The 144,179-nt window shown below is 34.8% G+C and overlaps 2 protein-coding genes across 2 annotated transcripts; both read left to right on the forward strand.

The window, feature by feature from the left end:
* The first annotated feature begins 32,720 nt into the window (after positions 1 to 32,720).
* tfpia (tissue factor pathway inhibitor a) lies at positions 32,721 to 65,709 on the forward strand. The gene is made up of 7 exons (XM_073845375.1): positions 32,721 to 32,887; positions 50,104 to 50,307; positions 59,434 to 59,604; positions 61,590 to 61,667; positions 61,889 to 61,957; positions 64,500 to 64,679; positions 64,880 to 65,709. Exons 1-7 carry the CDS (start codon positions 32,806 to 32,808, stop codon positions 64,945 to 64,947), a joined length of 852 nt encoding a protein of 283 aa, XP_073701476.1. The 5' UTR covers positions 32,721 to 32,805; the 3' UTR covers positions 64,948 to 65,709.
* A 473-nt stretch (positions 65,710 to 66,182) lies between these two features.
* Positions 66,183 to 106,835, forward strand: calcrla (calcitonin receptor-like a). The gene is made up of 13 exons (XM_073845367.1): positions 66,183 to 66,325; positions 84,140 to 84,226; positions 88,330 to 88,483; positions 89,139 to 89,252; positions 94,267 to 94,379; positions 94,483 to 94,574; positions 94,669 to 94,795; positions 96,430 to 96,583; positions 96,665 to 96,725; positions 96,967 to 97,033; positions 97,322 to 97,540; positions 101,327 to 101,368; positions 103,813 to 106,835. Exons 2-13 carry the CDS (start codon positions 84,161 to 84,163, stop codon positions 104,029 to 104,031), a joined length of 1,428 nt encoding a protein of 475 aa, XP_073701468.1. The 5' UTR covers positions 66,183 to 66,325; positions 84,140 to 84,160; the 3' UTR covers positions 104,032 to 106,835.
* The last annotated feature ends 37,344 nt before the right edge of the window (positions 106,836 to 144,179 follow it).

Raw genomic sequence — 144,179 nt, forward strand, 5'->3', positions numbered from 1 at the left:
TTTTGTACCCTCTTCATGGAGGGCATAGAGCATAAACCTACTGTCTGCCAAAGAAAAAAAATCATTTTAATCAAAATTCCTAATAGTAGGATTAATTATTTTTTGGCTTCTTAAGTGTCAAAAGATAGAGAGATATGACTGTACCTGACTCAATAGTTTCAATTTTGAGAAATTGCATACATTTAATTCCATATGAATTAACTAATTTCTAAGAACAAAATAGCTGCCACTTCTTCATATGACTTGCATAACTTTATTTAGAAATCATCTCAAATTAATTTAGAAAAAATATTGATTAAAAGAACAAGAAAAAATATTTTTAGTTTGACCTTCTGAGGATAATGAGCTACATGTTATCAAGATAAAGCACTTCCTTTCTTTAACCATTTTTTTTTTTTTGGTTTAAGATTTTTTAGAAGAGTTTCAGGCCATATTTGTACCCTATAAGAGCATAGAGCATAAACCTACTATCTGTCAAAGAAAAATTATCATTTTAATCAAAATTCCTAATAAGATTGATGATTGGCTTCTAAAGTGTCAAAAGATAGAGAGATATGACAGTCCCTGACTCAAGAGATTCAATTTTGAGAATTTATGTTTGAGCAAGCTCAATATCATATCGCACATAATGCTGAAAGTAAATTATCTTGTGCAAACTGCCGTGATGATATTAGGCGGCGTTCAAAGAGCAGAAAAATATGTCCCTACCCTCATTTAAGTAGATTAGCCATATGTACATGCTTGTGCACACATTTCCCAGCTTCTGTGAGTGTGTTCATCCAACATCCACCTTCGAAATGACTGCTACGGTGTCACCCTCCTAAGAGGCATGAATTTGAACTCTCCAGAGACATTTATTAAAATAGAACCTGTCCTTGACTTCACTATAAAGATGAAATCTGTGTCATACCCCTCAGAGATATGGATGTTGTAAAGACGGTATGAAATAAATAAATAAGAAAGTCCCACACAGAGAGTGTCTGATGCCTGTGCAGTGAAATTGCCCACAATCGCTAACATCTACTTCTAACAATGTTCATCTCTGCCATATTTCTCTACAAGGCTGTCGTACATTTAAAATGACATAAATTGTACTACTTATTCTGTAATATGATGTCAACTGACCTATCACCTGCCAAATACCAATTTGTTCAATGACAATCATTTAAAGAAGAATCAAATGCACTATGGGAAACAAAACTGTAAGTAAGCTAGCTATACACTGCAAACTGTTAACCAAGGCCGACATATGTATACTAAAATGCCTATGCTACTTATGAGTAGCATATATGGCTACCTTATGTTAACCTGCTTTAAATTACTTTTTTTCCACATCAATCTACACTCAATACACCATAATGGCAAAGCTAAAAACAGGGTTTTAACTTCTTTGCCAGTTTATTACAAATAAAAACTTAAATGATTCTATTGCATAAGTATTCATACCCTTATCTGGAACAGTTGACATTTAGCTAAGAAGCATTCATATTGCTTGTAGATATTACTACACTACAAATGAAGTTAACCTGTGGCAAATTAAATTGAATGGTTATGATTTGGAAAGGCATGCATGTCTTAATAAAATGTCTAACAGCTGAAAATGCAAATAAGAGCAACAACCAAGCCCTGAGGTAAAGAAGTGCCTGTGCTCAGAAACAGGATTGCATCAAATCACACATCTGAGGAAGAGTTCAGAAAAAATTAGCTACATTGTAGGTTCACTGAAGTATGTCTCCGTTACCCTCCGGAAGAAGTTTGAAACGACCACAACTCTTCCTAGAGCTGGCCTCCTAGCCAAACTGAGCAGTTGGTGGAGAACCTTGGTTAGAGTGGTGACCAAGAACCTGATGGTCACTCTTGTTGAGCTCCATGATCATATATGCAGATAGGAGAAATTTACAGAAAGACAAACATCACTGCAACACTCCACCGATCTAGCTTTATGATGGTGTGGCAAGACTTAATCCTCTCCTCAGTGAAGATACATGAAAACACCTAAAGGACACTCAGACTGTGAGAAACAAGATTCTGTGGTCTGATGAACCTAAATTCCAGGCATCATGTTTGAAGAAAACCAGACACTGCTCATCGCCTGCAGCGTACCATCCCAAAAGTAAAGTGTGCTGGTAGCAGCCTCATGCTGTGGGGTTGTTTTTCAGCAGCAGGAACTGAGGGACTCATCAAAGTAGAAGAAAAGCTCAATGCACCAAAATATTAAGATAGCCTTAATAAAAACCCATTCCAGAGCATTCAGAATCTTGACAGAAGGTTCATGACTGGTCTTGAATCCAATCAAACATTTCTAGAAAAAACTGAAAATATCTGCCAGACCCCATCTAAGCTGACAGAGCTTGAGAGGTGAAAAGGTGACGCAAAGAATGGAAGATAACTGCCAAATGTTGATGTGCAAATCTTGTTGCATCATACCCAAAAAGACTTGAGGCTGTAAAGGTGCTTCAACTAAGTACTGAGTTAAGGGTATGAATACTTATGCAATGTGCTTATTTCAGTTTTTTTATTGTGACAATTCAGTTTTTGCTTTGTCGTTATGGTGAATAGAGTGTAGACTGATGTGGAAAAAAGTAATTTAAAACAGTTTAACATTAAGCAGCAACACAAAACGTAAAAAAATGAAGGGGTATGAATACTTTCGCAAGTCACTGTATATACAGTGCTGATTGGAAGTTTGTGAACCCTTTAGAATTTTATATTTTGTGCATACATATAAAAAACATCATCGGATCTTCACATAAGTCCTTAGAGTAGACAAAGATAACCCAATCAAAAAAGGAGACAAATTTATACTTATATGATCCAGTGTTACATTTCTGTTAGTGGCAAAAATACGTACATTTTTGCTTTCAGTATCTGTTGTGACCCCCGTTTTGCAGAAATAACCGCAGGTAAACATTTCTTGTAACTGCTAATCAGTCCACAACAGCTTGTAGGAATTTTAGCCCATGCCTCAGTACAGAACCAGCTTTGTGAAGTTGGTGGGTTTCCTCCTATGAACTGCTTGCTTCAGGTCCTTCCACAACATTTCAATTGGATTAAGGTCTAGACTTTGACTCACCCATTCCAAAACATTAACTTTGCTCTTCTTTAACAATTCTTTGGCAGAACGACATGTATGCTTCGGGTCATTGTCTTGCTGCATGACCCACATTCTCTTGAGATTCAGTTCTCGGACTGATGTCCTGACATTTTCCTTTAGAATTTGCTGGTATAGTTCAGAATTCATAGTTTCATTACTGATGGCAAGTCATCCTGGCCCAGATGCAGCAAAACAGGCCCAAATCATGATACTATCACCATCATGTTTCACAGATATGATAAGATTTTTATGCTGCAATGCGGTGTTTTCCTTTCTCCAGGCATAAAACTTCTGATGATTTTGGTCTCATCTGTCCATCAAACATTTCTGCTATAGTCCTCTGGCTTGTTCACATGATCTTTATCAAACTGCAGACGGGCAGCAATGTTCTTTTAGGAGAGCAGTGGCTTTCTTCTTGCAACTCTGCCATGCACACCCTAGTTGTTCAGTGTTCTCAAATGGTGGACGCATGAACATTAACATGACAATCAATGTGAGGAAGGCCTTTAGTGGCTTAGAAGTTACTCTGGGTTCGTTTGCAACCTCTTGAACTATTACACGTCTTGCTTTTGGAGTGATCTTTGTTGATTGACCACTCCTGGGGAGGGTAACAATAGTCTTGAAATTACTCCATCTGACTTTTGTGGAGTCCAAACCTTTTAGAGATGGCTTTGTAACCTTTTCCAGCCTGATGAACCACTGCAACTCTTTTTCCGAGGTCCTCAGAGATTTGTTTGTGCCATGATTCACTTCTGCAAACATGATCAGACTTTGATAGATCCCTGTAATCTAAATAAAACAGGGCAGGCAATGACACCTGATTGAAAACACCTCTGAACAAAGGGACTCTAATTTCACCTTCAAATTAACAGATAATCCTAGAGGTTTACATACTTTTGCCACTCACAAATGTGCAATATTCTCATTTGTTTGACTGGGTTCTCTTTGTCAAATTGTAGGACTTATGTGAAAATCTGATGATCTTTTGGGTCATATTTATGCAGAAATATAGAAGATTTTAAAGGGGTTCACAAACTTTCAAGAAGCTCTGTATACTGCATTAAGTCAGCAGTGTTCTGCATTTTATTTATTTTTGCATTTTCAGAGATGAAATTGTAATAAACTGCAAACAGACAGCCACCATGCTTTGATGAATATCCAGCAAAGCAAAACTTGTTTCAACATGTTCCTGAAAAAGTCATCAGATAATTTCATTAGACTAAAGGCTATGACAAATTCTGAGATATTCTGTTGAATGAAAACAATCGAAGAAAACCTTAACTTGTTGGTCAGTGATTCTCAAGTGTTTTTTCTTCAGAACCCAGATTTGAAATTAGAGGTCACAGTTTATCATATAAAAGTCAACAAAAATCCTAATTAAAAAAGGTCCCAAAATAAGCAAATATATTAGCATTAAACAGACAACTTGACAAGCCTTTGCTGTCCTAACTGTCTGATATTTGGTTGCATTTATTTTTTTGGTGTCTGAAAGAACAGGATGACCTACAACTCCTGGACTTTTAGTTATAAAATAAATGATTGCTGAATCTGACAGAATACCTTTCCTGTGTATCCCCTCCAGCCCAACTGTCCATTTTGTCTAATTTTGCTACAGGTCAATGCAGACATCCTGCAGAGTGAAAAGTGAAAGTCTGTCCTCAGAGGTAGAACCACAGCTTCAACGGCTTTTAAAAAAGAAAACTTTTTTTTTCCATTCTAAGTGACTTGTATCTAACTTAAACATAATGACAATGAGTCTTTGTTCCAAATTGCAAAACAATGAAAGAACATGTTGCAGTGGGATTTGTATCGACAGAAGATGATATATATCCATCAGGTCTTGGCTCTCTCAAGAGGGCAATTCAAAGGCAATTTGTCCAAATGGGTATTGCTGAAAACATTAAGAGTATTTTCACATCAGCACTTAGATAGACTAAACAATCCGGTGTCTTTAAATAACGTTCTGACAATTTTTAATTGCTTAATGGTGCAGTAACTGATACTGGCCATTTTACACAAACTCTCTGCTAACAGCTTTCTCCAGGTATATTAAAACTCTTTGGTTTACAGAGTCTGTAGATGAGTGTAATATCTCAGAGCATTAATTTTAATGATATCCTTAAGGTAGTAGGATTACAGCACTTTCAATTCCTATAAATTGCTTAGTAGATCCTCTGTTGTGTTTTGCCTTTTACAGTCTTTTTATCAAGGTCGTGTGTACTGTTTACCTGCCATGCTTGGACCCTGCAAAAGATTTAAGACTTCCATTTAACATGTCAAATGAGCCTCTTTGCAATCAATTATGAATTTGGCACAGAAAGTTCTTACCCCTGCAAAACCCATTGACCAAAACGTCTTGCCCAGCTTCAAACTGCCAGCAAGCTGTGGAGTCTGCCAGGTCTCATAATGGCTCCTTTCAGTCACTGAAACACAGATGAGAGCAGAGGATCGTTTTATTTGTTTTTCTAAAATATATTTAGGATGTTGTGGATTCTTTGATTTCAGGGAGGGTACAGCGAATTGCCTGTACTTTCCTGGACTGAGTTTTCATTGGCGCACAGGCCTAATACATTATACTTACACTAGGTTCTATCTCACTAGATAAATTAATTTATCATGCAGCGAGTATAAGGTGTTCATTTGATTTAAAGATCTTCAGTGATTAATGACTGTATGCTGTTGAAATAATAGTTGTTACTTAAAATGACACATGCCAGGAAGAAGAATAACCCTGCAATCATAACTCTAATAATCTGCAATGTAATCAGAGCCTCTGTAGACAGACAATGGTTACCAAGCCTAAGCACACACAGGGTCAACAGAAACATGGCATGGACAATAAAATTAAATGTGCACTCAGTAGTTATTTTCTCATTAAACAAGTTGTACACAAAAAACTTTTTACTTTTTAAATTATGTTTAAAACAAAGTAGACATTCATACCAGTAGCCAAATACAAGTGGATTTATTTTAAATGATTGGAGTCACCTCAAAGGGGCAGAAATGTTGAGATCCCATGACCAGAATCACGGTTTCTTTCGTTACTTTCGTTTTTAAAAGGAAAGCGCCGATCCCGATCTGCATATGTGTCTATGTTCGTGCGAATCTTTCCTGATGCAGCTTCACCTACACCAGAAGTGAGTAAAAGGGTTTTTTATGCATCTTTGCAAACAGACTTTCTTAATAATGTGCTTGCGGCTAAATATTTCCACAGCAGAGAGGGGCAGGGAGAGCTCATTTGCATTTAAAGGAACATGCAAAAAAATGAGTTGATTTTTGGCAGAGCTGATTTTGACAAGGTAAATAGGTGTTTTTTACACTACTATTGAGAATTTTTAACCAAAGTATATTATAGACGTTTCATTAAGACCCTAAATAATCATATGAACTTGTGGAAAATGAGCATCCAATGACCCCTTTAAATCAGAGCAGAAATAATGTCAAGGCATTAAATGTTGCATGCATCACAATCAACCAATCAATCAAATTTCCTCTGTATTTTTCCTCTAAACATCCGTAAATCAAGATACACTAACTTGAGATGCAAATTGAAGATAAGTCTTATTTTCTTATTATTCTTTTTTACTTTTTGAATTTTAGTCAGTGTGTGGTGCGCATGTTTGGACATATTCATTCAACATCTACAAAGTTACAAATCTCAAAGTCCACTCCAAAGGGACATGTTTAGTTTTTAAAAACTGCCTTTTCAAGAACTACACCGAATGGCTCCTTTGAACTACACAGCATTGTTTTCCGGATGTTGTGATACCATAAATTCATTAAAAAATCATTCAAATATATCCCGCCCGGATTAGCCTAACTTTAGCAATGTAGCATGGACAGCCGCTTCTGGAATGCTTCAGCGAGCCGCAGGGCGGCTAGTATAAACCCAAGCGTTGACTTAAGTGTCCATGAACTGCTACGGTCACCGTGTCAGAGCCGTGCCGTTGACAGAGTGTATAAGCACATGCGGAGCCGCGGCTGATGTAAACACAAGCACTGACTAGAGTGATGATCATCAGAGCCGCGCTGTAGATGAGTGAAGTGTGTGTTAAGAGATTTAATCATCATACAGTGCAGATAGCTTCACTAGCCTTACACTGGAGCTGGTTTCAGGCAAGTAAATAATTAAATACATTAGCACAATAATGATAATATCATATATCAGCGATCTCGGAGGCTGATGATAGGACCAACACTACTGTAGCATATTATTTACTCACCATCCATGCATCTGTAACTGGTCCTAGGTGTATACGACTTCCTTCTTTTAGACGAATGCAATCGGAGTTATATAAAAAAATTATCCTGGCACTTCAAAGCTTTACAACAGGATAAACTGGTGTTTCTCTCCATTAGTTCAAAACAAGTTCAATAAAGTGCATCGATCTATAATAAAAAGTGCCTCACATGGCTCCGGGGGGGGTGGGGGGTCAATAAAAGCCTACTGTAGTGAACCGATGTGTTTTGTAAGAAAAATATCCATACTTAAAACTTAAAAATCACTTTAATCTAGCTTGCACTAACAGTTGTACAATGAATTTACTGCTTTGGAAAGGGGTGTGGCAGGATTGAAACGCCTTCTAAGCTGTTCGCCAATCGCAACGCAGTGGGACTGCTAACCAATCACAACACATTTAGTTTTTTCAAAAGGCAGGCCTTCATCAAACTAACAATCAAACTAATTGAGCCATTTGCGCCAGACTGGGGGAAAAACTATTGTTATAATGTAAATTATGTGAAAAATAATTCGTTTTTCAAACCACCAAGCATTAGAGCATGTTCTTATGCACCCCTAAAACAAAATAAAGACTTTGTAAAAAAAAAAAAAATATTACCAATAATAAACATCTGTCAATGAAGTATGAAAACAAACTCTCAAACTCAATTAATTTTGTCTTATTGTCATTTATCTACTCAAGTAAATGTGTCTTGATTTAAGAATCTTTAGACATTTGTACTGGAAGACAAGACAAAACTACTAAGGAAGAACATTACTTTTTGCAGCGTGATCAAAAGGTACAGTAAAAGTTATTTCCATTGGTTGGAAGCAAAGCCATGCTGTTGTAAAACAAATTAAAAAGTAAACGTTGATATGTTGCTTATATACGACAGTTACATTTAGAAACCATATAAATTTATAGAGTTTCATTCAGTTTGTTACTTAAATTGTCTTTGCTTGGTATTTAAAAATACTCCATTGATGCAATGCGGGGAATAGATTATTAGAAACGTTTAATAAACAATGTCTTAACGTAAATCTAAAAATCTAAAAAAGTAAAATGATTGAAAATGTGAAGATTTTAGATTTGATGGCTAGAACATATCATAAGCTTCGTATACAAAACAACAGAAAGCAATGCAAAAAAAGGTCCACCATAACTAAAAATATTGGACTCTGATAGCATAGCACAGTCTGTATTTCATGCATCTCACTGAGAACAAGTTCATATATATTCTAAGTAGTTCACGTTCAACATATTGTCATGCATTAATCACGCACTTAACTGTGAGTGCTTCTGCTCCCACGCGGTGGGTCATATTTTTTTAATACTGTGGTACACCAATGAAAGGAGGAAATCTATAAGCAGTAAAATGTTACAGCAACAAAACTGTTGGACTGGCTATCAGATGTGTATAATAGGTCCATATGGCCATGAGGCAGAGTCTGGAGCATTATATTATATGCTGCATCAGCTGGGAAACATCCAAACGTTAATGAGCATTTAATCAATAACCTGTTTGAGAAAGTCATTGTATTGCCATTAACCTTTTGCTGTTTAAATGCTATGCTACCCTTGAGAGAATATGCCAATAGGTCATCTTGATGCATACACATACTTTTAGATAAAAGCACAAAATATTAGTATTTTATACAACTTTACAAGTGTACAGAAATATCAAGGGTTGTACATAAAACTCTGACAAGAAAATATTACGTCAAATGGGAATTAAAAATGCAGTTCACTTAAGACATCAAAATATGTTATATCTAGCATAACTGTCCAACTAAACAAGATATTGTAAGTATGAAAGCAGACTGAAGAACACAAATGTAAAATGAATGTGACCAGCTTATCTGGGGCCTCTGATATAGAGTCTGCAAAGACAGAGAGGTCTGTCTGATTCTTGTCGAATTACTAACTTTATCTCCAGTTTTATAAATTGGGTGACTGTCAACAAAATGATAGAAAAGATGAGAACAGTGACATTAATAAGTTGACTGGTAAACAAAATTCTTAACCTTGACAGAATGTCACGGATGATGGAGAGATTCAGCCACAATGCATCAGGTCCAAGTTAAAAATGCCATTTTTCAACCAAAATTGAATTCAGTCTTCATTTATTATCTAGATCCAACTCTCCACATTTTGTAGTTTGATGCAGCAGCAGTATCATTAGCTGTGCTAATAACTCATTGCCTTCAATGCAGTTCCCCAAAGCTCACAATCATTTTTTTTTTATAGGCATCACTGTTATAGCCAGAGCTTTTGACAAACTTCATCTCAGAAATGACATTTGTCTACGTGTTTGATGGGAGTGATATTCTCATAAAGGTGAACCTGGTACGTGTTGAGACTAAAAATGAGAAAAAGGCCAAGGACGGATTCTGATAAGAAGCCCCTTAAAAAGAAAGAGCACATATCAACACCTTAAAGCCTAAAGGAAGATCTTAATACCTCAAGACCAACTTCAAATAAATAGATAGATCTAGCACAAAGACTAGGATTAATCCGCCTTCTGGATTTATATAAAAGACCTTTTGGGGTTTCAGTTGAATAGTTTGCCGGAAATGGGTCAACTGGTAAAAAAAAAAAAAAAGAAATATATATATATATATATATATTAGGGCCGGGACTTTAACGCGTTAATTTAGATTAATTAATTACACAAAAATAACGCGTTAAAATTTTTTAACGCATTTTAATCGCACTTAATTTTGCACCGCGGAACGTTTCTCACTGGATGAGTTTCAGCGGACCGATTATACTGGAGCACCAACTAGCGTTCAGACCACTGATCTATAATAGAGAACTGGATTGCTCATGACGTCATAAAAGTGAAGCCACCGCGCCGCCATATTAGTATTCCCTACTATTCGCATACATTCCATTGAATGAATAGGAGATCATACGATTTCATTGAGAAAACATCACATAACAAGTCAGCGTTTTTATATCTGAAGTCTCACTGTGCATTTTTACAACGCAAACGTCCTAAGCATGTAAACGGTTATTTGTTTATTGTCGGGAATTCCCTCTGCTTATTAAAAATGTACGTTCATAAAGCCTACATTACAGTCATGTACATCAGATAAGCATAAACATCGGGCGTTCAACATATGTTTACAAAAGAAAATGTGCTCATAAATCTGAATAATCACTGTTTATGTCATTTTGTTGTATTTATTCGTACAGTAGGCTAACTGCATGTTTCAACAATACTTTTGTTATTAATTCGTTTATTGTATGTTATATTATTATATATTCATTAATAACATTATTAATTTTGAAGCAGGTAATGATTTGTTCGTTAAATTAATAATTAATTCAACATATATACGCAGCATTTTACTCACATGGAAACAGTAATGTTAGTAAATCATTACAGAATTTGGTGATTTGAAGAGACTGAAATAGATGCTGCTCATTAAAAAAAAACGCACCATACCGCGCTGACTACTTAAAGACATTAAGCTTTATTTCAAAGATTTTAATTTATAGTACAAGAGCAATATTGTACAATCGAAACAATTTCAGGTAGGCTACTAATACCATATACACGGTTTTGTTTATAATTTCCTGCATAATTGGGTACATAAATATATTTTCGTTTTGGTTCAGTTAACTCACCTGTGTCTGCAAGTGCGCGGCTGACACACCCACCTAAACGATTTCAATATATATCGCTTATCCAGCCCGAAAAGACCATAAACATTCCAGATAACATCTTAAGTATAATTTATTTACATACACATATCCTCAAAACTAATGATGTGTGAATGAAACGCTTCAAATCGGGTGATTTTAGGTCAGTGGTTTACATGCGAATTCAATGGCGCACTCTGCCGGTAGGGAATAGTAAGATGGCGGATCGAACACTTCCGGTGGCTTCACTGCCTAACGGCATTTTAGAACGCAATGAGCAATCCAGTCATTATATAGATCAGTGGTTCAGACAAAGGAATGCGCATATCACCGCAGCACATCGAGCCTCAAGTATCACCTCAATGCTTTTACAGAAGGTCTACCTAACTATAGGGTACCTGAATTTCTGAAGTCTAGGCTAGTATATTTCTAAATATCCCAGTGTTTCCCCTACCATTATCTTAGGGGGGCGCGTTTACAATGTCTCCTCCAAGAAAACACGGACTGGATCGCGGACTCCATTCATAAAAACCGAATTTACTACAGCGCGGAATGCCACGTAAATTCGTCGATTTTTGGATTGATAAATCAAAAGTTGGTCTGTCACTTAATTCAAATCGCGATATGGACTAGTATCTGTGAAAACTGAAATGCAAAAAGACCGTTTTAATATGAATCCTGCATGTAAAGTTTTCCTCTTTATGTTAGAATGGCAGAGGCGCTTTTTTTTTTACTGCACGCGTGATGCTCCCGTTAATTTTTGGCATTTGCATCTCACATGAACAGATAGACTCTATCTCCAACGCTACTGTCAGTGTCACTTTTACCGTTTCATTTGAGAAAACTAGCATCATATCATACTTTACACACAGAAACTTCACGGCAACCTGTCAAAATAAAAGTACGATTTAACATGAAACAGAACAATATTCCTATTTAAACAATTGACAAAAAACAATATATATGATACAAAATAAATATAACAGCAAGATTAACCACTTAATTGTAGAAAAAAATACTACGATTTTTATTTAAATATTAAATTATTATTATTTATTGTTTTTAACAGCAAACCTCTGTTTGTTTGCCAAAAATTAAAAAGTTTTATTTTCATTTGATTAAAAATAAATAAATGTTTATGCTTTCAGTTGATTATAGGAAAAATTAAAACACAAGAATTTCTTTAGAAAAAAAAAAATAGCAAAAGATTGTAAAGCCCTATTGTTCAAAATGTTAAAATAGAGAGTTTTAGATTTATTTTTTCACTGAGATAAATGTTTTCGTTATTACACAAAGTAGGGTAAAGTACCGAGAAAAAAAGTATGGAAACCTAGGGGAAACACTGTATCCTATTGCTACAGTTAATGGAAATATTCAGGGGTGATAGCGTTCCGGCACCACGCCGGATTTCCGGCGTACTGTGGCTGCGGGGAAAAAAAAAAAATCAGGTTCGCGGATATTGATCTGTCATTTCTCTGAGATGTGCAGGTCAGAGAGCAGCTTGACGCTCAACGACTCAAACAAGTCACATTCTAGCCGATGAGCCAATCAGAAGTAGGGAAGGGGCGGGCCTTGTGTCTTTGTCAAATAGATTGATACAGGTTAAGGCAATGCTCCATGCGCGAAGGTGTTTTTAGCTCCCATACTGTACAATTGTCTCCTACTGGCAACTCAAACCGTAAGTCATGGCTATGTTTATGAAGCCAGGGGAAGACATTAAGGATTTCGATAAAGGCATATTTACAGGGCTCGCAAAATCGCTAGCCCGACGTCCCGGAGCTATTGGGTTTTCCAGTGGGGCTTACCAACATTATTTGACCGGCTGCCCGACGGGCTATCCTGAAGTAGAGTGCTCATGGGGTCCTTAAAACTCCTCAATTTAGTTGTATCAAATTTAAGGCCATAAAAAGTGGTAAATATTTTAAATAGTAAAAGAAGAGGATTAATTATTTTAAGAGGTCTTACAGTTGGGGACGGAAAGACGAGAATCGCGATAGAGCTGGATTAAACTTTAAGAGGCAATGATTTCATTGAATAAATATGCTCACTGCACTTTCAAAGTCAAAACGCGGCACTGTTGTCTTTATATGAATGTATCTGAAGTAGGGCTGTGCAATTAATCGCAATCGCAAAAAAATCGCGATTTAAGCACATGCGATTTCTAAACCGCACAAGGCTGCGATTTTATCTATCCCCCCAACGGCACCCCCGCCCCCCTTGAACGTCAAGTTCATTTTATTTTCGATATAGCGCCAGATCACAATAGAAGTCATTTAAGGTAATCTTTCCTATAGAACAGGTCTATACATAGTTCTTTTATTAAACACTAAGGCATGGCATTTCTGTCTCTTCATGGTCGCGTGATTACAATGTCTCCTCCAAGAAAACACGGACTGGATCGCGGACTCCATTCATAAAAACCTAATCTACTATAGCGCGGAATGCCACGTAATTCGTCGATTTCTGGATTAATAAATCAAAAGTTGGTCTGTCACTTAATTCAAATCGCGATATGGACTAGTGTCTGTGAAAACTGAAATGCAGAAAGACCGTTTTAATATGAATCCTGCATGTTTCGTTTGCTTCTGTATGTATGAATGGTGGGGAGCGTTTTATTTCTTTACTACATGCAGACTGAAGCACACGTGACGCTCCCGCTAACTTGTGGCCTTTGCATCTCACATGAACAGATAAACTCAATCGCCAAATCGCTGCTGTGAGTTTCACTTTTACCGTTTCATTTGAGAAAACTAGCATCATATCATACTACGGTATACACACAGAAACTTCACTGCAACCTGTCAAAATAAAAGTACGGTTTAACATGTAACAGATCAATATTAGTCCTGTATTACTATTGTACAGTATAATGTAGGTGTTTATATATTCCTATTTAAATAATTTACATAAAACAATATATATGATAAAAAATATTACAACAAGATTAACCACTTAATTATTATTTAAACGTTTTAAACTGAATATAATTTTTGTTCCACGCATTGATTTTAACAGTAAATTTCTGTTTGTTTGACAAAAATGAAAAGGGTTTATTTTTCATTTGATTAAAAATAAATGTTTATGCTTTTTAATTATCAGAAAAATTAAAACACATAAGAATTTCAAAAAAAAAAAAAAAGCAAAAGATTTTAGAACCCTCAAAATGTTAAAATAGAGAGTTTTGGACTTATTTTTCCACTGAAATGAATGTATTCGTTATTGCACAAAGTAGGCTAAAGTACCGGGGGAAAAAAAGTAAAATGGCTTATTTATTTTGTTCTCTGTCTTAAAGACAATTTTACTACAGTTTTTTTTTTTATTAAACTTAATACTGTTATTTCATGGTGAAATGTTTTGTTATGCACTTCTTGTGCACTGAATACATTTAGAATGTATGTATGTAGCTTGTTTGAAAAAGCAAAAAAAAAAAAAAAATCGCAAATAAAATCGCAATCGCAATATTTGTTCAAAAAAATCGCAATATGATTATTTTGTCCATATTGCACAGCCCTAATCTGAAGGGAAGCGACTGTCCTCAGAAACGTGTCGTTGGCATTTTCATTTCATGACTGATAAAACAGCGTTAATGCTGCTTTGCTTTCAGCCATTCTTAGGGAAACCGTAATATTTCAGCGCTCCTAAAGCGCCCCCTCGTGACATAGAATTAATTTGCACGTCCAAATTTTTAGCTGTTTTTGGTCAGATTATTGCAAATCTCGACCAATGTTTTTTATGCAAACACAGAGTTGTAAATGTGAAAGAAGTTAATGTGCTTTCTAAAAATCTAAACAATTAGGACATTGTTTTAAATAAATGTTATGCATTATATACTTGATTTATTCATTTTAATGGGATAAAGGCTGAAATGCCAATCTATAAGCTTTTTTTGTAAAAAACCTTTATCTGACTGAACTGAACCAACAAGTTATGTGTTAAAAGTGCGTCGCATACATAGTACCTCCACCCCACTCACCTCGGGGGCAAGGGAAAAAAAAGTTCAGGCTCAGGAATTTTTTCCACTATCAGGCCTGAATATTGCACTGGTCTGTTGGACTTGGTTGAACAAAAATAAACAGTATTTTGTTGCTTAAGTTTATGTGTTCAGTCATTATTCAATGGTATTCTAAAAATCCATATGAAAAAACTTACTTCTCACTGTTCTCAGGTCAAATATTTATATGCGATTAAAATGCGATTAATTTCGATTAATTCATTACAAAGTCTCTAATTAATTAGATTAATTTTTTTAATCGAGTCCCGGCCCTAATATATATATAAAATGTTAGATGTTTTGATTTTAGTACAGCATTCTTCTAAAAAGCTGGGGGTTAAACATTTATTAACATATTGGCATTGTTACTAATCATAAAAGACAACTTCTTAAGCAACGTAAGCAAGGGTGACGAATTCGCCAAAAAGATTTATATTTTTAAGATGGCAACAGCAACAGTAGCATATAAAAACACACTATTAAGCAGACTAAAATATATCATACCTCTTTTATAACAAATGTACCACCATGCAAATTAGAGAAAAAAGCCACTTGATATATTCAAATAATTAAAATGTGCAAAACAAGTATAGAGTCAAAGCATTTCATTATGGATGTGGCTAATGCTTAATAGCCTACCTCATTTGAAAAGGCAGGAATAATGACTTTGACAAATTCAAGCGAATAACAACATTTGTTAGATTGATTTGTTAGGCTGCCAGACAAGCACATAATAATCAACATACCTAAAATTACTGCACAATGTTGTCTATGTAGCCAATATGAATAAATGAAACTATGCATGGTGTAATCTGAAGCTAAAATCCAACAACAACATTGCAGATTTTCTCCTTTTATTGCGTAGAATATGTGCATCTCAAAAAAACTAAGATACTCTATCATTTGTTTTTGACACTTTTTGAAATTGTTTGTGGTCATTTTTCTCTGTCTCTGCCAGTAGTGATTTTATTGTATTTTATTTTTGCTTGTGAACGGACAGAGGGTTTGCACTTACATCATGATTTAGTGAGTTACACGGATGCGCGGCTATATTGGCGATACTCGGATGTAAACCACAGCATGGATTGCACAGTTAACGTACTACTGAATACGCTCTGCTAATTTATGCTGTCTAAACCATGGAAAAAATGTGTGGAAGCTGCCAAATCATAAAGAGAAGGACTTAGTAAGCAGGAAAGGGTAAAATATTTTGACAAACTAAAGTTAATAGGTGTTATACTACAGGGCCGTTGAATGCTTGAATCTGATTGGCTGATGAGCGTTCTAATGGTGTGCATTATTTTCAGGGAAATGCACGGCGAACGTTGTTCCAGTCAGCACTTGACCACATTACATGTTTAGATCACTTCGCAACACGATTTCAGTTATTTCAAAGGTCCTTATAGCCTAAAACATCAAAATAACCAAAACTCACTATGACACTGGACAAACTAATAAATACAGTAAACAATAGGATAAAAAGGACAGATTATTTCCATGTTTTTGCCACAATATTAAATTTTATTATGTACGGAAAGCACATACTCTATTTCTCCCACTCTCTCTCCCTCACAGACGCACACACATACAGTTAGCACACACATTAGCATACGCGCTAATGTTGTTAGCGGTGCTCTGACCATTAACAACTTAACCCTTGTGCGACCTTATGGACATTTTTGTCCATTTCAGTTTTGTTTTTTGTTATAAGTGTGCCTGTGTTAATGCAAACTGCATACATTTTGGTTAAAATAAAAATCATTTCACCATCATTTCCTTCAAAAAATCAATTTTACCCTCCGTACAAAAAATTCAATCTGGACAAAAATGTCCACAATGAAACCCATTAAAACTGCAATTTTTAACCCAGGGTCATTTGACTATAAAATGATGCAATATTTGCTAATAGGCATTCATTCTATCGTCAAGGCTTCAAATTTGACATTTTTACCATTTTTTACTAGATTGTGCCATTTTTTCAAATTTGGCATATACATTAAAAAAGCAAAAATCTAACACTACATAAACATATAAATGCCTCAAAATTAATGTTGTTGTTCTTCACTGACACGCCCAAGAATCTAATAAGCAAAGAAAAAAAATTCTGCTCAGCATTTAGTGTATGGAAATTACTACTATTTTTCATTTTTTCATAAAAAAAACACCTGTGGCAAACCAGCATTTAAAGGGTTAAAATTCTTAAAATTAATGAATGTTTGGTATCTACGGATAGAACAGATGCTGGTTAAAAAATCGACATCAGCGAAAGTGGAAAAAAATATTAATAAATCATATTTTTATGACCGGAAATGATAAGAACAAACACGAATGTTGTCAAGATTCTTGCCCTGGAAATCCTGGTTCACTTTGGCCAACCACAAACACCTTTTGTTCCTCAAACATTTTTTGCACTCTTCTCCTTAATTTGTTATAACTTTTGGCAGTCTATAGTACTCCAAATGCTTTTCCCGTTCCGACCGACAGCCTAAAACATGACAATAATACCATTTTCAGCAGCAATAATCAGCAAAATACGCGAGTTTCGTTCGGTTCAGTGACATTATTTACTTTCAGTGCCAATATGTCCAATTGATGACGTGTCGTGAAAACACTAAGTTACTAAGTAAACGAATTATGAACAAAAAACTAATTAAATGTTAAATGTTAGATCTGCTTTGTTGTCATTTGTAGGTTTTGTTTTGGTCATGAATGGCTGTTATTGAGTCAGGTTATGTCCTGTACACATTCACTATACAGTATACTTGACTATTTTAGGTAACGTGGTTTGCACATTCAATGCATCAGGGACTGCAGTTACACATTAGGATTACACAGTGTTTCACTAGGAAACCTGACAACTCTATTTAGTTTACAAAACATAGCCTAAGTGATACAGGAAATTAGGGGTGTGCGATATGACGATTTTTGATCGTGGACGATTAAAATGTCTCCACGATCTGCTTTTGAATAAATATCGTAGTATCGTGCTACAGTGTGCCTCCGTCTTAATATACTGTACATTCACTCACGGGACACTGCACTTATTCATATTCGCGATCACAAAAGTACATTATTTGAATGTGCTTCAAAGTCTTGCCCGGTAAAATTACGCCATTTGGTCCGCGCGCTGTTCTGGCATGCGCTTCATGAGCGCGTAAACCTGAAGCACGTGCGTTAAAAGCCTGTCAAACAGCACCTGATTACTAAACTGAGCTATCTTTGGCGTTTAACATATAAACACAGTCGGTGGTCTAAAGTGAAAGTAAACAGTTAAGAGAAAAACGGATGCGCGCCTGTATAGATGCGTGCAGCTCTGCGACAGAGCTAAACATGCTGTCGATTGTCATTAAAGGGACAGTATACCCAAAAATGTTGTCACTCACATGTCCTAAATCTCTATTAATTTTTTTCTTGTGCTTAACACAAAAGAAGATATTTTGAAGAATGTGGGTAACAGTAGCTGGTCCCCACTGACTTAAAATAAATAAATAAAATATATGGAAGTAACTGGGGACCCAGCAACTGTTTGGTTACCCACATTATTCAAAATAAGTTTTATGTTCAGCATGTTTTATGCTTAAAAAAATGTGAGTGAGTAAATGATGACAGAATTGTCATTTTTGGGTGATGATACACTAATAAAACAAAACAAAACAAAATCACTCACTGCTCTTGACTGAAGAACTTCAATACAGTTGCTTTAAATGATGCTTCTATGTATAATTTATGTATATAATGTATATAGTGTTTTATTTTTATATTTGTTAATTAAATTTCTTGAATGCTACTGATAAATACATGGACTGTACCTGAAAATTAAAGCACTGTTTGTTTTATTTGTATAGTATATCTTTGTTCTTATTTTTTAAAAACAAAGAAAATAATGACAAAGATTTTTTGTCTTCGCCCAGTTTGGCTTAAATATCTGCCATTCTTTTTATTTTGTATTTTGTTACCTTGTAAGGTTTTGGTTTTAAAATAGAAAAATTTATTTGGCTGTAGGCTACTACTCAGACAACTTGTAAAAAAGTAAAACCAACATGACAAAGAATCGTGATAAAATCGTGAATCGTGATATTTCTTGAAAAAATCGTGATATGATATTTTTACCATATCGCCCACCCCTACAGGAAATCACAAAAGACTACTCACCCTAAAATTTTCATTGCCCTGTATCTAGCTCTCTCATTGGCTGTAGGTTGTTGCCAATGTCTTTTCCAGTCAAAACACATTTCACACTGCAAGAGCAAGAGTCAAAAACACGTCCAGATATTTAGCCCTCAAAACATTTCTTAGGCGTCAGTGCTTCTTTGAGATCCAATAATTTAGATTATGCGATCGTCACCCATGACCAGGCATAAAAATCAGGCATAAAGTCATGAATCAAATGACTCATAAATCTTATGAGTTTCTAGCGCCACCTCTTGGTGTAAAATGTAAACCCGCAGAAAAGGTCAGTGAATGAATCTGAATAAATTATTTTGGTAAATGGATTAAAATAGAATTAAAGAATTATATACGGTATATATATGTATATACATACATACATAATGTAAATACATATATTTTTAAGACATTTATTTTACATAACAATTGTTTAAAAATTCTATATATCTTATATATAGTGCAAATTTTCACTAATAGAAAGTTCTTACATCTACATCAGAGTTACATCTGTTGTAACACATGGTTTAATAAATATTCAATCTAGTTTCTCATGCTTTTCATAACTGAGAAGTCAATGGATATTTTTGTCCCTATAATTTGAAAGTGACCCAATTTTAATAAAACAAAGGAGCACTGGGTGGTTATCCAATTAAAACAAATTGTTAATTCAGGTCTATAACATTAGTGAGAGTGAAACTGTTTCAACGAGCCAACTGCGAAACAGTCATGCGGCACCTAGGGCATATTGAACCAACTTAATCACATTTCTCTTGATCCTTTTACATGCTTTTATTCTAGAGAGTTACTCAGCGGCACCCTGTGCTGTTTGGTATGAAACTGCAAAAGCACAGAGTGCGAATCTCATTACAGGGCCTGTCAGTTTCCTCAGGTGTATTGAATAATGAGGATTCTCTAGTCTGACAGCTCACGATGTCTTTGCGCAGATTAATAAACTGAATTAGAAAATGATTCTTGAAGAAAAAAAATCTTTAGACTGTGTCTCCTCTAATTGAGTTATAGGACACCGCATCACTCATAGAAGTCCACAACCCAGAAGCAGCTAAGTAATAAGATACTGAAGTTGCTCTCGGGTGATTATGGCTGTGGCTGAGCACTACCTAAAGCCTTCAGAGCCAAATATTAGAACTGTTCTCAGTGCAGTTTCAACAGACAAAGAAAGCAAAAACAGTTATTGAATGTTCCAAAGGGATTGATAGAATCTGTTTTGCATGTCCCACCAAAATTAATATTAACATTAATGAATATATAATCTTTAAAATACGTAAGCTAACACCAATTCACAGTTGAGGTCAAAAGTTTACATACACCTTGCAGAATCTGCTAAATGTTAATTATTTTACCGAAATAAGAGGAATCATACAAAATGTTATTTTTTATTTAGTACTGACCTGAATAAGATATTTCACATTAAAAATGTGCTTACATTTAGTTCACAAGAGAAAATAATAGGTGAATTTATAAGAAAAAAAAACTCCTTTCAGAAGTTTACATACACTTGATTCTTAATACTATGTTGTTCCCTGAATGATCCACAGCTGTTTGTTTAGTGATAGTTGTTAATGAGTCTCTTGTTTGTCCTGAACAGTTAAACTGCCTGCTGTTCTTCAGAAAAATCCTTCAGGTCGTCCAATTTCTTTGGTTTTTCAGCATTTTTGTGTATTTTAACCCTTTCCAACAATGTATGATTTTGAGATCCATCTTTTCACACTGAGGACAACTCACTGATGCTTCAGAAGGAAATTGATGCATTAAGAGCCAGGGGTGTAAACTTTTGAACAGAATGAATGTACATTTTTCCTACTTGTTCAATTTTGCCTAAATATCAGGTGTATGTAAACTTTTGAACAGGGTGATTTTTATTATTATTTTCTCTTGTGGACTATATGTAAACATCTTTTATGTGAAATATCTTATTCAAGCCAGTACTAAACAAAAAACAACATGCATTTTGTATGATCCCTCTTATTTTGGTTAAACAATTTACGTTTTGCAGATTCTGCAAGGTGTATGTAAACTTTTGACTTCAACTGTAAGTGCATATTTAATATTTAGCTTATTTGCTTGTTTTAAATTGTTATATATAAAGGCATTTCACTCTCAAACAGTGCCTTTTTAGTAATATTTATTGTAGCTTTTGTTAATATTTCAATTAATTATTTTAATATTTTCTGCTTTTACTTTAATATTAGTTAAACTAGCAGTAATTTAATTGTTTTTGTTAGTTTTTATTTTTAATTTCTGGAAATTATTTCTAAAACGATTAGCCTATATTTATTAGTTATTTTAGTACTTTAAGATAAACTAAACAAAAAAACAAGAAATGTTGTCTTGGCAACTTAAGGACAAAACAAGTATTTTATTTATTTATTTTTTATTTCATCGTCATAACAGTTTACCAGTAGTTTCCCAATTACATAAATGTTGTGTATTCAATCAAATCTGCTGTCTGCAGGCTGACTCACCTCTCTCCTTACAACTGGTCAGAGTTTGACAGTTGTATTTCTTTTTTCAGATAATAAAGGTTTGAACTGAATGTTCCAGAACACTGGATTGCTTAACCTACGGAGTCTTGGGCTTTTCTCCAACAACTGAAATAAGAGATAGCAGTGTCATAGAAACGGTAAATTTGTCCAGGGGAAATCTTCTTAGTAATACTTTTTTTCTTTCCCACAAGATTGATTTTGTTCTGGCCTGCTGGAACTGTTCCCCAGCACTGACTTTTCAGCCAGAAGTTTGTGAACTTCCTGGACTTTCCCTTAAAATCCCAGCACATATACTAACTAGCCAAACGAGTCTAGTTTATGGGAAAATTGCTCATTCGTAAGATAAAGAGTTCCAGCTAAAATGTATTAATGGGCTTTTTGTTTTCTGTATCATGTCAGTGAGCTCTCTCTAAAATAACATGTAAACATACTTGAACTTGAGCTTGATGAATGCTAAAATATGAAGTTACAGAATGGATCATAGCCTAAATGGACTAATTCAAAACAATAAACTGCTCTACAATTATGGAAAATAACACTGAAAAGCAAATTATAGTAAATTATATTATTTAAAAAATCCACAGAAAAACAGATCATGTCCTGGCAGAAAATTACCTGTTAAGTATTCGGCCACTTCAACCCTAAAACAGTGTACAATGCAATGCATAGTAAATAAATAAATAAAATAATAATAATAATAATGATAAAAACAACAACAGAAAATTACTTAAAATTAAAACTGTATTGTAATTATACTGTATTTCACTGATTCTAAAATTATTCTAAAAAACATGTTTTTAAAGGAATAGTTAATTCCAAAAATCTATTCACTGAAAGAGACCATGATAGTTTATAAGAAAAGCAGTGATATCTGAAAAGTTTTAGCTTTATTATCATTTGATTTAGTTCACAACGGTGGACAAAGCTGGTCTGGATGATCGATTTGTGAATCAATAACCTAATCTGGCTCTTGAGTTTAACTCATTGACTCTGAACCCAGCAGCTAACAGCCCTCTAGTGGTGAACATAATGAGTGAATAACAATTTAGATTTCACACAAAGCTATTCTATGACTAGTTTTAGAATTCACAAGAGTGCTTTCATTCCATGGAGAAGAAAAAAAATGACACAACGGTCATTTTTGGATGATCTAATCTGTTAAATTTAATTACAGTACCACTACTCTGAACTTCATTAGACTTGCTAAACTAGTATTCCAGATCTGTGTTGGGCCTGGCAGGCATGCCTTTGTCTTTGCTTCCTCTTCCTCAAAGCAAAAGTTGAGCTCAGAGAGTTTTCCGTGATTATTCCAAGCAAATGTAGAAAAACACTTTTGGCACTGTCTCCAGTAAGACATCTAAATAAGAGTCGACAGCACTGTCTTGTGGGTTCCAGCCTTAGCATCGCTATGTTTTTCTCTCTCCTGCCTCTTCTAAACCAACCCTGAATCAGTTATCTGCTTCATTAGACATCTTATGGGAGTCTCACTTCAATGGGTATCTGAATTTAAGGAGGGAAATTGCGAGATCATCCAGTTCTCTGTGGAATGCAGTTTTTGAGCTGTGCTCATCTGGGTGGGCACTGTGAGATGGCAGCCTGCTTAAGAGTGGGAATTTAATGAAAAGAAAAAAAAACATTACCCAGACATATTTGAGGCAGAACCGTTTAGATATTAACATACTCTGATATTGTGATGAGCACAATGAGGTGTAGGGACGGATCGGCCTTAGAGTAATAAAACATTCAGTGCATCGCTGCCATACGGCCACAGTGAGACACTTACTCATGAAAAGGGGATTAACAAAGGAAAAGTGCTGAGAAATAAGCATTGGAATACTTACTAAAGATGAATCAGAGAGCCTGCTTTTCTGGGATAAAGTGATAGCATTATTTTATAATTTTGGCTCGGGTGTTCTCAAACTAGGACATCCTGTGAGATTTTAAGCACTGTAAACCTGTCAGTAAATAAAATGCTTCCTTATGGATGATTTTGCCACATTTAAGCACTTATAATTACTTCATATTTAAACAAGTTCTGAAAGATTTTACGTTTAATGCTGTCTTGAATCTAAACAATATAGTCAATGTACACTATTCAATAAAATAAATCTGATAAATCTATTTGTCTAAAAAGATCATGTTCAAATGCCACAGCTAGAGTCAATATTTTTGTTGAAGTTAGAAGAAACTAGATATAAACGTGCCATTTATTAGATTTGGCCTGAGTTAGTGTTTATTTGCTCTTATCCCCCATGAGGTCCAAACTCCAGCTGCTCTTTGCGAACATATGCTGGAATTGTTGTTTGTTTTCCACTATGATAAATTTGCTTTCTTAAATCTTAATCCGGTAATTATAATTATAGTGCTTAATGTTCATCTATGCACCACAATAAGAGCATTATGCATAATAAAGTTAAAACTGCATCATTATTAGCCTGATGCATCACCTTCCAGTTAAAACATTCCAAAAAGACAAAACATAACCCAAGTTGTTTTTTCAAAGGAGAATTAGAAATTGAGAATTAGTGGTGATTTCGAAGACTAGCTTTAATATTAATTTTGAAGAAAGAAGATTGAACCAGCCTCCAAATCAAAATATTAAATATGCTTTGTTTAATTTGTGCTACCTCAATTTGTATCATTGTTTAGGAAAGGTGAGCCTTGGGATGGACCTTTTTATTTGGGCATTAGGTAACCACCTAGAAACACAGCAATTAGTAATGTTTGAAAAGCACTATGGGCAGATATTCTGCATATACTTTTCTAATTTTTATATTTAATAGGGCCTTTTACCAATTAAACAAATCTATTTTAATGATGTCAGGTCATGTTAAACGTGAAGGTGTTAAAGAAAAATATGCACTTACATAAATCACATTAGTATGCCAAAATAACGAGTAACTGTTTACCACATATGTGTCAGAATTACAAAAATTCTCTAGGGTATCCATACTTTTTGCCAAACACCCAGAGACTAATGTGATTGTTAGGTCCTACTATTAAAAAAGTGGCAACCTGCTGTTAGTCACCACTCTCATTACAAACATTCCTGCTAAAAAACAGAAATTCGAATGATTTACAAATACCATTACAAACCATCAACTTTTAACCATTAAAACCATTAGAAATTGTTTTCTGTTGTGTGTTTTTGGGACAATATTCAGGATTTAGTGAGTTTAACAAGCCACCTATGGAAGGTGACAATTATCATTAGAAACTCACAGGGTTCAATACAGTTTCCATAAAAACCAATACAAGTTCAATTACAAATTCTGTGATGGCGTCTATTGTTTTTTTCAGCAGGGATGTTCATATAGCCTAACATGAAAAATAGGACAGGAAAAGTAGGTAATGAATAATGTATTCATACGTACATGAATTAGCTCACTACAATGGCTAATTACCAAATAAATAAAAACATGGAAACTATTATATAGTTATAGCCTATACCTGTTTGTCTTCCACCAAGAGGAAGAAGAGAAACAACTCCATTGCAATGTAGTCCATGTTGTGATAGAAAATAGCACAAGTTTTAGTTCCCGAGAAGACCAGTCCAGCAATCCCTGCTGGAAAAAACAGCTAAAACCAGCCTAGGTTGGTTGGCTGGTTTTAGCTGGTCAACCAGCCTGATTTTAGCTGGTCATAGCTGTTCAGCAGGCTGGTTTTAGAGGGGTTTTGGCCACTTTCCCAACCTTAGCTGGTCAGGCTGGGAGACCACCAGCTAAAACCAGCCTGGCCAGGTTGGGAGACCAGCTTAAACCAGCTACTCGCATCTTAAACCAGCTAAGACCAGCCAACCAGCTAAGGCTGGTTTTAGCTGTTTTTTTTTTCAGCAGGGACGCTGCCATGGACAATCATAGATTTGTATGCATATAGGCAATATATTTAGCTAACGCTCGATTTAGTAAAATACAGTACAGTACTTATGAGTTTGGTCTGTTAAATTAACTACATGGTTTAACTACAAAAAAAACCAAAACATGTTTACTATAGTTAAACCATGGTAATTAAAAAATAGCCATGGTTTTGTTATACTAACCATAGTTTAATCATGGAATCTGTACTGTGGTTGTACAAATGGTATTCAATACACCAAAAAAACCATGGTTACTACAATTTTACTATAATAAAACAATGGTTAATTTTCGAAAGTGTGGCGGTAACCATCCAGTACTCAGGGGGGCGATATAGTTACATTTAGATGTCAGTACTGTCATTATTCGGGTAAATCGCTTTAAACATTAGCCTACTTTAACTAACTTGCTTAGTAGGCCTATATTCTCTTAAAACGTTTGCTCTACTATAACACAAAACTTGCTTGTTACTAGTTCACAAGGCAAAAATGTGTGGAATCGCAATTTTAAAACTGTTTTCGAGTATAGCTTGGGATGTGGGCGTGGGTAGAATTGAAATCGCGCTTTTACCATTAATCGACATCTCTGCTGTTTTATCAAAACATACTCCCCAGTGTGTCATTGCTTATATTTGATCTGTTCTGCAACCCCTCTGAAATGACTTTACATAAAAAATATGCCTGCCTTTTTATGTACAAAACAATTCCACATGTTATGAGTGATTTAACTGCTGATTACATCCTCAAATGATGCTGTTGAAAATAGAATAGCCCTGTAAAATGCAGTGATACGGCTTTTGTGTTCAATGCAGCACCAGAGAGGAGGAGATGCCTCAATCAGGTTCATCTGAGTACAAAAAATATTTTCAATTTCAACTGAATATCTTACCTGAAAACAATCCGAATGAAAGAATTAGGGTTAAAGTTACAGGCTAAAGGTTTCTGGCAACTTTCCATTTTATTAAAAAAAGATGTGAGAAGAAAAAGACTTCTGTCTAAATTTGCTTAAAGATAAAATATAATATAGCAATGAAGATGGGGCTAAATAATGGATTACAAGCAAATATGAATACATAAAATCAGCCATATAAACAGCAAGTGCGAGCACCAAAATTGCCTGTGTACACATCAGCAAAACGCATGTGAAAACAGAGCTGTATAACAAACACAATTTCTACACTGAAAAAAAAAAGGTTTACTCACTAATTTCAAAATGTCAAAAAAAAAAAAAAAAAAAAACATTCAAAACATTCAATTATACATAAAACTTTGAAGGAGAAAAACTGTAAGTACATAAAATTGTATTTTCTCGTAAAACATAATCTGTGTTCATCATATAAATATTTACATTAAAAATTACAGAAAAAAAGTTTGTTTTAAACTCTAAAATATAATTATGTTTCTTTATAAATGGCAAAAAACTAATTTAAAGACTTTAACAGGTCGACTAGTGCTGGTTAAATTCTGCCCATGATAAGTGTCTTCGAGCAATAATCTCAGATTCATCAGATTATGAATTTTTATGCTAGAATCACTCTTACAGCAGCAAGCCTTTGTTCTCAACTTCCTGTATAGGATAATTGGCAATGAATTAAACCCTACAGGCATTTTACATAACATGAACACGAGACCTAAATACATATTAATCAGTTAACTCTCTCTTTCAAAATTTGCTTAAAGGAAATCGCAGAACAGTGGTTCCGAGGGCCAAATGGAAAAGCGATCATCTGCTTTGGGCAAACCATTGCTCAAGGTGACCTGAAGCAGTTTGTTTTCCATAAGATGGATAAGTGGGTAACCTGATCTGACACTCTATCCTCTATCTATCTCAGTGTACCGAGCTGTTGTTGAGTCTGATTGCATGGCATTCTGAAACTGTTAGCTGCACTATTTTGCATTAAGAGAGACAACACTTCAGAGATAGTAAGTTCTCATGCTATTTTCACTCGCTCTCTTTTGTCAGTGGATTTAAGGGATAGTTCAGCAAAACAAAATTCTGACATTGTGTCTCTTTCTTCTGTTGAGCACAAGGGCCAGAAAATAAGTTTTCCATTAATTGGTAATATTTGCCCCCTGGAATTGATTTCCAGGGGTGTTTTGTTTACATTTGTGAGGGTAATTTTTATAATCACCTTTTTATTATAATTACCATACTATGAAAGCCCATTTTCACCACTGAATAAACAATAAAAAAGGTATTTGCGACTTTTTATCAAACTATCCCATTATAAACCACTGAAGCTATGAAATTTATCTTTTAGTTACATTCTATCTGCAATGTGTTTATGATGAGGGAAATTATAAGCGCCTCTGATTGGCCAATGCATTCCTAAATTCAACAGAAACATGTTGATTGGTTATAAGGCTCAACGCTGCACAAAACAGAATAAAAGCAACCTGATGCAGTGTGAGTCAATCAATGCAATTTTTGTCCCTTTGTGTTGAATTTGTGGGGCATTTTAGTAAATTTTCGTGGCATTTTTGCAAACAAGCCCTCATTAATTTCCTACCCTGTTGAACTTCCAATGGAAGTCAATGGCTACCATCAACTGTTTGGTTACCAACATTCTTCAAAATATCTTCTCTTTTGCCCATCAGACGAAAGAAACTCTGACAAAATTTTTAATTTTGGGGGGGAACTATCCCTCTAAAGTTCTGTAAGAACGTGTTTAATATTCACTATAAGACAAAACCAAGAAGGTTTATCATATGTAACATTCACTCGGAAGATCGTAAATGAATAGATTAACCAGAAATCAAAATTCTTAAAGGGGTCATCAGATGCCCATTTTCCACAAGTTCATATGATTCTTTAGGGTATTAATGAAAAGGTTAAAAAGTTTTGGTTAAAAATTCTCAAAAGTAGTGTAAAAAAACACCCTTTTACCTTGTCAAAATCAGCTCTGCAAAATATCTTTTCATTTTATTGCATGGTCCTTTAAATGCAAATGAGCTCTGCTCAACCCGCCCCTCTCTGCCTGGGATGATGAGCTGTAATGTTTACTTTAGCTGCATTTAGTGGTGAAACTTGCCAACAAGCACATTAAGAAAGGGCATTTGCAAAGATGCATAAAAACTCACTTCTGCTGAGGGTGAAGCTGCATCAGGAACGATTCACACGAACATGGACACATATGTAGACCTGAATCTGCGCCTTCCTTTCAAAAACGAAAGTAACATTATTCTCTGCGTCCGACAAGAAGCTGAGAATGACCTGATTTTAAAAAGAGGATACTTTTAAAGATTAAAAAAATACCACTGGGTGGATTTTTATCATTGTAGGGTGGTTGTGTACACAAACTGCCAACACACATTAATGTTCAAACAACATGTAAAAGTTAGTTTTGAATGAGATCTAGCTACATGAGATCTGGTTTAATTTTTTGGAAATAGGCTGCTTTTATGAGTATGACATCATCTGGTCCTCACTGACATTTTTATTCTTTAGAAAAGAGCAATGTCAACATTTTACTATATATATATATATATATATATATATATATATATATATATATATATATATATATATATATATATATACACACACATACATATACATATATATATACATATATACATATATACATATATATATATTTTTTTTTTTATTATTATTTATTTATTTATTTATTTTTGTTCCATGATGAACAAATGATGACATTTTTATTTTTGGGTGCACTATATTCCTTTATATTTAAGCATGAAAGGTCAAACACAAGTTGTGATATTTTCTAAGATTAACCTGGGAAATAAATTATCATACAAATGTTTGCTCAAAATAATGTTCAACGACAGTGAGTCAGCAATCTTCCAGTCACTTTACAGTTTTCACCAACTAAAAACATTCCAGTCTCAGTGTTCTGGCTTTTTTTTCTGTAAATGTCAATGCATTGCATAATGAGATGCAACCCGAGTTGCCCACAGGTATACTGTGGCATTAAATGACTGCAGAGGAAGCTTATTATAACCAGCACAAATAATATAATGACCTTCAGACACTGAGAGGTGATTCTCTCATTCAGTATCAAATAGCAACACTGTTATATACATATAGAATAACAAATAAGATTAATGAATATTAGCATTTACTTGTGTGCTAAATTAGCAACTTTTCTATATCTTGACATAGGTGATGTAATTGCTACCAGGGAATTTCAGTGTGTTTTGCATGTTGGGAAAAAATGGAAATTCTCTGTCTCCCAAGTGTATAATTTCTTCTTCTGGTTGGAAATTTCATAACCGCTTAAATGTTAAAGAATGGAAAGTATGTTGTAACATTGAACGACTTTTACAGATTTAGACTGAGAGGTTGTCCTAGCTTTTATATGAAGCTTATGATGTAAAAGGAAATAGTGGATGTACAGGTGGAAAATTAAATGTGAGTCATTTGAAGACTCGTTTTAATAGGGCAGTTTCAGACTGTTAGCTAAAAAAGGCTAGTTATTCTAACTGGCTGACTCAGAGAAAACAATTTTAAACAGGATGTCTACAAATTTCTCTTGATTTTGTACATTCCTTGGAGTAAACTGCTCAAGTTATTGTGGTTGCAGACTAATTGTATGTGGCCTTGCAGGCTGATATTCAAGGTAATCACCACCATAAATGCATGATGGACTGTGATTCTCCATCTGTTTCCAGGCAACATCAGCCAACACACAGCACAGGGGACTGAGAGCACGTCTGCCCCAATCATATTTTCTACCCTGTCTTCCTGGTAAACACCAATCTGTGGGACCCATCTGAGATGAACGAGGACGCATTCACAAAGACATTATCCAGACTATGCACCGTCCAGAATGTTTCAAGCCTCTCAGAAGAATAACCGTATCTCAATAACAGACATTGAGGTCACTTCCACTAAAAAAAAACATAATGCATTTTTATCTATCTACCTATGAATATGTTAAGTTGTATTGTTCTATAATATCCTGAGTGATGTTGGTGGTACATTTAATACTTTCTTGCTGATGTAATTAGAGCTTCCTGAGAACATAAAGCATAAATCAAGCTCACTTCTTTAAATTTTTCATCTTTGCATAGAAATGTTACGAGAGCAGTATACAATTTCATGAGGGATAGGTGTCTGAACTGAGATTGCACATTATGCTCTGGTGCATGGAATATTTTGATACGCATTTTTCAAGGGTGATGAAAAAAATGCAAGATTTGCTGTATTCTGGGAAACAAGGCCAAAGAAAATTTTCCACTTCTCCAGTTTGGAATACACTGTAAAAAATGGATAAGTGCAAGATAACATTCACAATAATCACAATAAAATCATACTGATCCCAAACTTATATATTTATATATATTTAAAAGATTAAAAACTTTTTATTTCAGTAGTTGCCAAAGCTACATTTCTCATTTTTGTTGAAAGTTTAAGCTCTAAAATTACATCTGAGAATAAAATAAAACTGAACAATCGATCATATTAACATATGTATTATATATAAACACACACATACACACGTATAGACATACATCTTACAGCGTTTACAGTTGAGAAAGAAGTAGTGAAATAAAAAAATAGAGAAATAGGTTGGTATTAAATACACAAATCCAAACACGCCCAGATTCAACAGTATAAAACTTCTAGTTAACTAAAATAAACACAAAATTAAAATACTCAGGGCAGAAGCAACAAATGAACAGGCTGATTTGAAGAACTCTGTTTACTGTCCGTTTATTTATGTGACCTGACCACTGTGTCCAACCCCTGACTAAAAAAAGTTTAGACCACATGTCTAGACTTAGTGAGCACCGACTTGCTGAGACAGGCAGACAAAAGAAAACTGACTCCTTACTACACAAATAATTAAACTTTTAACCCTGTGCCCTAAATATGCACAAATCACATTCTTTTCCCATTTTACAAACAACCACACAGAGCTTGTGGAAATGTAATACCTTCAAACTCCTATAAGTGTGTGTTTGTGTGTCTGATACAGTTTGTGTTTTATAGGAGTGTGCATGTACAGTATGTGAATTTTACACATTTGATCTTTACACATTATATTCCCCCACTGCATAAAAGATTCTGTCCCTGCCCAAATAAATCCATTTAGAGAGCTCTAGGAGATTGCCTTTGGACATCACTGCAACATTTGCACCTACTTTTTTAGTTGTGCCCCTGTGGATTTAAGTGTTTAAGTCTCATTAATACTTCCTCTAAAGGTGAATCATCATTCCTCTAAAGATAGATACAGACCATCTATTCCAAAGGGCAAGCAAAAGCAGTGAGTCACTAAAGAATACAAATCCAGTTCCAGTAAACTGAACGTCATGGCCGCAAGCAGGATTTTACATGAAAAATCAGGAACAATCAGAAAATTGATATAAAAATGAATAGAAATGTGATTTCCAGGCCTGGAAAAGTTGTTGGGATTAGTGATTTGTGAACCAGTTCTCATTTTTTGAGTCAGTCCTTTTCAAATAATCGATTTTACAATATTAGTCTGAATTTGAATTCAGATCGATTTTGCTATTAAAGACTGACTTGCTAAAAACCTTGAATGATTCTATGAGCCGGTTCATTTTAGTGAATCAATACTAACAGCGCAAAACAGGGTAGTTCGATTCCCAAATAAATGATTCTTCTGAGTCGGTTCTTTTTTAAATGAATCGAAACATACACCGCGACCAGATTATCTTAGTTCTCAAACCAATGATTCTTATGAGCCGTATCAGAATGGAAGAAATTATTACTTTTTATTATTACTATCATGTCTGTCTCGAAACAAATAAAGAATTAACCGTGATACTTCAATAAATGAAGTTACTGACTGTATATAAGAACTTTGGAGATACACGTTTTTTTTTAAAGTGTACTCTGTACTGTTTATATTTATATATTATTTATAGCTATATATATCGTATTTAGGAACAACGTGATTGCATTATGCTGCCTCTGTAAATAGTCATTAAAAAGTAAAGTTTATCTAAAATAAACTTTTGAATGAATTGTATTCCTAGTATGATTTGTTATACATTCTTGACTCTGTGAATTTGATCATAATTTATCAGCAGGCAGGCAGACAATATAATAGGAAATTACAATTCTCTCTTTCAAACATTTTTCCCTTTAAACGTACTGAAAGAGTAATAAAAGGAACTGGAATCTTCAAAGGAAATTCGAACAAGAATCACGAAATTCTTTAGAACACTTTTACCAGAACTAACGTTCACCCGGAAGTGCGTGACATTGGCTACCGCGCAGTCAATGAATACTTGGAGTAGTTGACTATTTGCAGCCACAAACTAAACTACAGCGTACTGTACTTACTACTCCACATAACTTCTGGAAGCGTGTGATTGCCTCGCCTGCTGGAATGGCTCCATTACTGAACTGGTCCAGTAGAGCGCTGCTTATACTGCCTCTGATTGGAATATGTTTCACAAAATTAGCAAGAGGTAAGTTACTATTCTTTTTTCTAATGATAGTTGTTTTAAAGTTCATTTCCCCAAAGGAGAAGGGAATATGTGCACTTTTGAAGCAGTTCTAGAAGTCCTCATACGGTTTATGAACAAAAGACTTAGCTTGGGTAGTTATTCGTTGATTCAAATACAGTAATGAAAGTATGTTTATGTAATAAAATGTATTTGCGGTCAGAACTTCAAGCTTGTCCTAACACGACCACTGAAAGAAAATGAAAGTCAAACCAGGCTATACTGACCTGTTATAACTGTTTAGCAGAGCTAAAGCTACTTTGAAGGTAACATGTGATAGACTAAGTTATATTTTAGATTATAGATTACGGGTTATTTGTAAAGATTGTAGAATTGCATACTAAACACTAGGTTGCATACTGTGTCCCACCGCTGAGAGATCAAGCGCTCTTTTGGCTCAAAACTTTCAGCTCAACTTTGATGTTTAAATCCAAAACAAACTTCAGATTGTTGTCAACAAGGGCTGTGTGCTTTACAACCACAATTTCTAAGCGAGATTAAACTAGGGAGTGAAAGGATTTAGGGGCATTAAAATTAGCATTCTATAGTTTTGCTGTCATAAATATGGGAAGATGACATTTTAACTTTCGGGAACTGGAATTTAATATTTACCTTGATGAAGGTTTATTTAATCCCTGCAATGCAAACAAACGTGTCAGTAGATTGTTTGGCTAGAGTTTGTGCCTCAATTATGTAATGTATTTCCTATGACTTCATATGTTTCAAAGACGAAAATGAGCCTAGATGTAATTTTACGTAGTTTATTTTTTAGTGGAGGAAATCTGATTAAATTAGAAGAACAAAATCAGTTATTTAGATATAAAAGTGGTATTTTTTGACTTGACTGATGCAATAATTTCACCAATTAGTTAATTTTCATGTCATTCATTTAAACCACTACCTGTGTCAGAGCTTTTATTATTATTAATGCTACTTATTTATATACAATATTTCATTTAAACCAGTTAATTAGTTCTCAGTCATGAAATAGATAATATCATAATTCATTACAGGGATTTTTTCTTTCCACTTCCGGTAGCATTTTTGCCCCAACCCCTTGTTAATTCTCGACCCTGACTCAAATAAATTGAATTCCAGCATATACAAATTTAATATTTTAGGTACAGAGATCATTATAGATCTCATTATGGTTTAGATATAACATCAGTAAGATGTGACTGCCTGGTTATTAATGTGATATGTTCTCAGTACCGACCCATTAATAAGTTACACATGGAATCCGCTTACAATGAAGAAATGTTTTTGTTCTTTTTGGCTGCGGTCCAAGCATTGTGAACTTTTAGACCTGCTTAACTGCACCAATCAATACGCTGGCTCTCTATCCTCCATAAATCTCTTTAGCGTCTCTGAATGCGTGGAGGTCACAATCTCGACTCAACACTGTTCCTGTTATGATGAAAGGATTTGTTTTAATTAAATGATCTTTAAAAATAGATTGTTGTACGTATGGATGCGATGAAATATTAATACTGCAGAACTCTGGCTTGTGCATATGGTAATGTTATAAAATCTGCCAGTTTGACACTTACTTGCTTGATATTTGAGGAGATTTTACTTTGACTTTTTATTTGAAAGAAGATGCTTTTTTTTCTTCTGAAGACTACAGTGTGATTAAATATGATTTGTAAAGCTCTACTTGATAAACTTGATTAAGCAGCATATCTTTGGACAAAATGAAATCAAATGTAAGTTCACTCACAATGTCATTGACATTGTTATTGTGGTTAATCCAAAACATGATGACTAATATTTTGGGATTATTGTTAATTGAATTTAATTGTGCATATACTACATATGCACATAAAAGTGACACATCATTTTTGGTCATTTACTTTGCTGTTGTCACCTGGCACAGTGCATAGAAATAGTAGTTAGATTCAGTCATATATTCATTTTAGGGAAAATTGTAGAAGGAAGAGTAAGAAATATTTCTTTCTGTGAATAATAGGTCTGTGCTCTAGTATCATCTTTGAATCTCACATAAAGAGACATGCACTCTCGCCAGATGTGACTCCCATTCTCAAGATGGTGCAATGCAGAGATCAGGCTTCTGATATGGCGTGACAGTTTGTGTACGTGTGATTTATTAGTAACCTTTTCGATGAACAAACGTGTAATGAATTCTCGTTATGTTAATGACATAACTGACAGTATTATGAATATTATATGGCAAAGGTTACGTAAATTAACACATTCTGCAGGATTTTATATTTGTTTATATTTAAAAAGCACTCTCAGCCTCAAAGTATGTTGTTGTTGTTCTGTATATTACGTGTGGACATTAAGCTACTTCTCATTAATTTTCATCAAGAAATTTGACTGAACCCTGCAAAGCCATCATAAGCCACAAGACACATAATCCGCACTAATTTTTTCTTTCTGGGTTAAATATACCACTATTAGTCATGCCTCATTGAATGAGTCATTAGAGGAAGGCTTGTCTGAGCTGATAGCTTTATCATTTTCCTGAGGTCTGACCCTTTTTCAAGACGAATGGCTTATTTCAGTGTTTGTTGAGACACTTAGAAGAATTGCACAAAGCTCCTCCCTTAAGGGACTTTTGAATGGTCTGTAAAAAGTCGAAGTGCCATATCTAAAGTTCCAGTGAAACATCGGAAGAGGTCAAGAGAAATGTGCTCTCTTGATTAAACTAAGACAGAGACTGTAATTGCATCTGTCATTCCTTACACATTTACTTTGAAGAGGAATCCAAGCAAGACTGATGCCGTTAAATATAGACTTACATCGTTAAAATTCTCAAATGTGTTCATATGGCAGCTGTACTGCTCAAATACAGTCTAAAAGGGCAAAGACATATAGAGTAAGTACCCAGGGCCCTTGTGTGGGTTGTAAAAAGCTGGGTGAGATTAAGGGCGCCTACACACTTTTATATCGCATCAGTGATGTGAATACATTGATTTCAGTAGTGTGTCACAAAAGCATATAGACAGAAACCACAAGGGTTTTTACGAAAGTGACAAACCAATTAGCCAACGACAATGTCAAGGAGGAGGGTACAGTACAGTTGTATATTGCCATTTGATTTTAACCTGACAGCTTTTCCATGCCCTTTAACAGAATTGTAAAAGTACTGCCATTAAATAGTACTTGAAGGAATAGTTCACCCAAAAATGAAAATTACCCAATTACATACTCACCCTCAAGCCATCCTAGGTGTATACGACTTTTTTTTCTTTCAGACGAATACAGTTGGAGTTATATTAAAAAATGTCCTGGCTGTTCCAAGCTTTATAATGGCAGCAAATAGTGGTCAAGATTTTCAAGCAAAATAAAGTGCATCCATCATAAAAAGTTCTCCACACCGGCTTCGAATTAGAAGTAGAAAATGAGGATTTGTAAAGAAAAAAGTTTGAGGATTTCCTCAAACGCATCGCTTCGCCTCAGAAGGCAATTATTAACCCCCAGGTGCCAAGTGGAACACTTTTTATGATAAATGGATGCTCTTTATTGGACTTCAAAATCTTAACAGCTATTTACTACCATTATAAAGCTTAGAAGAGCCAGGACATTTTTAATATAACTCTGATTGTATTCGTCAGAAAGAAGAAAGTCATATACACCTAGGCTGGCTTGAGGGTCTTAAAAGTACCTAAAAGGAGTAGTTCACTTCAGGCGGCCATACACAGTGTGAATTCGGATGGTCGGAAGACCGTATGGCCACACACACGTCACGAGTGACTTTTTTTTTGTGTATAATATACTGTGTATGTACTGTTAAATACAACTGCTCTCTGTCTATCTCATAACTGCATATAAAAAATATGAGCCGTGACACTTTGCTACACTTGCAGGAACCGTCTGATCTCCCTTGCGTGTGTACACTGGTTGAAAACTTCACCTCTACAGCAGTGCTAAGAAGCATATGCATTAAAGACATTGGAACTGCAATGCTACAGCACTGTACAGCATTGTAATGTATGTTTTAGCTTAGTATTATGCACGTCGAGGGGGCTAGTTGGCCACCAGTATAGCTAGCAATAGCTGTAGCAAACAATAAGTGATCAATCACCGATCGATACATCATATAGCGCTCGCTGTTCTCGCCAAAGTTCAGCGAGTTTATCCTCTTTCTCGATAGTCCAAGTCGCCGTGGCGCTGTCATGTTCATCTTCTTCTGTGGTTTTCTTTTCTTTAGCTTCTGATTGGTCATTTCCAGTTTGATCAACAAATCGGCTCGTTCAACAGCACGCACGTCACGCCTTCAATCCGACAGCTCCCAAAGTTTTTTGACATGTTTAAAAATGATCGTGAGGTCGGGAAGTGCTCGTAAGGCACTCTGCTCATCTCGTAATTTCTCACACACCATACGAGAAGAGACGATTTCCTCCGATAACCAAAAAAATCGAATGCGAGCTTGTACGACCTCAAAAATCGCACCGTGTACGCCCGCCTTTCCAGAACAAAAATTTACATATAAATACTTACCCCCTTGTCATCCAAGATGTTCATGTCTTTCTTTCTTCAGTCGTAAAACAGTTTTTTGATTTCAGGATTTCTCTAATGGGCTTATATGGTGCCCCCGAGTTTAAACTTCCAAAATGCAGTTTAAATGCAGCTTCAAAGGGCTTTAAACGATCCCAGCCACAGAAGAAGGGTCTTATCTAGCGAAACGACTGGTTATTTAAAAAAAAAAAATTATGTACTTTTTAACCTCAAATGCTTGTTTTGTCTAGCTCTGCTTGAACTCCATGTATTCCAGTTCATGACAGTTAGGGAATGTCAAAAAACTCCCAACTTCAAAAACGCCCGACATCACTGTATTACCTTTTTTTTGTAAAGGGCGTTTGACCTTCTTTGCATGTTCACTTTGTAAACACTGGATCGGTACTTCTGTAGCAATGTAGGATGATTTTGAAGTTAGTGGAGAAAATGAAATGGGAGTTTTTCGACGTACCCTAACTGTCATGAACTGGAATACATGGAGTTCAAGCAGAGCTAGACAAGACTAGCGTTTGAGGTTAAAAAGTATAGAAATTGTACATTGGTTCACTAGATAAGACCCTTCTTCCTTAAATGGGATCATTTAGAGCCCTTTAAAGCTACATCTAAACTGCATTTTGGAAATTCAAACTCGGAGGCACGAATGAATACAGTGATTCTTAGACTAATAATTAGGGATGCACGATATTTATCGGACAGATAAATTATCGACCGATTTGGGTAAAAATGACGTCATTTTTATTGCTCCGATAAATAAATGAAACCCGATCCGATAAAGTACTCTTGCTGGTAAATCAATCAATCAGTCTGGTTTATCAGAGATTCATCTGCTTTCCGAGTGCAAGTGACTGCAGCTGTAAACTGCAGTGACTCTCGGCCTTTGTCGCGTTATCATCTGTGTCGACATCTTCGCCTTCGCAGGTCTGGAAGTTTTTCCACGGTGACAGAGGAGGACGATGATGCTACTGCTATTTGCAACACATGTTTAGCAAGGATTCCGAGAGGAGGTAAAAAGCCGTTAAGTTTTAACAATCTTATATCTCACTTCAGCGGTCGGCATCGCGGTGAATCTGTTTTAGGGGCCGTTCACATGTCGCGCCTAAAACACGTGGAAAACGCTGAAGCGCCGCTTTCTCTTTCTTTCCAAACCCAAAGTCTTTGCCAAACCGCTCTGTAGTTTGAGCTCCAGTGGCGGCTGCCGTTGCTAAGCAGCCAGGACATGCGCTCTCCATAAAGACGCGGTAACTTCAGCAAAGAATAAATAGATTTTCAGCATTAAAAATCACTTGCAGTAGCTCTGTTATCAAATTTATTTAAAAATGTTTATTCCTGTACAGCTTTGATAAGCTGTTTCGCCACCTTGACAGTGCTTTCAGTGTTATTAAGGGAAAGGATAAAGCTGAATGGTTGGTTCATGTCACATGACCTGCGTTGCGCTTGCAGATTTCTGAAGAGTTGAGATGTTTTTATCTCGATTCTGATGTTTTATTCCCCGCCTTGTACGATTTGGCTGCTGCACACATTCATAATATTATCAATAAGAATGGACTACATGTAAGCTTTACCACAGACATTTGGACATCTGACTTTACTCCATGATGCACTTTTCATTTTTTCCAGGTTGACAAAATGTCAAAGCATTTTATTTTATTTAGAATTGTGGTGCCTTACACAAAAAAAATAAAAACATTTTTGAAGAGTCAGGACTGTTTGCTATGATTGTTAGACCCAGATATATAATATAAATTTCATTAGTTTATCTTAGATTTTGTATTCTCCTGTGTGCACAAAATTATCATATAAAAATATGAATGTATTGGTTATCGATATCGGTATCGGCATCGGCATCGGCCAAAAGAAGGACTTAATTATCGGTTATCGGTATCGGTTAGAATTTTTCATATCGTGCATCCCTACTAATAATCAAGACACTTGTTCACACTTGATTCAAGTTTATCTATCAACAGCGATGGTTAGTATAAAAACACATTACTTACAGTTCAAAGTCTGTGTCTGAAAAGGATAGTTCATTGTTCATTTACTCACCCTTGTCTTTTAAAGCCTGAATGTCTTTCTTCCCTACAAGACCAAATGAGATATTTATAGCAGAATGTCCAAACTGATCCTGTGTGTACAATGAAAGAGAATCAGTACCATAGCTGTCAAGACGGATTTTAAGTGAATAACAGTATAAACTTCACTCATGATGCTTTCATGCTTATATGAAATGTGTCATGCTCTTTTTTGAAACATTTGGAATTTTTAGAAACTTGACCTGGTCTGCATTGACTTTAATGATGGTCAGAAAAGCATGAACATTCAAACTTTTGAGAGTCATGAAAGTTCAGAATGACAATAATGGTGGGACAATTGTGACATTTATTTTGTGGTGAACTTATACAGGCAGTTAGTCACATTAGTATAAACAAAAACTGTTTTGATTATCAAATCATTCTTGTAAGTTATAATGATGTATGACATAATGTGGTTTGTTCTTGTAAGACTAAATGAAAGAGTAAAAAGTAAAAAGGATTTTTTCTTGTAAATGTTATTGAGTAAAAGTACAAGTATTCAGCTTTAACAGAACTCATGTAAAGTACAGAATCAGATTCCCCAAAATAATACTTAAGTATAGTAGTGAAGTGCTATTTCTCAAATATACCTCAGCCTTATAACATATTTTATCGATCCTGCTCATCAAATGCTTCCCTCGTGTGTGGGCAGGCACCAAAGACTCAGAGAGAATTATCATCAGGCCCACATGGAATTTATGCCCACAGAAAGCTTAGCAGATTTCAACAGAACTGGAACATACGTAACAAGCCCACACTTTCCATAATGGGCTAATTTGATAACGAATTTTCTATTTTCCCATTTTCCTTTCAAATCAGCGCATAAAATGAACAAAAAAGGTCTGCTGATTCTGTCTGGGCCTGCTGGGCTATATACTGTATCAAATGTTCCACAATGACTCCTCGTTGAGATGACATCATTGGTTTGCTTTCATTACAAACAAGCTGAGCAGTACTTTAGGGTTGAGTCAAGGCACGTTCTGACATTGTTCTTTGTCTCCTTTATAAAGGGATCATAAAGGAACTGTATTAAGATCACATACTGTATCAACACTAAGGTATTGCAAATAACCCTCCGGGCTGTTTGTTACTCATTGCAATATAGCACAGTTGAGTAGTTTTAATACAGGATAAGTTTTGCATGCAAAACACACTGGATTATCATCAAAACAACTCATGTTGATTATATTATTAATATTATTAACAAACTGTCATATTTTCCCCTGTGTTTTAAAATGAAGGCTGGGGCTTTTTATTTTCTTAAATCCCAAAGTCAGCTAATCACTTCTGCAAGGATCTGTGTTTTAGCACTAGAAGTATTCTCATTCACAAGCCTTTGAATGCATGTATGCTAGTATTTGTGTTTATGTGTACCTTCAGCCACCTGTATCAAATGTCAAAGTATATAAAAAATAACCAAAGTTCCTTTAAGGCAAGTTAGTGTACTCGCAACCATGTTTGCAACACCCCCAGCAGCTATTTTCTATCGCAACAGGCATGCAAGTGCAGGTCCTATCTACTTGAATGTGCGAACTGTCATATTATGATTTCTTCCATTAAAGGAATAGTACATCCAAAAGTTTACTCACCCTAAGGCCATCCAAGAAGTAAATAAGTTTGTTTCTGGAGAAATACGCATTACATCACTTGCTCACCAATGGATCCTCTGTGGTGAGTGGGTGTCATAAGAATAAGAGTCCAAACAAGCTGATAAAATCATAACTCCAGTCCAGTCAATTCACATCTTGTGAAGTAAAACCTGCATGTTTGTAATAAAGAAATCCATCATTAAGACATTTTTAACTTCAAACTACTGTTTCCACCTAAAATCAAGTCCTCTATCCATAATATTTCTTTCTCTAGTTAAAAAGTGTTTTGGTTTAATTGTTGTGGATTATTGTGATGTTTTATCAGCTGTTTGGACTTGCATTCTGACGGCACCCATTCACTGCAGAGGATCCATTGGTGAACAAGTGATGCAATGCAAATTTCTTCAGAAACAAACTTATTTGCAGCTAACTTGTTTTTATATTTTTCCTCAAGATTTTCAAATGCCTTGGTTTGATGAGTTTTTTGAGGACATAAAAGAATCCTGTAACCAAAGACCAATTTATAGATTTCTCAACCCAGCAGCAAATTTTGCATATTTGGATTTATAAATGTATTTACTTCTTGGATGACCTAAGGGTGAGTAAATATTTGAATAACTATTCCCTTAGTGGAAGAAATCATATTATGAAGGTACATTTATTCAACTGTCATTCTGACGGCACCCATTCACTGCAGAGAATCCATTAGTGAGCAAGTGATGTAATGCGAGTTTCTTCAGAAGCAAACTTATTTACTTTTTGGATGGCCTGAGGGTGAGAAAATCTTTGGATCAACTATTTCTTAAATGGAAGAAATCACAATATGATGTTTCTCCAAATTTCTCCAAAACAGTTCCAAAAAAGAAACAAACTCATCTATATCTTGGATGGCCTAAATGTGAGCAAATTTTCCATTTTGGGTCAACTATTTCTTTAATTTATCTGTCTCTTTATAATATCTCTGATATCAATTATGAAACATATGCTACTGCCATGCAACATCGTACCCTTGCACTTAAGCGCCAAAGGCATGTCTCAAATTTTTTTCTTTGACTTAGTCAAACAGTGTTGCCAAGAGTATCAACTTGTTTCACGACACTGTTCCCATGGTAAGAATTATTGTGAACAAAACAGTCAAAAGGTCTCCCAGTTTGTCGAGACCTTGTTTGATCTGCATTCATTTATGAGATCATGACACCAAACTTATAACTGCACTGAGGTTTCTTCAAATTCTACTGCACTGACATTTCAAACACTGGAATGGTATTCGTGCATGCATAGACAAATAATGGCTCTCATCTTCTCTCTGACCTTGGAAGGTTTTTGTACCATGATTGATGACATTTCACAACTACATTGTGTTTCTCAAGGATAATCAGTGTCATTCAGGGAATAGTTTTCACTCCCCAATAGTGTGCGGTGGGAAATATTTTTATTACCATAGGGTTTTTGGACCGTTTGTAATCTGGATAAGGTTATCATCAGATCATTTTTCATAGATTATGTGGAGATACGATTACTTACATAATGTAATAGCAGATCAGTTTTCTACCACCTGCACTTGTTTTATGTATAGCAAAGCCTGTTGTAAAGAAAAATTATTTTATCTCAGCTTCTTAGAACTTTCTCTTGAGAAAATTATTTCCCAAACATCATTTCAAAGAGTTGAGTTAGAGTAAAAAATAAATTGTATGACTACCCTATTGCCATTTACAAAATGATTGTATATAACACATATTGTAATTATCCATACTATTATTTGAAACACACACATAAAAGTTACATAATATTATTTTTAGTCTTGCAGTATGTGATGGTGATTGGAAATTCAATACTCCAATGCTTGTTACAATTGAAAACCTGTTTATAGAAGTAAACAAATACAACAAAGAACCTGAATTATTTTTTCTTTTAAATCACATTCTATAATATATTTTATACCAGTCTAGGTATCCTTGAAAAGGTAGAGGTAGATATTCCAGAGGTCCTTGGTGCTTGGTTTTGTCAGCCAAGTTGAATTTATGTAGTTATAAATAAAAAACACTCTATTACAAGGACAGAAATATGAGAAAGGGTCAAAGGTAAATACCCATAGTGGTTTGAATGTACAGTAACATCACACTATGAATGGTTAAAAATGGCTTTTAAAGATCTTTCCACTATAGACACCATATATCAGAAGACTGCACAAGCAATTGACTGAAAGTGTGTGTAAATATCCTTGTACAATACAAATCTGTATTCAATACGAGGCCTTTAAACCATGCTGATTTATGTGCGCTATATGTATTCCTGCCTGCACACGTTTACGTCAACTGCCTCGTGGTGGTTAATGGGAGAACAGTGCTCTCAATTTCCCATTTTCTCTGTTGTGTACAGACTTATTGCAAGGAGAAAATAGAGAGCAACCAGTTAAGCTTTTCACCTTATGCGGTTAACTTGCTATACAGCATACCATGCAATGCTGTGGGATATTTTTCCCCTCTAAGCCTTATGTTTAACGTATGTCCACATCAGGTGTACCATATGGTTGAACAGACCGGTGGCCACACAGTCATTTAAAGAGCCTGAATCCTCTCATGCAGTCAGTTGCAGACCTGACAATGATTAATTGGGGTGTATAGGATTATTTGCTTCAGCGAGCCCTGCACTGCAGACCTCAGATAATTGCACCAGGTGACAGCGAGAAGGATTTTCTGTCCCGCAAGAGTTTCATGGGATTCGACACGTAAAGGTTTACTAGGTCACCCATTGTTGTTATCTGTGAACGGTGGTAGAATAAACAAGTTCTGACCTATCTGGGATTTTAAGGTGTTGCAGCCAATGCAGGAGTGGAGGATTTTGTAGACAAAGACGATCTGCAGTGCTACTGGCAAACAGGGCTAGACGCGGATCAAGCCTGGGTGCTTGACAATAGTAAACTAAATCAAAACTTTGCTCCAAGTCAATGGATCAGATAAACAAAACAAAACACCTGTAAGGTGTTCTCTGTTTTTTTCTATGCTAAAATACTTATTCAGTCTCAGTTCAATATGCAGAGACAAGTAAATAAAAGTTATTCTTAAAGGAGTAGTTCACTTTCAGAACAAAAATTTACCGATAATGTCTTTCTTTCTTCCTTTCGTAAGGAATTTATGTTTTTTGAGTAAAACATTTTAGGATTTCTCTCCATATAATGGACTTCTATGGTGCCCCCTAGTTTGAACTTCCAAAATGCAGCTTCAAAGGGTTCTAAACGATCACAGCAGAGGAAGAAGGGTCTTATTTAGCAAAACAATGGGTTATTTTCTAAAAAAAAAAAAAAATTACAATTTATATACTTTCTAACCTCAAATGCTCGTCTTGTCTAGCTCGGCAAGACAAGCGTTTGAGATTGAAAAGTATATAAGTTGTAAATGTTTTTAGAAAATAACTGATCATTTCGCTTGATAAGACCCTTCTTCCTCTGCTGTGATCGTTTAGAGCCCTTTGAAGCTGCATTTAAACTTCATTTTGGAAGTTCAAACTCGGGGGCACCATAGAAGTTTATTATATGGAGAGAAATCCTGAAATGTTTTCCTCAGAAAACACCATTTCTTTACGACTGAAGAAAGAAAGACATGAACGTCTCGGATGACAAAGGGGTGAGTACATTATCTGTACATTTTTGTTCTGAAATTGAACTACTCCTTTAAACAATTAAAAAAAGGATAAACATTGTGGCAGTTTTCCCTACTAGCCCAGCCCAGCTCAACACTATCATTTTTGCAGTTTGGTGACAGATATTACACATCTGACCTTTCAGGAGCAACAGTTTGATTGTTGTGTAAGGCCGTGTTATAAAATTTTTCAAGATAACCAGACAACACCCTTGCCTTACAAGTCATCAAACACATGATTCAGCTAGTTCAGTTGATGACAAAGTAAGTGATTAAAATTGTAATCATTAAAATTAAAAAATTAAAATAATTAAAAAATTAAAAATGAAAAAAAAAAAGGAAATGATTTGTTCAACCGTGTATGCGTAGTGATAAGATTAGGATTAAATTCTCTAAATGTTATATAAACATTTTTTAATCACTTTATTAGTTTACTCAAGCATGTTGCAGGATGGCAAATGACCTGAAAAGTCATTGTCTATTCCAAAAGTGTAAGAAGATATGCTTTAGTGGACTAAATTTTGCTTTGCTTGAGCAAGCATGAAATTATATCACTACAACATTATTTTATTTGATTTAGTCAAGTTATTTTTGCATCAAACACCGTGTGATTCGACAATCGAGATCTTGCAGCAACAGTGCATACAAGTTTGGCTCACTACAACTGGATTTATCTGATCTAAAATACAGTATAAATAGGAATGTTGTCAAATTTTATTACAATTCAAAATTACTCTTTACTGTTTTATATAGTCTTCAGTGTTACATGATCATCAAGTTAGTGTTTTAAGCATTTTACATTTATTCCAAAAATATAATAACTCCAGGCAGTAACAATTTATGAAATCTATTTTATTTGTGAACTTACGTTCAGCTGTTCTTTTGAATTACTTATTCAGCTTTTAACTTTTAACTATTTTTATTTTTTTTTAGATCATCAGTCATCAAAGCTCAGTAAATACTGGTCACGGACACAGAGATTTACTTTAAATTTCACCAAGCTTCACTAAAATCTCTCGCATATCATGTTTTCATGCTATTGTAAGTCTTTTACGTAACAAAGTGTGTTATATCTGTATAAGTATTTTACCTACTTTTTAAAATTAGTCTTCTTATTAACGGCATTAAAGTTCACTTCCAGAACAAAACTTTACAGATGTTGTACTTACCCCCTTGTCATCCAAGATGTTCATGTCTCTCTTTCTACAGTCATAAATAATTTTAGTTTTTTGAGGAAAACATGTCATGATTTTTCTCCATATAGTGGACTTCTATGGCGCTTCGAGATTGAACTTCCAAAACGCAGTTTAAATGCAACTTTAAACGATCCCAAATGCGGTTGTAAATGATCCCAGCTGAGCAAGAAGGGTCTTACCTAGCAAAACAATGGGTTATTTATTTTTTTAAAGTTACAATTTATTTTTTTTTTAACCTCAAATGGTCGTCTTATCTTGCTCTGTCTGAACTCTTTGGTTCAAGACAGTTAGGGTATGTCGAATAAAAACCTCCCAAATTTTCAGAAGAACTGACCCAGTGTTGGCAAAGTGAACATGCAAAAAAGATCAAATACCCTTAACAAAAAAGGTAAAACAGCGATGTAGGACGATTTTGAAGTTAAGGGAGAGAATGAGATGGGAGTTTTTCGACATACCCTAACTGCCCTAACCTGGAAAAAACAGAGTTCAGGCAGAGCAAGACAAGAAGAGTGTCTGAGGTTAAAAAAGTATGTAAATTGTAACTTCAAAAAATAATTTCGCTAGATAAGATCCTTCTTCCTCAGCTGGGATTGTTTACAACCACATTTGGGATTGTTTGAAACTGCATTTAAACTGCATTTTGGAAGAAACTCGGGGCACCATAGAAGTCCACTATTTGGAGAAAATTCCTAAAATGTTTTTCTCAAAAAACTATTTCTTTACGACTGAAGAAAGAAAGACATGAACATCTTGGATGACAAAGGGTGAGTGCATTATCTGTAACTTTTTGTTCTGGAAGTGAACGCCTCCTTTAAATTGTTCATTCAAACTGATTCACGAAAGCGGAACGTGCACAAATACAAGAGGCAGAATTTATCACTTTAACCAATCACAGAAGAACATAACCAGTCGTATCCAATCATATCACATTGGAGACATTGCTTCCTCATACGTGACTTTCCTTTTAATTCATTCTCAATTACCCCCCACTAAACTCATGGCACGTTTTAGGGGGTCTGTTAAAACTTAATTCACTCAGGGGAGGTGAGAGAGATGCAGATTCCCACTGTAACTTTACCTGCTGGTATCGCTATTGGACAATGTTTCTTTAGAAAAAGAGTGATGTGTACACATTTTGATATTTTAATACGTTGTTTTATTGTGTACTACGAATGTTAATCCATTATGACTGTGCCCATGGACTTTGCACTGTATCTGGTGACTAAATCAGAAATCAGATAATCTGAAGTATGACTCAGACTATTAGAATCATAGCCTCTGACTATAAAACCTCTTTTTTGTTACTACTCTCTAACACACACATCTGTATGAGTGATATTACTTCTGACAAATGAACAGTTGTTCATATCCTACATACTGAAAAAGGGCTGATTTTAACTGACTCACTGGTTACTAATTTACAAATGACAAGTACTTTGCCACTCATCTTTATAGTGTCATTGTGTTACGGTCAGATCCGCTGCTGACGCTGTTATTAATCATTGCGTTGTTGCTCAGGTAACCAACAGCAAACCTTGAGCAAACATGACATGTTGACACTTGTAAACAGATATTTACATGCATTTTGCTTTCTGTCAGACTGAGAGTTCCTGAATGTTTTACTCTTTTCAGATACTGACCGATGTGCTAAATTCCACCTTGTGATAAAATCAACACTTTGCTTTCATGACGGGTATAAAAACAAGCAAGGGCTGAGTCTCAACATGGGGCAACCTGCCCGAGCTCAGCATTGGCAATGAGTTTGGCAAAGCCCCAGTTTTGTGTTGTTCTGACCACTATCCAAATTGAGGTGAATCCAAGCAGAACAGAAAATTCATGCTGGGCTAAAAAAGCATCTGGCAGCTGAAATTTTAACAGCCAGGTCTGTTTTTTCCATTACAGACATACGTTTTGGGAGGGAAATCTCCAGGTATTGTCTGTGTTGTGATAGACTGAAATTGCATTTTTAAATGGTAAGTTTAAAAACAGTTAAATTGTAAAGGACCTTCACAATCTCATTGTCTTTAAAAGAGCTGCTGTGTCCATGGAAATGGAGAAGAAAACAAGTCCTCTGCAATTTTAGCTCACATAATTAATATAATTATCTTTGCTCAGATTTTTTTTTATCTTCATGTGATTAGATAGAAAATATATGAATAGTTAGAAAAATATCCTGATTAAAGCTCTAGTTTCTTAAGCTATATATGACAATGTGCATATATATATATATATATATATATATATATATATATATATATATATATATATACATACATATACATACATACATATACATATACATACACATACACACACACACACACAATGCCACTCAAAATTTGAGATCAGTAAGACTTGAAAGTTTTTTTTTTTTTTTTTAAGTCTCTTACTCTCATCAGGACTGCATTTAATTTACAATTATACTGCATTTAATTAACAATTATACTGCAAATGCTATTACAATATAAAATAATGGTTGCTATTTTAATATACATTAAAAAGAATTTTTTTTTTCCTGTGATGCAAAGCTGACTTTTCATCAGCCATTACTCTAGTTTTCAGTGTCACATGATCAATCAGATATCATTCTAATATGCTGATTTATTATTAGAATTATTTATGTTGGAAACAGTTGTGCTGCCAAATATTTTTTTGGAACCTGTGATACTTTTTTTTCAGGATTCTTTGATGAATAAAAAGTTTAAAAGAACAGCATTTATTCAAAATATAAATCTTTTCTAACAATATAAGCCTTTGCTATCACTTTTTATCGATTTAACACATCCTTGCTGAATAAAAGTAAAAATTTCTTTCACAAAAAGAAAGAATAAATATTTACTGACCCCAAACTTGATGCTGAAAAATTCATCTTTGATCACAAAAATAAATGAGATTTTTACTGGTCCTAAACTTTTGACCGGCAGTATATATAACGATACATAATAGAGAAAATCTTGCATATAAGAGTTATAAGAGATATCAACGGTGTCAAGTGTTCTCAGATTCTGCAAAACCTTCTTCAATTTTTTTGAAGCATTATTGATTTATTTCCATTAATACTTTTATTCAGCAATGCCACATCTAGTGTTACAAAAGATTTCAAATAAATGCTGTTCCTTTAAACTTTTCTCAAAAAATCCTGTCAAAATGTATCAAGGTTTTCACAAAAAGTAAGCAGCACAACTGTTTTCACCATAATTATACAAAATGTTTTTTGAGCACCGAATCAGTATATTAGAATGGTATTTGAAGAGTCATGTGACAATGAAGACTGCTTTGCATTACTGGAATAAATTATTTTATAAAATAAATAATAGGAAGAAGAACTGCATGGATTAATACATTTTATAATGTAATCTATTTTAAAAAAATAGAACAGTTTTTTATCAAATAAATGTGGCCTCTCTGAGCATTCTTCTTTGTCTGCATTGAATAATGATGCAAATAAGAATATTGACGCTTTTTTATTTTTCTAAATCATTAAGACATATGCTATGGGGTGTGTGTTTCCTGCTTTTGTGCAGGCAAGAATTTTATCCAAAGCATGTGGAATACCTCAGCAGAACTCTCTCCAACCCGAGGGCAGCATTGAGAGAGTATTTTAGAGTGGAGAGCAGTGGGGAGATGAACATCAGGATGTGACAGGATAAGTGATCCAACCGCCCGCAGGATGTTGTCACTCCAGTCCAAGACCATCTGTTACTTTAGTTTGTGGCACTTTGGATTCAGTCCTTGTTGCGTGAACAGGAAAGACCATTGAGTTCACTTTACCCAGCATGCTCTTAGAACAAACTAATACGGCTGGTTCTCGGTAGGGATTAAGAGCCTATTCCTGGGGAAACGAAAAAAGTATTTGATTTAAACCATCCAAATTTATATTCAAGAAAGAGGGCTTTATCTTCCTTGTTGGCTTGAGAGTGGAAAAGTGTAGGAGGTTCATCCTGATTTAACCAAGCGTTAAACACCAAGGGCAAAGCTGTCAGATCCCTAAAATCTGCAGACTGTCACATCAATGAGATCTCTTTGAGCAAATGCTCTAGCTCTATTAAAAGTAGGTGCGTAGTTACTTTCCAATGCCAGAAAGCTCTTTCACCCCCTACAAAGCCTTAGGTGAGAGCTTATAGTTGGCTTAAATTCACCACGCAGAGTTTTGTGAATTATGTCCGGAGCAAATTATAACTTCTGGCTTCCTTCCACTTTCAGCAGATGGAGTGAGGTCTGAACTCCACATATTCCATCACTCATGCGCCCTGAAGAAAGACGAAGGGCCGTGCAAGGCAATAAAGGACAGGTTCTACTTTGACATTGACACAGGTCGCTGTGAGCCCTTTGAATATGGAGGCTGCCAAGGCAATGCAAACAATTTCGAGACCCTGCAGGACTGTGAGGAAATGTGTCTTGTGAAAGGTAAGGCCATCTTTACCTGACTTCTGCTCTTCAGTGACAAACACAAATGAATACAAACATCACTGTTTTTTCCAGAAAATGTCTGAACTTGTGTAAAATAACCTTCAGATTCAATGCATCTTTCGGAATGAGGATGTGTCCTTTGTGTTAGTCAATTCCATTTTCGCTCAGTATATTGGATGGCCTGACCCAGACTCATGTGTCATGACAGTATTCCACACACCCATGCTGTAAAAAGCAATCTAGATAAGCGTATCTTGGGGAAAAGTAAAAGCAAAGATTACTAATATAGTATTAAGCAATAAGTTTTGAAAGACCGTGCTATATTGTGAAAGAGTCAAGGAGCGTATTTAGGCTCAATGCACAGCAGTGTATTTACACACAATATTGCACGGTCTTGGGGGCTTTATTGCTTTTATGAAACGCCCACTACATAAAAATATAAGGGAAGTTGATTATTTTAATAAGCAAATTCAGTATGTACAATTGTTTCCAAAAGTCTAAAAGTGCAAATGAAAGTACTTTTGTTCTGCAGTTTTCTAAAACTGAAACTTTGAGAAAAAAACCCCAACAGCAATCAAAATAGAACTGACATAAAACAAAATATTAATATTAAATGAAGAACTAAAAGTAAAATTAATAAAAAGGTACAGTTCAAGTCAAAAGTTTACATACAGTACACCTTGCAGAATCTGCAAAATGTTAATTATTTTACCAAAATAAAAGGCATGATACAAAATGCATGTTTCACATAAAAGACATTTGCATATAGTCCACAAAAAAATAATAATAGTTGAACTTGAACAAAAATGACCCTGTTTAAAAGTTAACATACGCTTGATTCTTAATACTGTGTTATTAGAACAGAATAATCTTTCAGGTCCCACAAATTCTTGGGTTTTTCAGCATTTTTGTGTGTTTGAAACCTTTTGAGATCCATCTTTTCACACCGGGGACAAATGAGGGACTAGGTTCAATCTCTGATGCTCCAGAAGGAAAAACTATGCATTAAGAGCCGGGGGTGTAAACTTTTGAACAGAATGAAGATGTGCACATTTTTCTTATTTTGCCTAAATATCATTTTTTTTTTTTTTTCATTTAGTACTGCCCTTCGGAAGTTACAAAAAATATTTACATGTTTCACTGAGAAGACAAAATAAGTAAAATTTATCTTTCTTCAATTTCAAAAAGGTTACACCCCCGGCTCTTAATGCATCTTGTTTCCTTCTGAAGCATCAGTGAGCGTTTGAACCTTCTGTAATAGTTGCATATGAGTTTGTCAGTTGTCCTCAGTGTGAAAAGATGCATCTCAAAATCATACAGTCATTGTTGGAAAGGGTTCAAATACACAATTTTTTTTAAAAACCAAAGAACTTGTGGGACCTAAAGGATTTTTCTGAAGAACAACCGGCAGTTTAACTGTTCAAGGCAAAAAAAACAAAAAAAAAAACAGCTGTGGATCATTCAGGTAACAACACTGTATTAAGAATCACGTGTATGTTAACTTTTGAACTGGGTCATTTTTATAAATTCAACTATTATTTTCTATTGTGGACTATATGTAAAGGCCTTTTATGTGAGATATCTTATTCAGGTCAGTACTAAATAAAAAATAACATGCATTTTGTATACTGTAATCCCTCCTGTTTTGGTAAAATAATAAACATTTTTCAGATTCTTCCAGGTGTATGTAAACTAAAAAAGTATAAAAGCAATTGCCAACTCAAAATATGTACTGTTATTGCACATAAACAGTAATACTAATAACATTAAAAAGTTTTTTTTTTTTTTTATGTTTCATGTGAGTTTTGTACCTCAGTGAAGTCATTGATATGTAAACAATAACAGCACATGAGTCTATGGGTGCAGCTCAGTGATGTGGGTGTTGTATGTCATATCTGTACTTTACAATGGCTGGAATGCTGTGTTGACCAATCGGCTTTTTAAAACTACTCTTTGTTTTATAACCATAGAAATAACACACATTCCACCATATACTTTAATGGAAAGAGTGAAGAGTTCACCATGAGGGAGTCGTTCCCAACGACTCATTAACAGCCCATAAAAAACAATAATGTAATGCATTGGTGTGGTACTGCAATTATGGATCAGTTTAGACCCAGCAAGTGTGATAATTATAACCTACGCTATATTACTTTTTGAGGGCATGACAGATTTTAAAAAGCACGCGGCCAAGATCAGAAGAGGAGTTGTTTTGTTCAGAAAACTTTCATGCTTTTAAACAAAGACAATAACTATATAAGAAGCCATACATAGAATAATGCATTCTTTGTAGGCCTTCAAAGCAAAGCTTTGATGAATACAAAGAATTCAATCAAACCAAATATTAAAAGGTTTCATCTTCAATATTGGCATTAAATTAGTATGTAAAGGCAGAAATGAAAATTACTGGAGGACGGCAACAAGCCAAGGCTGAGATTAGAGACATGAAAGATACTATTTAGGCAATCTGATTATTTCCACAAGAATAATAAGGAACTCTTGGTATTAAAACGAGGACAAATGTGCAGTTCACAGTAAAGTCAGGCCACATTGGATTATTTACAGCACTTTGGTTGGTTGGGTGAGTCATATCTCATTACGCTTTCCAGTGGGGGTCACTGTGAATTGGACGGGCCCCTGCAACGTCGCCTCCTGTGAGAGGTCATCATAATAATCAGCACAAAACAGACTGTGTCATGTGACTGTTAAACAAGCCTCAGTCCCATCACAGCCACAGAGTGGGGAAAACAGAAACTTTGCAGCTTATTTGGACAAACACCTCCAAGGACATGAGCTCTCGTAAATGCCTGCGAAGTATTGCCAAAGATCCCCCATGGAGGCAGAAGAGGAAATTGACTGCTGTGTTTGGATTCATTTCTTCTGCACTCTTCACCACATGCCCCTGATTATTTTCAGCTCTGCCAAGTCAGTTTCTAATTTCTGCAGCCACCAAACTTGCTTTTTCTAGTAATATAGAAGGAAATTTAACCCTTTAAACATTACAACCCTTCTAGCATCTGGTCCAAAATGAACCAAAGAAGGTATATGTCACACTCCTCTCAGTCAGTGCTCTGAAGTTACTGCCTCCTACATTCTTTAAAAACAAAGTTCCAAAACAGATGTCTTTAAATTAAAGGTTCCAAAAGGGTGTTTCCTTTGGTTCCTCAAAGAACCTTTTTGTGATCAGTTCTTAAAAGAACCAATGAATATTGTAATAATCTAAAGAACCTTTTTCCACTGTTTAGAACCTTTTATGCAATGGAAAGGTTCTGTGGATGTTAAAGGTTCTTCATAGACCCATCAATGCCAATGCCACTCTTTATTTTTAGGAGTGCATGGTTTAAAGTTCTTCATCACCCATAGATGCCAATAACAACCTTCATGATTTGTGACGCTGGACCACAAAATCAGTCATAAGGGTCAATTTTTGGAAATTGAGATTTATACATCATCTGAAAGTTGAATAAATAAGCTTTCCATTCATGTATGGTCCTATGTTAGAATAGGACACTATTTGGCCGAGATACATTTGAAAATCTGGAATCTGAGGGTGCAAGAAAATCAAAACATTGAGAAAAAGGACTTAGATGTAGTTCAGAGTTCTTAGAAATGCATATTACTTATCAAAAATTAAGTTTTGATATATTTACGGTACAAAATTTACTAAATATCTTCATGGATCATGATCTTTACTTAATATCCTGATTTTTGGCATAAAAGAAAAATCGATAATTTCGACCCACACAATAAAATGTTGGCTATTGCTACAAATATTCCCGTGCTACCTACGGTTTTGTGGTCCAGGGTCACGTATGGCTCATCACAAACATCTTTATGTAAGTATCTCAAGCATAACCCTAAGCAAATGCAAATGCTGTTTTCTCTGCACTGTAACTCTGCATTGCAGTACTGAGGAGTATTTTTGGCTCTTGCTTGTGATGTTCCTAATTTATAAGTCACTTTGGATAAAAGCATCTTGTAAATGAAAAGGCAACAATTAAACAAGCTCTCACTGTTTGCATTTAAGCACTTAAAATTCAGATTCAAAGGGAATCACTGAGTGTATGGAGTAAACATCAAATAATAAACCACTGTGAGAAATGAATGATAAATGTCTCCATCTAGTGAATCAGATCATCAGTGCACTTTAGAGAGTGGTTTGTTTTTGGACAGAGACAGAGAAACTGATTGTTTTCTAAATCTTTTTACTTCCTAGTAAAACTGATTCAGTTTTTTTTTTTTTTTTTTTTTGCAAATTTCGTTTTAAGTTTTAAAGGTGATATGTGTATTTTTGAGCCTCTGGTGGCAATTGATGGAATTGCAATTTGTTTCTCTGAGCCAAGGAGGGCTGTTATGTTGAGAGAGCTATTCATAGCATTTACATTCATCTCAATGGGAGTTGCTCAGCTGGCGCAGAACCTGCTTGAAAGTACCCATCTTGCTGCCATCTTTTTTAATAAGCACTCAGTTAAACATATTACGCATAAGTCCTGTCCTTGTGACTAAATGATACATGGAATGAGCGACACTAGCCTGGCATCAAGACAATCTCCCTTCCTAAAAAGCACCCAAGAGTTTTGAATTATTCATTTTGGTAAGTGTTTCAGATGCATCCCATCCACACGTCTGCTAGAAGTAGAAGTGTATTGACTGTGCCCATTTAAAACTGCATAATTCATTTGTAGTATTTCAATTTAGTTAATTTAATTCCGTATATTAAGTGTCCTTGTGAATGTGAACTTTGGATCAATGCTACATGCGAGTGGTCATTTGCTTAGCTTAATTAGCATTCGTCCACCGCTCTCGGTCTGGACAACTGTCTGGGACAGAGTGTCAAAACACTAGTTTAGTTGCTCCCTGATGAATTCTTCAACTTTATTATGTACAACAAAGTGTGGCAATTGCACAAGGGCACAAGTTTTATTGGTTTTTAAAATGACTGGGATAAACCACCTTTTAGCAACAAAGTAAAGCAAAAAAAAAAATCTGATGACAGTGTTATCTTAAATTTCATTTTAGGGTAAGGTTTTGAACGGGGCAAAAAAGCATATGTTGTTTAGACTGCCACTAACAACTATTTTTATATTGATTAATCTAAACGACTAATTTCCCACAAAAAAATGACAATTTTACTAAAAAACATTTTTTTTTCAATAAAAAAAAATTATAATTTAATGTTTTTGATTATTAATGGAACCATTAAAATGGAATTCAGAAAAGTAATGGAAAAGAGTTTGGTAAATAATTTAACCATTAAAACATGGAAAAAAAAATTAAACAGAAAAAAATGAATTTGGAAATTTGGGGCTTATAATTATAAAAATTCGGTTACTTTTATTCAACCAGCAAGTTTTTTTTTTTTTGACTGGAAATGACGCAGGCTTCTCCCAAAAGATAATAAGACGATGTACAAGAGGCATCATTGTGGAAAAAATATTTCTCAGCTTTTATTTACATTTGAACAAAAAGTGGCATGTCCAAAATTATTCATACCCGTTGCAAACTGTCACAGTCTATGGGAAAATCCAAAGTTCTGTACCATTCCAAATAGTCCAAGCTGTTCTAACGCATCCTAAATTACCCTGATTCATTGGGAACAGCTGTTTTAATCAACTCAACAAGTGAAAAACAAAAGCTCTCTGCTGTTGGTTTGTGAGGCAATAATAATTAGTTCAAATAAAGTATCAAAAGCAAGAAATCATATGGTTTTATTGCACAATACTGTTGAAATACATAATGTATTATAAACAATAGAGCTAATGTACATTACGCAGTACTACCTTAGGCCTGACGATTGTTTTTACTGCGTGATCAAATACTTACTTTAATATTTACTAAACAACATTTAAGTCAAATGTCCACTTAATCTTTAATATTTGGCCATATCTTTACAACAGAAATGCTATAGCCACAGTAATTTAATGAAAATGTGACGCACATGTTATAAAACTGCATTGCAGAATGCAGATATTTATTTAACTAAATCGTAGCATTTGTGAATTCACAGTTATGCTTAATTTAATTATGCTTTTTAATCGGGTTTAATATATAATGCAGCCTATCTAACAATGCATTTCATGGATTCTCGTCTGTGAAATGCGTCACTTCCGGTGTTTGACGGTTAGTCGATGACTCACCATAACCCTAATGCTGTTATGTAACTGAACAATGAAAGTTGGTAAGCTTCAATGTTGTTTTTGACCCTGTTGACTTTCGTTTCATGGACCAACAGTGGTTTTATTTTCTGCTTACTCAAGAGTTTTTTCCCTGACCATAATTGCATTTTAATCACATTCAAGCTGTAAGTAAGACTGCAATTAACATTGAATTGTGTCCAAAACCGGTTTTAATCTATATGGTCACTATGTGACATTTATGATCAGGTTAGTGCGACTCATTGTTCCTTCTAAATCCGATTTATCTGAAAGAAGGGGGAAAAACAAAATACCCTGATGATTTCTCCCAGCTGATTGGATTAAAGCTGCCTTTCTCCATGATGAATGACCACTTAAGTGAAATATTTTAATTAGCAAAGGCCATAAATAAATTCTGCATTACAGGGCAAAAACGTGGCTGGAAATTAAGTGATTTTTTTAATCTGTGGAACTTTGGAATCCAGCCATTAATTTATCAACCAACTGGGTATGTGCTATAGATGGAGCTGGAATATATCAATCACTCCAGCCTGTCTGTGGCTTATGGCCAGGCTGTTTGTTAAGGGGACGGTAGAGCTTGTTCTGCTGAAAGTCGCTGCTTTAGAATTTAAGTCTAAAATTTGTTTAGTTCAATCATAAAAAAACATTCAATATCTAGATGTATATGTGCAGATGTTACCTGTATTCTCATTATGCAATTCTTGCATGAAATGGTGTACAAAAATTGCTGTAAAGCAATAGTACATTTGCCGAAAATGTATTCACTCACCCACAGGCCATCCAAGATGTAGAGTTTGTTTCTTTATATGAACATACACTACCAGTCAAAAGTTTTTGAACAGTAAGATTTTTAAAGAAGTCTTTTCTGCTCACTAAGCCTGCTTTTTTTTTTTTAATCTAAAGTACAGCAAAATTTTGAAATATTTTTACTATTCAAAATAACTGTTTTCTATTTGATGAATATATTCAAAATAGATTTATAGAAAAAAAGTTAGGGTAGGTACATTTTCAGCATAATTTTCAGCATCATTACTTCAGTGTCTTCAGTATCACATATTATTATTATTATTATTATTATTATTATTATTATTATTATTATTATTATTATTATTATCATAAAAATCATTAATAATTTTTTTGAATAGAAAGATCCAAAGATCAGCAATTATCTGAAATAAAAACTTTTGTAACATTATACACTATACCATTCAAAAGCTTGGAGTCAGTATAATAATAATTATTATTAATATTATTTTATTTATTTATACATTCATTTTTGGGAACGAAATTTTTTGGGATGCTTTAAATTGATCAAAAGTGATGATAATAACATTTATATTGTATTGTTCTATACAAAGAAACCTAAAAAAAATTATACTCGGCTGTTTTCAACAATAAATAAATAAATGTTAACAATAAATGTTTTTTGAGCAGCAAATCAGAATATTAGAATAATTTCTGAAGGATCATGTGACTGGAGTAATGATGCTAAAAAAAATCACCTTTGAAGTCACAGGAATAAATTACATATAAATATATTCAAATAGAAAACAGTTATTTTAAATAAAATATTTCAAAATTATACAGTTTTTGCAGGATCAAACAAATGCAGGCTTGGTAAACAGAAGAGACTTCTTTAAAAAACATTAAAAATCTTACTGTTCAAAAACTTTTGACTGGTAGTGTATTTAGAGAAATCATTGCATCACTTGCATCACCAATGGGTCCATTACAGTGAATGGGTGCCGTCAGAATGTAACAAATTATTAATTTAGTAATTTTGGCTTCTGGCCAAATTACGAATCTGTGATGCATAATAATGCTTCCTACAGTGAAAACGTAAATTCCCTGTTGTCCTTTCACATTAAAACACACCAAATCAGTTGTTTAGAACTTTGCATATTTCTCTCCTGATTCAGACTTTTTCACTAAAGAAAGCAATAATATAAATAAAGTACTTGTATTTTAGCCAGAACCAAATATTTAAGTTAAAAATGTCTTAATTATGGATTTGTTCAGTACAAGCATTCAGCTTTTTGTTTTACAAGACATTAATTGATGATCTGGAGAGTGGATTATTGTGATGTTTTTTTTTTTTATCAGCTGTTTGCACTCTCATTCTGATGGCACCCATTCACTGCAGAGGATCTGAAGCACTAAAGCTGCATTTGATTTAATTTTTTTACTTCTAGTTGCCACAAAACTACAGTACTAAATGTGCATGTTCTGATCTAATATTAAATGTATATTTTTTATGTTTTTATGTAGCGAATAAGAATCTATAGAATAGGCCAATATTTTGAGACAAAGGTCTTTTGATTTTCAGTTTAGTTCAAGGTAATTAAAGCAACATGTGTAATATGTAAAAGTAAGTAATGTACTTCTGTTTTGAGGGGAAAGGCACAATAACTGACACTATAATAAATAGCTGGCTCACTTTTTCATGTTGACATAAAATGATTTGATTCAGATGGTTAAAATGTATTAGGTTGGGTGTCCAGCACAAAGATATTAACCATCATATTTAAAATCACATTGTTAATTACATCATATTGTATTTATTGTACTATAAAGCCATTTTAAATTATATGGGATTATAAAGTATATGGGATCTAAAAGTATAAGCTTTAAGAATATTTAAATAAACTGAAAATATTTAAATAAGTTGAAGTGATTGTTTTGAACAAGTATTCATTTATTAACATATTTTGTTTGAGACTTGATATTAATTTCAAACCTAACATCAAAGTTTAATAAAACATTTACTGCAATCATAAGTACACAGTGGGAATAGTGAAAAGCACATTTTCCTTAAAATGTGCATTTAGCTCTGTTGTATCCTATATAAGAAAAAAAAGAAAAAAATCATTTTATGTTTATGTTTAATTTATGTTCATGTCTAAAGTTGATGAAAAAGAAGCCTATGATTTATGGTCTCTTCCATTTTTTCTTTTTCTTTTTTTTATAGAGGATAAGAGTCCATGCCATCTGGAGGATGAGCCGGGGCCGTGTCGAGGACTGGTGCCTCGTTATTTTTTTGATTACAAGAGCCAGGAATGCAAGCGCTTCTTTTATGGCGGTTGCTTGGGGAATGCCAACAACTTCAAGACCATAAAAGAATGCCATGAGAGATGTCCACGTATGTACCAGCAACAAAACATTTCTCTTCTCTGCAATTTTCAATAATGACATATTGTTTTTGTACAAGCCCCTGTGATTAAAGTCATCTGCATGACAAAAGTTACAGCCCTTTTGTATTCTGATCTCAACAACCTTCATTCCATAATGTAATTAGCAGCATGTTGTAATTCAGTCCACATTCTATTTTCTTAGCCCTAATTTGAAAAGCCACAATGTAGAAAATTTCTCAGCACATTTAGTGCTAAAGGGGTCATATAATTAGGAATCAAATTATGCTTGAAGGATAAGACAGTTAAAAACTACACTGGACCCAACAGCAAACAGACGCTTGTGTGTTAGAGCAACACCGCACTGTATCAAATTTCACATTTACACAGAGGTCTTAAAGGGACAGCCGCCTGTTAAAGGTCAGAGAGAAGGTGAAAACAGCAAAAAACAAAATTAGGTTTTTGGCAAACGAATAACCTTTACTAAAACTATGCAATAAATCTTGTTTTGTTTGCCACAATTGTTATTTCTAGATGACTATTTCACATACCACAGATGCTACATAGATATATATTAGAAATTAGATCTAAAATTACATACAAATTATTCTAAAAGTTTTTTCTATTTTTTTTTTAAGATAAGTAAATTAAGTAAATGAAAATTAATGGAGTATGTATATTATATAATGAATATTATTTCAGTTTTTCTGTAAAAAATCACATTTAATTAAATGTTACTTGCCATTTTTTTGTAATTGAATTGTTTGTGAAATTTACTAGCAATTTCAACAAATTTGAAAGTTAAAAGTCCTTTAAAGAGCAACTAAAATGAAACACAAAAACTACTTCACTGCTTTCCAAAAGTTCCAAAAGTCATATGAAATGTAACCTACATAGAAATTAAAGGAGTAGTTCACTTTAAAAACAAAAAATTACAGATAATGTACTCACCCCCTTGTCATCCAAGATGTTCATGTCTTTCTTTCTTCAGTCGTAAGGAAATTATGTTTTTTGAGGAAAACATTTCAGGATTTCTCTCCATATAATGGACTTCTATGGTGCCCCCGAGTTTGAACTTCCAAAATGCAGCTTCAAATGGCTCTAAACGATCACAGCCGAGAAAAGAAGGGTGTTATCTAGCAAAACGATCAGTTATATCAGTTATCTTCTTATAAACAAATTACAATTTATATACTTTTTAACCTCAAACGCTCATCTTGTCTAGCTCTGTGTGTACTCTGTGTAGAGGTTAAAAAGTATATGAATTGTAAATGTTTTTAGAAAATAACAGATCGTTTCGCTAGATAAGACCCTTCTTCCTCGGCTGGGATCGTTTAGAAGCTGCATTTAAACTGCATTTTGGAAGTTCAAACTCGGGGGCACCATAGAAGTCCATTATATGGAGAAAAATCCTGAAATGTTTTCCTCAGAAAACATAATTTCTTTACGACTGAAGTAAGAAAGACATGAACATCTTGGATGACAAGGGGGTGAGTACATTATCTGTAAATTTTTGTTCTGAAAGTGAACTACTCCTTTAAATTCAAAAAAAAAAAAAAAAAGGTGTCAAGTGCTAAATAGTTATTTATAAGCATATTTTTGAATACAGAAGTACTTAGGGTGACTATATGTCCCTTTTTCACAGTCATGCATTGACTGTTCCCTGCAGATCCCAGCTTCTTGCATGCCACGATTGGTCCATTATCTACAATGCCTACATTCTATTAGTCAAACTACTTTTCAGTTATTGCCCTCAGCAAGTATGAAAACAGTAGGAAAACGGAGCCAAAACCCAGACATTTTAGGCAAGTTAGAAATCCTGGCCAGGACATGAGTGGGACAAATTTTGTATGGTCACCCTAGAAGTACTAAACCTGGAAAAACAGACAGAAAATGTGTTAATAGTGCAAATAGTGCTGCCTGAGAGAGAAAGACTTCTCTATAACAAGAGGACAACAAATGTGATCATGTTTTTCATTTTCTTTCTTCTTTTTAGGTGCCTCAAACCACATGGAAAAGGCTGCTCCAGAGGAAGTAGTAGTCAAACCCAAGACAGAACCTCTCGTTAAACATGGTGAGATGAGTCACACATCTTGCTTGTTGATAATATCAGAAAACTTTGTATATTTTTGCGGCGATCTATAATTAATGGTGCACTAAGCCATTTTTTGTTTGTTTTGAATTTTTGTTGGACCTTTTAGCACATACTCAGCATCACACAAAAGCAAATGTTTCGTAGAAATACCACTAATACCTTTTATATAAATCATATTTATGGTTTTTGGTTATTCTTAGTTGAAACTCCATTGAATGCATCGCATTTGCCACTGCAGAGAATGTCCCAACCATCTGCACAGGAAGCAGGTGAGAGTCACACATCTCACACACGTGTACAAATACACACACACACACACACTCAGGCAGAGGGTTCTAGACAGCTGTGCCTTCGTGTCAGGCAGTCTGTTTGTCTGAGTCTACAGGGCAACGTAGCAGCCATTTTTTCTGCCTCCTCCTGCTTATTTTGACAGTTAAGAGCAGCTCTCTGCTCCGCAGCCCCAGGGCACATGACATCCTTGTCTGGTGCACAGATTGCTCAGAAATCCGAGATTAATACTCTGTTTTGAAATGTAAAAGTTGTAACTGCAAGTATATTCTGTTGTGTTAAACTACATTCTTAAAAATAAAGGTTCTTTATTGGCATCAATGGTTCTGTGAAGAACCTTGAACATCCATGGAACCTTTCAAATGCAGAAAGGGTTCTTTATAGTAGAAAAAGGTCCTTCAGATTTTAAAATGTTTTTCAAAATGATTTACTAAAAGGTTGTTTAGGGAACCAGAAATGGTTCTTCTATGGCATCACTGTAAAAACACCCTTTTGGAACCTTTTGTTTTTAAGAGTGTACCTGTTCTTGGGATAAGGACTCTTGACGGACTCTTGCAAACTAACTGTTAAACACTTGCAATTTTTTTGTATTAACATGGTGACCATGTGTTAATAGGGGCTATACAGCACATATTTCTCCATATTTGCCTCTTGTTGCCTTAATCACGGTGGTTAATGAAGTATAGTAAGCGAATTACCAGATGTTCACCATCCTGTCACCGACCTGTTTTACTCATTTATTATTGGCAATTTACTTTCTGGGCTAAAAGTAACTGCTAAATAATTACAATAATTGATTTTGGGTTAAATGGGTGACTTGGATGCTTAAACTCTCTGTGGCTCCACTAGACTAGAGGGCAATGCCTAGATTTTACTGCCATCTAGTGGATGATGCATGTAAAGTCAAGTTAAATTTAATGCAATTCCAATTGGAATGAATAGATTGCTGCAGTGATGATGTCTTTTCATAGGCCAAACCAGAAGTTAGCATTACCCTGGTTACTAAACTTAGGCTATTAATAAACCAGTTACATGACATAGATGTCAGCACCGTTAATCTTCTGACAACTGTTTTGGTCTTTCTTTATATATACAGTGCTTTGCAAAAGTATTTATACCCCTTTATTTTTTTCACAATTTGTTGCAGCCTTATGTTAAAATGTTTTAAATTACTTTTTTACTTTTTATTACATGTTATAACAGGTTTGTAACAACTTTGCAAATTTATTAGAAATAAAAACTTAAATAATTCCATTGCATAAGTATTTATTAGCTCAAGAGCATTCATATCACTTTGTGTAAAGTTAACCTGTGGCAAATTCATTTGAATGAGTATGATTTGGAGAGCACGCACATCTCTCAATAAAAGGTCTAACAGCTGAAAGTGTATATCAGAGCAAAAACCAAGCCCTGGGGTCAAAAGAACTAACTGTAGAGTTCAGACACAGGATTGCATCAAGACACAGATCTGGGGAAGAGTTCAGAAATCAATTCTGCTTCATTGAAGGTTCACAAAAGCATGTAGTCTCTGTTACCGTTAATGGAAGAAGTTTGGAACAACTAGGACTCCTTATTTGATGGAGAAGGGCCTTGGTTAGACTGGTGATCAAGAAGCTGATGGTCATTCAAGTTGAGCTCCATGATTATTTGTGCAGATGGGAGAAACTTACAGAAGGACAAACATCATGGCAAACTCAATCCTCTCTTCAGTGAAGACATTAAAAGCCACTTGGAATTTGCAACAAAGCACCTAAAGAACTCTCAGAACCTCAATTCCAAGCATCATGTATGGAGGAAAGCAGGCACTGCTCATCACCTCCAAAATAGCATTTCAACAGTAAAGTGTGCTGGTAGCAGACTCGTGCTGTGGGGTTGTTTTTCAGCAGCAGAGACTGAAGGACTCATCAGAATAGAAGGAAAGCTCAACATAGCAAGATATAGAGATAACCTTAATGAAAACTCAGTCCAGAGCATTCAGAACCTCAGACTGGGCAGAAGGTTCACCTTTCAACTGGACAATAACCCTAAGCACACCACAGGAGTGGCTTATAGACAATTCTGTGAATATCTTTGAGTAGCCCAGCCAGTGGCTAAGCTTGAACCCAAACTAACATTTCTGGAGAAACCTGAAAAGGTCTGCCAGCCCACATTCAAGCTGACAGAGGAGAAGAATTGCAGATAATTGCTGATATGCAAAACTTGTCACATCGTACCTAAAAAGACTTGAGGCTGTATGGTGGTTCAACTAAGTACTGAGTTTAGGGTATGAATACTTATGCAATGCATATATTTCAGCATTTTATTTTTTAATAAATTTGCAGAGTTGTCACAAATCTGTTTTGTGCTTTGGCAATATAGTGTATGTAGTGTAGACTGATGTCAGGGAAAAATGAATTTAAAGCAGATTAACATGAGGCTGCAACGGAAAACCGTGGGGAAAATGAAGGGGTATGAATACTTTTGCAACACACTTTGTATATCACCATATATTGATATTGCCAACATATTTTTATTGCATTTCAGGTTTCAGTCCACCAGAATTTTGCTTGAGTCCAGTTGATAGGGGCGATTGTGAAGGCTCTGAGAGAAGATACGTGTTCAACCCAAGGACTAGGAGATGCCAGATGTTTCGCTACACTGGCTGTGGAGGCAACAAAAACAACTTTGTCCACAAGAGACACTGCATGAAAATGTGCATGAAAGGTGCGTTTACCACAGCCCATGCTTAATCCAGAGGTTTTAAAATTATAATTGGAAAGAACTGTGCAGTTTAGTGTCACTAACGATACCGCATACATGTTTAAACATACAATCTGGGTTCCATTAGGCTGGACCACAAGAAAAGTGAGGCATGAAAATGTGTCTATTGTTGATTCTGTTTGTTCAATTTTTTTCTCTTTCAGATCACAGCCGGAGAAAGCAAATACGGATAAAGACAAGGAACTCAAACATCTTATTCCGATCTGTCTAGGACATATATTTCTCATGATACCAAATCTTAAACCACTCTTCAGAGAGAAAATAAGAACGCATGTGCTAGTACCTCGCTGACTGTCGTCACTCTTCATGTATATAATTAACACAGTTAATGGATTTTAATCTGGGCTTCATATATAAAGACATTCAATGTATTTTAAGTGTAAAACATAATCTCTATAGGGAAGAAAGGATTTACATACTAAATTACTCATGCCATTTTTTTTTTCATTTTTCTCAGTGCCACTTATGGATCTATTTAACACTATTTATGTCTATTAACATTTGCTGATGACTTTAAAACTTTCTTTTCCTTCTTTTTTTGTAAAAAATGTTCAAACATACTAATTCTTAGTCTTTTTATTACGTTTATACAGTACACTCCAAAATGTTATTTTTACACTGTGACCTTTGACTCTTGCCACTGTTTGTACACAATGACCAGAGGCAAATAACTTTTTTTTTTAACCAAGACACAGTGATTAAAAGTTGAGTCTAGCATTTAAAAAAAGTGTATATAAAATGTGACCAACAAATCGTCACTAAGAGTACCACTTATGCCTATGACTGCATAATTTACTAACATCATAAAATACAAATGATTCCACTGTGAAAGGTATTGTAGAGCTTCTTGATGTTTTCAAAAAAGCACATAAAACTGCTTAATACTGTTTTCTACACAAGATGGAGCTGTTACTCTTAAGAAGACATTTTGAAATGCCTTTACATGCATTCTTATTAAACAATTATATTTGAATGATGTTTCAGTTGCTTCATTACAGTTGTAATTCATTATGTTTCTTAAAATGTAATATCTATGTTCTAAATTTTATGTACTTAAATTGAAAGCATTATGATGGCGGGTCATCTTACCCAGAGGGTCTAATTTTGACTTTAGAATAAGCATGTTGTTTACCTTACAAATCTAAATTATGTTAGATAGATAGATAGATAGATAGATAGATAGATAGATAGATAGATAGATAGATAGATAGATAGATAGATAGATAGATAGATATGCAAATAATCATTCACCACGTTAATTAATATTAATCAGTACTAATAACAAGGACAACCCTTACCGTTTTAAATAACAAAGCAAACGGTGTAAGGAAACCTCCTGTGTGCTATTGAGGCGGGGATAAGCAGTGATGATGTAACAGGAAGCTACTACACTGAATATCTTGCAGCCTGACAGCCGTCGTTATTCACACGCTGCGCGTCTCAGGCGCTCTTTCATCTCTGATATTGTTACTTTGTTTCATGCCATCGTGACGTCGCGAAGGAAAGTAATGACTGTTTGTGGTCTGAAATAAGAAGACGCGTTCGTTTTTATCTGAACATCTGCAGAACACCTTGGATTTAATCTACAGGTAAGGATATGCTTGATACAGATGAACGACTGGTGAATTATAGATATGGACAGACAGGGAATTAATTTACCAAGTGCAGCTGGAGCCTCTCCAGTCAAACGGGCTTTATGTCATGTTATAATAACAGCTGAACGGACTCCAAGACTTCTTATGAATTAATAAGGACTGAGAAATACCGGCGGTTTTGTCTGTTAGACTGTTGAAGGTGTAAAAAAAGAGAAATTTTATGAAATGTCATAATGGGCAGTTTGGATCTTGTGTTCATAATTTCATAACTCCGCTGACATGCGATGTGTGAGTGAGACCACACTTACAAATTGATCATAATTTTGTTTGTGGGTTATTTATATGTACAAACTGCAATATTATAGCCTAACAAAGAATGACTGTACTCGGTACTATTGGTATTACCATGATGTCAAGCATTATAGTAAATCGTTCTTCCAATAAATAAATGATAGATAGATAGATAGATAGATAGATAGATAGATAGATAGATAGATAGATAGATAGAGGATCAGTTTTGCATTTGAAGTGTTAATGAGAATCAATCATTTTCTTTATATTAAGGTTAATTATTTTCCAGATTGCTTAGGAAATCAATACTTTTTCAACGTTTTCGACAAAAACTGATAAATGGCGTTACCATCACACATCTAAAAACTAAATCTCACATATTATGTCGAAATCCACTTAATGGTTGGATTTAGGTTGTCAAAAATGCCCCCAAATTTTTTATTTTCTGTAAAGAAAGTGTCTGTGTTGATATAAAATTAGTCTAAACTAAACTAAATTTTTTAATCATTATTTTGGAGACCTCTACTGTAAATGGGACCCAGGACCACAAAACCATGAGGGTCATGAGGGTTATTTTTTAATTGAGATTTATGCATCATCTGAAAAAAGCTGAATAAATAAGCTTTTCATCGATGTGTGGTTTGTTAGGATAGGACACATTGCATAAAATGCTTTTCTAAGTTAGATTTTTTTTGTCTTGTTTCCAACCAAAATATCTAAAAATTCATAAATCAAGAAGGATTTTCTAGACAAGTAAAAATTATTGTCCTGTTTTCAGAAAAAATAAGTCAAAATTAAGTGAGTTTTTCTTAACCCATTGGCAGATTTCAAGCAAAAACTCAATTTTAACTTCTTTTTTTTCCTGCCAACTAGACAACCATTTTTACTTGTCTAGAAAATCCTTCTTGATTTATGAATTTTTAAATATTTTGGTTGAAAACAAGACAAAAAATCTAAGTAAGAAAAGCTAATTTGCAGTCCAATATTTGGTCGATATACAATCTGGAACCTAAGAGTGCAAAAAAAAAATTGAGAAAATTTAAGTTCTATCTTAACTTCTAAGCAATGCATATTACTTATCAAAGATTACGTTTTGATATACTCACGGTAGCAAATGTACAAAATATCTTCATTGAACATGATCTTTACTTAATATCCTAATGATTTTTGGCACAAAAAGATCATTTTGACCAATACAATGTACTTTTGGCAATTGCTACAAGTATACCGGTGCTACTTAAGACTGGTTATATGTTCCAGGGTCACAAATATATATTTTTTCCATTCAGTCTTCGATCTATAGCTCTTATTGTTATACTTCATTATTCCAAAGCTGAAGAGCCTACATCAGTGCCAGGAACTGAGAAGATAAAATACCAATATCATGAAGTAACTAGAAATACCAAGTTCTGTTGACACCTAACCTGACAGAAGGGGTCTGACAATCTCTCCAAGGAGGAGAAATTGTGATAATTAGCCAACAGATAGTCTTGGTATTTGTGTTTTTTGGCCACATGGTTACATAAGCAGCTGCATGTACATGATGAAACACAGTGAAGCTGATGAAGGAAAGATTGCTAAAATGATCTTTACAGATTTCGCTCATCTGATGCAATGACACCGTCTCGGTTTGATGTGCAACATCTTCCGAAGATCTTTCATGTGAAATCTTATCCCTGTTGCTTGGCTCTCTAATCTTAAATAATTGCAAATGCAAGCAGCAATTATTATTGCTCATACTTACGATTACAGATCTTAAACTTCGGAACTTTAAAATTCAACTATGGTGTATAATTCACATGCAATTTGTGCTACTGGCAATGTAACCACCTGGAATACGGTACTCCCCTTAAAAATCAAAGTGCTTCGCTATGCCATGGAAGAACCTTTCTTGTCTAAATGGTTCCAAAAAGAACCTTAAACATCTAAATAACCTTTCTGTTTCACAAAAGGTTCTTTGTGGTGAAAGAAGGTTCTTCAGATATTAAAAAGGTAAGAAAGAGATGGTTCTTTAAAGAACCTTTGACTGAATAGTTCTTTGTGGAACCAAAAATGGTTCTTCTATTGCATCGCTTGAAGAAGCACCTTTATTTTTAAAATAGTAAAACCACTCAGAACACTTTAACAAAGGCATAGCAAAGCGCTTTCAACCAACCATAACATCCTAGAATCATGCCGGTGAGTTTTGCATAGTCAAGCACTCTCTAATATCGCTTATTTCATAAGAAGACCTTAAAGTGCTGAGGTATGAACAATTAGTGCTATGGATTCAGCTGCATCAGTTGCAAAATGAAAAGGTTAGTGACCGTTCGTCTCTAGGGATTGCTAGCTGGCGAAGAGACCTAATGAAAGAGGATTTGTTACTTAGATCACGGAAAGCCAATTAATCCTCATACAGAATATGTTAAAGAGCACAGATTATGTTTTAAAAAGGGAATCAATTATTTAGCCTGGCCGTTTGAGAGCCTTTTATGTGGATCTCAATGCAGAGCCCCAAAGCATGCGTGTGTTTGTCAGGGTTGAGTGCTGCTTTCAAGGAGGATTTAATGTCAGTGGAACAAAGCTGTGTTCCTGGCCTGGCGACATTGCATTCAGTTACTGTGCCATTACCATGGTTCACCCCTTAACTCCGTCACGGAAACGTGGAGAGCAGACAGTAAACCATGCCAGAATGTTTTACTGCAAATATAGCTATCGCAATCCTGCCCTCAGTGTAAAAGCCTACTCTAGAGCAATATACTTTACAGTCCCACTGGTTGGTTTAATAGAGTTTGTGCACACTGGTCATAATTAGATGCATGTGAGCTCAAAACCCCTCTGAGCTTTTGCAAAGTAAATGTTTTCTTTATCTCCACCGCAAGACAGGCCATGATATGCCTTGCATTTTTTATAAACAGCAGTGTGATGATTAGATGCTTTGAATTAATGCAGAAAAAAGAAACTGATTTATAACAGTCAGCTATTAAACTGGAGTCAGGCTAATAGGACCATTTCGTTTCCTCCCTCCAGATTCATTAGGTTTTATGTGCGCTGAAGTGCGGCAAGCCTTTTATTGCAACATGCTATCTAGCTGTTATTTCCATCATATCTATTTCATTCATCAGTGAAAATCACTGATGTTTTATTTCTAACGGTTATCGAGATACTTAGTAGAAAATTGCTCTAGGTATAACTATTTTTGATCGAATAAATGAAACCTTGGTAAGCAGACTTTAAAAGTTAATTATTCCTAACTTTTGATCAGTTGTATGTCTACCTACTGCCATATTAAGAATTTTCCCAAGTATTTTCAGCTATTCTGAGTCAGTATCGTGTAAAATAAATGTTTATTTACATTTAGCCAATTTGTGAACATTTTACTTGGTATCATAAACATTTACAGTGAGGTAAATGTGGGAAACCACATTGAAAATAATCACCTAATTATTTAATTAGGAGATGGATATAAAGTTTTAGGTTTTTGGAAAAAAAAATTACATTTTTTTTAATTAATCTATTTTGCATTATAATTAGCATTTAAATTATTAATATAAATAATCGTAAAAAAAGAAAAAGAAAAAAAAACATAATACACTACCAGTCAAAAGTTTTTGAACAGTACAATTGTTCTTTTAAAGAAGTTTGCTTTTTATTTGATCCAAAGTACAGCAAAAACAGTAACATTTTAAAAATACTAAAAATACTTTTACTATTTAAAATAACTGTTTTCTATTCAAATGTATTTTAAAATGTAATATATTCCTGTGATTTCAAGCTAAATATTGCCATGGATACTGGCAGCCAGTTTTGTCCTGGAGTATGATTAATCAAAGCAAAACATGTCTCTGATGACACAGAATGAATGGGACTGTAGTATTTTTAAAAATGGACCCTAGAGATGAAGGGCTTGTGTGGGTTGCTGGACAGTGAATATATAAACAGAGCTTCAGAATGAATGTTTAAAGCTGATATATACTAAACAAACTGCCATTGGTGGACAGCAGCTTTAAGATTTACTGGCCTCTGCTACCACTCAGAGTGCGGGGGATCCTGGGAACATGTGTGGATGAATCAGAGCACACCCACTTCCAAGTGGGTCAGTCTTAGGTTATCATGTGTCTGCCAAACACTTCCTCTAAAGCGGGATTTAATTTTTCACGGAATGATTTAGGAGCACCAAGTGGAACAGGATCTTCCTCTTCTAATTTTAACACTCTCCTCTTTCCCTTTTTAACTCCTTAGACCGCAAAACTTCTGGTCCCATTCTCTCCTGTAAGCAGCAAAGTCGACCGCAGTTCAAGTTCAGGACCTTTCACAAGCCTTCTCTAGTCCTGGAGGGAACAGGCTGAAGGTCTGCGGGTTTAAAAATAGGAGTGAATGTGATCAGGTTCCGAGTTTTATTTTCATAGCTCAAAGGAATCCTGGGAGCGCAGACTGATGGCCTGCAAAGCAGAACTCTTCTGATCCTGGGTTATGGTCTGCAGAGGAAGTGGTTTTATATGCTAGACACAGAACTAGCTGTCTATACACAGCAGGATGTTTTTGGGGATCTTCTGTGAACACAATAGTCCCCCCTGAGCTTTTTCAGCTGTCTAGTTCAAATATTTCGGGAATATATTTGCATGTGTTTGACCAGATTTCCAAGCAGCGAAGCAGTTCATTTTGGTTGTTGAACTCAGAATCACAAGAGGGTCGAGGTTCTGTGTCTGTGGTTTGAGAAAGTCCTAATTGCCTCCTCATTTTTATGCATTCTAAGCCATGTGAAATAAAAGGAGACTTGGTCCTTCTTTTGATTTATTGGAACAAGCCTGTTCATGCTGAATATGCTATATCATAGTCGTTTTAGCCCTGGATGCTTCATTAAACATCAACAACAAAAAACTTTCTTCACTGCAAGAGCTTCTATGCGATTATCTTGCATATCTGTGCTTTGAATAATTCATTTACTGTAAGCTACAACGCTACAAGTTACAATATGCTTTCTGAATCACACCAGCTGATACCACGCATTTTGTTAAGTTGTCTAGCATCCAATTTAAAGAATATCTGCAAATCAAGTAACACAAATTAAATAGAACATTTTACTTTTATAGTTTTGTAAATGCAGGGACAAGTTTCCTAAACAGCTAAGATACACTAGGGGTATTTAAATATTTGTACGAATTTCAATTCTTAATTTTTTCTGATATGAAGATTTTCTTTGGTGAATGCTTCATTAAAAGGAATATTTCACCCAAAAATGATTATCTGTTGAAAGTGTATTCTCCCTCATGCCTTCGAAGATGTGGATGAGTTTGTTTGTTCATTAGGACAGTTTTGGAGAAACTTAGCATTACATCATTTGCTCACCAATGGATCCTCTGCAGTGAATGGGTGCCACCAGAATGAGAGTCCAAACAGCTGATAAAACCATCACAATAATCCACAAGTAATTCACATGACTCCATAAGTTATTGAATTGTGAAGCAAAAAGCATGATTGTTTGAAACTTAAATTCATCATCAAGACGTTTTTAACTTCAAATTATTATGGTCTGGCTAAAATATGAGCCCTCTATCCTTAACATCTTGTATGAATCAGGAGAGAAATATGCACAAATCAAACACTGTTTACAAGCAAATACAGTCCAAACAGTTCTAAACAAATATGTTGGTGGATTTTGATGTGCAAAACAACAAAGCATGTACGTTTTCCACTGGATGAAGCATTATTATGGATTATGGGTTTGTATTTTGGCCATAAGCAAAAAAGAAACAAATAGGTAAAAAAAAAAAAAAGGTAAAAAGCCTTAATGATGGATTTGTTTCTTGAAACACACAGCTTTTCATATCAATTGATGGACTGGGGTTGTGTGCATTACGTCGCTACTTGATCTCATTTGAAAAATGTACCTGTGGGAACTTTTTCGCAAGACGTGAAATACGTACCAAAAAGTACATATCACTGCAGTTTCCAACAGAAATTATCACTAGAGGCTGTACAAAAGTGAGCACTTGTAATCGTTTTCATACACAGTTACGATTACAGCTGCATATGTTTCGCTTTCCAAACGTAACAAGCTTGCTCTGTAGCTCAGCCGGCACAGAATTGGATTTAGGATGCGTAATCCTTGGGTACAAATCCAGTGAAAAACGTAACTCATGATGAAAGAGCTGAAAAGAGGTCGAAAACGGCATGCTTGCGATTTCGTTTTTACGTCACTTGTTTTATTATCGGGTAGGTTTAGGTGTAATGCATATGGTACATTATTTTAAAATGTCACGAAGCATTAAAATTATAATGCCACTCAATGGACATTTAAAGTGAGAACTGTGGTAACACGTCCAAAACCAGTGTCACGTAAAACGCACCATATGTATGTTCATCAGCTCCCATAGGTACGTTTTCGTCATGAGTAAGCTTGTAATTACTTGTGGATTATTGTAGTGTTTTTATCAGCTGTTTGGACTCAACTGGGAAAGTGATTTAATGCTAAATTTCTCCAAATCAGTTCTAATGAAGAAACAAACTCATCTACATCTAGGCCTGTGCAATTAATCGAAATTCGGTTTAGATTTTGATTTCTGCTTCAAACGTTCATGAAAAGGCAGTAATCGAGATGAAACGATTAGTGCGCCCCATTCTGCCCCCTTTCCAGTGGTGCGCTTTCGCTCCTTCATAAAAGCTTAATTTCACATGCAAATCAGCTAAATCATGTAACGTGACTTTCAGAAAACGGGATGTGCTTGATTTATTAATGTTTCTTTGATCTTGTGTTTTTAATAGCGCATAAGAAAACTTGCACTGTTCTGTGTATGTGCTCATAGACGGAGCAGAACACGGACATGTAAAGATATCTTTTAGCTCAAGGTGTGCACCTAAACGGTCAAATTCACGCAAAAATATTTCAAAATGAGGCGCTTGGTGATTATTCATGAAAACGCCTGTCAGTCATGTCTTAAATGATCATAAACAGTTGAGAATGAAATACGTGTGCAGCAGTATATTGGATCTGTGTGGTTAAAGCGACAACACATAATATTCCTTCTGCCCTCTCTGTGCCTAATATGAATAAAATGTAAAAATACAAAGAGGAAAATCACTCACTGCTCTTGAATTAAGGACGTGTTTAGTTTTAATAAGAAACAAAGCATGTTTAACCATTACAGAGAAGACGCCATTTTATTTTACATTCAAATAATTACATTCAATTTCTGTAGTATTGTTAGACTACTTTAGACTTGCATAAAAGTATTCAGTATTTTTAAAGCATTTTAAAGCTTTTTTTTTATTTGTAGCTTTTTTCTCACTGTATTGCTGTCTTTAAATTAATCACTATATAAAGTTGTGTAGCCTGTCATAATCATTTAAATAATCCTGATTACAATATTGACCAAAATAATCATGATTATGATTTTTGCCAAAATCGAGCAGCCCTATCTACAACTTGGATGGCCTCAGCAATTTTAGATTTTGGGGTAAACTATTGCTTCAAACAGAAAGAGCAGCTGCATGATAACCTTGCTTATGCGCATCTGTGTTACATGCTTTGTTTATTTTTCAAATGTCATTCATGCCAGCAGATACCAGCATCCAATTCACCAAAGAAATTCTGTAAATAAAGTTACAGCACAAATTAAAAAATCCAAAACAAGACTATAAATCGGCCATGTGCATTAAGCATCTGGTTGCGCTGTTTAGTAAATTCCCCTGTGCATGAAGATAATTATCAAATTTTCCATCATGACATGCATCTGAATCCAGTTATGACAAACAGTGGAAACACTTTGGGAATGAATTATGGTCTGAGCCCTGAAATAGCTTTAAATATGTATTTACTCTGCAGGTGTTATTCTGGAGCAGCTTGTGATGGCTTTATTTTTAAATGTGTATTTTTGTAACTGTATATGACCGGCTTTGCCACCCTGTTTTATTTCTGTTCTCCTTGGGCTGTTTGTATCAGTAGCCACACTGGAGGATAATGGTCGCCCCTGGGGTTCTGCATATTCAGCTGTACTAGGCAGGAAAGGGTGGGTCACATTACCAAGCATCAACATTAGCAGATTTGTCCAGGTAGTTATCTGCTGGGTTTCATAACAGCAATTTGCTGACCTGATTTGGCAGATGCTGGTGCAGCTTTCAGTCTGAATTAAACATTCATACTTTTTTTTCCCTTAATCCTCTACTACTTTTTCATACTCTCTGGCTCTATTTTAAGCACCAGTAATGGTATATACATCAGATTGTGTTACAGTATATGTTTTCACACCCTCTTTTGTAATATCCTGCAGCTATCTAGACGAACCTGATGCTCAGGTTTACATAATCCCTCAAATTGTTGCTGCATTAGCTGCTTTTGTTGAAACCATAACTTGACATTGAAATAACCTTGTTTCATATAAAACAAATATGACAAGCTTATGTCTCCAGTGGTTCTCAGTTGGGATCTCAGGTCTGCTAAATGCAAATAATAAAATGCAATTAACTATACAGTACTGTTCAAAACTTTGGGGTCAGTAATATATAATTATTATATTAGCGTGTTAATGCAGGCAATTAATTTGTCCAGTTTAGCGCTGTTAATACAGTTAATGCAGGGGTGGGCTATAGGGTTATCCACCCCACTCACAACTGCTGCTTCTGTTTTTTTCTTAACAAAAAGTGCATTTATCTAGTCACAGTACGTCTATTCAACCACATCAAAAAGGAGACTTTTCAAACACATACACCAACTTCATTTCAGCGCCAGGCGCTAGTCAAACGAGTGCAGAAAAGGTACAATGAGGAAGCTTCAGTGGAACAACAGTGAACTGTGGACAGATGAGATGTTGTCAGGCCATTTGTCAGTAAAAACTAATTTACCTGACTTGTCGGTCATTATACTGTGCTTGTAGGACATGCGCTTCAACTGCACACACACATCTGTGGTGCACGCTGAAGCCTGTATCATTTTATATTAAATCATGAATTAAACTACAAGTATGCTTGTCACGTTCAGCTGAGGCAGCTTTTAAAGTAACAGCAGCCAAATAACCTAATAACACAGCTGCTGTGATGTCTATTAATCCAAAACAAAAGAAAAAAGAGAAAATCAATAACTTTTATAGCTTTAAGGATTCCTCTGTATTTAATTTAGCATTTAGTGTTTGATAACTTTATTTAATTTCTGTATATTTCCTAAAATAAAGTCTATATCATGTTCAAATTTATAGCTCCCAATTATACTCTAATGTTGAATGGCTATAGTCAAAGAATTTGCTAGAGACATCAGTAATATTTGTATCAGTGATACGCACCTTCAGTCATTTTTTTAAGAAATATTAAAAATGTACTGTCTTTCTGTTGTTTCTAAATTAATTTAAAGATTGAATGTAAAATGATTGCAATATAAGTATTTAGAACTTTAATGTTAGGTGGGATTAATCATTTCAGGAAAAAAATGTGTGATAATATAATATAATATAATATAATATAATATGGTCTCCACAACAATCTTAAGCAGCATGACTGTTTTTAACATATGTATATGTATAATCATAGAAATGTTTGCTAAAAAATAACTGCTGAAAATTCAGCTTTGCCATCACAGGAATAAATTACAAAATATATTAAAACGGGTAATAGTTATTTTAAACTGGAATAATATTTTTACGATATTACTGTTTTTACTGTATTATAAATAAAACAAATGCAACTTTCATAAGAATAAGAATCATTTTTCAAATACATTTAAAAAAGTCTTAATGAAAATATTATGAAAAAAAATAATTTCTTAGAGACATCAGTCTCTGTTGTTTCTACACTAATTTTAAAACATATTTTTTTGCATGACCATTTTCAACAGAGATATGTATAATCATAGAAATGTTGTTTAGTAAAAAATAACTGCTAAAAATTAAGCTTTGCCATCACAGGAATAAATTTTTATATATTTTATATCAATATTTTATATATTGAATGTACAATTATTGCAATATTAAAAAAATGTGTGATTAATTAGTTAATTTCTCTAATAAATGGTTCATTTCTAATTAAAAAATTACATTATAAAATATATTAAAACCAGTAACAGTTATTTTAAATTGGAATATTATTTCACAATATTACTGTTTTTACTGTGTTTTTGATCAAATAAATGCAGCTTTCATAAGAATAAGAATATTTCAAAAACTTAAAAAAAAAATCTTAACGAAAACAAACTTAAAAAAGATAGTGTATAATTATGAATAGTTCGAATAGCAACATAACAATAGGCTTCCTGTTTTCAATAACAAACAAATGACCAAGATTAGACTAAATAATTTACTTGCAACACGAATAAAATGGTATCTGGTATGCGTTTTATTTCTGCACACTGTACATTTTGAAGATGCATTATATATTTTTTTTAAATAATAAAAGCGTAAAGAAAAAAACAGCTATGAACCACTGCATTACAGTACTGTTAGAAACAAGGATGTTAATGCACATATATGTGAATCAAAATTGCTAATTGCACGTACTAATGCTAATAACAAAGGCATACTATAGATTTCATGAAAAAACTCAGCTATTTACTTGCATCACAGCCATTACTGCCTATAAAGCAAAACTAAAACCATGTGACTGATAGTTGTGTAGGGGTGTGGAAGGGCACACGGATCAGAGAAAGTAAAAGCTTGGCCTTTTCTAATGCTCTGTTCTACAACCCACCCACCTACTTAGGCCAATAGGCCTTCTAAGACAATTCAGAGCAGCTTTCTCTCTGACAGCATCGCCTGTTGTGTTCTCCAGCATCTGCATGACTTCATTATGATTGGCTTTGTAAAGCTCAACATCTGGTTGTGCCCAAGGCAAGCTGTGAGCCAATGTTGGCTTCATTTTCATGTTCAGCTAATACACATCAGCTGCAACCAACAAAAAAACCCACAAGAGTGGCATCACATCAAAAGGATCGTTTGAGGGTTTGAGGTGCCCTGACAAAACAAAGGGGTGGAGTGAGTGTGTAAAGGAGTGAACTGCACCTGAGGGCTTTAGGCTGTTATGTGCAAATCAGGTGGCAGCTGGGAATGACTGGTGCTAAGACAGCTGTTTCCCTTTTCCTTTTTTTCTAGAACATGCATTAGAACAGGCACTTGTTCCAGATCTTTTTTTTTTTTTTGCAAAATTATATACAGTGCCTCACAAAAGTATTCATACCCCTTAATTTTTTTTCACATTTTTTTTTTGTTGCAGCATTATGTTAAACTGCTTTAAATTACTTTTTTTCCACATCAATCTACATCTCATACACCATAATGACAAAGCACAAAACAGGTTTGTAACAACTTTGCAAATTTATTAGAAATAAAAAACTGAAAAGATCCCGTTGCATAAGTATTCATACCCTTTTCTGGGACACTCGAAATTTAGCTCAGGAGCATTCATATTGCTTCTAGATTCTCCACACTTCGAGTGGAGTTAAACTGTGGCAAATTAATTTAATTGAGTATGATTTAGAAAGGCACAAACCTCTCAGAAAAGGTCTAACAGCTGAAAATGCATATCAGAGCAAAAACCAAGTCCTGAGGTCAAGATAACTGCCTGTAGAGCTCAGTGACAGACTTGCGTTAAGGCAATGATCTAGGGAAGAGTTCAGAAAAAATCTGCTGCATTGAAGGTTCACAGAAGCATGTAGCCTCCATTATCCATAATGGAAGACGATTGGAACAACTAGGACTCTAGAAAATGTCTGCCAGCCCCCATCCAAGCTGACAGAGCTTGAGAGGTGAAAAGGCGAGGCAAACAATGGCAGATTATTGCCAAATGCAGAAGTGCAAAGCTTGTCACATCATACCCAAAAAGACTTGAGGCTGTAAAGGTGCTTCAACTATGTGCTGATATACTTATTTCAGCGTTTTATTTTTAATTGCATTTAAAAGTTCACCAAATATAAATGTATAAATAAAAAAATGGAGCTTTACAGCCAGTGCATGGAGCCATGACAACTTCTTCAAAAACAGCAGCAAATGAGATTGGAATAACAGAATTTTCTTGGATTTCAATTCGATATATTTTAAGGAGTGTTTATCTTGAGTGCACAGTTGCAGTGTTTACATTTGCATCTCTAATGGAAGTAAGATTAATACTAATTGTATGCAGGGCATATTTACATCCACTGATGTGTTGAGCATGTGGCGGAGCGATAAGTCTAATCGCTACAGATCACATGGTGGGAGTTCTGAGTTATTCTGAAAATAGGAAAAGGTAATTGTGAGTGCTAAGGAGGAACTTGAACAACAAGCAAACATCCTTTGGCCACTGTAGGAAGTTTACAAGCTTTAACTGCATTCAAAACAACAGCGCTGATAAGCAGAAAGACAGATTCCTTACAAATCTACACACAAGTATACAATCCTGTGCCATTTTTTCCTATAAATGTAAGACTTCACACGTGATCAAAACTGAAAACATGATCTGCTGCATTAAGTAGGCTACCACACGTGTCAAAGTCTTATATATTACCCAATGAGATATAAAGGGAGATTGCCTGACCCACAAAGTGACCTTTTTGTCTATCGATTGTGACTGTAATAAGGTAACACACAAGAATGGAAAGCTCAGCCATTTATCAGATTGCATGTTTGCAGGAAAGTGTCATTTTCGCCTATGAATAATGGCCCCAGCAGGTGTTATTAAAGGAAGCGTTATTGGATTTCCGTTTGTTGGATAAGTAAGGATGGAGACGAATGGGTCATTGCTCAGAGGAGTGAGCGTTCACTTAGCCTCAATTATTTCCTGCTCATTTTGAATTGTTCTCCACATTTATGATTAACTTCTGCAGTGACCACTATACACATGTATTTAGATTAGAGCAAAAGTTAAAGAATTTCAGTTACATTTATAATCACAGTACTAGTATGTACTGAGCCTCTCATGACATACATGGAAAATATTGTGAATACAAATTTTAGTTCAATTGTGGCTAGGTTTAATTCCTTTGTTCCCACATTTGAGGCAAAATGTGTACTACAAAAAGGTGTTTCTTAATAAATGTATAGTTTCTAATAGGAATAAAACAAGGGCATGTGGACTTTCAAGACAGGAGCAAGTATGATTATTATAACCGTAAAGTTTTTAAAGGGATAGTTCACCCAAAAATGAAAATTTGATGTTTATCTGCTTACCCCCGGGAATCCAAGATGTAGGTGACTTTGTTTCTTCAGTAGAACACAAACAAAGATTTTTAACTCAAACTGTTGCAGTCTGTCAGTCATATAATGGCAGTCAATGGACACCAAATCTTTGACAGTAAAAAAAAATATACATGGACAAAACCAAATTAAACCCTGTGGCTCGTGACGATACATTGAGGTCTTAAGACACAAAACAATTGGCCTGTGCAAGAAACTGAATAGTGTTTATATCAATATTTACCTCTGATCCACCACATAGTTCAACTGTCCTGAGCCTGTTCACAACAACTGGTGCGCGACACGTCAACTTGATCTGCCATAGTAGATGCACGTGCGTTTTGTGTCTTAACGCCTCAACATATTGTCAACGGCCGCAGGGTTTAATTTGGTTTTGTCTGTGTATGTTTTTTTTTTTACTCTCAAAGGTTTGGTGTCCATTCACTGCCATTATATGACTAACAGACTGCAATGGTTTGGGTTAAAAATCTTAGTTTGTGTTCTACTTAAAAAACAGTCACCTACATCTTGGATGCCCTGGGGGTAAGCAGATCAACATACCATTTTTAATTTTTGGGTGAACTATCCCTTTAAAATTAAATTTACTCTAATATTAAAACCAAAAAAAGTTTAAAAGCATGCAACTTAAACAGAACATTATCTGCCACTGTTGTGGACACTAATAGAGTTTTCAATGTAGTTGATCTAAAACCGAGTGAACAAATTGGTAAAATGTGGCCAGGATTACCCTAAAATGAGGAAACAAACTGACAAAACAGGCTCATGTGTGAAGGTGTGGGAAAGAATTCTTTAAATTCTCTCAAATGCAAATCAGTTTGCAGGCATATTTCATTATTCATATGTATAACAATCAGAAGACTATAAAGCTACATAATGGTAATACAAGCACGTTTAAATAAGGCAAATTCTGATTATTCTGGCTATATACTCTCCCAAAACAAGTTTTGCACTCTTTTATTAATGGAAAAAATTAAAATTAGAAATAGATAAATAATAGTATATGCAAATATATCAGTCATTTAGTAGCACTGAAATACTTGACTCAGATATGTGATAGGAAGATACAGATCTAATGATCTGTAAAGTATTTAAGTACATTTTTGGAACTGCTTATTAATCATTGCTTATTACATTTTCTGTAGGGATCTGCACGATTAACGGTTATTCAAAAAGCAGCGACTGATCATTAAAATACACTGATTGCATTAAAGTTGGCGTCAAATGCAAAAATGGGGTGCTTTTAATTACATGGTTTGTTTATGGTGGTATTTTTGAGGTAGCTTTTGATCTCATAAGTGAAAGGAAAATGGCAACTTGTGTACCCTACATGGAGACTACACTACCAGTCAAACATTTTTGAACAGTAATATTTTTATGTTTAAGAATTTCAAATAAATGTGGTCTTACCTATTTAATCTGTTTTATGTGAAGTGGACAAAATGCTAGAGCTAATGAGCCATAACTGACATCTTTTTTACCCTTCCGGACAAATATTAGTTTTTTTTCCAAAGACTATCCACTACATTTTTCAACGTGGAAGTAAGCGGTTTTCTGTGAATGTGTGAGTTCACAGAAATGGTTCATTACCTGCTGTAGGCAAATAACAAGAACAACAACAAAGTGCAGTAAACAGTTAAACTGTTTGCACTACAAATCAGTTTGCTCGTAATTAAGATAATATGTTAAAAGAATATGTAAGATACACCAGTTTGCAATATCAAGCAGCAAACAAACTGTTTTGTACAGCTAAAAATAGCTGGAAGCGGATGACACCGGAAGCCAGATACATTACATTCACAAATGGCCCTGCCTGTTTTCTTAGGAAAAATAGGGTGGATAGATAATGGACTTTGCTTTGGATATTACTTCAGCGCAGAGTAAAGTTAGTTCCATTACAGGTCTGCGCCTATTATATTATTATGCCCTTTTCTCACTTTTCTCTTCTTACCTTTTCTGTTTTGTCTGTTATCCAAGTAGTTGTTGTATAATCTACAAAGAAATAACATTTTACTTGTTTGTAACTTATATGGCCACTCAGACCATTGACTCATCGAGATAAGGTGCTCTCTGGTACATTTGAGCGTATTATCTCAGTTTACTTAGCCATTTCCTTCGAATCACCACATCATGATGAAATACTTAAAAACGACAACATTTATATACAGATGCACATGATACAATGATAAAAATCCACCAAGTTTTTTTTTTTAATCTTTAAAAGTAATATCTCCTTTTTAAAATCAGGTCATTCTCAGCTTCTTGTTGGTGTGATGACAAAGACAAAGGCCGCTTCCACAATAGTTGATTGACATGAGTGCCTTACCTTAAACCCGCCCTCACCGAGCTAAAACAGTCCAACTCCGATCGCCATTGTGTGGTCTCAGGTGCAGGGGAAGACAAGAATGTCTCTGATTGAGCGATTGAGGTGTTCTATTGTTGGATGTAATAATGAACATAGCAGTCGTCATTTACTCCTGACATCTGAGCTGCTGAAGATGCAGAGGATTAACATTACTTTCGTTTTTGAAAGGGAAAGAGCCAATCCCGACCTTTTTATGCAACTTTGCAAATGGCCTTTCTTAATAACGTGCTAGTTAGCAAGTTTCACAGCTAAACGTGGCTAAATTTAGCTAAAGTAAACATTACGGCTCGTCATCCCACTGCAGAGAGGGTCGGAGCCAGCAGAGCTCATTAGCATTTAAAGGAACATGCAGCAGAATAGCTCGCTCTAAAAAGGGCTGATTTTGACACGGTAAAAAGATGTTTTTTACACTGCCATTGAGAAATTTTAACCACAGTATGTTATAGACTTCTCGTTAAGACCCTAAAGAAAAATGGGCATCTGTTGACCCCTTTAAGAACTTTTCAAATAGTTGTATCTCTCAGTCAGATATTGTCCTATCCTAACAAACATACATCAATGGAAAGCTTATTTACTCAGCTTTCAGATCATGTATACATCTCAATTTAAAAAAAATAAATAAATAACTCTTATGACTGGTTTTGTGGTCCAGGGTCACATATTACTTTAATAATAATCGCAAAAAAAAATTACGTTGAGAGTCATAATGCACAGCCAGCACCAAACGGACAGAATGGCAAAACTCAAAACCAACTGAGCTGAAATATCAGTTGACCCCTGGATTGTACAGTATGTACAGTATATGCAATTACATTCAAAGTTCAACAATTGTAATGTTGGCACAACATCTTAAAAACGGCTATGGTTTGAAAAAGAGACTATTTTAAAAAGCACAAACTGAACTTGCTAAACATCCCCCGAGTACTACTGATTTATCTGTGTCGCATTCAAGCAGTTAAAATGACCATAACACGCATCCAGTTTCCTCCCATGTGCTTGTACTCAGAGGTTTCATCGGCAAGGGAAAATACCGCTGTTTGTTCAAGTAGTGCGATCAACGAAAGATAACAGAGGACAGATATCAGCACGACCAGCCTGCAGAATGGCTCACAATAGCTCTGACCTGCATGTTTATTCCCTCGAATGGAAAAGTAAACAGCATTTTATCAGCTGCAGCCAATGACGCAGCTACAAGCAGTGGTCCTTGGGATCTGCTAGTGCTGTTTCATGATACGCTGAATTAAGGGTAACATTACGACTGGCCTTCACAGTCTGTTTCTAATTTGCAATACCCCCCTTTGCTTTCCCCCCCACACACTTCTGCAAGAGTGTGACCCAATGTGAGTATTGTAAGTCCAAACAGACCTGAAGACATGCCATAACTTCCATGTGAGCAGTCAAGGGACATTATTTGGTAATATCAGGGAATGTTTCTCCACATCGGCTACTCTTTTTACACAATATTTTCTATTGCGTATGAGGGTCCCTTACTGACTTAACCTTTCTTCACCACTGGGATTTAAAGAAACTTCTCAATCGAGGTTAAAGTGTGTGCTTGATCTGGCTAGAATCACAAATTGTGAACATTTTTGCATTTAAGCAAAATTGTGAATATTGGAATGGTTTTATTTGTCCATTAAGTTAAAGATAGGGCGTATGATGTGAATGAGTTCAAACTGTCTATTTTAGTCAAGTGATTCAAAACTCATGTTTTAATGATTGATTTGCATCAACACACACAAGTGTTTAAAAATGTTTATGCTGTGTAAACATATAATTGTTTTAGTTATATTGTTCCAGCTTGTCTTGATAAATATCATAACAACTGAAGTAACCATTAGAGACAATAGAGTTTAAATATTATACATTTGTATTCTGTGCACGTGTGTCTGTATGTTTATCTGTGGTGGGTGTGGGTGTATGTTTGCAGTAAGCTAGAAAAGAAGTACTTCTGTTTGTGTCAATAACAGCATAAGAGCCCTTAGAACTGTGCGCAGTGTTTTATTGACATTACCTTCCTTGCAGATCGATAGTGGGTCATTGCAAATGCCAAAGAAGATGACAGCTAGTGGCTGGACGATCTGTCTGTTTCTGCTGGGATCTGTCACTAAGGTGAATGATTATTTGCCACATTATTTTTTTAAACATGTATGAGATTTCTGTTGTTTGAAAATATAGAGTGCTGCAGTAAGGACATATTTTTGTAGCTCACCCTCGAAATTAGCATCACCCTGGTTCCCTTGACAAAACCTAACAGAATCATTTCATTGGCTTTCAGATTATTGTCTGTGACCAATAAAAGTTTATGATTCTTACACGTTTTATTCATCATGATAATCACAACTTACAATCTTAAAAAAAAAAAAAAAACATTTTCCTGAAGGTTTGAGTTGCACAATGACACCATAAAAGTGAACTAGTTTGCCTGTTCGGAGCAGGGTTATTTACGGAAGCCCATTTTCATAACTGATAAAAAAAAAATAAAGTTTATTATGAATCTCACAATTCTGACTTTTCTCAGAATTGTGAGATATAAGCTTAAAATTGCAAGTTATAAAGTCAGAATTGCAATATATAAACTCACAATTCTGACTTTATTCTCAGAATTGCAAGATAAAACTCACAATTGGGAGTTGCAAGATAAAAACTTGGAATCGCGAGCTATAAAGTCAGAATTGCGAGATATTAACTCACAATTGTGAGAAATAAGGTCAGAATTGCGAGATGTAAACTCAGTTGAGAGAAATAAAGGCAGAATAGCGAGATGTAAACTCACAATTCTGACTTTTTTCTCGCAATTCTGCCTTTTTTCTCAGAATTGTAAGAAATAAACTTACAATTGCGAGTTAAAAAAGTCAGAATTGCGACATAACTCACAATTCTGACTTTTTCTCAAAATTGCAAGATATAAACACAATTCTGACTTTTCTCAGAATTGTGAGATATAAGCTTGCAATTGCAAGTTATAAAGTCAGAATTGCAAAATATAAATTCACAATTCTGATTTTATTCTCAGAATTGCAAGATAAAAACTTTGAATCGTGAGTTATGAAGTCAGAATTGCGAGATATAAACTCAGTTGCGAGAAATAAAGCCAGAATTGTGAGATGTAAACTCACAATTCAGATTTTTTTCTTGCAATTCTGACTTTTTTTTCAGAATTTTAAGAAATAAACTAAATTCTGACTATTTTCTCAGAATTGTATGATAAAACTCACAATTGTGAGTTATAAAGTCACAAATGACTTTTCCCTGCAATTCTCACTTTTTTCTCAGAATTGTGATATAAACTCGCAATTGTGAATTATAAAGTCAGAATTGCGAGATATAAAGTCAGAATAGGGAGATTTATTAAAATCTAAACTATATTATTTTTAAAGTCCAATTCTGGGGTGGGGGGGGGACTACCAGTATATATCCCCCGAACTACCAGTATATATCTCACTGACTTAACTCGCAATTGTGTGTTATGAAGTCAAATTTTTGAGTTTGTATCACACAGTTCTGAGAAAGAGTCAAAATTGTGAGACAAGTTGCAATTACCTTTTTTATTTTCTATTAAGTGGTGGAAACTGGCTTCCATAGTTAGTTAACTAAAATTTAAAGTGAAACTAAAATTAAAACCATAATAAAATTTTTTGTTACTTTTCAGTTATTACCTGCAATAAAATAGCATAAAATATAACTTTTTTCAGCTAGGCAACACATTTTTAACTAAATATATCCTACTAAAATAACTAAAACTGAAAAAAGAGTAAAAACTACACAGATATATATAAAAACAAAAAATTCTAAAAATGACAAAAAAATGACTAAAACTTTAACAAATATTGAAATGAAAACAGATTAAAAAATGATTTAAAATATTAACGGTTTAGCATGATTTTTCATGTATCTGACAACTTTTATATAACCATTTAGCCACTTGTTAACAAAATCTTTTTTAACATTAGTAAAAGCTTTAAAGAAAGAAAGGAGTATTACTGATGTAGTTTTTGAATAAACGATAACATAAATGTGTGCTAACTGCAGATCTTATATCAGGCTTTTAACCAATAACCCATTCAAAAATCTTTGACTTTAGGATGATGGAACCAGATGTGCTATAAAGCTAACTAATTTCCGAGTTTTGGGCTACAAAAAAAAAAAAAGATCCCCGAATTACAATATAGAGTAATGTCTTTGATGGGTACTTGTGTCATTAATGGTACATTATGTGAAACTGAAGCTGCTTAAGTACAGTCGTGGCCAAAAGTTTTGAGAATTACATAAATATTGGAAATTGGAAAAGTTGCTGCTTAAGTTTTTATAATAGCAATGTGCATATACTCCAAAATGTTATGAAGAGTAATCAGATGAATTGCATAGTCCTTCTTTGCCATGAAAGTTTAACTTAATCCCGAAAAAAACTTTCCACTGCATTTCATTGCTGTCATTAAAGGACCTGCTGAGATCATTTCAGTAATCGTCTTGTTAACTCAGGTGAGAATGTTGACCAGCACAAGGCTGGAGATCATTATGTATGAGGGTGATGCTTGAAATCATTGTTCTTCCATTGTTAACCATGGTGACCTGCAAAGAAACGCGTGCAGCCATCATTGCGTTGCATAAAAATGGCTTCACAGGCAAGGATACTGTGGCTACTAAGATTGCACCTAAATCAACAATTTATAGGATCATCAAGAACTTCAAGGAAAGAGGTTCAATTCTTGTTAAGAAGGCTTCAGGGCATCCAAGAAAGTCCAGTAAGCGCCAGGATCGTCTCCTAAAGAGGATTCAGCTGCGGGATCGGAGTGCCACCAGTGCAGAGCTTGCTCAGGAATGGCAGCAGGCAGGTGTGAGCGCATCTGCACGCACAGTGAGGAGAAGACTTTTGGAAGATGGCCTGGTGTCAAGAAGGGCAGCAAAGAAGCCACTTCTCTCCAAAAAAAAACCCCATCAGGGACAGATTGATCTTCTGCAAAAAGTATGGCGAATGGACTGCTGAGGACTGGGGCAAAGTCATATTCTCCGATGAAGCCTCTTTCCGATTGTTTGGGGCATCTGGAAAAAGGCTTGTCCGGAGAAGAAAAGGTGAGCGCTACCATCAGTCCTGTGTCATGCCAACAGTAAAGCATCCTGAGACCATTCATGTGTGGGGTTGCTTCTCATCCAAGGGAGTGGGCTCACTCACAATTTTGCCCAAAAACACAGCCATGAATAAAGAATGGTACCAAAACACCCTCCAACAGCAACTTCTTCCAACAATCCAACAACAGTTTGGTGAAGAACAATGCATTTTCCAGCACGATGGAGCACCGTGCCATAAGGCAAAAGTGATAACTAAGTGGCTCGGGGACCAAAACATTGAAATTTTGGGTCCATGGCCTGGAAACTCCCCAGATCTTAATTCCATTGAGAACTTGTGGTCAATCCTCAAGAGGCGGGTGGACAAACAAAAACCCACTAATTCTGACAAACTCCAAGAAGTGATTATGAAAGAATGGGTTGCTATCAGTCAGGGTTTGGCCCAGAAGTTGATTGAGAGCATGCCCAGTCGAATTGCAGAGGTCCTGAAAAAGAAGGGCCAACACTGCAAATAATGACTCTTTGCATAAATGTCATGTAATTGTCAATAAAAGCCTTTGAAACGTATGAAGTGCTTGTAATTATATTTCAGTACATCACAGAAACAACTGAAACAAAGATCTAAAAGCAGTTTAGCAGCAAACTTTGTGAAAACTAATATTTGTGTCATTGTCAAAACTTTTGGCCACGACTGTATTTGAATGAGAGAAGTACAGAATATAGCAGGTAGCAAATTTAAAAAGTGATATACTGCTGGAGTTTCTGCAACTACATGTTTTATTTACATTTACTTATCTCATACATTTAATGAAAAATAAAATGAAAGCTTAAAGGGATAGATCATCCAAAAATGAAAATTCTGTCATTAATTATTGACCCTCAAGTCGTTCCAAACCCATGAGTCCATGTATTAGTGGATCAACCATAATTTTATGATCTACCATAATACTTCTTGTGCACAAAGAAAACAAAGAGGGTCAGAGAGCTCTCAGACTTCATTAAAAATATTTTAATTTGTGTTCCAAAGATGAACAAAGGTCTTACGGGTTTGGAACGACATGAGGGTGAGTAATTAATGACAGAATTTGACAGAAGATGATTACGTGTGAAATCAGACATTTTTATCCTAATGTGTCTGTTGTTTGTAGTTCATTGTTCTAGCCAGTCCTGAGGTAAACGAAAGCCAGCAACAACATCCTCAAAATGTGTACCATGACATCGGACTTACCAGAAACAAGATTGTGACGGCACAGTTCGAGTGCTACCAGAAGATCATGAAGGACAACAGTCAAGACAGAAGAGGTAGACACTTTACATATTACGTTTTTTTACAAGACAGAGATCAAGCTGTATTATTTTGTATCCTGACAATATGTAATTATCAATGGTAAAACATGTTACTTTACAGAAATTAATTCTGCAAATATAGGTTTGATGCTACTGTAGACACAGATATAACACAAAGCAGCTTCAAGCCAGTTCAAACTAGCCATATAACTCTTTTGTGTCATGCTAAATTTATTATATGCAATGATAATAATTCAACACAATTTTCAATAAACCTCTCATAGAGTATTTTTTGCAAACGGTGATAGTAGTTTTTGTCATCCTGTCTAATTAGTACAGCAAGAACACACAAAGCCTCAGGTGGCTCATATTCATTCTGTTAGGAAGAGTGCATTTGGCTCCATTGGGTGGCAGGACAGCTGTGAAATATTAGCTTCGTTCCAAAACCTAGTAGACTTCCTACTTAGCATCCTAAACAAGACACAACAATGGCTGATTTGGAGTGCTTTCCTATAGAAATGTACCTATAGCTCACAGGGGACTAGGTTTTGGAACAGGCTCATAAAACTAAGAATAGCGATAATGAAAATAACAGGAAGTTAGTTTCCCAATCTCCATAGAAACCAATAAATGTTTTTTTTTTTTTTTTTTTTTTTTTCTTTATATCTAGTTGGTCCAGTGTGCAACAGGACCTGGGATGGATGGTTGTGTTGGGACGACACAGAGGCTGGTATCACTTCTGAGCAACACTGCCCTGACTATTTCCAGGACTTTGACCCTACAGGTGAATATTTGAGCTCAGTATAAGGTTCCTTTCACCTATATAGGGTTTAGTCTAAGTGCTTTCTACTCAACTACCTAACACGCCATTGTCAGTTTTTTCGCTCTATTACCCCTCACTGTCAAATCATGCTAAATTCATAAGCTAAAAGGCTATTAAAACTTTTATAAGACTTATTTTCTGCCCTGAAGTAAGATAAGGTGAATGGATGAGCATGCTTTCAATATTCAAGACATTTTATTAAATTACAAGTTATTAATTACTGTAATTTGTTATTTCAGTCTTCAGGGCTTTGAAAAATTGCAATAAAATATTACTTTAGCCATTATTATGGTGTAATTTTTATAACAATAAAACAATAGAAAAAAATACATGAAGAGAGGAGCAAATAAATAAATACAAATTAAGTTATTTTTCAGGTTTATTTAATTTTGCATTAAAATTATTTACTTTCTAACATTAATCTTAAAAATTGCTTAAAGTAGCTATAATGTATTACTTTAGCTATTATTTCGCTAAAAAAAACACAAACAAACAGCAAAAACATTTTTTTTTACAATTTAACCACAAAAATACACGGAGAACAAAGCCAGAGGAGGAAAAACAGTAAGATTTTTAATGTTTTTAAAGAAGTCTCTTCTGCTCACCAAGCCTGCATTTATTTGATTCAAAGTACAGCAAAAACGGTAAAAATGTGAAATATTTTTACTATTTAAAATAACTGTAATTTACTGTGATTTCAAAGCTACATTTTTGGGCATCATTGCTCCAGTCACATGATCCTAAAGAAATCATTCTAATATTCTGATTTGCTGCTCAAAAAAAACATGTATTATTATGTTGAAAACAGCCGAGTAGATTTTTTCAGGTTTCTTTAATTAATAGAAATGTCAGAAGAACAGCATTTATCTGAAATAGAAATCTTTTGTAACATTATAAATGCAGTGAAATTTGCTTTCACCAACCTAAGGAGTGTAGTGTAGTGATGGGTACTCGTGTCACCGGTGACAAAAGATAGACAAGAGTAATCAAGAACTACTAAATGAATACCTTAATGAAAAAGGAATAAAGTGCATAAGATGCATAAAAAGCAAGTTATTCAGATAGCTATTGCCATGTCAGAGCTATGTTCTCTTATGGAAAGATAAACTGTTGCTGATCTGAAACAAATAAGGTGAAGAACCTTATTATGCATCAAATAAATAAATTAGCTATTATTTGTTATCAACTGAAATCAGCTATATGATATCTAATGTAAATTAGAAAAATCGTATTCTGATAATATACAACAATTCCAAGGTCTCTGGAAGAGGTTTGGAAGTGATATTTCAGTTCTCTGTGGTTGAGTGAGCAGTCCGGTGGTGGCGAATTCTTCCACTGGTTGTGCTGGTAGCAGTCAGTGGGAAATGGAGCAGGAATCGGTTTCGACAGCTTTGAACATGAAGCGCTGTAGGATGCTGATCTCTTGGAGCACCAAAGGGTCCTAAGATCTGGAACACGCAGATGTGGCCCTGGTGTAGGTGCTGAAGGCCCTTAGCTTGGAACATGCAAGCAAAAGTACTTGAAGTGAAAGTATGGAGATATGGAGTCTCGGATGGAGACTTAGGACATGCTGCATCTGTTGTTGTCTCGCTAGACGGAGACTGAACATTGAATATCTCTTTCCTCACAGGCTGGAGGCTCAGAACGTGGTCGTATTTGCTGCTGCCTCAAAGCTGGAGACTCAAAGCATCTAAGTAGACAAAGTATTCTAAGTAGACTTAAGGTGCGTTCACACCGGACGCGAATGAAGCGGCAAGCGCGAGTGATTTACATGTTAAGTCAATGCAAAGATGCGAATAGCCATCCGGCGGCGCGAAACGCGCGAATAGCGTGAATGGCCATTCGCGCGAGTTCAAAAATCTGAACTTTGGCGAAAATCCACGCCGCGTTAACCAATCAGGAGCTTGCTCTAGTAGTGACGGAGGCAGAAATCCGAAACAACAATGGCAAACAAAATCACCGTTGCTGTCTGTGGTTCCTCGGAGCTGTACGATACATCTTTGGACTTTTGTAGAAACAGGAATAATAGGGATCTTGCTAGGAATAATGTGAGTGAAGAGGTCGGACAATCTGGTTAGTTTTAAAAAACGCTCTTTACTCAATTTGACCTACATACATATTGAGACTACAAGCAAGCTAAAGCTGTCAAATTGAGCTCATTCACCTATTTTACAACTACTTTCCCGCTGACGAGTGGCAGAATCCCCTCCCTTGACGCGAATTCGCGTCTGTTGTGAAGAAAATGTCACGCGCGAATGACGCGAATTTTACCGCGCGAATGGCGCGAGTAAACTCAAATGTTCAAGCGTTCAACTACGCGCGAATAGCGCGTTTTTTCCGCGCAAGCCGCGTCCGGTGTGAACGCACCATTAGAATGGTTGTGTCTGTTAGTGTCTCACCCTTGTGTTTCTATTAGTGTCTCTCAGGACATGCCGGGGACTCAGAACGGTTTTGTTTCTGCTGCTGCCTTCCCAGTAACAGGCCGCAGACTCAGAACAAGATCAACCTGAGTTGGTGTCTTTCCCCTACGGGACTCTTTCTGGAGGGGAGACTCAGACATGTCTGTTGCTGCCTTTCCAGTAACAGGTCGCAAACTCAGAACAGAGGTTGATCAGTTACAGTGTCTCTTTGGACATGCCGGAGACTCAGAACGAATGTATCTGTTATTGCCTCACTGGATGGGAGACTCAGAACGGTATCGTTTCTGTTGCTGCCTTCCCTGTAACAGGCCGCAGACTCAGAACGGGTTGTTTCTTTAGGAAGGGTACTTTTATGTCTTTCCGATGAGGAGGAGATTGCAATTTGGCGCTTCCCCATTTTCGTGCTTTGATTGGCTGGTTCCATCAGAGCGGAGGGACATGGGGTAGCCCAACCTTCTTTCCTCTTGTGGAATTGATTTGCATAGTCCAAACACAAAGTCAGAAAAGTGTCATTAAAGTTTTACTGGTGCATTTCTCACTTTCCAAAACACAATCAGAAAACATTTGGCAATGTTATGAACACATTAAGTCCAAACTTGATGGGAAAAGATTGAACTGTCATGCATTTGTCCATTAATAGCTGAGTATGTGTAAGAGGTTGCACTACACATCGCTGTCAGTGAGAATACTTATTACTCTGAATAAGTATAAGACCTGTGTTGTGGTTTGCATCAGCTCAATGTTTGAAAACATAGTTATGAATGGATTTGGATGGATCTCCATGATCTCTATTTGTTTCACTTACTGCTGCTGCTCTAAAGAGAGCATCAAGGTAAGAGTAAACATCAAAACTGTTTGAGCAGATATAGCAGGAAACCAATTCCTTAACTGTCTGGACTGACATAATTTGGTATGGCACTCTTCAAGCTGTAAGCTATGTGCACCTGTAAGCTACGTGCCTGCATAGATATATAGTTCCTTGCAATGCCTGATTACAGAATCCTGTATTGGTACCACATATGACAAGATTGTTTCTATTATCTAATTATCAGGAGCAAAGCTCACTTAAATCACCAAGTAAATATTGCATTAATACACAGACTAATTAAAGAGAGTGGTCATGTTGTATGACATTCATTATCCTAGCTACACAGTGAATAGTGCAGCTCGAGGGGCCGTAAATTGACCAGCAGTCGAGTTTGTAAATTTGAGTGTTCTGTCTAAAATCTGCAGCTGCTTCTAGAGTGCTTCCTCACAGGTACAGTCAAACTATACCTCTCTTTGGAATGATCTCTTGTAAGGGATATTGGGAGAACAACACTGACTGTGATCTGCAATGTTTTACTTTACATATGGCAAGTAAACTAGTTGATCAGTAGTCATATAGGGGCTTGACCCCCCTCTACCGGACATCCGAAGGGATTGTCATGGGCATACAAAATGCTAACATTGTAGGTTATAGACACTGACTGAAAAGTGAACTGGAAACAAACTGGAGTGGAAAGTAAAGAACCCTTCTTGGGTTAAAGGCGATGTTTGATGTGATACAAGAAGTGGGTGTCTGCTGAGACTGATGAACCTTGTATAGTTATGGGGTACCCTTTCTTTTTCCCATGTCTCTTTTCCACACTCTGGCCCAACCTGGTTATGCTGAGAAGACCAGGTCTCTGTCATAGGAGGAGTTCTTCTCTGACTTGGTCTTTTTTGGGCTTTACGAAGTAGGTGCTGGATCTCAGCATCTTTACTCTCAGTCCCTCTAGATTTCCTACTTCTGTAATTACTACGATGTTTGTGGCCATTCTCATAGCCTTGTTTCCTTGTTTCTTTCTCAGAAGAAAATCCTCCTTCAAATACAACTCTATGTTGTTATCCAAAGTCTACATAAATGTCTTTATCATCACCTTTGATCAATTTAAAGCATCCTTGCTAAAAAAAATATTAATTTCTATAATCCCCTATAATGTCTATAATTCTATAATGAATGGTATAGTGTATAATGTTACAAAAGCTTTTTATTTCAGATAAATGCTGACCGTTCTATTCACCAAATAATCCAGAAAAAAATATACTCAACTGTTTTCAATATTGATAATAATAATAAATGCTTCTTGAACAGCAAATGAGCATATTAGAATGATTTCTGAAGGATCATGTGACACTGAAGACTGGAGTAATGATGCTGAAAATTTTGCTTTGATCACAGGAATAAATTACCTTTTAAAATATATTCAGATAGAAAGCCATTATTTCAAACAGTAAAAATATTTCCCAATAATCCTGCTTTGCTGTATTTTGGTTCAAATAAATGCAGGCTTGGTGATCAGAAGGGAATTCTTAAAAAAACATTACAAATCTTACTGTTCAAAAACTTTTGACAGGTAGTGTACATATGAAATTAATGTATAAGATACGAAAAAATCGTACCTAAATAAAAAAAAATATATATTAATTAAAAAATAAATATGCTTAGAGAAGCAAGTATTATAAACGTGTCTGAACTCCATATTGATGCTTTCCTTAGTAACACATTTTGATTCACGTCTGTTTCTTTGCAGAAATGGTCACCAAAATATGTACAGAAAGTGGCCAGTGGTTCTTGCACCCTGAGAGTAATCGCACATGGACAAATTTCACCAGATGTAATTTGCACACTACTGAAGGACGCAGGGTATGAGCATGAACACTGTAAACACTTGAGATGAATATAAACACCCATTTGAATAGGCTTGCAGAATAAACACTTCATGACTCTATTGTTTGTGTGATTGCAGACCGCAATGAATTTGTTCTACTTGGCGCTAATAGGTCACGGGCTCTCTTTAACATCTTTGTTCATCTCGCTAGGCATATTCTTTCACTTCAAGTAAGTGCAATTGTCTCTTTCAATACTGTATTCATGTTTTAATGCTTTATCACAATTATCTCTTGTCATTTTGCTGTCTTTTTTGTGTCTGTAGGAGTTTAAGCTGCCAGAGAATTACCCTGCACAAAAACCTCTTCTTTTCCTTTGTATTAAACTCTATCATCACTATCATCTGGTTAACAGCGGTGGCAAACAACCAAGAGCTGGTTCAGGAAAACCCAGTAAGTAGTGTGTATTGACAGAAACTGTAACTTAGTCCACCAAAAAGAATATATTTTTTCTTTACTCACACATTTTTTTATTTTACAATTCTGGCTTTTTTCTTTGCAAATGCTACTTCACATCTCAGAATTCAGACATTTTTCCCAGAATTGCAAGTTTATATCTTATAAACTTGTAATTACAAATTTACATCTGCCAATTTTGACTGGAAATGTTTACTTTTAGCTCAGAATTCAGAGTTTACATCTTGCAATTCTAACTTTTTTTTCTGAATTTAGAGTTTACATTTTGCAATTCTAATTTTTTTTTCAGACTTCTGATTTCACATCCTGCAATTGTAACTTTATTTATTATTCTTTTTTTATTATTTAAGTTTCATTTTTTTGGAATTCAAAGTTTACATCTTGCAATTAAAACTTTTTTTCAGAATTCTGAGTTTATATCTTTCAATTGTAACTTTATTTTTTTTTTTTTTTTCGGAATTTAGGAAACAATTAAAATTTTAGAGCAATTTAAAAAAAAATTCTTTACATCTTGCAATTCTAACTTTATGTATTTATTTATTTTGAATTTAGAGTTTACATCTTGCAATTCTAACTTCTTGTTTTCAGACTTCTATATTTTCCTGCAATTCTGCGTTTATATCATGCAATTCTAACTTTTTATTTTATTTATTTATTTTTTCGGAATTTAGAGTTTACATATTGCAATTCTAACATTATTTTTAGTTTTATTTATTTTTTTCGGAATTCAGAGTTTACATCTTGCAATTTTTACCTTTTTTTGGGATTCAGAGAGTTTACAACTTTTTTGGACTTCTGAGTTTGCATCTTGCAAATTTATTTTTAGTTTAGACTTCTTCCAGTTCTAACTTTATTTATTTATTTTGGGGAATTCAGAGTTTGCATCTTGCAATTCTAACTTTTTCTCTTTTTTGTCAACTTCTGAGTTGAAATTTTTCAATTCTATTTTTATTTATTTATTTGAGATTCAGAGTTTACATCTTGCAATTCATTTCTTTTTTCTCAGTCTTTTAAATGTAAATCTTGCAATTCTAAATTTATTATTAATTTTTCCCTGGAATTCAGAGTTTACATCTTGCAATTCTATCTTTATTTATTTATTTGGACTTTCAGAGTTTACATCTTGCAATTCTATCTTTATTTATTTATTTGGACTTTCAGAGTTTACATCTTGTATTTCTAACTATTTTTTTCAGACTTCTGAGTTTAAATCTTGAAATTTCGTTGTTTTGTTTCCACCACAGAATAAGGAATAATAATTGTTTAATAATCTCAATTTTTCTCACAATTGTGAGTTTGTGAATTAGGAATCTCTCACAATTCAGATATTTTAATTGTGATTCTAATTCTGATTGTGGAGGGAAAAAGTCACATTTGTGAGAAAAAGTAAAAAAAATTTAATACTGTGCTGTAAATACGTTTCCATACAAACCTGTATGGTTCTTTGTCCTGCGGAATTTAAAAGCAGGATTTTTGGAATAATAATTAATATTTAGGTTATGGTACAAAAGGGTGCATAATTAGGACAAGTATTTTAATTTTTCTTTGATAATTGAAAGGCATTGCAGCATGTCACTAATCTGCTTCTGTTCTTTGTTGCTTCTGTTCAGATCAGCTGCAAAGTATCACAGTTTATCCATCTGTACATCTTTGGATGCAACTACTTCTGGATGCTTTGTGAAGGGATTTACTTGCACACACTCATTGTTGTGGCAGTTTTTGCTGAAAAACAGCATTTAATGTGGTACTACCTTCTTGGATGGGGTGAGTTTTCAAGTAAATCAAAGCAAATTATTTACAGAACTAATTGCATAAACTCAATCTGGCCTTTTTTCAATTGCACAGGTTTCCCACTTATACCCGCTACAATACATGCCGTAGCCAGAAGTTATTACTACAACGATAAGTGAGTATACTTGTTCTGTAGCTGTAAGTTAAATTTATATTATTACTGCTAATATAGGATATCATAATGAGATTAGCTTTTGTGATTTGTACTCATAAGCTACACTCAAAAAAATGCAAATCCTTTTTCTTAGCTTTCTTACCAATCCATGTGAAATAAAGCAGCTATTGTACAAAACAATACCCCTGTTTAAGGATCCATATCAAACATTTGGCTAATCCTTTTCTGTTCAAATCTGCAGTTGTTGGATCAGCTCAAGTACTTCTCTGCTGTACATTATTCATGGCCCTATCTGTGCAGCACTGCTGGTAAGACATCTGGATGTTTTTGTCCTCTTTGTTTCCAAACACATCTTTTTGTGCAACATTAATTATAATCTTTCTGTATTTTTTGTGCAAATTACATCCAGAAGTTTATATTCGCCAGCCTGAATTTATTTTCGAGTAGCCGAGCACAATGTTTATATGTATCAGTACATCAAAAAGAACACTAGGATCCTGAAGCGTTACCTATATTTCAGAGAAACTCTTTTCTGACATCTGCCATCCAGATGGGATTTGTTTTGCCTTTGCTATTCATCTTGCCTGTCCTTCCAGGTGAACTTGTTCTTTCTGCTGAACATCGTACGAGTTCTCATCACCAAACTGAAAGTGACGCACCAGGCTGAGTCTAGTCTGTATATGAAAGCTGTCCGCGCCACTCTCATTCTGGTTCCACTGCTAGGCATCCAGTATGTTCTCCTCCCATACAAACCTGCGGGGCGCGTTTCCTCCGAAATCTATGACTACATCATGCATATCCTAATGCATTATCAGGTAAGCAGTCAAATCAGTATACAGTCACTTGTTTAAAGTAGAGTCTTACAGATATATTCAGGGCCCAAAATGAACATTTAAATATACATTTTGCATGATTATTTTTGTATTAAAATTATATTGCAATTTGAAATATACAATACATGCATACAATTGGGGGCAGTAAATGTTTTTGAAAAGGGTCTCTTACACTCATAAAGGCTGCATTTATTTCAACAAAACAAAGTAAACATATACAGTCAAGCTGAAATTATTCATACCCCTGGCAAATTCTGACTTAAAGTTACTTTTATTTAAGTTTTTTTTTTTTTTTGATCGGAAATGATGCAGGCTTCTCCCAAAAGATAATAAGACGATGTACAAGAGGCATCATTGTGGAAAAAAATATTTCTCAGCTTTTATTTACATTTGAACAAAAAGTGGCATGTCCAAAATTATTCATACCTTTTGCAAACTGTCACAGTGTATGGGAAAATCCAAAGTCCTATACCATTCCAAATAGTCCAAGCTGTTCTAAAGCATCCTAATTACCCTGATTCATTGGGAACAGCTGTTTTAATCAATTCAACAGGTGAAAAACAGAAGCTCTCTGCTGCTGGTTTGTGGACAGTCATGGCTAAGACAATGGAGCTCACTGAGGACCTGCGGCTGCGCATTGTGGCTGCTCACAAGTCAGGAAAGGGCTATAAGGCCATATCTAAATGTTTTGAAGTTCCAGTGGCTACAGTGCAAAGTATTCTTAAAAAATACAAGACATTGCACACTGTGAAAAATCTCAAAGGACGTGATCAAAAGCCAAAAGTGACGGCCAGGAGGATAGTGGAGAGGTAAAAAAAGAATTTAAAGATCACCACCAAGGCCATCCTGATGAATCTGGGCTCTGCTGGTGGCAACATCTTAAGGCAGAGAGTCCAACGGACACTGCACACCGCTGGGTTCCACGGACACAGATCAAGGAGGACACCACTTCTCCAGATAAGACACACAAAAGCCTGCTTGGCCTTTGCTAGGCGACTTCTGGGCTTCTGTTTTACGGTCAGATCAATCAAAAATTGAATTGTTTGGCCACAATGATGTAGTCTTCATTTGGCATAAAAAAGGAGAAGCCTTCAACCCTAAGAACACCATCCCCACTCAAACATGGTGGTGGGAATCTAATGTTTTGGGGGTGTTTTTCAGCCAGTGGACCAGGGAACCTAATCACAGTAAATGGCACCATGAAAATGGAGCAATACATCAAAATTCTCAACAACAACATCAGGCAGTCTGCAGAGAAATTTGGGCACCAGTGTACATTTCAGCACAACAACGACCCAAAACACACAGCAAAAGTGGTAATGAAATGGTTAGCAGACAAAAACATTAACGTTTTGCAGTGGCCCAGCCAGAGTCCTGACTTAAATCCAATTGAGAATCTGTGGAGGGAGCTAAAGATCAGGGTGATGGCAAGGAGACCCTCCAACCTGAAAGAGTTGGAGCTCACGGCTAAAAATAAATGGGCAAAAATACCAGTGGAGACATGCAAAAAGCTGGTCAGCAATTATAGGAAGCATTTGATTGCTGTAATAGCCAATACAGGCTTTTCTATTGATTATTGAGAAGGGTATGAATAATTTTGGACATGCCTTTTTGTTCAAATGTAAATAAAAGATGAGTAATACTTTTTTCCACAATGATGCCTCTTGTACATCGTCTTCTTATCTTCTGGGAGATCTTCGGTGTCATTTCTAATAAAAAAAGGGTATGAATAATTTCGGGCTTGACTGTATATTCTAAAATATAATTACAACTGAAAATTAGGGCTGCACGATTAATCGCATGATGCTGTGAGGCGCGTTTAGTCAGTGAAGCCGGTACTTTGATTAGTAGTAAATCTCCATCACGTGCGTTCAGCTGCGTTCAGAGGCGTAAATCACTGACAAGCTACGCCAGCGCGATTTGGCGTAGCTTGTCAGTGATTTACGTCTCTGTGTATTAATTGCCGCTCCAGCTGAACGCACGTGATGGAGATTTACTACTAATCAAAGTTCCGGCTTCATTGACTAAACGCGCCTCACAGCATTGTGCAATTAATCGTGCAGCCCTACTGAAAATAACTACTTTCTATTCAAATAAATTATAAAATGTAGCTTTTTTTCCTGTGATGCAAATCTGGATTCAGCATCAGTGACACATGATCATTCAGAAATCATTATATGTTACCCTGGGCCATAAAACCAGTCTTAAGTAGCACGGGTATATTTGTAGCAATAGCCAAAAATACATTATATGGGTCAAAATTATTGATTTTTCTTTTATGTCAAAAATCATTAGGATATTAAGTAAAGATCATGTTCCATGAAGATATTTTGTAAATTTCCTACTGTAAATTTGTCAAAATATGCATTGCTAAGAACTTCATTTGCACAACTTTAAAGGTGATTTTCTCAATATTTAGATTTTTTGCACCCTCAGATTCTAGATTTTCAAATGGTTGTATCTTGGCCAAATATTTTACTCTTCTAACAAACCATACATAATGAAAAACTTATATATGTACAATTTTCATGTATTCAAATTTCTCAGTTGACCCTTATGATTGGTTTTGTGGTCCAGGGTCACATATAAGTTCAAAACTAATAAATGATTAAAATTTAAAGTTGAATCTGTTAGTGTTAGTCAGTGCACTGTGAATTAACATGAACATTTTTATTAACTAACATTTAAAAAGATTTGAAAAGATGTAAAGATATATTGTTCATTGTTAGTTCGTGCTAGTTAATGTATTAACTAATGCTAACAAATGATACCTTTTTGTAAAGTGTTACCAATTAAATAAAATACTAAACTAAATAAAGAAATAAAGTTTTGAATAATAATTTCGAATTTCGAAAGGCTTCCTAAATAAACATGTATAGAACAAAAATGTGTTTTCTTTAGTTGATGGTTTCATGTCACAAAGGGTCAGAATATCATTCTCAAAATTGAAAACCAATATTATGTTTTAGTTTGTAACTCTAAATACTTGCCGATGCCAAATGTTTACTTGTATTTTCCACTTGTGGAGAGTTTGATTTTTACCATGGATACATTATTACTACTAGATAAGATTTCCCAATCTTTTTGTCTCTTTGAAGCTGTATAATAAAGTTTACTTTGCTATTAGTGACTTACTTTGCTAAAAGCTTGTTAAACAAAACACAACATCTCACAGCTTAGCCAAAGGGAAAAACTTGCTCTCCCTCAATGTTCCTAAATGGTGTGCGGTTTTGTTTCCTTTCTGGGGTAAACAAGTCTTTTCCAGTGCAATTCATTATTCACAGTTATTCTTCATCTCAATTGAAAAAGTAACTGCAAATAACACAAGGCACAACCTTTTTTTGGGATGAACCGTTTATTTGCAGAAGCAATTGTTCGGGTCAGGTCACTTGCCTCCTAAAAGTCTGACTCCTGAGCATTTATTTTGAGATGGGTAGGTGTTCAGCAGCAAGAAAATAATCATTTGTAGTCTGTTGTGAAGAAAACAGCAAAGTGAGATGCCTTGGACAGCTGGTACTGCTAGACCTAGCTGAATCGGCACAATGAATAATGCAACAAAACAGGCTTGTCATCCCAGATGACTCTCTGTGCACATCAAGAGCACTCGCTCGGGCAAAATGTGTCAAAACACAAGGGAGAACAGTGCTCAACACCATCCGAGAAACGATTAGTGAAGTGCTGCGATATCGGAGATTACACTTTAGCAGTTGCAAGATAGCGGTTTATGCTGATTTACTGCTGACGTGCATTTCTGATTTTATTTTTAAGGGACTGTTGGTGGCCACCATCTTCTGCTTTTTCAACGGAGAGGTAAGTGTTTACCCAGCTAAAATGAAAAATTTCCTGTTTATCTGCAAGGAATTATGGATTGTGCAACATCCTTTTCCTTGAAAGCAACGCTCAGATATGGAGATTGTGTACTGGCTGTTTAAATCCTAAAAACATTGGCAGATGTCCACATGTACCAATACAAGATGCCTGACTCGGAGGGAACCTGTCCAAATCATTTTGTTTTCACATTGAGCTGTTTTAGAGGCAACGTGGTAATGAGGAATGCAGAAGCCATTATGGATAATATTATCGGTCTAGTGGTTAATGCAGTTAAACAGATGGCTGGTCAGTATAACTAAATATATGTGTCGGCCAGGAGAGATTTTTCTGTTCGCTTTTAATGGAAATCTATATCAAATATATATAAAGGTACATTTAGCTCTAATGCCGGACTTAATTTGTCATTAATAAACTCTTAAATTATCGCTGGGTTTGCATTTCAGAGAAAATAATCAAATTTGATTAGGTACATTGTGTATAGTATTTATTTTAATTAAAATATGCATTACCATATGGTTATTTAAGCAACTTCCAGTGTTATTTTAGTATATTTGAGATACTATTTGAGGTTATAGATTTTTATTAAGATTTTAAATTAGTTTTTATTATACTCTAATTTTAGGTAAGGTTTTAATTAATTTTGTTGTGTTTTTGCAATTATTATTATTATTATTAACACAGTTGTTTTTTATTTCAGTTTTAGTTTTAGATTAAGTTTAAATCAAGTTAAACAATCAAAAATGTAACTTTGACACCTAACTAAAATAAAATAAAAAGGTTTTACATTTCAGGTTATCCATAGTTTTTTTTTTAGATAACCATAAATATTATATTTTATTATTTGCTACATTTCCAAATATTATGGAAGCCACTGAATTAAAAAAATGTTAAAAAGGTTATTGCAACTTTTTTTCTTAGAATTGCATGATACAAATTAGCGATTCTAAATTTTGCTCAGAATTGTGTGATATAATATAAACTCACAATTGTGAGATTGTGATTTTTTTCTCAGACTTGTGAGAAATAAACTCGCAATTCTGACTTTATTCTTGCAATTCTGACTTTTTTTCTCAGAATTGTTTGGAATTATTATTATTACATCTGTATTTTTAATGTCTATATAGTTTTTAATACATTTTTATTTCAGTTTTAGGCAATTTTTGCATCAAGTTAAAATGTTACCTTTGACACCTAGCTAAAATAAAAAATAAAAAAAAGTTTTACATACAAGTTCAAGTTTAATTTTAGGTTATCCATAGTTTTTTTTTTTTTTTTTTTTAGATAACCATAAATATTATATTTTATTATTTGCTACTTTTCTAAATAATATGGAAGGCAATAAAATAAAAATTTAAAAAGTTAATTCAACTTTTTTTTTTTTTTTAGAATTGCTTGATACAAATTTGTGATTCTGATTTTTTCTCAGATATAGGAGATATAAACTCACAATTATGAGTTGTACAGTCAGAATTGCGAGATATATACTCACAATTGTGACTTTTTTCTCAAAATTGTGTGATATAAACTCACAATTGCAAGGTTGTACTTTTTTTCAGACGTTTTTTAAGATATGAAGTCACAATTCTGACTTTTTTTCTCAGAATTGTCAGATATAATCTTGCAATTGCGAGCTATAAAGCCTAATTTTGAGTGGGGAAAAAAAGACAGATTTTTTCAGCATCGCAAGTTTATATTTCACAATTCTGACTTAATAACTATAATAATATAAGCATTGCTGGCCTTGTCTTTGTACTTTGTTTATACCATGCAATTCTAAGGAAAAAAGTCAGAATTGTAAGATATAAACTCGCAATTCTAAAAAAATAAAGTCGCAATTTCTAAACAATAAAGAGAAATTAAGAAAGAAATTAAGATGCGATAATAGTGACTTTTTTTTCTCAGAACGTATATCAACGCACAGTTGTGAGTTATTAAGTCAGAATTTTGAAATATAAACTTGCGATTCTGAAAACATCAGTCTTTTTTCCCCCACTACAACTCAGAATTGTGTTTATATCTTACAATTCTGAAAAAAAAAAAACAGAACTGCAAGTTTGTGTCACACAATTCTGAGGAAAAAGTCAGAATTGCAAGATGTAAACTTGCAATTGTGAGAAAAAAAGTCACAATTGTGAGATAAGTCACAATTACCTTTTTTTTTTTTTATAAATTCAGTGCCTTCGGCTTACTATTAATAGTAATAAATCTGTACTGTTTTTGCTCATTACAGCTTCCCTGAAATGGTACCATGATATCTAAATCATTCATTTTTATTTTATAAACCTGAATTTAAAATAAGTAATACATCTTATTTTCAAAACTGAAAAGTGAAGTGTTAAAGGCTCAGACCAAGAAGATAATGAATTATTCATGCGGTGTGATTTCTGTTGACTGAGCAGATCATCTGTCCATACCTTCCTCAGGTCCAAGCAGTTTTGCGAAGGCACTGGAATCAGTACCGCATACAGTTTGGAAGCACCATCTTACAGTCTGATGCTCTGAGGTCTGCGTCGTACACCGCATCCTCCATTACAGAGGTCCAGGGCTGTTACAGCATCGACGGCCACACAGAACACTTGAATGGCAAAAACTGCCACGACATTGACAACATCAACTCAAAACCAGAGAATCCCTTTGCCTGATGCCACTGAATGTGGCAGTATGCCGCTTTAAGAAAAAAATAATAAACTGTTGACTACAGCGACAGCTGTCACATGGCTGACATGGACCTTTGTACCCCACAATTCACTGCTCATTCTCTCTGAAGGGTGGAGAAAAGGCAATTCTCCTAGAATTTACACTGAAAAACATTTTGCTACCTTCATTTAATGTCAAATGGACAAATATAAGCATTGCTGGCCTTGTCTTTGTACTTTGCAGTATTTTAGTTTGCTCATCTGCAGTGCGCAGTGTAACTGTGTAAATATTTAGATCTTTTTTTTTTTTTTCAGACTTCACGTGTAATGCACTTCTTTGTCTTATATTTGTCCCTGTGATAAAAAATATATACACTACCGGTCAAAAGTTTGGGGTCAGTAAGAGTTGTAATGTTTTGAAAGAAAGTCTCTTATGCTCATAAGTGCTGCATTTATTTAATCAAAAATATAGAAAAAAACTGTAATATTGCGAAATGTTATTACAATACAAAATAATGATTTCTATTGTAATATACTTTAAATTTTAATTTATTCCCGTGATGCAAAGCTGAATTTTCATCAGCCATTACTTCAGTCTTAAGTGTCACATGATCCTTCAGAAATCATTCTAATATACTGATTTATTATTAGAATGATCTATATTGGATTATATATTGCAACAGTTGCCCTGCAAAGTATTTATTTAGAAACGGTGATATTTTTTCAGGATTCTTTGATGAATAAAAAGCTCAAAAGAACAGCATTTATTCAAAATGTAAATATTTTCTTACAATGTAAGTATTTGCTATCACTTTTGATCAATTTAACACACCCTTGGTGAATAAAAGTATTAATTTCTTTCAAAAAAAAAAAAAGAAGAAAAATTTACCGACCCCAAACTTTTGACCGGTAGTGTATATATCCAAACCAAATCATGACCACACTAATGAGAAATTTATATTTTTACTAAAAAACAAAACAAAATGTATGTTGAAAGAAATATTAAAAAGTGCCCATAAGCTAGTGCCGCTTTTTCTTGTATAATAATGATTTAGCTATATTAACTATTTTAATGTAATCCTGTTATTTTCCTGTGAAAATAGTATTACAGCCAATATAGACAATTGTAAGAACTAAATTGAAACTTTGAAGATTTAGTATTTTTAGTATACTCAATTTTGGTTGCTATTAATTGGAAGGATTTAAAGTACATCCATTATTTGACACAAATCACAGATATAATAATTCATAAACACCTGTTTTAGGGACCCCTAAAAATGACACTGGAGATTGGACCATAATTGATATAACATTTCAAGGTTTACTAAGAACTTACAGTACGAAAACAAGCTTACCACTTTATTTAAGATATATTTCTCAACTTACAGTACATGCTTATTTTTTCACAATCAATTGTATACTACACATGCCACATTTTCAGTGTTTTCTGACTTCATATTTCATAAACTTGTAGTGCTCAGTCATGTATTTTCTTTAAATATGTGGCTTTTTTTAAATAAGGTACAATACGAGTTTGAGATATCGCTCTCTTGTGTCAAAGGCAGGGATTCCTATTCACTCTACCTAAGTTTAATTACATTCCATATGATTTAAATAATGTGCCCATTGTTTTGTTTTGTTTTATGTTACAGTGTTACCTAAACTTCTCTATTTCAGACTTCTGACAATCAACAACTTTTCATAATGCCTAAAGGAATAGTTCACCCAAAAATATAAAACTGTCTTTGTTTACTCACCTTCATGTCGTTCCAGACTCGTACTGTATATGGACTCGAGGAGAATTTCCAATGAATCTTATACTTCTCTTTCCAATAATAGCTCACAGCTGCCACATCTGTCAAAAAAACATAAATGTATTAGAAATGCATGACTCATGCATTATATTCTAAGCTTTCAGAAATCATCAAATATTTAAATTTCAATCTGTTGGCTTTACATGACAAATAGATTGAAATGCAAATTATTATTTTGGATGATGTTGTTCACAAAATATATGGGGGGAAAAAAAAATTGTATTTGATTTTTGGGTGAACTATTCAATGAATGCCTGCTTTTGTCCTTATGCATATTTAAACTGAATTGTTGGCAATGCTACAAACTGTGCTTGTATTAATTATGTAAATATTATATTCTTAGCTGTAATCACATTTGAATATTTTATAGGGGTGTGCATAATATCGCTTTGTACTGCAGACATGATGTGTGCGCATTTCTTCCACCCTAAACAGGAACGTAACTCATTCTGGAAGTTACAGAACAAATCAGTATTAATACTGCAAATCACAGCACTTCACAGCATGTAAACAAATGCCATTTAAACCTCCACTGTATCATTTCATCAGGTTTGCATCATCAGATTTGACGCAATATACTTTTTTTTTCTTGAATGTCATTCATTTTTTCATGAATGTGTGCCAATTACTGTTGCTCGTAATGCTTCGTAATGTTTTGTTTGTGATCATTTGTGTGTTTCAGTGAAAACAAAACACTTGCTGCAGGACGGTTTCATACACATATTTGCTTGACCTGGTATTTAAGGTTGTACTTAAAAGTGAAAGTAAATTTGAAAGTAAACTTGAAAGTAAATTTTGCTTTCTGAGTTATCAAAATAGTTGTATTGTGTATATGCCGCACCCAAATTCAACCACTTTGGATGTTCTTTTCTGTATGAATGTAATTTGTCTTTTGTTCTCTTGAGGTGTATTCGTGTAACATTTATTTCATAAAATGTGGGCAGTGTTGCAATCATGTGTATTGTATTATTCTGTAATTATAGATGATTATTTCAAGTGTCCTGTTTGCATGTTAATGTGTGTTTCATTAAAAGCACTGGGGTGGGGATGAGATGCTGATCAAAACATGAAAGCACATCAAAGGTTGTACTATTCACACTGAAGGGGATTGAAGTCAATTTGCTTAAATTCCAAGGGCAATCTAATGACGTCCTCTCACAAAGTCATGCTTGGAATCAAACATGCCCTTTAGTCGAGTGCATTTTTAATAAGGTGGCTTAGGAACACGGACACACAATATTTGAGGAACAAGAAGGATTTTCCTCTTTAAAAGCCAAAGCCAATCCGTCTAGATGAACAGTGCACTGTGAAATAGGGTTAGAGAAAATCTAACATCTGTAATGTTACATTTCAATCAATGTTATCTCTACCTGCCTATAAAAAAAAGAAAAACAGTAGAGAAATAGTCAAACACCAGACGTAATTTTATATTTTTTACTATAGTTCATTTGTGACCCTGGACCACAAAACCAGTCATAAGGTAAAATTTTACAAAACTGAGATATATACATCATATGAAAGCTCAATAAATAAGCTTTCTATTGATATATGGTTTGTTAGGATAGGACAATATTTGGCCTAGATACTGTAGATCTATTTGAAAATCTGGAATATGAGGGTGCAAAAAAATCAAAATACTGAGAAAATCACCTTTAAAGTTGTCCAAATTAAGTTCTTCACAATGCATATTACTAATCAAAAATTACATTTTGATATATTTATAGTAGGAATTTTACAAAAAATCTTTACTTAATTTCCTAATGATTTTTGGCATAAAAGAAAAATCTATAATTTTGACCCATTTGGCTATTGCTACAAATATAGCCCAGCGACTTAAGACTGGTTTTGTGGTCCAAGGTCACATTTATGTAAGTGAGGATGGCAAAATAAAGTAAACTGTGACATATTATACCCAGACATTCTTCATACAGTGGACTACCAGTAAAATAGATAAAAATTTGGGACCAAAAATTTGATTTGACATTTCAGCAACCATTTTAGTATATCTTCTCAAGGGACAATACTATGTATAGCAGTATAGATTCACTGTCCTCTGAAAATTACTCAATAACAGCCATTATTGTTAAAATAGCTGGCGACAAAAATGAGTACACCCAAAGTGAACTTTTACAAAGTGTCAATATATTGTGTTAGCACCATTGTTATCTGGCACTGCCTTAATCATCCTGGGCATGGAATTGACCAGAGCTGCACAGGTTGTTGCTGTGATTCTTTTCCACTCCTCTATAATGGCGTCACAGAGCTGCTGGATGTTAGACACACGGTGCTTCTCCCCCTTCTGCTTGACCTTCATGCTGGACACCATCTGAGCCAAACAAGTTTATCTTAGTCTCATCAGACCACAGGACATAGTTCCAGTATTTCATGCTCTTAGACAGGTTGTCTTCAGCAAACCGTTTGTAGGCTTTCTTGTGAGCCGGCTTCAGAAGAGGCTTTCTTCTAGGGCGACGCCTATGCAAACCAACTTGTTGCAGTGTGCGGCGTATGGTCTGAGCACTGACAAGCTGACCTTCTACTTCTGCAACCTTTAAAGCACAATGCTGGCAGCACTCATTCATCTATTTTTTGAAGCCAGGTTCTGCACCTGACGCACAGAACAAGCACTCAACTTCGATGATCGACCCTTGCAAGGCTTGTTCCAAATGGAATCCATCTTGGAAACCTTCTTTATGACCCTGACCACTGTAGTGTAACTTGGTTTCAGGGTGTTACTGAACCTCTAATAGCCTTGGCCATCTTTGTGAAGAGCAACAATTCTAATTCTCAAATCCTTAGAGAGTTCTTTGCCATGAGGTGCCATGTTGAACATCCAGTGGTCAGTATGGGAGAACTGTTCCTAAAGCACCTAATTTGAACTGCTCTAATACAAGATACACAACTTTGGTCCTGTCAAGCAGACAAAAACATAAACATGATGAATAGGACATGTGGCTTTGCATGGTTAAACAACATACTGCTGTTATCACTTAGGGTGTACTCACTTTTGTTGCCAGCTATTTTGACAATAATGGCTGTATGTTGACTTATTTTCAGTGGATAGTGAATCTATACTGCTATACAAGCTCCACATTGACTACTCTAAAATATATCCAAGTTTATTTTCTAAAGTATTGTCCCTTGTGAAGATATACTAAAATGGTGGCTGAAATGGAAGGGGCGTACTCACTTTTGTCAGACACTGTACCTTTCTATCAAAGTTATCTGACATTATCAAGATGAATTTGTTCCGACACAGTTTAACTCTTGAATTTCTGTAATATTTTATTACCATTTTCTAAACTATAGCAAATAAACTGTAATAATGTGAGAAATGCTTAAGGTGTCTGAATAAATTCTGGTTTGACTACATAGCCAAGGAGTTTCTGGAAAATCAAAATTTAATGAAAATTTACTCAACAGACCATCCAAGAGGTAGATGAGTTTGTTTCTTTATTGAAACAGATTCAGAGAAATTTAGCATCACTTGCTCACCAATGAATCCTTTGCAGTGAATGGGTGCCATCAGGATGAGAGTCCAAACTGCTGATAAAAATATCACAATAACCCAGAAGACTCCAGTCCATCAATTAACATCTTGGGAAATGAAAGCTGTGTTTATAAGAAACAAATCCACCAAGGCCGTTTAAACCATAATTTTTGTTCAAAATACCAGCCGATAGTTCATAATAATGCTTCGGCCAGTAAAAAAAACCATCCTTTGTTGTCCTCTTACATCAAAATCCACCAACCTATTTGTTTAGAACTATTTTGGACTGTTTTTTTGACTGTAAACACTGCTTGATCTGTGTATATTTTTCTCCTGATTCTGATGAGACAACTTTTTCACTGGAGAAAGCAATATTATGGATATGTCTTAATAATGGATTTGTTTACAAACAAGTAGCTTTTTTTAACTTCACAATACATTAACTGATGGACTAGAGTTGTGTTGATTATTTGTGTAATATTGTGACGTTTTTATCAGCTCTCTCATTCTGACAGCACCCATTCACTACAGAGTACTACAGAGTTTGTAAAACCAAATAGCAAATTCAAAATCTGTTGTTGACAATAAAAGTACATGATATACTGTAGCTGCTTCATGTAGCTGAATTCCAACCTGCTAGTGTAAATTTACAGAGGTAAATGTCTGGACTGCATGTCATCAGATATTTATGTGAACTAAAGGGTATCGTGCTGTGTGTAAGACTACAAAAAAGGTCTACCAAGGAAGTATTGGCCCGCCAGATGTTTCCTCTGACATGCCACAGTGCAGCATTAAATTGAGAACATATGTTGTCCACCATCTTAGAAAGAATTAAGCCAACGGGGCAATCCTAGAGAGCACTGAACACTGTCTTTACACAGTTTGAACGGAAAGCAAACTGTGAAACAGTTGTATGACAGACTGAATTAAAAAAAAAACTGTCTTTGGGACATGGGGCCATCAGTATAACTTAGTCTGAAATGTTATACTTTGGTGCCTATTTTCCTTTAGTATACTGAAGAGAATGTGTTCACATTCAACTCAAAAGAACATGTTCAGTGTTCAAGCTAAAAGATGAAATTGCTCTCAACACGTACTGTAGCATGCTGTCTAATCAAAGGGAAAGTCCACTGAAACTGAGGGCTGGAGAAGCAGGTGGGCTAACATGCAAAAACACTTGACAAACAGGAGATAAGCATTCATTCCTCTGCCCACATGAATGAGTGTTCACTGTATGTTCTGCTAGATCCAAGACTTTCAACAGTGCCCTACGTCATTGCCTTGAATAAATAGCACACATCTGTATTCAAGGAGATACAGCAGACACGATGAGACAGTTCTGCCAGGTGAGGAACGCAGTTATGATGAGACTAGAACAATTTTCCACTAAGAAGGTTAAGAAAAAACAAAACAAAGGAACCAACAATGTCATAGTTTCAGGTTAAAGTCAAAGTCAGGGTATTATAAAACACCACATTAGCATGGTATGTAAATGAGAATTTCATTTGTGAAAATTGGTTTCACATAAGCAGGAATCATTATATTCAATAAAGCTCAATTAGCTGTAATGAATCATTTCCATGTGCCTAATATGCTTTGCACTGTGTTCAATCCCAGCCTATTCCAAATGTATTTTGTGGATGTCTTATGCAATTTCTGAAATCAATGCCAAAGACAAGGACATACAGAAAATGTCTGATGGAAAAGGATACATTCTGAAAGACTATTTCTAGCTCCAGCTCTCTCGGGAGACTTTACATATCACACACACTGACTGCAAATGATGTTGTTGTAGTACATGGTCACGGATTATAAAACATTTTTTTATTAAATGCGATGTCTTTCAATAGCCAAGCCCCCAAAAATCTCAATATTATATTGAGAATAATGAGAACTGAGTGGGAAATTAGCTGAAATGTCATTAAAACAAATATTAAAATAGACATTTCAATGTTTTTTTGAAAGTCAACAATTAAACATTTATAGAATATAAACAGTGCCATTATTAAAAATCATATTTCACCGCCTATGAAAAGAAATGCTTCTGGAATAGGTTTTTAATTATTAACACTGTGATGATTTCTCTATCATGATTTTTTTAATGTTTAAAGGGCTACCTGAAAATCAAAATTTAGTAAATTTCGTAAGACCTTCGTTCATCTTGAGAACACAAATTAAGATGTTTTTAATGAAATCCGAGAGCTTTCAGACCCTGCATAGACAGCAATGCAAGTGGAACGTTCAAGGCCCGGACATTTAGTAGGACATTGTTAAAATAGTCCATGTGACATCAGTGGTTCAACTGTAATGTTATGAAGCTAGCCTATGAGAATAGTTTGTGCGCAAAGAAAGCAAAATAATTACTTTATTCAACAGTTTCTTCTCTTCCGTGTCAGTCTTGGATTGTGTTTCCTTCACGCACAAACTTATAGTAGCTTCAGAAAATTACAGTGGAACCACTGATGTCCCATGGACTATTTTATAGATGTTCTTACTAACTTTCTGGAGCTTAAACATGTCTGTTGCATTACTGTCTATGAAGGTTCAGAAAGCTCTCGAATTTCATTTAAAAAATCCTAATTTGTATTCCAAAGATGAACAATGGTCTTACAGATTTGGAACAACATGAGGGTTGTTTAATGTAGCTTAGTGCAGAGATGAATTTTGTATAAAGCTGACTTCTTTTTAACAGTTACCTTGGATATATTTTAGCACTGCCGACCCAAAATCAAGTAAATGGAAATTAATTATAAAAAAGAAAAATCAGGAAAGTACCAAATGCATTACAGTAAGCAACATCCACACAAATAAAATGTAACCTTGAAAAGTGTGTTTGCAGGCACCTTAATGCTTAACCTAATCTATCCATAGTTATCTTCTAATATATCTTCCAATCATTTCTAAATGGATTAATCTGTTTTGCCTTAATCTATTAAACTCTCTTAATAGTTACATCTCAAATCTCTCATAATGTAGATGCAACAACACTACCATTTATGTTTTAAAATTACAGTTGGCCCTACATGATCTAAACAGCAGGGAGGCCAGAAAGTCAGAATTGCGAGAAACAAAGTAACAATTGCGAGATACGAAACAATGTCAGTTGCAATGCAAAAGTCAGAATTGCAATAAATTCATTTGTGAGAAAAAAAAAGTCAGAATTGCTATCCTGCTATTCTGACATTGTAATTCACAATTGAGTTAACATCATAGCCTGGGTTTCCCCATGCTGCCTTGCGTGCAGCGCGATTTTATTCACGCTGCTAGGCAGCCTGGAAACCATGGACCAAATTTTCACCTCAGATAGGGAACCAATCACAGAACGGGGAGGGAGCAGCAAGACGATGACGCCTTCTATGCGAGTCACCGAAGCAGTTTGTTTATAAACATGGATCCAGCATGGCAGCAGACGCGAAGTTATCTTTCGATGCAGCCTTAGATAGTTACACACAAGGCCGTTTCTCAATACCAAGTACGCAAAGTTCGGACTTGCATCCTTCGTAGTTCGGACTTGGAAGTTTGACTTGGGAGTACGAACTCCCAAGGACATGAGGATGCAAGTCCTGCAATTCTGCAAATGGAACAGCAGTGTACTTGATAACGTCAGTCAGCTCGCCTTTTCTACTCCGGTTATCTTCACTGCTTCACTGTATGTATTTACAATAAGACGAAATATGATCCCAACCACCTCTGCCTCTTTTCGTTTTCATTTAAACATATTAATAGCTGCAAAAACGTAGTTCAGGGAATGTACAACATTACAGTGAAACAAAATATTTTATATCAAACAGCATTGCCTCTTTTCCGTTTCATTTAACGTTAAGCATATTAACAGCGACAAAAATGTGGTTCATGCAACGCATTATAAAACAATAATTACTATAAAAGGAAGTGATATCAAAAACCACTGCCTCTTTGTTTTCTTCAAAATATAAACCACAACTCTTGGTTTATATTTTGTATACTCTTTTCGTACTCATTTTAAAAATAATAAAACATATTAATATGTGATTTAAGCTATATGTGCACTGTGTATAATACATCTTTACTCTATGTATAATAAAATGAAACATGACAAGCACAACTCTGCCTTTTTTGTTAAATGTCAGTTTTAATGAACAATATTAGCCATTATAAAAGTATAAGTATAAAGTATAAGAGACTTATGTAATCGGAAATAAAGACAAAAGCAGACAATTCGGTCAAATGCATGCTAAAAAGTCAGCATTGAATTACGATTGATAAATAACTTATGAAGCATAACTTTGTCCTCAATCAAAACTCTTCATCCTCTTCCTTGTCGAATTTCTGTCGCTCTACATACGTCATCCGGTATAATTGAAACGATTTGCTATGAGCTACGCACAGGCGCATTTGATAGACATTCGTAGCGCCCAATAAACGGCTCTGGGCATTCGTAAACCACGCCTCAAATACGAGAAAATGAACATGTGGTTCCCAGACCGCGAATCATGACGTTGTCATGACGTGGTTTGGCGTTAGCCAGGCTATTAATGTCACGCAATTTTAAGACAAAAAAGTCAAAATTGCGAGGAAAATGTCAGAATTGTGAGAAAAAGTCAAAATTGTGAGCTGAAAGTCTGAATTGTGAGAAAGTCAAAATTGTGAGAAACAAAGTCAGAATTGCGAGAAACAAAGTCAGAATTGCAAGATAAAAGTCAGAATTGCAAGATAAAAGTCAGAAATGAGAGATAAAAGTCAGAATTGCGAGATACAAAGTCAGAATTGCAAGAAACAAAGTCAGAATTGCGAGATACAAAGTCAAAATTGTGAAAAACAAAGTCAAAATTGCAAGATAAGTCAGAAATGAGAGATAAAAGTCAGAATTGCGAGATACAAAGTCAGAATTGCGAGATACAAAGTCAGAATTGCGAGATAAAAGTCAGAAATGAGAGATACAAAGTCAAAATTGTGAGAAACAAAGTCAAAATTACGAAATACAAAGTCAGAATTGCAAGATAAAAGTCAGAAATGAGAGATACAGTAAAAGTCAGAATTGCAAGATACAAAGTCAGAATTGCAAGAAACAAAGTCAGAATTGCGAGATACAAAGTCAAAATTGTGAGAAACAAAGTCAAAATTGCAAGATAAGTCAGAAATGAGAGATAAAAGTCAGAATTGCGAGATACAAAGTCAGAATTGCAAGATAAAAGTCAGAAATGAGAGATACAGTAAAAGTCAGAAATGAGAGATCCAGTAAAAGTCAGAAATGAGAGATACAGTAAAAGTCAGAATTGCAAGATACAAAGTCAGAATTGCAAGAAACAAAGTCAGAATTGCGAGATACAAAGTCAGAATTGCAAGATACAAAGTCAGAATTGCAAGAAACAAAGTCAGAATTGCGAGATACAAAGTCAGAATTGCGAGATACAAAGTCAGAATTGCAAGATAAAAGTCAGAAATGAGAGATACAGTAAAAGTCAGAATTGCAAGATACAAAGTCAGAATTGCAAGAAACAAAGTCAGAATTGCAAGAAACAAAGTCAGAATTGCAAGAAACAAAGTCAGAATTGCAAGAAACAAAGTCAGAATTGCAAGAAACAAAGTCAGAATTGTGAGATACAAAGTCAAAATTGTGAGAAACAAAGTCAAAATTGCAAGATAAGTCAGAAATGAGAGATAAAAGTCAGAATTGCAAGATAAAAGTCAGAAATGAGAGATAAAAGTAAGAATTGCGAGATACAAAGTCAGAATTGCAATAAAAAAGTCAGAATTGCGAGAATTGTTGTGTCACATGGACTATTTTATCGATGTCCTTACCCTTCTGGACATTAAACATGTCAGTTGCATTACTGTTCATGAAGGCTCAGAAAGCTCTCAAATTTCATACAAATTAGAATATTTTCTATTTCAAAGATGAACAAAGGTCTGACGGATTTGGAACAACATAAGGGTAGTTTAATAGCTTAGTGTAGAGATTAGTTTTGTAAAGCTGACTTCATTTAACAGTTACCTTGGATACCTTTTAGCACTTTTGGCCCAAAATCAAATAAATTGATTTTTTTTTAATTTTTTTTTTAAATCAGGAAATTACCAAACGCATTACAGTAAGCCACATCGACACAAGAAAAATGTAACCTTGAAACGAGTATTTGTAGACACTTTAATGCTTAACCTAATCTATCCATACTTATCTTCTATATATCTTCCAATCATCTCTAAATGGATTAATCTGTTATGCCTTAATCTATTAAACTCTTTGGATATTAACATCTCAAATATCTCATAATGTAGATGCAACAACATTAGCATTCATGATTTAAGATTACAGTTGGCCCTACGTGACCTAAACAGCAGGGAGGCCGGGCTAATGGAGTATAACACAGGGTGGAGGCTGCCCGAGGCCAATGTCACCTGCATTTAGCTTCAAAATCTGATGAAAACATGCTTTATACCAATTCACAGATGGGTGAGTAACACTCTCTCTCTCATCCTCACACATTCATGTGCCTGGGGAAAGACATGAGTGAAGCACAGCGAATGGAACACACACAGAGAAAAGCCTGTTCCTCCGTTTGTTTATTTCACTAATTGCATATAGTTCTTACATCACCAAAAATGATTATGTTGTTGAAAAGATTGCACGTTGAAATGATCATGACAAAAACAACATTCATGGTTAAATGAAACGCACATGTGACTAGCATTACGTACGAATCTACCGTCTTTCATTTCAATAGTGTAAATATTGCCATCTAAATTTCCAAAATGAGCAATCACATCATTTCTAAGGGCAATATTCTGATTGACAGAATAACTTTTAGCGCATCATAATTAAAGAGACTCCAAAAAGACCCTGAAGTTACGTCTATGAGAACATCCTTGTGTAGGAAATTGCAATTTAGCTGCACTGTTAAACTTTGAACTAGCATTAACCTGCTGACATATGGCCAAGCTAAATATATATGACTTCATGAGAAACTTGGACGACTGAGGACTACATCCAAAGAAGGCCGGAATGAAATCAAAAAAGCTATTTTTTCAGGCTGGTAGAGGGTACTCAGTTTAAGAAGAAAACATTCATCATAAAATGTTAGGAAAAGTATAAAAAATTCACGATCACCAAAATGTTTGACATCAAAGTACATATAGCGGGGTCCTGAACCCCATCGCAGCATGTGACACAGTGACCTGGGCAGCACAAATTCTTCCCGGAAACAAAGGCGCCAAACGCGTGTTTGTTCTATCTAATCAAGCTTTGTCTTTGATAGCAAAGGAAATGGGCAGACCGGAGAGTCTTTACTCAATGAAAACAATTGCTACGACCATCCAGACCCTCCTCAGGAATGCTACCAGGATTTTATGGGAGTCGACTGTTTACTTGCACAATTTCCAGTTATCTGTACACTGTAAACAAAATCTGTAGAAATTACAGTAAATTACAGTATTACTGGCAGCTGGTTGCCAGTAACTTACTGTAGATTTAAATTTATGCTATTTACTGGCAAAAGTTTGTTCAAAGTTAATTGAACATTAAACATTAACAAGTCTTTATCTTTACAGAATAAAACTAAAATAACAGCCTCATGCAAAGCATTCTGGGAACCAAAATCTGAAGGGAAAAAAAAACAGAAAAAGGTTGATGAAGGTTTCTGGTTCCCAGAATGCTTTGCAGTAGGTTGTTAATGCATAGTTTTATTCTGTAAAGATACAGATTTGTTAATGTTTAATGTTTATTTAACTTTGAACAAACTGTTGCCAGTAAATAACATAAATTAAAAATCTGTGATGCTTTTGATGTGATAATGTAGAGTTATATCACTTGTTCAACTTCAGAAAAACACTGTTTTTAAGAAGGGCTGATCTGATATCCTCCCAAGGCCCTAAACAAAAACTCTTTGGAATTTTGGAATGTTCTTTGCACTTCATTGTAGCGTTTGGGACATCCAGACTCAGTTATTTTTTAAAAATGAGAGCAATAGAAAAAAAAAAAAAAAACCCGGAGGAAACACACACAGACACACACACACTTCTGCTTAATAATACATAAATAATTTATCAATTATTGTGCTGCCCCATACAATATATATCAAAAAACAAACAAAAATTATGTGAGAAAAATAAATTATATACAATATAGTTTTTGCAAGTCATTCTAATGTTTGGTACAAACTATATGGAAGCCTGTTTCTGCCACTGAATTAAAAAAATATAATTACAATTTTACTCACAATTCATACTTTTTTCCCTCGCATTTGGGAGTTCACATCTAGAAATACAGACTTTTCTCAGAATTGCATGATGCAATTTTTTTTTTTATTAGAATTGTGACATATACACTCACAATTACGAATTAGAAAGTCAAAACTGCGAGATATAAACTCACATTTCTGAGTTTATATCTAAATTCTGAGAAAAATGTCAGAATTGCGAGAAACAAAGTCAGAATTTCTAGATAAAAGTCAGAATTTTGAGGAAAAAGCCAGAATTGCAATAAACAAAGTCAGAATTGGGAGAAAAAAGTCAGAATAGCATGAAACAAAGTCAGAATTGTGAGATAAAAGTCATAATTGCGAGATAAAAGTCAAAATTGTGAGAAACAAAGTCAGAATTGCGAGATAAAAGTCAGAATTGTGAGATAAAAGTCATAATTGCGAGATACAAATTCTGAATTGTAAGAAAATAATAAGAATTGCGGGAAAAGGTCAGAATTGTGAGATACCATGTCAGAATGGCATGATAAGCCAGAATTGTGAGAAACAAAGTCAAAATTGCAAGATAAAAGTCAGAATAGTGAGATACAAAGTCAGAATTGCGAGATAAGTCAGAACTGAGAGATAAAAGTTGGAATTACAGGAAAGTCGGAATTGCGAGAAACAAAGTCAGATTTGCAAGAAACAAAGTAAGAATTGGGAGAAACAAAGTCAGAATTGCAATAAACAAAGTAAGAATTGGGAGAAACAAAGTCAGAATTGCAATAAACAAAGTAAGAATTGGGAGAAACAAAGTCAGAATTGCAATAAACAAAGTAAGAATTGGGAGAAACAAAGTCAGAATTGCAATAAACAAAGTAAGAATTGGGAGAAACAAAGTCAGAATTGCGGAAAAAATGTCAGAATTGCGAGATAAAAGTCGGAATTGAAGGAAAGTTGGAATTGCGGGAAGCAAAGTCAGAATTGCGAGATACAAAGTAAGAATTGAGAGAAACAAAGTCAGAATTGCGAGAAAAAAAACATAACTGAGAGATAAGTCGGAACTGAGAGATAAAAGTCAGAATTTCAGGAAAGTCGGAAATGCAAGAACCAAAATCATAACTGCGAGATAAAAGTCAGAACTGAGAAATAAAAGTCAGAATTTGAGGAAAGTCGGAAATGCAAGAACCAAAGTCAGAATTGCAAGAACCAAAGTCAGAATTGCAAGATACAAAGTAAGAATTGGGAGGAACAAAGTCAGAATTGAAAAAAAAAAATCAGAATTGCGAGATAAAAGTCAGAACTGAGAAATAAAAGTCGAAATTGCAGGAAAGTCGGAATTGCAAGGAACAAATTCAGAATTGCGAGAAACAAAGTCAGAATTGGGAGATACAAAGTCAGAGTTGCGATAAAAAAAAAATCAGAATTGCAAGAAAAAACTGCCACTTGCAAGAAAAAAGGTAGAATTGTGAATTCATACTGTATCCCACTCTTCTGAAACTCGCAATTGAGTTTATATCACGCAATTCTAAGAAAAAAAAGTCAGAATTTTATATCTCGCAATTCTGACTTAATAACTTGCAATTGCTAAATTGCGAGAAACAAAGTCAGAATTGCGAGAAACAAAGTCAGAATTGCGAGAAACAAAGTCAGAAATGGAAGAAACAAAGTAAGAATTGGGAGAAACAAAGTCAGAATTCCAAGAAACAACGTAAGAATTGGGAGGGAAAAAAAAGACAGAATTTCGGGAAAAAAAAGTCAGAATTGCAAGATAAAAGTCAAAACTGAGAGATAAAAGTCGGAATTGAACGAAAGTTGGAATTGCGGTAACCAAAGTCAGAATTGCGAGATACAAAGTAAGAATTGCGAGAAACAAAGTCAGAATTGCGGAAAAAATAAAGTCAGAATTGCGAGATAAGTCAGAACTGAGAGATAAAAGTTGGAATTACAGGAAAGTCGGAATTGCAAGAAAAAACTGCCACTTGCAATAAAAAAGGCAGAATTGCGAGTTCATACTGTATCCCACTCTTCTGAAACTTACAATTGAGTTTATATCACGCAATTCTGACTTAATAACTTGCAATTGCTAAAATCTCAAAATTCTGAGAAAAAAGTCAAAAATGTGAGATAAAAAGACGCAATATGTGTCAAAGGACATAATTGCAATTATGCTATAATTTTAAGAAAAATCATTAATAATTAATTTACCCATTATTGTAAGACTCCAAAACAAAATAATATTTGATTAAATAATATATATATATATATATATATATATATATATATATATATATACACACTACATATTTTAAACTGTAAATACCAGCACATGCATATATATATTAATTCAATTATTATTATTATTATTATTATTATAGAAGTCAATTTCTTTCCTGTACAAGACAAGTCAAAGACAACCATTTTCAAAAACCAAAAAGAAAAAATTATTACAACAATGTAGAAAAAAGACAGATGTCCCCTACAGAGGAGAAAAAAAACTGAAGGGCTCCCAGGAGGATATGTGAATTCAATTAGTTTTTTTCCTTTCAATGCCTGTTGGGTGATCTGCTCAGTTTTAACAATTTGCACATGATACAACAAGAGAGCTTTAGTCAGGGAAAGCAGAAGTGAGATTATGCAGAGAATTCCATAAATGTTTGGAAAGCAAGAGTGTACACATTACTGCAATAGAAATGCATGAAAAATTAACACTTAACGCAGCACGAGTACAAGAATGACAGCCTGAAGTGTCCCATTTTCTGAACCAACACAAATGATCCTTTTTGTCCGCATGAACGGATGAAATATAAGAGGTGCTGCGCTGTAATTTCACAGTTGACGTCAAGAGACGTGAAAATGCGTCACACATGGACGGTGCACATAATTACACCTCAGCCTTTTTCAAAGTGACTGAAACTGGGTTCCACAGCAACCAAGCTTGAGGTGTTACTGATCCACAACTGTTCCCCCACTGTGTTTGCATCCCCAGTTTAGTCCGAAAGTAATAAACACAGAGTTCATTCTTTTGTCAGATGTGTGACCTACGCATTCGGAGAAATCGTGCCTCTCTCTCACACTTCCCAGGAGAATCCATAGTGGATACAACAAGGACAGGTGCTGTTATTTGAGAGCCCGGGGTGCATAGGCCACAGCTGTGAGGGATAGAGCCCAGTGAGCATGCCATGCCTCTGGGAACATCCTGTCGTAGTGGTCTGGGCGCAGCAGGAGGCAAAGTGAAACTCAGACAGCCAGAATATTAGCTATATTATCCACTGCATCCAAATCCAAGTTCAACCAAAAATTGAATTTGGTCAACAAATCCGCTTTACATTTAAAATAATTTAATTTAATCTACTCAATAAAAATACATAGATACATTTAGAATAAACAAACAAGCAACAAAAATAAAATAAATAAATAAACAAAATAAAGATACAAATAAAAAATAGGATTAATAAATACAGTTAAGATAAAAACTACATTCAGAATAAAAACTAAATAAATAAATTTAAGATGAATAAATAAATCAATTTTGGATTAACTAAACGTAGGATAAAAATAAACTACATTTAGAATAAATAAATCAATTTAAATGTATTAATTAATTTAAGATTAATACATCAATTTAGGATTAACAAATAAATTTAGGATATAACTACATTCTAAATAAATAAAAAATAAATAAATAAAGGATTAAAAATAAATACATGCATTTAAAATTAATAGATAAATAAATTTAGAAAAAAATTATTAAAAACTCAATTTAACAATAATACATTAGCATTATAATAAACTACATTCTGAAAAAAAGAAATAAATACATTTATGATTAATAAATATATAAATTTAGGATTAATAAATACATTTAGGATTAAAAATAAATTACATTCGGAATAAAAACTAAATGAATAAATTTAAGATTAATAAAATAAATAAATTTAGGAGTAATAAGTCTAGAATTAAAATAAACTACATTCAGAATAAATAAATAAATAAATAAATAAATAAATAGGTAAATAAATAAATACAGGATTAAAAAAAACATGCATTTAGGATTAATAGATAAATACATTTAAATAGATAAATAAATTATTTATAAATTATTTAAAAACTCAATTTAACAATATTACATTTAGCATTACAAATAAAATGCATTCAGAGTAAATAAATAAATACATTTATGATTAATAAATGTATCAATTTAGGATTATTAAATACATTTATGATTAAAAATAAACTACATTCAGAATAGATAAATAAAGGATTAAAAATAAATACATGCATTTAAGATTAATAGATAAATAAATGCAGATAAATAAATTAATTAACTCAATTTAACAATAATACATTTAGCATTAAAAATAAACAACATTCAGAATAAATAAATAAATAATTAAAAAGAAATAAAAACATTTAAGATTAAAATAAATAAATTTAGATATATTAAATAACTCAATTTAACAATAATAAATTTAGGATAAAAAAAAACTATATTCAGAAAATGTATTGAGGAAAAACAAACACACACACACACACACACACACACACACACACACACACACACACACACACACACACACACACACACACACACACACACACACACACACACACACACACACACACACACACACACACATTTCAGATGAATTAGTAAATCAAGTAGGGATAACTAAATATATTTAGAAAAAAATACAGACAGACAGACAGACAATCACAGCTATACATTCATGGTAACGAAAAAATGGGGTCATTCAGCTGTCAGATTTACATGGAAAGTCGTTCCACTTCTGATGCCAGCATGCGTCAGCCAGCAAGCTTGGTGACGATTGCTGGGCTTAGACCCCGCACGGAGACAGGTGGATGGTATCTGACACTCTCTAACTGGAAGTGAGAATCCCTGGATAAAGCCAGGACATGTAACCAGAGCTTCTCTCATATGTGTGATTCAGTGTGGCTGCTGAAGCCTTTGTGCAGAAGGTGCATTATAATGTCCTCATGCATTTAAAAGGCTGATGGGAATCAAACACAGGAAGCAGTCTTCTTTAAGGTCCTTGAGAGTAGCCTGAGCTACAATAATGTGACTCTAAAATAAACCTGTCAACCGCCCACTGAGAGGAACTCATGCTAATGCTTCCTGCAAAGCAAACCCATTAAAATGGACATTACTAGCATAGACAGTCTATTCAAAAGCACCTTCGCATGTGAAGCTGATCATATCAGATCTTTTGGACTGACTGTCATATTGCAAGTGATGAAATCAAATCCATTTTTTTCAGAGTGTGGTCAATATCCCATATATCAACAGCGGTTGCTATGGTAATGATATAGGTGACAGCAAGAGACATGAGAGAAACTGTCATTGAGAGGATTGAAAACTGAAACGTTATAGCTTCTCATGCCGGCGTTGAACACATTTATATACAGTTGTGTGAAAAAGTGTTGGCCCCTTTCCTGAATTTTTATTTTTTTTGCATGTTTATCACACTTTAATGTTTCAGATCATCAAACAAATTTAAATATTAATCAAAGATAACACAAGTAAACACAACATGCAGTTTTTAAATGAAGTTTTTTTTTTATGAAGGGAAAACAAAATCCAAACCCACATGGGCCTGTGTGAAAAAGTGTTTGCCCCCTAAACTTAATAACTGGTTGGGCCGCCCTTAGCGGCAACAACTGTAATCAAGCATTTGCGATTACTTGCAATGAGTCTGTGCAGGAATTTTGGCCCTCTCATCTTGGCAGAATTGTTGTAATTCAGCCACATTGGAGAGTTTGAGCATGAACCGCATTTTTAAGGTCATGCCACAGCATCTCAATAGGATTCAGGTCAGGACTTTGACTAGGCCACTCCAAAGTCTTCATTTTGTTTTTGTTCAGCCATTCAGAGGTGGATTTGCTGGTGTGTTTTGGATCCTTGTCCTGCTGCAGAACCCAAGTTCACTTCAGCTTGAGGTCACAAACAGATGGCCGGAAATTGTCCTTCAGGATTTTTTGGTAGACAGCAGAATTCATGGTTCCATTGATCACTGCAAGTCTTCCAGGTCCAGAAGCAGCAAAACAGCCCCAGGCCATCACACTACCACCACCATATTTTACTGTTGGTATGATGTTCTTTTTCTGAAATGCTGTGTTACTTTTACGCCAGATGTAATGGGACACACACCTTCCAAAAAGTTCAACTTTTGTCTCGTCAGTCCACAGAGTATTTTCCCAAAATTCTTGGGGATCATCAAGATGTTCCGTCAAAACTGAGACAAGCCTTTATGTTCTTTTTGCTCAGCAGCGGTTTTCGTCTTGGAACTCTGCAATGCAGGCCATTTTTGCCCAGTCTCTTTCTTATGGTGGAGTCATGAACACTGACCTTAACTGAGGCAAGAGAGGCCTGCAGTTCTTTAGATGTTGTTGTAGGGTCTTTTGTGACCTCCTGGATGAGTCGTCGCTGGGCTCTTAGGGTAATTTTGGTCGGCCCGCCTCTCCTGGGAAGGTTCACCAATGTTCCATGTTTTCACCATTTGTGGATAATGGTTCTCACTGTGGTTCGCTGGAGTCCCAAAGCTTTAGAAATGGCTTTTTAACCTTTTCCAGACTGATAGATCTCAATTACTTTCTTTCTCATTTGTTCCTGAATTTCTTGCAGAACGTGATGTGTAGCTTTTCAGGATCTTTTGAGCTAACTCACTTTGTCAGGCAGGTCCTGTTTAAGTGATTTTGGATTTTTTTTTCCCTCCATAAAAAAAAACCTTAATTTAAAAACTGCATGTTGTGTTTACTTGTGTTATCTTTGATTAATATTTAAATTAGTTTGATGATCTGAAACATAAAAGTGTGATAAACATGCAAAAAAAAAAAAATCATTAAGGGGGCCAACACTTATTCACACCACTGTACATGCTATGTTGATCACTATGTGAATATCCCAGATTCATGTGAATTATCATTCGAAAGTATCTCCAGTAGTGTTTTATATCCACATTTCTATAGTGGAGTGATTTTCAAACTGTTTGCGAATCATCTGAAGTGAATCATTCAGAGAACGACTTATTCACAAATCACTAGACTACGAACAACTTAACGGATTTGAGTCAGATCAGCCAAAACAATCAGATTCTTTTTGCCGCTTGTCTGAGCTAAGCCATAGTCTCTAGTTGCTCAGACCCTAATGCACATCAGTGTCTGGATGCTGAGGCGAGAAATGGGATGCCTGTGGGGATTCTTGCGTAACTGAGAGCTGGAGAGCTGTCAAGTATATTTGAGTGCTCTCTCTCTCTCTCTCTCTCTCTCTCTCTTTCTCTCCCTCCTCCTACATGGTGAATGAAACAGAAGTCTAAAATGTGCTCTAGATTAGTACACGAATCCTTGAATCCACTTACTTTAACGACTTGTGCTCTGTGACCTGATCTGCGTTACGATAGTATCAGCTGGGCCTCTAGTAGAGTCAAGACTGGAAACAATTTTCATCCAGGGGGACTTAGAGCAATTTCTACATTTTATTTTAAACACTGAAAAGAGGCCAAGAGTGGCCCAAAGATGCCCAAAGTGACCTACAGTCGGAAGCCCTGAATTCCAAGTTTGGGCTCAGATTTGTATTTGTTAGTGCTCTGGTTTACTTAAGATTTAACTTCAGACTACATCTTTTCTATATACAGTCAAGGTCAGAATTATTGGCACCCCTGGTAAATATAAGGAAATGAGGCTGTAAAAAAGTCTGCATTGTTTATCCTTTTGATTTATTATTCCAACAATTCACAAAAATCAAACCTTTTATTGAAGTAAAACAATTGAAAATTGGGGAAAATGTCATTAAGAAATCATTTTTGTCCAGCACACATTGGTCACAATTATTGCCCCCTTTTTATTTATTACATTTTGCAGCCTCCATTTAAAACCTGGAGTGCTTTTAGATGAGAGGATTTTTGACCCTAAGACTCAACTTATATTCTGCAATTTTCCAGCTTAAACTAACCTTTTCACTATGCATTATGACCATGTAGTCAAATGGCCTCTTCCAGGTAGATTCGTAACATATCCAATGTAATGTAGCTGTATGTGAATGTAAATGATATTTTAAAAAAGTAAAGCCAAAAGTACACAAAGTTATTGTCTTCCAAAATAAAGATTCAACTTTGTACAGCCTGAATGAGTCATTAGTAATTTGTAAAGGACAATCGTTTACATATACCATGCACAATCTGCAAAATGTTAATTATTTTACCAAAATAGGAGGAATCATACAAAATTCACGTTATTGTTTTAATTAGTACTGACCTGAAAAAGACATTCCACATAAAAGACGTTTCCTGTACATAAACTCCACAAGAGAAAATAATAGTTGAATTTATAAAAATGACCCTGTTTAAAAGTTGACATATGCTTTATTCTTAATACTGTGTTGTTAACTAAATGATTTTTTTTTTGTTTGTTTAGTAATAGTTTTTGACATGACATGGAAATGACATGGACATGAGTCCCTTGTTTGTTAAACTGCCCTCTGTTCTTAAAAAAAAACTTCTGAAGGGCAGTACTAAAAGAAAAAATAATATGATATTTAGGCAAAATAAGAAAAATGTACATGTTCATTTTGTTCAAAAGTTTTCACAGTGGCTCCTGGATCATTTTCCTTCTGGAGCATCAGTGAGTGTTTGAACCTTCTGTAATAGTTGCATATGAGTCCCTCAGTTGTCCTCAGTGTGAAAAGATGGATCTCAAAATCATATAGTCATTGTTGAAAAGGGTTTAAATACACAAAAAATGCTAGAAAACCAAAGTATTTATGGGACCTAAACGATTTTTCTGATGAACAGCAGGAAGATTAACTGTTCAGGACAAACTAGGGACTCATGAACAACTATCACTAAACAAAACAAAAAAACACAGCTGTGGATCATTCAGGTAACAACAAGTGTATGTAAGAATCAAGTGTATGTAAACTTTTGAACGGGGTCATTTTTATAAATTTAACTGTTATATTCTCTTGTGGACTTTATACAAATGTCTTATGTAAAATATCTTATTCAGGCCAGTACTAAATAAAAATTACGTACATTTTGTATGATCCCTCTCAATACACATTTTATTTGGACCAGCTGGCTGAATCACAAACTGTATTTATGATAAATAATAGATGTTTACATTTTCTATCAAGCGTTCAAAATATAGAACTATGGCAATGGCCATATTGTTTCTGACACTCGCTGTATGCTGTAAACCAATCACAACACACTGGACAATCTGACTAATCAGAGGGGTTTAGAGAGACCAAATCTTTGAACTGCTTCGAATGAATTGTTTGATAATCAATGGATTATGAAGTGATCATAAATGCATATTTTGAGAAAATGAAAGCATTTTTTGACCTTGCATACATGTAAACCTATTGTAGGAGACTCCCAAAACAATATTGGGAACCTTAAATAGGGTACTTTAAGAGAATTTGGCCCTTGTTACATTTTTCATACATTTTTGAAATGAAAGATAAAAATGATTAACAGTTCAGATCAATTTTCACACATTTCTTTGGTCTTATTTACCAAGGATGCCAGTAATTCTGACCATGATTGTAGAACAACAGATTGTTAGCAATAAAATGATATATATTAAACTTAAATATACATTTTAAGAGAACTGCACTCATAAACCTGTAGGAAGATTCATATAAAATAATGTTGCTCATTAGACTTATAGTCATTCTCATTGTTTTGTGAAAAAAATATTTTATTTGCCCATAAAAATATAAATAAAAACAGTTTTTAGTTTACAAATACTTCATTTGCTCAAACTAATGTTTGGCTGATTGGTTTATGGCTTTTAAAAACTGAGAAAATGAATGGGAAAAAAATCCTGACTGTCACACTTCACAGATTTCTTGGTTTTCTTTGCTGAGAATACTGTTAAATGTAATGCACAAAAAGTACTGACAGACAGTTGTTGTTTTTTTGATTGACATTGCAAACCTTAATGTGCTGTGTTGGATGTTTCACTTCCATGAATAGAAGGATTGTTGTTTCAGTGGCGCCTAATGAACTTAATGCCAATCCATCCCACTTAGGTCATTCTCACATTTGGCACGGTCGCCTTGTACAGAGTTTGAGGCTCCAAGTGCGTTTATACACTAATAAGGTGAGACCCACCTCTTCAAGAGGGGCAAACATGCTTGGGTATGGTTCAATTTGCCTACTATGAGTACATCCTTAACTGATCATACCCTGGGAAAGAGAAAACAAACCTAACACACATTAGCAAGCCCTACTAATGGAACGGTACAGACAGTGTGAAAGTATTTTCCATGGTTTTCATTATATGAAGAGATCATTTGTTTTCTTAAGAGTCTTAAGAGTTTTCCATACTAAGGAGGTCCTAAAAAGAGGAAACTTCTGTCCAGTTCAATCTGAAGGAAAATGCATTGCAGTTTTCCTGTGATTGTGTAAAACTCACCAGAAAGGATCTTTTGTACCCACTTGTGATGATTGAGGTTTTCAGAAATCATCTCAACACCAACTCAAGTAGCTTTCTACTTGGTATTCATAATAAAGCAAAACAAAAAGACAAAAATAAATTGTTTATTTACTCAAACGACTGTATTTTGAACACAAATGCTTACATTCATGCTTTTTTGTCTCATATCAGGATAGTCTTGCAGCAACAACAACAAGCAAATTCAAACAAAGCCAATCCAATGGGACTCACTGCCTGGCTATGTTTTGATAAACTATATCTGTTCAACAGAATGCAAAATATTTATAATGAAGTTTAATTAAAAGCTTTTTAAGGATGAATTATGCGTGACAGTAACATCAAATTCCCCAGAGTTGAGCAGAGTGCACAGCTGTCTACACATTGCTGCCAGAGGGAAGTAGAGCATATTTAGTAAAGCTCATGCTCCCTTAAGAAAATCATTCCTTTACAAGGTTCTTCTAATTTTGCTGTGGTTTGCTAATCACTATCATTTCATTCATTGTCTCTGGTGGGAACGTATGCATGGGAACGTATGTCTGTCTGAATTAGTTCCAAAAATCATAAATGGCGCAAGACCATTAAAACACAAGGGGATTTGTTTTGAAAGTAAAAACAATTTTCCCAGAACATTTGCTACCTAGCAACTAATAACCACAGATTTCCCCAAATTGATTGCTGGAAATCACTGTTTTGGCCAGTTCAATTGTCCAAGGCAACAGTATGTGTACAATAACATCCAGATCGACTATCATCATTTACGTAATTTTGATCCTTTTAGCCTTTTCCACGCTTTTCCATAATCCAAAATCTGTTTAATTACCAACATGCTTCAAAATATTCTTCTCATCATGTTTTGACTGTAGGGTTATTTCCGGTCCAAAAAGTCTGTGATCTTTGGTAAAAATGCTTATTTCATTGATTTTTAAATGGGCTGTTTGATTACCATCATACTTCCATTTTTTCCTGTTCCACAGACAGTCATACAGGCTTAAAATTACATGAGGGTGAGCAAATGATGAAAGAATTATATTTTTGGGTGAACTATCCCATTAGATTGTCCTCTTGGCAGGAAGAAAGGATGATATGCACTACCAGTCAAAAGTTTTTGAACAGTAAGATTTTTGATGTTTTATTAAAAATTCTCTTCTGCTCACCAAGCCTGAATTTATTTGATCCAAAGTACAGCAAAAACAGTAATATTGTGAAATATTTTTACTATTTAAAAGAACTGTTTTCTATTTGAATATATTTTAAAATGCAATTTATTCCCGTTATCAAAGCTAAATTTTCAGCCTCATTACTTCAGTCTTCAGTGTCACATGATTCTTCAGAAATCATTTTAATATGCCAATTTGCTGTTCAAGAAACATTTTTTGAATTATTTTAATCATATATTATAATTTTTTATTTTTACTTTTTGGGGTAAGAAATGATAGAAATTAATACTTTTATTTAGCAAGGATGGTTTAAATTGATTAAAAGTGATGATCAAGACATTTATAATGTTACAGATCATTTATATTTCAGATAAATGCTGTTCTTCTGAACTTTATATTCATCAAAGAAACCTGAACCAGAAAACCTGAAATTATAGAATGATTTCTAAAGGGTCATGTGACTGGAGTAATGATGCTAAAATGCAGCTTTGAATTCACAGGAATACATTACATTTCAAATATAATCAAATAGAAAAAACAGTTCTTTTAAATAGTAAAAATATTTCAAAATTGTACTGTTTTTGCTGTACTTTGGCTCAATAATATACAGTGTTTCCTGTCATGAATAAAATAAAAATATAATTAATATAACCTTTTTTTTTTCAATCCTTTTACAGAAAACTCTTTACAGTTTGCTGAATAAGGGGGTGATGCAGTTTACCCCACTGTCACCATTAGGTTAGGTCCCAGGCTGTTTTTGAATCTCATCCCATTCATTTGAAAAGCAGATTTCAAAATAGTGTTAACTGATGTACATATTTAAACAGATCCGAACAGCAAAATACGTTTCTATTATTTTCTCCAAAATAAAAAAAACATACAAAAATGTATTGTTTTTGCACTGATCCTGTGAAAATGTCCCTCAGGTGGGTGTTCAAGTCCATTTGGGAGTGAATTAATGCTGCTGTGCAGCCTTGGTCTCATTATGCATCAGGAGGGTTAGAACATGTGATGCATTGTGAAGAGGATGAATCACAGCTGCAATGACTAACCTGGCCTCTAAAAACACTTGAAGCCTCATGGCGGGACACACGTGGGTTTAGTTTAAAGTGTCTAGGAAAAAATAAAAAAGTTGCACTGCCTACATGAACAATTGCTCTATGGAGTTACGTACGTCTGAATTTTTCAGAATCTAATCTTGAAAATAAGTTTAAAAGAAAAGTTACAACAACAAATTAAAAATATTCTACACTATTTACAGCCTTTAGATCATTCCAAAACAGGTTTTACACAAATGTTCAAGAAATTCATAATTTCTATTTTTCACTGTGCACAATGCCAAAATAGTACATAAAAATGTAATATGAAAACAATGTGTTTTTTAAGCATTTTTAATTTAAAATAAGAATTCTTACTAGCGATCTCACACTTTTAGAACACAACAGCGCATTTTTGTTTTAAAAAATAACCCTACAGTCAAAGCATGATGAGAACAATTTGGAATTCGTGAGATTTCAGTTGTAGATTTGGGTGATTAAATTGCTTAACTGATTACATTTGTTATTGTCTGTGTGCTTTACCTTACAAAGACAAACAATTTATGTAACAGCCTGATTTATGCAAATTATGTAAACATGACCCTTGTCTCGAGTAAGCTTTTAGTTATGTCATTCTGATGACAAAGCATCAGTTTTGACAGAAAGAAGAAAAGCCACTTGACTGTAAATCCCACTGTTTTGTCAATGCACCACGCTGACCTTTATTTTAATTCTGCTCATCCAGTCCAATTAGATTATTCTCTGTAAATGTCACTGTTGCGGTTCCAGCTTTGAAAACACAGTATCTAACCTCAGCCAAGAATTACACTGTTTGGCCGCACATGCTATAACAATAAAACAGAACATGCACAACAATTAAGACTTTCACACTAAGAGTACCACTGCATGAGGCAGACAACGTGCTATTATAACTGAAAGTGCTGATTTTGAAATGATTCACTTAACCAATAAAACTAATCTTATTCTGATTTGAGTGACTATTTATCATAAGCTCCAGATGTCATCGCTTTGGAGAACCAAGGTAAGTTACAAAGCTCTCCAAGGATTTCAAACAGCAGTGACATCTAAAGTAGCCAAATAATGAGATCCATATGACAGGGTATTACATGCCTTGAAAGCTTTTTTGATTCACTTGTTGTAAGGACACAATCGGTCACTGTCAAACACTACTGATCTGATGACAAATCGGAATTAGACCACGTCTCATGAGCCATGAATATACAAAAGTGACAGCTGCACTTCAAATGTGGAAGATCTATTAATATAAATTATTTTCAAGTTATGGCCAATAACTAATAAATGGTAAAAATGTTATATTATTTAGTTTACAATTAAAGGGGTCATCGAATGTAAAAATAACTGTGTTGGCAGTGTGTGTACACAACCACCCTATAATGATAAAATCCACCCAGTGTTTTTTTTTTAAATCCCTATAAATCATAACCTCTTTCTCAAATTAAGCCATTTTCAGATTCTTGGCTATGTGACGTCACACAGACCAAGGCCGCTCCCACACAACTGTTGATTGACATGGCTGTCTTACCGTAGACCCGCCCTGAGTGAGCTGTAAACCATTGTTTCAATTCCAGAGCAGGAGTACACAAGAATGTCTCCTAATCAATTGAGGTGTTTTGTTGTTGGATATAATATTGAACATAGCAGTCATCATTTACTCCTGACATCTGAGCTGCTGAGGACGCAGTGGATTACTTTAGTTTTTGAAGGGAATGCATCAGTTGCGATCCGGCTTCACCTTGTTTTTATAAATCTTTGCAAATCACCCTTTTCTAATAATGTGCTAGTTAGCAAGCTTTACAGTCTCAGAAAAAACAGCTCGTCACCCCACAGAAAAAAGAGGCGGGTTGATCAGAGCTCATTAGCATTTAAAGGGACATGCACCAGAATGGCTCGCTGTAAACAGAGCTGTTTTTGACAAGGTAAAAAGGGTGTTGTTTTAAGCAAAGTATTTTTTGATTTTTTGACTTTTTATTACGACCCTAAAGAATTATTTTAACTTGCGGAAAATGGGTATCCGATGAACACTTTAAGATATAAAAAGTAAATAAAAAATTCACATTATAATGTGCACTACAAAAAATTTGTAGTGACTTGTAAGACTGTTGAAGATTATTCTGTTATTTAATTAGTGATACTAAAGACTAAATTTAGGTGGGTGTTATATAGCAAAAAGGTGAAAAGTGTCAAAAAAAAAGGACTGTAACCAATAAATGTTATGCTAATTTATGATAATGTTATTATTGGTGAGAGTCCAGAATTTAAAGGGATAGTTCACCCAAAAATGAAAATTCTGTCATTAATTACTCACACTTTGTTGTTTCAAACCTCTAAGACTCACTCAAATTCAGATATTTTTGATGAAATTTGACAGCTTTCTGACCCTGCATAGTCACCAATGCAACTCTCATGTTCGAGGCCTAGAAAGGTAATAAGAACATTGTTAAAATAGTCCATGTGACATCAACCATAATTTTATGAAGATATGAGGATACTTTTTGTGTGCAAAGAAAACAAAAATAACAACTTTATTCAACAATTTCTCGAGCTAGTGTTCTGATGTGAAAAGGCCATTTCTCTTAGTTCATCGTTTGTAAATTCTGGTTCAGCAGCACCACACACGCATCGTGAAAACATGGCGAAGACTGACATGGAAGAGAAAAAAATTGTTGAACTAAATTTGTAATTTTCTTTTCCTTTTACACAAAGTATTCTCATTCTTGTAGCTTCATAAAATTAAGGTTGAACCACTGATGTCACATGGACCATTTTAATGGGCCTTGAAAATGTCAGTTGCATTGCTGTCTATGGAGGGTCAGAAAGCTTTCGGATTTCATCAAAAATATCTTAATTTGTGTTCCGAGGATGAACAAAAGTCTTAATAACAGCATTAAAATTTTTGGGTGAACAATCTCTTTAAGATTTTTAGCATTAGCTATTTTTGATGACAAAAATACTAGCTAACAGAAATTGTTATGTCCACCAATTTTTTGTAAAGCTATTTTCTGCATCTTTGGACAAGCTATAATGTTGATTTAAAGTTATTAAATATTCTTTATTTATTTTTTGACACCAGATTTAAATTAAAGGGGTCCTATTATGCTCTTCTACAAGTCTTTATTTTGTTTTGGGGGTGCACTAGAACATGCTCTCATGTTTGGTGGTTCGAAAAAAGCATTATTTTTCACATAATTTACATTATTACAATAGCTTTCTCCCCAGGCTGGCACAAATGGCTCGATTAGTTCCGGGTTTGATGAAGGTCCCCCTTCTGAAAAAAGAAATGTGTTGTGATTGGTTAGCAGTCCCACTGCGTTGCAATTGGCAAGCAGCTTAGACTGTGTTTCAGTCCTGCCACGCCCCTTCCCAAAACAGTAAGTTTTGTGTACAACTGCGCAAGCTAGATTAAAATGATTCTTACGTTTTAAATATGGATATTTTTCTTACAAAAACACATCGGATCGCTAAAGGAGGCTTTTACTGTCCCCTCCGCTAATGAAGCTATCTACACTCTATGACAGGGATCATCAAATCTGGACCTCGAGATCCATTTTCCTGCAGAGTAGAGCTCTTACCCTAATCAAACACACCTGAGCATGCTAATCAAGGTCTTCAGGATCATTAGAGAATAACAGGTAGGTGAGTGTGATCAGGGTTGGAGCTAAACTCTGCAGCGCATTGGACCTCCAGGGTAAGATTTGGGGAACCCTGCTCTATGATGAATAAATCTCTTACCACACATTGCACACGTCTACGGCGCGGTTCCGATGCGGCAACCGATAATCGTCACTCTAGTCAATGCTTGTGTTTATACGAGTCACCCTGCGGCTTGCTGAAACATCCCAGAAGCAGCTGTCCATGCTACATCGCTAAAGGTGAATCCCCCATCTCGTCCCTCCCAACCCGCCAATGATTTGAATTTCTGTTAGCGGGATTTACATTGTGACATAATAGCATCTGGAAAACAAACGCTGTTGTCCAAAGGAGCCGTTCGTTGTAGTTCTTGAAAAGGGATTTTTTAAAAACTGAATATCTCCCTTCGGAGTGGACTTTGAGATTTGTAGATGTTTTTTATGCCCAAACATACACACCGCACACTGGCTAAAATTCTAAAAGTAAAAAGCATAATAGGACCCCTTTAAAATAATTTCTGAAAAGTGAGTTTGGTTACAGAATGCAACTGTTATTAATGAACTACAGCAAACTCTGTGTGGACAGAACCCATGCAGTGACAACTGTATTTAGTTGCAGTGTGTTTGTAGCTATGGTGACTTGATGACAGTGAGGCATGCAATGATGAGCTTGCTCAAGTATCACATACTTCCATCTCAGTCTGACTCAGATAATGCAAAATAATGCCACTAATGCTCTGTGAAAGAGCAACTAAACTAACCATTTGAAGTTTTATGAAAAACAGCACTACAGATGAACACGCTCATTAGTCTGGTCAGGTCTGAATGTTTAACACTATGGAAAACAACATTAGAAGTCCATGGCCTGGGGGAAGGGGCGTCAGGCAGTGGAGATCTGCAGTTGGGTGGTGCTGAAGGAAGTGTGGCGTGTCGGAATAATGCCACAGCGGCAATTCATTGAGCTATAAATTTCAGTCCTCCCATTACAACACGTGACGTCATTGACCCTGGTTTTGGCAGCAGCATTCTGAAGAGGCAATGCCTGAGCTAAGAATGATGAAGTGACAGTAATCCCACAATTACAGGTTAAAGCCAGAGCTACTCTAGAGAGCATATAAAGAATGACTATTTAATGGATTTGGTAGATCAAAACATTCGGTGTGTGCGGAGTGATGACTGTAGCTTTCTGAAACCTTTTTTCTGGCTGATCATATAAAATGAAACATTTTGGGTGGTGACTTAAAGTCTTAAAGTTCCTGTTTCACCAAGAGACTAACACAGTTTAACATATAACTACAGAAGTTTATTTCCTGTTGACCCCACAGCAAAGCTTATACTGCTTTATCAACACTAAAACATAAATGTGTTCCTTTTTATTTGAAAATTCACTTTGTATTTTCATCAAAATATTTAAATGAGTTTGGTGTCATTATATTATTTAAATAACTACATTATTTATTCATTGCCAGTTTTCATAGCTTACTTAAGCTTGTATTTAAAGCTTTGTATTTAAAATACAACAATCAAAAAAAGGGAAATTTCTTCTTTTGCTGAGTTTATATTACAATAAAAAAATTTTAGTTACATGATATACCAATATACCAACTATCAAAGTAAATGCAGTAAAATATCATGTTCCTATTTGTTCTGCTTCAAAAAAAAAAAAAAATTATATTATATTTAATTAATTAAATATAATTATTTTATATTATATATATAAAAAAATTATATATATATACACTGTAACCGATTTTTGTAATTTGAACAGTATTTTACTGTAATATCTACAGTAAGATACTGTAAAATGTATATACAGTATTTTACTGTAAACTGCAAAGGATTATGGGAAAATATATGATCATTACTGTAATTATCCACCACTGTAAATCCGTTTACAGTAAACTACTGTAAATTTACAGTAGTGAACTTGCCCGCGAAAAATTGACCAATGGCAAGGGCGATTTTTTTTCTCTCCTGCTGAGAGGAAGTGGCGGTAAAAAGGACAAAAGGAGAAATGTTGCACCAATAACTTGACAAAAAGGTTAGTATATTATTTCTGTTTTATGAAAAACTGAACAATTTTAAGATGTTTTCACTTGTTAACAGCAAACTAACAATATTCATCGTGTTTTGCATGTCGGTAGCCTTTTTTTCTGACTGACGGCCGGGGCGCCGCCATAACGCCGGTGAAAACATGGACTGGTGAGTAACTTAAGGTGACATATATTAGTCGAAATAAACTTTAGTGAAACCGAGAAACGCGTTTGTATATTGTGCTGCCCTTTAATGCAAGTTAGCTCGTCTGACGAGCCCTTAACGTTACTCAAGCTTAACGGCGAACTGAGGTGAAATACTGAGGTAACGTAAAGTGCGTTAAGCAACACCGCTTTTTCTGTGGAGATTTTAAATAGTATTTTCAATCCCTTCTTTTGCTTGTTATTTTCAAGTTTCTGGTCTGGATGTCGTCTGTAACGTCGGAGGTGTATTTTGGATCTTCTTCTTGTGAATGACTGCCATAGTATCGACGATAACATGAACTGGTAAGCTAATAATGTCCATAAGCCGAAGTTGACAAACTCAACGTTAGTCACAGAGCAGCATAATATCTTTTCAACGCTGCTTCTTTATAGCTGGCAAGGTAATTCTCTTCAAATGATGTTTAAGTAAGAAATGTGTGTATGAATGTCGTATGTAACTTTATAGACGGTCCCTAAATTCAGTGACAGACGTGACATAAACAGCGCGCTAACATGAAACACTGAGGTAAAGCTGAAACACCGCGGTTAAGTGCTTCTTTTGTGTTTTATTTTCAAGTTTGTGGTCTCGTGGTCATGTCGTCTGCATCAGAGGTGTATTGGAGTCTTTTCTGGTGATTGCCGTCGTCGCAGTGCAAACAACAGGTAACGTTAAGCTTTTGCTTTCGTCAACTTAACTAATGTTAACGTTACTAAATTAGCCACAGACTGCTGTTCTCCACTAACTCACAGAACGGGTTAACATTTTAAAGAGAGTAACGGGCTAGCAATATATTAATATAGCAAGTTTTGCTAATAAATATTATAAATGTTTATTTTATTAAAAATGTAAATTGTATTACTGTACAGTAGTTGTCTTTTCTGATCATAAACTATAGTAACACTAAAAGGGTGTTGTGACACTGTCTGTTACAGGAGATTTCTCCAAGCACTAACTGGATGCTGACCATCAAGGGCAGAATCATCACACAGCCAGCTGTCCATTTTACAGACATGCAGAATAAGGTAACCTAAAACATATTTTGTTTTACATTGCATTTACATTCATGCATTTTTCAGATGCTTTTATCCTAAGCAAGTTATATTGTATTTAAAGTACACATTTGTAAGGTATTTATTTCCTGGGAATGTTTTTTATTACCATCAAGATTGAGTTTGCATGCGCATTAAAATTATTTCTATTAAACCAGCATTTAAACAGCAAAATGCAGCTGCTTCAGGTATCTTTAACTTACTGTAACCTTTAAATTCATAATAGCAATCTTACTGTCTGTCAATTTAGAGTATAGTTATTGTAAAGCAACAAATATAGATTTTTAATCATAGTAGGCCTATTATATGCACAGACTTTCTAGGAAACACACACCTGTTTAGAATGTTTATATGAACAGATTGGTTAGCATTTAGCATGGTCTGTGGCAGACTTTACTAAGTGTCAGGGCAACAAAATTCAATAAACAAGAATGTAATATTAAGTGATTTAAATCAAGAAGAAAATATTGTCTTTTTGCTCCATTTAGTAAAAACGGTTCTTAACAAAGCCATGTTGTGCATCTCTGCACACAGCAGTGTTTCATTACTGAATGAATTTACCTTTTTTAAACACCTAGAATCAGTGACTTACTGACCCATTCATAAAATTCTTTATAAAAAAATTCAAGAAAAAGTTTCTTCAGTTTTTTTTCTTACTACTGCGTTCGTATGTAGTATATAATTTTTTTTTAAATGCATACAGCACCAAGTTTGACAGTTGAGGCAAATTCTTTAAACACTGTTTTTCTTGTGCTTGCAGGTTTGTTCAGACAGTCAATCTTTGTGGCAGCAAATGCATTGACAGTCACAGATCAGATGGACTTCTGGAAAGAGGGTGCAAACAGCAAGCATCAGCCTGAATCCCATTCTGCCGTTTCTCATCAGAGAGCTTGTCAACTTTGACTCAAAACTACTAAAATTTAACACAACACAAACACATTTTTACTGTATGATTTTATTTTATTTACACTACCAGACAAAGCTTTTGAACAGTAAGATTTTAAATGTTTTTAAAGAAGGTCTCTTCTGCTCACTAAGCCTGCATTCATTTGATCCAAAGTACAGCAAAAACAATACACTTTTGAACCATTTTTATTATTTAAAATAACTGTTTTCTTTTTGAATATATTTTAAAATGTAATTTATTGCTGTGATCAAAGCTTAATTTTTAGCATCATTACTGCAGTCACATAATCCTTCAGAAATCATTCTAATAATTTGATTTTCTGCCTCAAAAACTATTATTATGATGTTGCTGAAATTATTATAATGCTAAAAACAGTGGAGTACATTTTTTTCAGGTTTCTTTGATGAATAGAAAGTTCAGATAAACAGCATTTATCTGAAACAGAAATAGTTTGTAACATTATGAATGTCTTTATTATCACTTTTGATCAATTTAAATCATCCTTGCTAAATAATATCTTTCTATTCATCAAAGAATCCTGAAAAATCTAAAAATTAAATAAAATGTTTATCAGCATACTAGAATGATTTCTGAAGGATCATGTGATACTGAAGACGAGTAATGATGCTGAAAATTCAGCTTTGATCAAAGGAATAAATTAAATTTGGATCAAATTAATGCAGGCTTGGTAAGCAGAAGAGAATTCTTTAAAAAAATCTTAGTGTTCAAAAACTTATGACTGGTAGTGTACTTACTTATTTTTGCTTTTCAGTATGTGTATGTTTGCCATGATACAAAGTCTCTGTACTTTTAAAAAGAAAATTTTCAACAATTAAAAAGAATATTATCAGAACTAATGCTTATGAGTTATTGTGATTTTTATGGGGTTGGGGTGGTAAAAATCTTGAATTACAGTGCTGTAGGTTAATTGGATTGTTTTTACAGGTAAAATTTTTTTAAAATAAATGAAAATAAACTCTATAGTACTGATACTGTAATTGAAAATACAGTAAAAATACTGTAATTGAAGATACAGTAAAAACACTGTAAATGAAATTACAGTAAAAATACTGTAAATGAAATTACAGTAAATACCTTTTAGTACTGTAAATGCACTTACAGTAATAATACTGTAAACATTTTTACAGTAACTTACTGGCATCCAGCTGCCAGTAAGTTACTGTAAAATTTACAGCAAACTTTTTACAGTGTATATATATATATATATATATATATATATATATATATATATATATATATATATATATTATGCCAAGAGTATTTTTAACAAATAAAAAAACAACCAAGGTAATACCAGGACTATGTATCCTAGTAACAGCTGGAAGATTGTCCTTCTCTAAGAGTAACCAAGAGGTCAGTGCAGTCAATTAAAGGTCAGTGACTTCTAACTTGTCTCCCTCTATTCAATATATTGACTTTTCTTGCACATTTTATAATAGAAAGGAGAGCCATATGAACCAAATTTCTGCTTTGTTTCCTGTCATTGTCCTGATGAATGCCCAGTTAGACATGAGAGGGGGTAGAATTAGCACCAGCTTCCTGTCTGTCCTGAGACCATCTGCCGACAGCCGATGAAGGAAAACTAACATTAGATCAGGGTTCCTCAAATTTGGTTTAGTTCAAACCCTGATCAAGCTCACCTACCTGTTTTCCTAGTGATCCTGAAGACCTTGATGATTTTGTTCAGGTGTGTTTGATCAGGGTTGGAGCCACACAGCGATACTATAGAAGAACCATTTTTGGTTCCACAAAGAACCATTCGGTCAAAGGATCTTTAAAGAACCATCTCTTTTTACCTTCTTAAAATGTGAAGAACCCTTTTAGTCACAAAGAACCTTTTGTGAAAGAGAAAGGTTCTTCAGATGTTGAAGGCTATTTATGGAACCATTTAGACCAAAAGGTTCTTCTACGGCATCATGAAGCACCTTTATTTTTAAGAGTGTTCATACACCAGACCTTAAATAATTTTGGAGAAATTTTGGACCTTCAGTTTAATACTATCTGAATTCCCCATTGTTTTGTGCCAAATAAATACTGATCTGACTGCAAAATGTAATTTTATCATCTGACATTTATATTAGATATCTGACTTGTATATAAAGAGATTTTCACATTAAAACACTTCAATGTAGTAAGCTATTTTTCTTTAGCAGGTTTAGTGTAGCTAACTCTTGAAATGCCAGATTGATAGAGTTGCAACTACTTTGTTATGAGAGGTAGCTTCACCGATTAGTTTTAAAATATCTTCAAGCAGTGTTTTGGGCCTTAAAGGAGAAGTTCCTCCAGACGTTCTTCCAGAACAAAAATTTACAGATAATTTACTTTATTTCTTCATTCCTAAAGAAATGCAGTTTAAATGTAGCTTCAGAGAGCTCTAAATGATCCCAGCTGAGGAAGAAGGGTCTTATCTAGTGAAATGATCTGTTATTTAAAAAAAAAAAAAAAAATTACAATTCATATACTTTTTAACCTCAAATGCTTATCTTGTCTAGTTCCACATGTACTCTGTGTATTCCAGTTCAAGACAGTTAGGGTATGTTGAAAAACTTTTCTCCTCCAACTTCAAAGTCGTCCTACAGAAAGTGTATAAATTGTCAATTCTTTTAGAAAATAACTAATCGTTTCGCTAGATAAGATCCTTCTTCCTCGGTTGGGATCATTTAGAGCAATTTGAAGCTGTATTTAAATTGCATTTTGGAAGTTCAAACTCGTGGACACCATAGAAGTCCACTATATGGAGAGAAATCCTGAAATATTTTCCTCAAAAAACATATTTTCTTTACAACTGAATAAACAAAGACATGAACATCTTGGATGACAAGGGGGTGAGTAAATTATCTGTAAATTTTTGTCCTGGAATTAAACGTCTCCTTTAAGAGGAATGCAATTAAAAGACATGTCAGGTTCTTTACATTCTAGTTTTCACTTGGTAATTTACTCACCAAAAGAATTGTAATGGTACAGAGAAAAGTTGTTATCTTCAGTCATTACCACCAAAAGTTGCTTGCGTTAGACTTCCACAAGGGCCGTCAGTCCATTGCAGGTGCATCAAATCTGGCAGAAGAATATTCCCAGTTCACTAAATATATCAGCACTTGTTCTGGAAATTTGTAGCATACAAGTCAAATATTGCATTCATAAATTTCTACAAAAACCGAACGTTTCGTGTATTAGGACATTAATGTATAGTCACGAGCCGCAGGGTGTAATTTGGATTTGTCTGTGCATGTTTTTGTTTATTTTTAAAGATCTGGTGCCCATCCACTCGTATTATTTGGCTGGCAGACTGCACCGGTTTTCTTTAAAAATCTTCATTTGTGTTCTGCTGAGAAAACATAGTCCCTTACATCTTGGATGCCCTGGGGGTAAGCAGATACACATCAAATTTTCATTTTTGGGTGAACTATTTCTTTAACACTGGAAAGTTAGAGGTGTCAGTCAAATTTATTTATGCAATCCTTTTCACAGTACACACTCTTTCAAAGAAGCTTTAGGAAATAGCGTCTGTGCCAATCAAATAACCAGAAATAACTCTTGTATAAAAGCCTTTAGAATAGGCTGACAGTTTCACAAGCTACTGAGGAATGAGAGTGTCAGTGGTTAGAAAAGGATAGATAGCACTAGTAGTGATGGTCTGATTGAGTCTTTTTAATTTGGTTAGGCAGATGTCATGAACATGACCTAAATAAAACCCAGACTTCCAACTGCAAGCTCTCGGCGTTTGCCAGGGTAACTAGAGCAAATGTGTTTTGCTGGTAGAAGAGAGAGGCCAATGTAAGAGTGAGCCAGAAAACTTTTTCATTTTAAAGCTGTCAAACCTATAAATTACAAGCACCAAATCTTGTTTAAAAACAAATAATACAAAACAAGCAGCCAGTATGAGAGTTAGACTATTACTCCCTATAGTCTACAGTTGAGAAGTAATAAATGATTGCGAGTGATGAGTTTCCTTCTCCAAGTCCCACAACAGTCAGCTTTTCCAAGTCAAATAATATTTATTAACTAATGAAAACAAAATTAGAGAAGCAACAACAAGACTTCAGGAGAAGGAACGGCCAATGTTACAAACATATCATCTACCTAAAAGGGAGAGGAAAAACTAAACAACTTGATTTGAACGTAAATACAAACAAACACAAATCAGCCCTGACTCCGTTTCTAAACTAAAAACAGGAGAAAATAAAGACACATTTGAATATAAAATGGCACCCAGCCCTTCTACAGCTGTCTTTGTCTGCAAAACCCATGGTTTTTAAAGGAAAACAAGATGTTTGAGAATTGATACAGGGTGTATCTACCAAATTATGACACCACACCATTCTATTAAAAGTGGGTAAAAAGAACAGCACTATTTAATCACAAAAACAACATAAAATGCATTTTGCCATTTCCACTCCATTCTTAGCCTTAAAATATGCTGAAAATGGTAGTTCACACCTTCATAACCATATACCAGGGCTATTCAATTAGATCCATTTGAGGGCCGGATTATCGAACTGTAAATTTGAAGCGGGCCAAGGGGATGGGGCCGTCCCGATCTTTTTCTAGGGGGCCTATACAATTACACTGAAATGCATTTTCACTAAAATGAACTAATATTACCAACACCAACACCTATAAAAGGTTAAGGTGCTGTCTGTCAATCAATTAAAAAAAAAAAAAAATCACACATTTTTTTGTAATTAATCATGAATAATCGCATATTTATATATTTATACTGTCATAATTTCACAATGAACCTCCAAATTAAGGTAGAAACAACAAAGTATTTTTAAATATGTGTTTAATAGCATCTTTTTACCAAGTAGCCTATTATTAATGAAGTATTGATTTCAATATTGCTACTGGTGACTCTATTAAATGAATTTTCTCTCAGTTTTACATATTAATTATGTCCATTCAACATTACAGTAGAATTGAAAGCCCAACATTTAATAGGCTCTGAAATATATAACAGCTTTTAATTTAGGTGATTTTAAAACAATCTTCACATAAACTATAAATTGTATATGCATAAAATAGACAGATTATTATTGCCATATACTGGTTATAATCGATATTTTATGTTTTTAATTTTACATAAGTGTTTGTTTACCACAAAGTATATTTTGGCCATCAAGATAACATTCAAATTGGATCATAAGAGCTTTAAAGTGCTTAAAATGGTTGTGCAAAATGCTTGAAAGTCATTGAAAAGTGCTTGAATTTCTCTCTCAAAAGGTTGTACAAACCCTGAAATGAATACTGTAATAACATTCGACTTTGCTTAAGTTGGTGTGACTTCTGGTTGTCTGACATAGCGTACATCAGCGCTGTTAAAAACAGAATTCTGAGCAGAATTTGAATGATTCTCACTGATCTTTCAGCAACCTAAATTCATTCTGGGCGAATTCAAACACTTTTCACTGGATCTCGCAGCACTGTGCAGTAACAGTGTCGCGAAATCAACTTTGGTTCCCGATGCTGTTCTGAGCTTGGACAAGTGTGTTTGTGTTGCGGTCCGAGCTGATAAACGGTCCGCGCTGCGCAGCTCAAATGTGGCGCGCTTTGGTTTCTCTTTCACTTCGTTTGCCGTTTAATGTTTCTCATATGAAACAGAAATAGCAGCGCTTATGAGTTGAATAACGCGGTGGTCGCGCCATTGCGACCGCTCACAAAATTTAGTCGCACTGGCAGAAAAAATGCGACCCTTTGGTCGCAGTCTGGAGCCCTACAAGCGCTTTTCAAATCTGCCGTCTATTGATGATGTTGCGATCTCCGGTAGATTGTTGTTGTTCTTGGCTCTCTTGCTTTTCTTTTTTGGCTGGCCCGCCGCCTAGTGGACAAACTAATTAGTGCAAAAACCATTCAAGCCACCTGCTGCTCCCTCGGGCCGGACGAAGATGATTGGCGGGCCGCATTGGGCCCGCGGGCCGCCAATTGAATAGCCCTGCCATATACCTTCACTATTGTAATTTATTTTTTATTGGCTCAAAATTAGGACACTATATATCTAGAAAGTAGAGATGGTTGACCTCATCCTGTATTCATTAAAAAAAAAAAAAAAAAAAAAAAAAAAAAAAAAAAACAAGTACTTAAAGGATTAGTTCACTTCCAGAATAAAAGTTTGTCCAAGATGTTCATGTCTTTCTTAATTCAGTTGAAAATAAATTTAGGTTGAGGAAA

Source organism: Garra rufa, chromosome 8, assembly GCF_049309525.1.
Source record: "Garra rufa chromosome 8, GarRuf1.0, whole genome shotgun sequence".
NCBI lineage: Eukaryota > Metazoa > Chordata > Actinopteri > Cypriniformes > Cyprinidae > Garra > Garra rufa.

Excerpts from the sequence above, each read along its gene's own strand:
- calcrla (XM_073845367.1), top strand. The coding sequence starts at position 84,161 with ATGCCAAAGAAGATGACAGCTAGTGGCTGGACGATCTGTCTGTTTCTG. Across the intron at positions 88,484-89,138 it reads CAACAGTCAAGACAGAAGAG|TTGGTCCAGTGTGCAACAGG; the intron begins GTAGACACTTTA and ends CTTTATATCTAG. Across the intron at positions 94,380-94,482 it reads ACACTACTGAAGGACGCAGG|ACCGCAATGAATTTGTTCTA; the intron begins GTATGAGCATGA and ends GTGTGATTGCAG.
- tfpia (XM_073845375.1), top strand. The coding sequence starts at position 32,806 with ATGGCTCCATTACTGAACTGGTCCAGTAGAGCGCTGCTTATACTGCCT. Across the intron at positions 32,888-50,103 it reads TTTCACAAAATTAGCAAGAG|CAGATGGAGTGAGGTCTGAA; the intron begins GTAAGTTACTAT and ends TTCCACTTTCAG. Across the intron at positions 50,308-59,433 it reads GGAAATGTGTCTTGTGAAAG|AGGATAAGAGTCCATGCCAT; the intron begins GTAAGGCCATCT and ends TTTTTTTTATAG.